At 42.7% G+C, this 112409-nt stretch overlaps 1 protein-coding gene across 1 annotated transcript; it reads right to left on the minus strand.

Moving 5' to 3' along the window:
- Positions 1–7206: 7206 nt before the first annotated feature.
- On the minus strand, positions 7207–70319 carry PGBD5 (piggyBac transposable element derived 5). The gene is made up of 7 exons (XM_082757212.1): positions 69606–70319; positions 41612–42039; positions 34007–34141; positions 23001–23181; positions 15799–15996; positions 10139–10244; positions 7207–8473 (listed from the first exon to the last, which is right to left on the minus strand). Exons 1-7 carry the CDS (start codon positions 70309–70311, stop codon positions 8278–8280), a joined length of 1950 nt encoding a protein of 649 aa, XP_082613338.1. The 5' UTR covers positions 70312–70319; the 3' UTR covers positions 7207–8277.
- Between the last annotated feature and the right edge of the window lie 42090 nt (positions 70320–112409).

The following is a 112409-nucleotide window of genomic DNA, read 5'->3' on the forward strand; positions in this document are numbered from 1 at the left end:
TGATCCGCACTGCTGCTCACAACTGTGAGCACAGAGCCCGATTACACACCGCATTAGCTCAGGTCGCTGCACATCCAGGGCCCGGTGAGCAAAGGGCTGGGGGTGGTTCTCCAACCGTGACAGAGAACTCAAAGAAATTCCCATTTGGTTCATCACATTGATTGTCCCGGCCAGCGTGTGGCAGGTCTCACTGCAGGGGCCTGTAGCAGCCTCTTTGGGTCCCCTCTGGCTGCGGAGCACACTCGTGGGCTGTCAGTTCGGCTACCTGCAATTGATGAGGTGTGAGAGCCCAGGGGCACTGAGCATGCGAGACTCCCCCCCCTGCGCCTTCTCTGGTACAGGCCCACTGTAACCTCATTTAGGTTTTCCCCTGTGAGGTTTCTGCTCCCTTTGTGGATTCAAGTTTCCAACAGGTGATGTCTGAGACCCAGCACAGCCGCCCACATCCCGTGTTCAGCCCTCCCTCTGTTCTCGAAAAGAATGAGGCAGAAAAAGCAAGCAGTAATATATCTGACTGTATTTCAAAGTTGTTGATTGTAAACAAACTTTGTTGAAGAAATAAAATCACATGACAAGATATCAGAGTGATACTATAAATCCATTTTGTTATTGTTGCCACACTTCACATTTTTGGAACTCAGAATTTAGCTCATGGTGTACAAAACTTGTAAAAATTTATTGCAAGCGTGCCTTTGTGTAGAACAAAACTGGTGTCACAAAAGTAGTTCCCTGTCCCATGCAGAAATACAGGTGTGTAGGTCTCTGTGTGAAGAGGTCACACACCTGCATTTCCTGAAAGACTTGGCTGTTACAAAATTGCTCAGAGAAGTTCAAAAAAAAAAAAAAAAAAAAAAAAGGAAAAAGAAGAAAAAAGCAATTGCAGTTTATGCTTTACCTCTGGAATTTACATTTTCAACATAAATTTCTAGAATTTTAAAGAGTATGGAACTTGCAACAGAACTGCAGCCGCTGATGTGAGCACAGCCCATTGGATTCGTTTTGCAAGCACTCCGGCAGCTAAGGCCAATCTTCGTGTTTGGTGCAGTCACTGCATTTGATGGAATGTCAGTTGCACATTTTTAATGAAAAATTAAAACAAAACATGGATGGGAAGAAGATTCCTTTTCCAAAATTTCCATCGTTCGTGTCTCTCCTGTGGCACTTGAGACCCACTCCCTCGCTGTGTTGATGTACAGCAGAGCTTTGACCCCCCCGGTCTGCAGCTACCGCACGTGTACAGCGTGAGCAAGGGAGTGGAGTGAGGCCAGTGATGGAGCTACAGCAGGGCTTATGCAGCAAAAGCAGCTCTGCGGGGTGGTTGTGTTAAACATCAGCCTTTTATTTTTCATTCAAAGGCAGCAAGGGAGGGGGAATGCGCATGCTGGAAATATAAGTTGGAAGGGATCATTGGGCTCCTCTCCCTCTGCATGCCCAACTTCTCTGCTTCCCTCTGCCTCTTCCAGTGTGCTGATCCCCCTTAAAATCGTCATTTATCAGACCGTACCAATTAGCCTCACATATAGTGGATCGATCTCTGGCACAAATCTTAGTTTTTTTGTCTCCAATCTCACCCCAGAACATGGGGTAAAGTTATTTTTAATTTCTCTATTGAAATGCCAGGCAACGATTTGGCTTATAAATAGAGGCGAAGTCCAGGTTGCAAAAGTAAGTCTGAGACCTGGAATACATTTTCCATCAAATGAGTAACTTGGTTTCATGGAGAGGTGTGAATTGTTCAGCACTCACGTTTTGCACACACCTTGACACACTTTAGTTGGAGCACAAGACCACAAAGTTACTTTGACACCAAGTGGGTCAGGGTTCTGGACAGATGAACCTAGTGTACGGGGCTTTGCTTTACTGCTTCTAGGATTTTTGGTAGGTAGTGGAGTTAAGTGCTCTGTTTGACATTCAGAGCATGCTGTACATACTTGAAGAGCAGAAGCATTTGCTAGCTTCTTCATTTTAATGAACAGATGTGCCAGGGCTAGAAGCAAATTGTATGGGCCTGGCATGTTCCTTTCCCTAGTAAAACTTAATTTGGCTCCCTCCGGAGTCCCCGTCCTTACCAGGTGTGAGATCAGCCAGGCTGTTTCTTTTTGCCTCACATCTGTTTGCCCAAGGAGCTTGGATCCCAAATTGCACTCATCTCTCCCTGTTTGCTTATCTGATCAGGTCTTGAATGTCACAGCCCTATAAGAAGGTGTTACGGTCCTTTACCACTAGGTTCTTCATCCAGATCCCCGAAGCACTCCGGGATTGTTGCATTTACATCAAATGAGCACTTTTGCAGAGTGATGTTTTTTGATGGATAAGGTTTTTGCACTAGACATTGTGTGGACCACCTTGACATCTACTGCTAGCAGTTATTACTTCAGAAGAGTGACACAAAAGGGATTTACCACTTAAGGCCTTTTCGTGATACCTAACAGCTGCTCACCAGACCCATCAGAGTGGTGAGTGTGTGAAGGGTTTAAAAAACCCAAAAGCACAACTCCCCAGCCCCACAAAGGAAATCCAATCCCCTCTCTTTGACAGCGATGCAGAGCTGAGGAATGTTTCAGCCATTCCACTGGGAGCAGCAGGAGGGTGATGCTGAGATCTGCCTTGGGCCCACACGAACCCGATGGGGCAGCATTAATGGGGCAAAGCGGGCAACACCGTCACAGTGGCTGCAATTAGTATAGGCTTCCGAAACAATACCCTGTTTCATCGTCGATTTGCCAGGTAGCAGGAAGGATCAGCAAAGTAATACTGTAAAAGCAAAGGGAAAGGCCAGCTCTGTGTTGTCACCTCTTCCAGACTGACCGAGAACTAGTGGGATGATTTGGCTGGGCGTGCTTCCAGTGCAAGGAGCAAGGGAAGCAAAGCGTAGGACAGGGAAGCTCTTCAGGGCTAGATTGCTGAAGAGAAAGAAAAGGCTCTCAAGAGGAGAGAAGAGACCCTTTTTGTACAAAAGCACAGATATCTTCAGCTGTTCCCCCAGCACTGAGATGCTTATGCAGGGGTTTTTCCAGTTTGAGTTCACAATGCTTGTGGAAGGAAAGGTAGGTTTGGGAAGAGCCTTTACAAGAAGGAATATATACCAAGTAGCACTGGTGGTAGGCTTGCATTTGAGCAGATGATGACATGATCTGTCCGTGCACAGTACCCTAGTTAATGACAGGCCACGTACACAAATGTATTGAACTTGGAGTTCCTCGCCTTCCACATCACTGCTAACATTCCTTTGCTGCTTGCACGTTTTTTTCAACCAGACTGAGATGAGCTCTTGTTTTACAAATCACTAATTTCACATCACTCACAGCAACGAGGAAGTGCCATGGCAAGCTCCACTACAGAGATGGCTGGAAGACTTCACATAGTCTGAGTAATTATTTGTTTGGACTTCACATTGATGACTGGAGTATAGCACAGCTTCAGATTCCCTGTGTATCTCCTCTAAGCTCCTCTAGGCAGGCTGGGCTGCTGTTTTATTTGTTTTTTTCTTACCTTCATGACATCTTGGTTTTGACGCATGCTGGCCTATGTGGAGCAAAGAACCTGCGCTGACAAAGTCCTACAGCTCCTGCTGAAGAGCAGGACGATGTCTGTCATGCTTTCATCTCAAATTTGGAAAAGTGCATTTGAACAAGAAAATGCAAAACATGGACTTAATCAGCAAGACTGCAAGCTCCACTTCACAGTTTCATCACCTGTGCTGTGCCTCAGTGTCTGATTATGGAAGAGGAAGCTCCTGTCTGAAGGGATAATGACGGCTGATAATTACCGGTGGTGTTAAGAGCACTTTCCAATCCTTGCATGGAAAGAGGCAGACATGCAGAATTACCAGTGCAGCATAAACCCCCACTCACCTCTGCAATCAGCCACAGGACTAGTGGATGCTAAGACATGTAAGACTGAGCCACTGGAGGCCCCCCTCAACACCAATCAGCTAAAGACAGACTGCTAAATAAATGGTAGAAGAAAAGTAAGATCTCTTCAGGAAAAAAAAAAAAAAAGCCACATAAGTGTAGCTGAAGGTGAAGAATGGGAATGCTGTTTTGAGTTGCTGTTCGTAATGTCAGTCTGGAAAGAGCTAAATTCATTTTTCTCTAGGAATTGTCTGAAGAAAACAAAGTTGTACCCATTCAGTGACATCGGACATCTTTAAATTGGCATACTCAGACTACCTTGCAAATGAAGATGGGCCGGGGCTAGAGAAAGGAAATGGAAAACAGAGACAAGATGTTTTTCAGTTGTGCCCTAGTGTCGAGTGCACAAATGGGCTGAAGTAAAAAGTGGCAGAGTTTCTGCAAGCCCTTGAAGCTTTTTTCAGCTAAGACATCAGCAGTGGAAACCATTTCACAGTGGCTTCTAAGCTCTTGTGAGTGTTATATTACACACTGGGAAAAGAAATGCTTTCCAAGAACAGCTCGCGGCAGGACAGACATTTCTTGAAAGAAGTCCTGTGCATAGAAGGTGGTCAGTATGTCTCACTGATGGTCTCAGTTCTCTGAAACAAAGTTTGCATACCACCAATAAACTGTTTTCAAAAGTACAAGTGAAGGAAAATTCAGTTCATCAGGAGAGACATGAGCCTTCCCAACCCCATGTCTATTTCAGCTTCAAACTCTTATTTCTCCCCCTGGAAAAATTTAGAAAAGTTCCTCTGTGACCTGTTTGGCATTTCCATTGTCTTTTAACTACTGTTGAGCTTTAAGATCTCTTACCCAGATTGTCTCAAGGATACAAAAAAATAAAGGAAACCAAAAAACTTGGCATCATATCACAAGCCATTGCACAATTAACACACACGCACACACTATAACTAGCATCCTCGCACTACTTTGAGACTAAATTCCTTCTTTTCCTTTAACTAGGGAGAAACTTTAGTGTTACGAGCAGGTGGGGAACCAAATCTGAGTGAGCCAGTTTGCAGGAAAGGAAATGCTACCGAATCTGAGCTGCAGTTAATAAACCTTTGCTCTTCTAAAATGATGAAATTTCTTCCTTAATTACTTTGCCTTGTTTGTAGGAACTTAGAGAAAGTGCAAGACGCTTTTTTAACAAGGAAAAATCCTAACTTTCCTCAACCCTATCCCCTCCAAGTCAACAGCTGGAGAAGATAAAGTTGAACAGTTATCTGTGGATATAGACTATGCTTTGGTGGGTTTAAGAGCCCAAATTCAGGCATTTTGTACATATAAATATATAGAAATATTTTTGCTTATTTATGGAATGTTTGTGCATGTTTAGGGCACCAGTTCAAAATGATGAGGGATGGTTAAGGCTAAGAAAATGAAATTCATTGCAAAGCTATAATTTTGTCTTAACGTTTCTCCTTTACAAAGGAGACTAAAGCATCTTCCCTGTAATAGTCAGCCACTGTGTAATCCCCCATCAACTCCAATTCTAGGGAAAACTACTCAGGACCCAGTCCCTGAGGCAAAAAGCTAGGACCTCATCATTTGAGCTCAAGTAATCCACATAATTAAAAACATAACTTGGTGGAAAAAATAAACATTCGAAGGCCGTGGGCCTACTGACACCTGAAACTGAAAAGGCATTTTCTGAACAGGAAGGTGTAGAGCCAGGCCTTTGCGCATACACAGCAATGTAACAACTGGCAAAGGGCGCCAGATCTAGCTCCAGGGGCCAGGATGTAGCTGGAGAGTGCTGTGTTTGCTCCTCGGAGGCACGAAGTGGCTCCCAGGAGGTCATGCAGGCCTCTGCATCTCTGCTGGGGGCACCTGCATCTTGCACGTGCTCTGGCTCTGCGGGGGTTCAATGCAAGGAGGCCGGGCTCCCAGCAGCTACTCTTTGTTCCAGTTGTCAGACCAGCAGAGTTCTTGCCAGACCTTTCCTTGCTGCCCTAACTCTGACCACTCAATAAATTTGCAGGGCTTAATGATGTTGTAGTTACTCTTCCTGCTGTAATGAAGTCTGGCGTTGGCTGAGCCAGCAGTAAGAGTACCATTTGTCTTCAGGTACCTCTGTGGAGTTTCCTAAGAAGCGGAAACTTGGACGTTTGCTGAACTTTTGTTTTTCACGCCTCATGCTAGCCTCTCTTCCACCCTTGAATATCTAGAAGCCTGACAAGAAGCAGCCATGCCACATGTTCGGTCTGGAGAGGGGTGGCCTCAGTTCCTGCTGGGACAAGATTTGAACTCATCCTTGGTCTCCTACATAGCCCGGCACTGCCGAGGACTAGAGCAGTACAAACCGTCTCCTTCCTCCCGTGCACAAGGTTGTGTCCTTCCCCATGCCTGTCTCCTGGGTGCAGACCTTGTGGACTGAGAGGTGAAGGGGGTGCTTAGGGAACCTGCTGGCAGGCAGGGCAGGCTGCGTGGGGCAGTCGCCAGGCTGTACTGCAAGCAGAACCACCATGGACCTGGCTGTCCCCTTGATTTCCCTGCAGCCAGGTGAGATCTGCCTAAGTCTACTCCAAAAAAATAGGACTTTGGTGGAAATCGAAAGCTGTCAGTGCAAGAATGCTCTTTGGGCTAGTCAGTAATTTACAAGCTCCTGCTGGACTCTTCTGCGATGATTTACAGGCTTTGCGCTTGCACAGTGCCTTGGCATCTCTAATAACCATAAGAGTGAAATTTGGAGAGTTCAGAGGGTACTTGGTCGCCTCTCTCCAGACAGAAACATATAACCTGTGGAGTTACAGACTGATAAAGAAATAAATCAATTGCTCTATTCCTCTTAAATCAGCCCAAGTCATTCTTTGGTAACACCTTCCAGAAAATGCCAGGCTTGTGGACCTAAAACTAGCTGGTTCTTTAAGCAACGTAGCTGTGCCCTGTAAGTTAATGCCATTCGGTTTGTTTCCATCACTGCTAACCTTTAGAATATGGAGCTTTTTTGTTGATTGAGCTGTAGACTGAAATTAATACCGTGTAGAGGGCAGGGCAGCATTTCACCTCCATGTCAATTCTTTCCTGTTTCGGTCACACTCCCCTATCTCTCTCTGTTGCTTTCCAAGGCTTCAGTGGCCTTCAGATTCCACCAACACCAAACCAGCCACCGGCACCAGCTCACCGTGATGCTCATCCTCTACAGTGCTACTAAGAACAGGTGAACCCTTTGAGCTTGCTCTGTTTTAGTTAAGTTTAACATCTGGTTGCAGTCGGACTTCTTTCTTTTTGTAAAACACAATGCTATGCTATTTTGCTAAACATGTAATCTGCTTAATTACAACTATTGTGGCAAGCCTGGCATTCTAGTAAGAAGAATACTTATAGAACATCCCGCAGTGATGATGCAAAACACACTGCTATTACTGAATTATTTTTTTCCTGCAAACTGTGTGCCAAATGAAGTTCTAAAATGGACTTACAAAAGGAAAAGAAACAAATTGTTTTTCCTAAAAAACTTGAGCCCATTATGTCAGACTTTTAAGCAACATGTAAGATACAGTTGAAATAAAAAAAATATAATTGTTATACTCTCATTTTTGATCTGTATACTGACCGTGGCAGTTACGATGTGAGGCAGTATTACTTCACTCTCTGGCTGTGTATAAAATGTTTCATTTCATCCTGGTTTAAAAAAAAATCAATGTCACGTTTTTCCATTTTAAATTCACTAATGTATTTGGTTACTTCTAATTTTGCTGTGTTCTAGCTGGGATCAAATTTCCTTATGCTTTTTTTTTTTTTTTTTTTTTTTTTAAGAAAACAAAATGGAAAGAAAAAGTTTAACCAGTTCTCAGTTCCTGGCTGCCTGCCTTAAAGGTTTTGCTTGTCAATATACTTGCTTAAGTGTTCGTGTCTCTGAACTGCTTCTTTTAGCACACTGTGAGGACAGCACTGATTCCCTACAAGGTGGTAGGCACTCTCAACCAGAGCCCATGGTGCAGACTTACATTACTTGTCCCAGAATTGAGTAACTCCAAGTAAGGTGTACAGAGTTTTTTGCAATGCCCACCTGGGACTGCTGAGCTATCTCGGCTTATGACAAGCTCTTAGCCCAAGAGGGACTTTACAAGATGACCCTGTTCGACAAATAGTATTGAGAGATAACGAATTTAAGTCCATTTCTGGTGTACAGATACCCACAGGGCATTCACTTATGCAATTTTTTGTCAGCTTTTCTTGTGGCACTTTCTGTAGAACATTTACATCCAGCTGCTACTAGGAACAAAGTTTCCACCTCTCTAGTGGCATCACTTGGCATTTTTGGATAAGGACAGCACTGGTGGTGTCAGAAGTTCCTTGCTTTGCTGTTCCAGGTGTGGTATCTTCTTCTGCTTACCTTCCTCCCCCTGCCTATGCCACCAAGAACATTGCATCAATGGGAGGGTGAGGTGTCTTCCAAGCCCAGGAGCTCCTTTACAAGTCTTTCACCGAACTGTGCACGGCTATACCTTGTCACGTGGTAGGCCTCTGACATTTTGTAGAGGATGTAGGCATTGTTTATAGCGATGCTGATGGCAAACCAGAACACTTGTTGCCAGGTCTTGTTTGGTTTGTGAGAAATGAAATACCTAGAAAGCCAAGAGGGAAAGAAGAAGGAAAAAAAAAAAAAAAAAAAGTGGTATTCAGCCATCACTTCCATCTGGGAGGTAAAAAATAACCCTGGAAAAAGATTCCTGCAGTCCCAACGGGGAAACAGGACCACAGCTTACTGCCAAGTGCAAGTATTAAATAATTTCGTACATTTGACAATCATTTACAGTTAGTTACCTGTTTCTTTGGTTTTGTAAATTTCTAGTAGTGACTTGCTCAAAGAGCCAAACCTCAGCAACCCTTCCCTCTGTATCGCTGCACATAAGCAAGAGTAATGATGCAGACTCCTAGAGCTTGCCTGTGACAAACATGCAAGTAACGGGAGCCGTGGGTCTGAATCCCTTCAGATTGTAACTTAAAATTGTGTCCCCCTCCCAAACTCAGGCCTATTATGTTGCAGTTCAGGGAAGACTGCTCATGCCTCTCCTCTCATTTATCTCGATCGTAAGTGAAGAATGATTTCTGCTGTTGTCAACAGCACGTGGGAGGATGTGGGGGTAGAGCCAGAGCGTGCAGTGCTGGTATGTGGAGCACCTCCTCTCCATAAGGCAGGAGAACTAGGAAGGACTGACAACCTTATATTTAGGTTCTGACTAATTCCAGGACTACCAGAATATTCTCTTCAGTCATAAGATTTCCCACTTCCCTACTTTTCATTTTTTTAGCAACCATTTAAATCTACTACCTCATCTTTTTCTTGTACTGCTTTCCTCAGACCAGATCCCAACACTGGTCTCTAACAACCGCCTCCTCCTCTTTCCTATCTTATGCTCCATTCTTGCTGCTTTGCTCAGAACTGACTTGGAAAATCCCTGCTGCTTTTTCTCTTTCCCCAGTTTTTAGCTCTTGAAATCTTCTGCACCTCACTGCTACTCCCACAGCCAAGCTTCACCACTGCTATTCTTGTTTCTGTTTCTCCCCATTACATCAAGAGCTAGCCAAGAGGCCCACAACTGGAAACCCAGAGCCAAAAAATCTAAATTCCCATGAAAGGCCTACATTCTCTCAGTTTACTTAGATCAGGTTTCCATCCAAAACTGAGTATCCTGTTCTTCTGGCTCAAGGTGACACAAATACCACCAGGACAGATAATCACCTAAACACCATATGATGATAAGGGTGGGGAGCTAGCCAGTCTGAGAGACTTGTAGACCTTTGCTGAATTCTCAAGCTAGCCTTGACTTTGATGTGGCCCAAAACATGACCAACCTGTTGGCTCATCTTCCCAACTCTTCTTACAGGTCATTTTCAAGATGGTAAGAACATAATGCTCTTAATTTTATTTTATTATTTTTTTTAACTGGTGGAAGGGGCCAAAGCAACATTAGCATGTTTTTTGGGATTATTCATAAAGGTGAAAGTCAGGGGAGTAAAAAATTCAATGTGTGCAATGATGTACTCATTCATCTCCTCACTCCTGCAGAGACTCCTACAACATGGCTGGCAATGCAGCTATCCCCATCGTGCAGAGCCAGCTTCTGATCTTTGACTAAAACAGGAGTTTTGTCAGAGATGAATTAAGTGAAAGTAGGACTGGGCTCCCAGCTGCCGCTCAACATGGAGAGCTCAACCAGTCCAGCCATGGGGAAGGAATGAAAGAAACATATCCACACACGGACATACACATCCTTATTCTCACTTACTTGCTGTATTTGTCGTCGTATTTGCAGATATAGCTAAGGTGAGCAGCAAATGCTTCAACAGCCAAAGGGCATGGAATTTCTCCACTTTTTCTCTTAATTATAACTCCTGCATCAATTAAAAACATAACAGATTTTATTCCACGTGATAGGTTTAGCAATTTAAAGATACATAGTTTATTATAAAATAAACGTTATTGCTAGTTTCTGTCTCCAAACTGGAAAGTGGTTCCTCTGTTATCTGTAACAAAGATGCTAATTTGATTTTTTTTCCATTGGTAGTATATTGAACAAGGGAAAAGGGAAGAAGAGGGATCATTATTCAGTCAGAGATGCTTCTACCTGCTTGCAGAAGGGAAGGATGAATGAAATAAACTTGCAGTACTTTACTGAGGAGTCCATTCCCTGATTTTTGACTTCACAGTCCTTCAGGGTTTCATGGTCGGCTCTCAAGGGACCGTCTCTTGCTCCACGCCTGTAGCTTATTGTCTAGTGGGGATCCCTGCTCTCTCCCAGGCACAACAGTATTTTTCTCTGGGTCTAGTGAAGCACAGGCTTGGTTGCATCCTTTCTCAGCACTGTTTCAGTACAGATACAGTTCTGGGCTTTCTCGTTTCTCCAGCCTTCAAGCTCCCATTGCCTGGATTCTGCAAACTCTTTTACAATTGCCCTTAAAATGCTCCTCATGGTTTGATTGCAGACTTCACCATTTCATTCCTTCAGCTGGAAGTCTCACTCCATCCATTATCTCTGTCAAGCCCCCTGTGCTGTCCAGGCTGGCAGGCTCTATTTTGAAGCAAGACTTATGACACATACTAAATGTCATGCTACATCTGAGCCGTGCAGCAATTTATTTCAGTTTTTTAAAGTCTGATTTTTCAGGCGTCCAAAACGATACCGCCTCTGAATTGTTCAACAATTCTCCTTTCAACTCCATACCCCCAAACTGGGTGTAAATGTTCTTCCTCTCCTCCCCCTTCTCTCTTTCTCCCCCTCTTTTCCCTTCCAGAATTTATATTTCCTTTTGCAAATTGCTTTGTATTCGCGATCCTTAAAAATGCATTGTGATGGCAGCTATGTGGGCATCACACACTCCCTCTCACTTTTTATTATATTCTGTGCAGCATTCCTCTGTATTGAGACCATAAATATCTTTATATGCACATTATTTTTATAGCCGTTCCTGCGTTTGTTCTGCAGCCACAGGGCCATCCCTCCAGGGAGGCAACTGCTGGAGCCGGGTTGTTTTTAGCTGCAGGTCTCTGTGGCAAGCAGCCCCAAGCAAGCTGACTCACCGGCACCTCCGATGAGTTATTTCCCCTCCTGGTCCTCCCCCAGCAGCGCAGTGCTCCGTCCCTGGCAGCCCTCCAGGGGAACACACCGCCTGCTCTGCAGCCCCAGCCTGCCTTCGCCTGCGTGCTGCTCTCCCTGGTGCAGGCTGCTGGCATCAGCTTCGGGTTTGGTGTTTTTTCACCCTGTAAAAACTCGGTACCCGGGATCCTGAGATTAGCCAAGACCCGGGGGCTCTGTTGGAAAGTTTCTAGCCAGTACGCTTGTCAAGCAAAGCTTGGGAAATGGCAGCCTAAATGAAATAAGCAGAAAGACAAAGGCATGTGTGTTTGTTTCCTTAAATAGTTAAGTTTATGCCAATCCATAATTTTTGGAGCTAGAATCCTGCTTTTTTAAAGTGAAGGCTCAGTAATATCAGCACTTACTTCCCCCTTGGCAAGCGCAAAGATTTCATAATATAATATAACAGAGTGGGCACTGCGTGTTCCAAGTGCTATACGGCTTTTTTCAGGACTTGAATTTGTTCCAGTTTTTTATCAGAACTGCAGCCAGGCAGGTTCGTACGAGGTCTCATGTTCATGGTCTTCCCCTCAGAGCCCCACTGGCCCCATGCTCCCTTTCACCGTGCTTGGACGTAACCCTGTGAATTTATTCCCACAAAGGACGCATGGAAATTCAAGGTTAAAATCCTAAGCTACCCTGTCCTCAAACATACTTTTTAATGTTAAGCTGCTTTCCCCAGACTTTCCAGTTCTGAGCCAATCTCTCACACTTCCAGCTCCTCCAGGGCTAAGAATCACACTGGGGCTTGCTCGTACAATAGTTTCATACAGCTGCAATGCCTCCACAGCATCTCCTATCTTTTTTCTTCCAGCTGCAGGGTCCTCAAGGCAGGGTGGGCAGAAAAGGTACAGGCAGCATGGAGAAGCTATTGAGAACTCCCTAGGGAAACTGCAGCCCTTGATACTGGCTGTGTCAGTAGGATTTTATTAGTAGCTGGTTCCTGATGCTGCTACTTTGCTCCCAGCTTTCTCATCATTACCGCTGTCTCCTCTCCAGCTGCCTCTCCATGCTTCCCTTGCCTCTCTTTAGCTTCCTGTCTAGTCCATACCCTAAGCGTTAAACCCTGTTTCTACCTCCTGCCACCCCAATCACTGGTGGGATGCTAACATGCCACTTGCAACTATTTGGTCCTTGCCTTCTGCACATGGGGCTCAGACTTCATTTTCTGTCCTTAGCTGTTGTCCATTTAGCATCTAAGCAGAGCGGGCTGGTGAAGAGCATCTCTGAAAGCTCTTCTCAAAAATAAGCTGCCTCTCCAAAAGATCTTGGGTTCAACAAGTTTCTGTTTAAGCACAATAAATAATGCCTGAAAGGAAGCAGCCCAGCCCCTTAACAACTTGCAGAGGAGATGCTGCTTCCAGCTCTGCACGCTGCCAAAGCCATGGGATTTCCAGGGTCTGCACTGGGCTGGGAACCCTACACAGCAATCAGGGCCCTGCTTCCCGAGCACTAGGGACCCTGAGGCTCCTCCCTGCAGGTCAGAAAGCCCAGGATTCCCCAAGTTCCTGGCAATCCTGCTGTGCAGCAAGTGAGCTTGCTGCCTGCCCCATTCTGCTTTGCACAAAAAAATAGAGGTTTTAGTTATTTCTAGACCATCGTCCTGGAGCTGCTGGGAAAGCAGACACCAGACCTTGAGTGGAAAAACAAAATGCAGCTGTGTCCCACAGATGGGGAGGTTTGGACCAGCACATCACCTGCTTTAGATTAAGGGTAATTTTTTACTCCCTGGGGGTCTCAATCTCTTTTGACTTCTCAATATTTCTGCAGAATAGGCAAAAGGGAAAAATTCAACTCAAGCTAAAGCTTAAGGGAAATTAAAAATCCTGCTGAATTTTGTTCTAGGCAGAAAATTCATACTTGTTAGCAGCGTAAGCAGGACTTTTTTGCAAGACCAAAGAAATAAGACTCATCCTTTAGCATCTGAGGTGATGTATTATGACACACCGGTTCAAAACATCTATAATAAATAATGTGCTGTGTCTAAGAATAGTATTCATAGATCACCTCTGACAAGCGTACTGCCCTCCTGGTGCCTCTGGCTTGGGTGGGATTTGTACTCTAAGTACTTTTAAGATTTACCTTCTTCTCTACCTTCCTTTCGATTGCAATAAATAGTTCACTATTAGCTACATCTATCCTAGGTCTTGCTTTGAACATCTCATCTTCTGTGTTTTTATGTTTTCTTTTCATGGCCTCCTCCACCCCCATCAACGTGTATGCTCAACATGGAAACACACGATTTATTGGCAAGTGATCCCACTGGCTCCAGTCTCTGTCTGACTGCCCTGTATGGGCAGTCAGACAGAGACTGGAAAAATTTCCATTTTTCCCTACCTCCTCTCCCATTTAACACACCTGCCCAGCCGGCCTGTGCGACAGGCTTGCTTCAAGGAGCACAAATTCTTCCTCTTACTCTTCCTTCTCCTTGTTTACATCACTTTGAGGAGTCTTTGGTGATCAAGCTTCAAGTTGGTTTAAACCAGCATTGCTGCACTGACTTCAGAGATGCCAAATTAGAGGCAGGCAATCTGGTCTCCTATCTTCCCACTGAGCCTCCATCTGTTCTCAGATCTTCACTCGAGACTCTCTTCCCCCTGGCATGGCTCTGAAAAGCCAGCCTCAAGTTTTCTGCTCTGATTCACCCTGAACTATCTTGGCTGTCCCCACAAGCATTCGGTGAGCAAGGTATTATGCAGGTCCTGCCCACCACACGCACAGGTCCTAATCAGTGGACCTTAAACCACCACACATATGCAACCTACAGTCCTGTCCATGCTAAAAACCTGCCCAAGGTCATTCACAGGCACAACCATTCACACTGCTCTGTGCTGTGCTGAGGGCCACCGCTAGCTCAGAGTCTCTTTGAAAGGGGCAGTTAACACGGATGCTCACAAACAGAACAGTTTTCTAACTCTCTTTTTCGTAGCATTTATGGATTTATACATTTATGAAACTGCAGGCTCCATACTAGCACATATCAACCAGGTGACATTTAGTGATATCTCGTCCATCTAGAGCACTTGGCAAAGTGCAGACAAGAAGCAGCACAAACCCTGACTGACTGCTCACGTGGCTGGGCACTGCTCCAGTGACTGGTTTCAGCAGCAGCACTGCAGCTTCATTTTTCCTTCGTGTACTTGTTTTCAGCATCAGCATTCAGACACCAGCCCGTACATGTCACTAAGCCCTCACTGTGCAGTACAGAGGGAGGCGAGGAGCCCAGCAGAAACTCTCAGGATCAGCCCCACTTTGCCAAGGAAACAAGCCTTGTGGCAAGGTGTTGGAAATGCAAGGGCATGGATGGGTGACCAAGGTTCAAACTCAGTTCTTCACCCCAGTGCACAAGGTGCACTGTACTTGTACACCTTCACCTGCCTAGGGTTCACCTGGGTTATGAGCAGCACACACGAGCAGGGATGTTGTCAGCTTCCCAGCTTATTGTACAGCAATTTATGCCTTCTGCAGTCTAAATACATATGTGAGAGTCACTCGGGGCTCAGAACATGAGCGTACGTGATGTCTGTGACTTGGTGGCTTTACAATCAAAGGTTTAGGTTATTCTTGTCTGTCTCAGCATAGTTCTGAATAACAAAAATTAGGAGAAACTGAAGCAACATTTTCATTGAAATTGAGTTTCAAAGAGTTCGCTCATCATATTACATCTTACAGACGTTTCCAAACCTTCTTAAAAACATTTGTGTATTTTTGTAAAGGGAAAGATTTCAGGCATTAAGAAGGTCTTTGAACCTTCATTTGAACTATCCAAGTTATCTGTTTCGGTTTCTTTTCATCAACTGCTAAAATCAATTTAACATATAACAGGAAGCCTTAATCATATTTACTTCTGGCAAAAAGACATTTGTTTGTGACTAGTTTTTTTTACTGGATAAGATAAATTAATTGTCGGATCTGCTCAGAGTTCTAAGTACATCATGACATTTATTAATTTTTCTGTAGCAACAATCCTACGAGATGCTTTGCAAACATGGCTAGTGTAAGTGTTATACAAAAATAACACCCTTCTTCCCTCCTCTGACTATCAGCAGAGATATCATCTTTATACCTAAAGGATGCAGCCTCTACCAGCTCAGGCAAAAGAGGCCACATTAGCAATAGGCTTTAAACTTTTTATGGGAAACAACCGTAGCTGTAAGAAGACACAAAAGGCAAGTCGTCACCAGTGCAACCATTTATGTAGGATATTGTGATCAAGCTCTTTGTTCAGGCTTATTACCAAACTGTGTGACTCATCTTACCTTGCCACTTAAAGCACGTGCACTTCCCAGATGAGCAATACCAACACTGCTTACCTTGTTGAACCGGTGAGTAGGCGTTAGTCAGGAAACGGAAGTGCCCTTTATTGTACCAGCAGATCAAGGACATGTTCCCCTTCATCCTTATTCTGTACTGTCCTCTGGACGGGGGAGTGTTGGGGTTGTTCAGCATGGATGGAGGTAGGCCTGTGCAGTCACTCTTCCTGGTGCTCAGCAACCCACAGCAGTAAATCGCTGCATGTGGAAAAAAAAAACAACATTCCCTATCAGCAAACCTTTGCATAGACCCAGAAATCAAGAGCAGTGGAGCAAGTCTGGCTGACCTAACTAGACAAATAGCTTGTCCACAATGTTCTAGTTGAACAAACACTTCAGCCAACTGGCCTTCTCCTGCAGTAACATTTAATGTGTTATTTAACATACCTAACATTTGTGTCCTACCTGAATGGCTCTGGAAACTGAGACAAGGGCGGAAAACCTGCCCTCAAAAGGAAATGTGTTGACATCTCCTGCACTGACACAATGCAGTGACAAGGAGAAGAATGCAGGGTGTCTTCCCGATAATCACATCTATAATCTGTGTAATATTCTTCACAACATGTTTTAAATTGGACTTAGAAATATAAGCCGTGATATGCATTACAGAACAAATCAGAATTTATGATCCAAGAGAGTCTTTGATGTTTAACTAAGAGAATAAATTGTGGAGGGAGCAGGAATGGAGGGAAAGCTATAACATCTTTGCCGTTAACTGAAATAAATTCTCCTACATAACTCCCATTATGCTTTTAATAATATACACAGCTGACAAACTCGTTTAATCTACTGCTTCACTGTGCCGTCCACTTCTTGTTCTTCATCTTGGCATTCCTTGCACCTGCATAATCTGGTTTGTAAGGGAAATACTTGTTAAGCAATTAAGAACTACTAAAACATGGGTTTAATTAAATAAATAAATAATAAAAAAAGCATATTCCAAAGGATGGAGAGGATGGAAATACAAAGTCCCATGAAAACAGATTTTAGGGAAAGGAGATAAAAAAGTCCCGGTAGGTTTACCCTGGGTGGTCGCTGGGTGCCCACCCAGCCACTCTCTCATTCCCTTCCTCAGCAGGAGAGGGGGAGAAAACACAAAGGAATGCTTGTGGGTTGTGATGAGCACAGGGAGATCACTCACTGTTACAGGCAAAACAGACTTGGCTTGGGGAAGATAAATTTAATTTATTGCCAGTTAATAACAGAGTAGGATTGTTAGAGCTAAACCCACATTAAAATAAGCTTCCTCTTGCTCCAGCAAACAGTGGCCTGGCTGAGTGAGCACTGATCCTGTTCTGCAGGCACTGGAGGCTCCGCACACAGGACACCAGGCAGCACATTCTGCTGCTCACAGCTTCTTGGCCTTTTCATAGGTGAAAGAAGCAATGAATTAAATCTAACTCTGCAAATCACATCTCAATGCAGCCAGGTGGGGACAAGTGAGATTTTGCTACTACATTAATAATAAAAGTGCCTGATCTTGTCATCAGGCCATTAAATAATAATGGTCTACTTCCATTATTTCAGGAGAAGGGTAACTTCTTGAACGAGTTAATTAAATTCAAGGAAATCTTGGATGGAAATTTCCCCATTCTCCCTTGGTTTTGCTTCAACCTACCTGCGTGGAGAAAATAGATGGACATGGGCAGCTGACATCTGTGCACATCATCCACATGGAAGCTATGGCCTGTGGTAGTTTAAAGCTAATCTGTCAGCTAAGATTGTTTGATCAAATTTTTCATCATGCTTAATTTTCACACTGGATAATTGCATATCTTTAAAGAGGAAATGTTAAGTCAGATTACAGTTTCTGGCTTCCCCAGAGCATGTTACCTATGATGCTTCCATTTACGTGGCTCTTCTGCCTCTGTCTTTCTGGAATGACACAAGTTCTTGAGGGCGGGTGCAGCCTTTGCCCTTCATTCTTTTAGTGCTTGGTGAACTGAGCATATCCTCAATGGCTAAGGCTCACAGATATGACAGAAATACTAATGTAATAATTGCTAATACTCATGGATCAGTTCAGTTTTTGTGGGCATGTCTATGAGGAACTGAGACTTTCTCATCAGAAATTTGAGATGCTCATGTCAGGAGAAGGTCAACCATCACAGTGGTGGTGCTACTTTATTCTGAGAGAGGAAGGCACTCAACTGGTTATTTCTAAGGAATGAATCAATCCCTGAAAATCCGTAAGTTCCCGCCACAAAAGACAACAAGAAATGTCTGATAGCAACAGGCATAGAATCAATACAGCAGGAACTGCACCCCCAATCAAAGGCTTTTTTTAAAAAAAATCTTGTCTTGCTATGAGGTATACAAACACTGGCAGTCACATTCCTGCAAACTTGGCATTAACATACCAAACTTTTAAAAAGCTTTCTTCTAGCCAATAGTAAGATTTTCCTGCTCTGATAACACAATCCTGAGAAGTTTCCTTAGCTGCCTAAGGTTTATGACTCACTGAAGGGTGATACTAACTCTCTCCATAAGACTGCAATGGTCCAAAACTAAGCTAATAACCACATTAATGTGCTACAGCTTCAAAATAGCAACAGCCATCTCTGCAATACCAAAATAATAATTGTAGCCTTCCCTTTACTGCAGGCAGTAAGCCTGCAGAAAGCTTCCAGCAGATGTTTCAGTCCTCATACAGAATGATGGGAACCATTTCCTCACTCAGGAGCACGCAGTGTAACCTCCTTGCTACACAGCCCAGAAAGATGCAACACTTCTGCAGATTTACTAGGGTCTCCTATCATGGATGACACCCTTAATCTATAGAGATTTTAAAAACCACGCAGTTACTATAGCAATAGAAGTAATAAAAACTAAGCCCATCTGGCTCAATGAAGTTTTTGCATTTAATTAAATCTGAATCACAACAGGTGTTTGCCGCATACATACGAGTCAGTGGAGACAGGTTCTCCTCCTCTGATCGTAAACTATAACTGCATATAAAAGCAAAAATATAAGTTAGCTTGGGCAGTGACTAAAGCAAGAAGAGGAAGTATGGCATGGTCGCTCAGGTTCATTCCTGAGTCTTCAGGCTCTGCAGAGCTTGTGCCTGACTGCCTTTGTAAAGGGTACCAATAAAGATGTGGAGAAACAGGCGTCAGCCCAGTTCAGTTCCTCTGAGTACACATTCTTCAATAATATATCCTGAATGCAACATTGGGTTATGTCAGAATCAGCACAAGTGGGGGGCCTGTTGCGGGAAAGAGATGAGAACTTGCTTTAGTCCCTGTGCTGGAGCTGCAGGATTCTGCAAAGCTCCTGCAGGTGCCATGGCCACACAGGCTGGCAAGTCCTGCAGCTTCTGCCAAGCCCAGCTGCTCTGCAGGACAGAGGCAGCTGCTCCTGCTGGTTCAGAAAGTGCAACAGGGACTTTCAGGGGTCATAACATTAAGGGAAGCACGGGACATAGGGCTTTGGGAGGTGCTGTCCTCTGCAGGCAACAACGCTTGCTTAGAGGGGAGAAAGGAATGTGCACTATGAATGACTGTCACAGCAAATAACAATGACAGCTGTCTCAAAGAAAAGAGAATTTGGGGCATTTCGGTGCAGGTTTCCAGTTCTATTCAGAGGCCAGAAAAAGAAATGTTTTGTATGTCCCCTGAAAAAGAGCTCTATTCAGGTTTTTGATTTTGAAAAAGATCAAAGTGCCCGGGCTTATTTTTCTGAAGCTTTCTCATCTCTTGGTATCTTCAAAAGCCTTAGAATTATGTTCACTGATATCCCTTTATATTACTAGACACATATTCTCTACCGTGGCACAGTGAAGGTGCTACACGGCAGGCTGTCAGACAAGAACACCGTGTTTTTTTGCAGTAATGCATGTGTGGCTTAGGAAAAGCAAACGGTAGTTGCAGGTCCACAAAAGTCTTCATAGGATCACAGGATCCTATGGATGATTGACTCATTCAGGTGGGAAGGCAACTCAGGAGATATCTCCAGTCCAAAGAAGGGTCAGCTCTGAGGACAGACAGGGCTGCTCAGGCCTGCTTTATCTTGTCTAGGCTTGCAAACTTCCAGGAACAGAGACTGCACAACCTCCCTGTGCAGCCTGCTCTGCTGTCCTAAGAAAATCCTTGAGTTCAGTCTGAACTACTTCTTTTGTTCCAACTTAGGTCTGTTGTCTCTCATCCATCCACAAAGCACTACTGAAGAGCTGGCTTCATCCTCTTAATGCCCTCTCCTCTGGGTACAGGAAGGCTGCTGTTGAGTCCTCCTGAAGCCTTTTCTTCTCTGGGCTGAACTAGTTCAGTTCCCTCCTCGGTACAGAACATCTGGTCCAGCCCCTGATATGGTTCACTTACCTACAGGCTACACTCCTGCACAGCTCATGATAGTGCTGACCATCCTTGCATCCAGGGCACGCTGCTGAATCACGTTTAGCTCACTGGCAACCAAGAGCCCCAGGTGCTTTTTACCAAGATTTTGAGAGGAAATAATATATTTTTTGGTGGGCGTCTCTAGATTTTCCAGAATTCCCTTTGGTTCCCTTAAATGTCAATTTAGGTACCAAAAAGTTTATAGTTTCTCAGCATTATCCTATTGAAATCTTCCCCTATCTCTCTGTCAAGTTACCACCACCACCACCCTCCCCTCAAAAGAATAATGTAAAGGAATTGTTAAGATGAACCCCATTTTTTTTCTGTTTAGAGCTCTCACTGGCATCTCTCTCTTTCTGCTACTGATCCTAACCCAGAAACTATTTTTTCTTGAACAAGAAAAGTAAATTTGACAGTTTAGGAATGGATCTTAACTGTCATGAACACCTCAGCACAGATGCTGTACTCATCAAAAGGCTCTCATGACACTTCATCGCGGTGTGGCCCTGCTCAGGTGTAGTCGGCCAAGCCACATACCACAAAAGCATTAAGGTCACTGCTGAAGGTGGCCGTGTGATACACTAGGAGAGATCTCTCTGCAGAGTCCAGGCTTCTCTGCCTGCCTCTCCCCAAATGTACAGCCAGTGCAGCAGGATCCCAGCAGGTGCTGGCAACACGTTACCTGCTCTGCAGTGCAGTCAGCACACACCATCTCCTCCAGAGCTCTTACTGACTCTACCACTACTTGACATTTCTGGTGTCTGTTCTCTTCCAATGTGTCATAGTCCTTCCAGTTCAACACCCCCACCGAACCTGTGACTGAGCCCAGAGTACCCCATGGCAAACACAGACAATCCCCTGTCCTTATTAAACATACAGACTACCGTGTTCTCACCATGATCTTCTTTATAAGGGAGTTCTAACTTATTTTGCAAAGACAGTAAATCTGCTTAGTGTCTGCCTCCCCCACCTCATAGTTTCACCCCTAGGAAAGCGATGGTGTGTACTGGATCATAAATTTAATTTTGGAAGCAGCTGTCAAATATCGTAAAATGTCTCAGGAAGCCATATAACAACCCATGAACCAAACTGAAATCAATATAGCATTAGCATATTAGATCAGACAGTAAGTCAAAACTGCATGTGGTAAGAAGTCATTATTAAATTTGATACCTGCTAGAAATTGTTAATTTGAATGATCTGTTCAGTGTAAAGACCATGAATAATTTACCCCTGTAAACAATTTGAATTATCTGTAAGTACTAAATGGGTTTAGTACCCATGCACCTTTTCCACAGGGGCTGTGGACCATCTGGGTCATGCTGCATTGTCTCTGTCCTCCCACAGCTAAGCACAAATGGTGTGACTCAGAAGTCAATTTTTGTCTGCCAGTCTTTAAGTTTAAACCTGACACATCTCAAATATAAGGAGTATATGGGGTATTCTCTAGTTTTTTTGACCAGTCAACTCCATTTTAGGTTTGGTAGTCTTAAAAATGTAGTTGTTATAATCAACTAATAATAAAAATGGTTATTGACTATAGAACAGAAGAGAAACCATCCAGCATCCCATAAATGTGCTTGACTTTTCCCCATCTGTCTGTTTGCAGCATTTGGGAAAACCATGACCTGTTTTGTGATAATATGGTAGTATTCCTCTGCACTCTGTGAGCTTCCAGTTTACCTAAAAAAAATTAGGAATTAAGTCCTGCACAGAGCTCAGCAGACAGCTGTCGGTGCCAGAGCAGTCTGAAGTGCAGGAATGAGGGGCTCAGCTACAGCACTGTTATCAGCTGACTGGTGTTCTTGTTTGAGATAAGAATCAAACTATTGTCTCAATTCCAAGTCATTCTCTCTGCCTTGGACCACATTTCACTAATATAATGCCAGAGGTGGGTTTAATTTTCAGCAATGGAAAACATGTCAAAGGCAAAACTTGGTTGTCAGTGGTATGCTGAAAAGGGAAACAGCCCTGTGGCCTCCTTCTGTGTGATGCATAATGGCAACCTCAAGTCTTAGTGCAGCAAAGGATCTACTGAATGCACTACGCTGACCCTGAAAGGCTGTGCTGACTGAAGAACTAGCTGAAAATTACACTGAGATAACTTTTAACTGATTATCAGAGTATAAGAGCCTGTAAGCCAAGGGAAGTCCTCAGTATTTCTCAAATAAGGTAGTATGGGGCTACTTCACATAAGGTGAAGGGGCATTTGACAGAAAGGATGTCCTGGGGTTGCTCTCTGCACCAGCATACTGGCTGATAGAGCCACACTGACACAACGATGGGCATTCTGCTGGCAAATATGCTTTGGTCAATGTAGAGTTTATTATGCTTTCAAACTAAAAAGTTTCCTACCAAGGCATATTTGTACCAGCAAAAAGCTGAACCATGCTAGGGCTTTTGCAATGGCATAAAACTGTCATGTAGAGAAGTCACATCTAACGGATATCCAAACAGCAAGGACTTCAAAGGCACACCTTTCAGGATTCATCCCAGCCTTAGTCTTTTACAGTGGGAACAGAAATATGACAGGCAGCTAGGGCATGCCTTGAACAGTCCCCCAGGTCATGCAGAAGATTAGACCTCACATTTCTAAGGCAAAGAACAGAAGTAAGGGTTTTGAATACCCTTATTAAAAATGTTTTTATGTTCTCATTTTTAACTTGGAAGATTTAAAGAGCATAGACTCAACTTAGAAAGTCCTCTGCATAGTACCTTTCCATGAATGAGATCTCTTCCTAGAGATGACCAATTTATTTGTACAGCGATATTTAAAATCTCACTGAAGCCTTTGGGAAGTTTATTGAATTCAATGGCAGGAGGTCTCTAGGTCTGTGGTCATTAAAACCCAGTGAGTCACCACATACACACCTTGCTTCTCAAATTCTTCAAAGAGATTGAGGCTGGTAATGCTTGGGCCGGTGAAGATGATGTAGTTCTTCCCAGAGGCATTCTGACAAAGGCTTTTGGCCACCATACTGTGCAGCTGCGGTTTGTTCTTCAAAGCATCCAGCCCGTCAGCACCACTCCCTTCTTTGAGATGGACATAAATCTTAAACGAGAAACAGGAAGAAAAGTCAGAAAATTATAATGAATCCAGAGGGAGCAGATGCAATTGCTAACATACCTTCTCATCTGGAGACAAGCTGAGGATCAAGACAGCAGATACTCTTTATAAACTGCTAATATCCAAAGACCGTTTCAAGGGGCTGTTGCTTTAAAACCACCCCAGGTTAGCTGGCATAGCCACCAATAAGCACAGGGTCCTTTGTCTCAGCTCAAGGGCTTCCTGAGGTTTTTGCCGCTGTCATTGTGCAGTTTGAAGACTGTTTACTTGGCAGGAAACGTCTCAAGTCATAGCAGAGATTACATGTTGTACTGAATCTGCATTGGCTTTATTGCTGCCAGCAAAAGAAGACATGGAAACTTCAGTTCCAAAAAAGGCCTCTATGAGATGACCAGAAGGAAATGGCCCATTAGCTTCCCTGCAGTACTGTTCATGTTTATTTCTGCTGGCAGCAACCATTTAGGCTGCAATGCACAGAAGTGTGTATGAACCCCTGTAAGTGAAACTGCTCGTGCACAGCACTAATTCCAAGATGCTTTACTTAGATCAGGATTTGGAGACGACCCACCAGAACAGATTGAACCAGGAAGCAGGGTACACTGCAATATGCTGCTTTAATAGTGAAATAAATGCCTGGCTCATTTATAAGGCCACTGTAGCTCTAGCACGTGTGCTGCTGCCGTGCAATTCACACCGCTATGCGTGGCAAGACAGCTGCCACCATCATCTGTAGGTGGACATGCATTAGAGGGCAGGAACATTTATCCTTAGTAACATTACTGTAACTGAACACAGACAAGAAGCATGGTCACACCAATTGAAAGAGCACTGAAGGAACCTATTCCTGCTTTCCTACAAGTGATCTCTCTAGAAAAGACCTGCATTGCCATTCAGAAGGAGAAAGCACATAACCCTTTCTTTGTACAGAAGCCTTTGATTTTATTTCACTGACAGTATTTTACAAGCATAACTTTCACCAAAGTTGAACGCCTATCAAAACCAACTAGGCATCTGACCTTCATCTTGTTCCAAAAGTCAGGAGAAATAACCTGCTGGAAAGAGAAATGAGAAGAAGCAGGCCCTGTATTCAGTCACTCGAATGGCACTGTAACTCCATGCTACTTCCAAAGATTTAAACACACACACACAAATGCAAATTTTCAGTGGAAAGACATGTATTTGCAACAAAACTCAAATCTGCAGAGAAAAAGATTAAACTTGCTAAGTATTCAGGGGAAGGGAAAAGGAATTGTGCCTTGTTTGCTGGAGTGATGTATCCACAACATTTTGTTAAATTTGCTTAAGACATCAGCCATCCAGAATACACAGCATTGCTTTCCTGTAGATGCCATTTTATCTTACCAACAGACTCCTTCATAAGAGAAACTTCATTACAATGTTCAGAGAATAAAAGTACTTGTATGTTTGCAGTAGTGCTCTCTGTAATTTTTGATATATCAATGATCTTAGAAGGAAACAAAATTAAATTAAAAAGCTTCTCCCCGTTTTAGATGGTGCATCACCCAGCACTGGTATTCTAGGGATATTAATATAATATTCCTTAGCTATTCATCTATCATGGAACAGACCCCAGAGGAGTGTGTTATGTATGAAATCTCCGAGCAATGATACATGCTCTGTATTTTGGAGTAACTGTAGTGCTGAAGAAGAAAGTTGGTGCAAGGATAAATACACACTCATCTTAAAGGAAGTCTTAACACATTACTTAATAAATAAATAAACAAACAAATCCCCTTTATCCCCTTTTAATAAAAATAGTTTCCAGTTGAGGACGTAGGCAGAAATGTTCATAGACTCTCTGACAATGCTCCACTCCCTTTTGAAAGCTGTCAAATTTGTGCTTTCCCCAATGCTAAACTTAGGACTAGCTAATTATGATAAATCATTTAGATTATTAATTAGGACTCAAGAGAGCAGTTTAACAGTGGAATGCAAACAAAGGGCAGATTGTTCCAAATTTACAGCAAAGATTGTGTGTGTGATTATTGGCGTGAAAATTAAGATCAGGTTACTAGTGTGGCAGCACAGAGACCACACATCAAGCCCTTAAAAATCTATAGACAAAGAAGAGAAGAGAAGACAAAAAAGATGCAAACAGGTTAGTTTTGACCTTGAGTCAGTAGTTGAAGCTGAAAACAAAGCAGGCATCTGTAAGTCTAAGAAAGTGTCCTGCACTTTCCCTCCTGTATTACAGTAAGTCTAAGCTCCTCAGGAGTCTCTGCTACTTCGTGCTGACTTTGTGCTCTCCGCAGAGCCTGCTGCCAGGGGATGAGGCAGTCTGCTGGCACTGGTGGGGGCACCGCCTGGTCCCTCACCATGGGCTGGTTTGGGTCTGCATGCAGCTACTCTAAAGAGCAGCTAGTTGTCCATGGCGTTATCACTGTTTTCACACCAGGATGCTACATGTTCTGTACATCTTGCTAGCAGATCTCTCTGTGCACCTGTCACCCTCCCTTTGTGCTCCCCTCTGTCTCAAGGGTCCTTGTAATGGCCTCCTGGTGATTCTCCTTCCTTCTCACTCTGTTCACCTCCCCAGTGTCCTTTACCCCAACATCTATACCACTGCTGAACATTCCCTCCTTCTCCAATGTTCAATATATACCCTTTTTTAATTATTGGGCACTCCTTTGCCTATTGAAGCACAGCCTTTGTTCTTGGCACAATTTTTCTTGTTTTGGAGAAGCATCGTTCAAAGCTTTGTTGTGCTCAGCTCTATGGGGAGGATGGGGGTTGGAAGGCATAATGTTGGAAGGCATTAAGGATGCTGTGCAACCGTGGCTGGGCACAGACAACTGGCAATGGCATAGCTTCAAATATTCCTGCAAGTGCCTAAAATCCCATATGGCCTTTATTTTTCTTCTCCTTGTCCCCTCATCCAGCTTATACCATTCTACCTCAAATCACCAAGACCTCCCCACTGAAGCCCCCAAGCCCCCAGAACTCTAATTCATCACAGAGTTAGCAGTTAGCAGTCTGCAGGCAAAGCACGGAATTGCCAGAAATTGACTGCAAGACCTTCATAGGCACAGTCAGAAGCTGCTCCCCTGAAAACGTTTGTTAAACCTTTCACCAGAGCTGCTGGTTTGCCTTGTGACAGTGTTAGAGCTTTGTGCCTCGTCCATGTGCTCCAAGAGGAAAACATCAGCAGCAGTACAGGCTGGACAACTGCTGCTGGACAACAGATGGAGATGTTGGCAGCAACATCCTCTGCTTCTGCGGGTGACAGTCAAAGCAATGTTTCTCAAATATCTGCAGAGATCACATTTACTGTGCAGCTTTTTCTAGTGGCTACTGATACTTTCGATCTACAACACCAAATGGGATAATTTATATAGATGAAGCATCATTTCTCTTAAGAGACAAGTACAAGCTGAAGCTCTTTGTCTTGCAGTGCTGGAACAGAAAAGGAGCTTTCTCCAGTCATCCTTCAGCTCTTATCGGAAGAGCTACACTTTAAATTCTGCCATCTTTCTATCTAGGGCAGCCCTACTGCACCAGATACTTCTAATCCAACATTTCTTAATACCACATGCACAATAACAGCTCTCTCTTCTCACACCCTTAACTCATCCCTCAAACTCTCCTCTCTTCTGCCTTCATCTTCCAGGCAGAATCCTAACAGTCTCTTGGTCCCTAAAGCCTGACAATAAAAGACCTTCACAGTCACTGGCTCTCTTCACGTCCGCTACAACTGCTTCTGCCTTCTCCCATCACAAATAAAAAAGTAGGTATCAATCAATATAACTCAATGCCAGAGCAACATGGTATTGGTAAAGACCACTTACCTACACAGAGGCAAACAGAAAAGACATCACATTTCTGAGCAGGAGATTCCACATGCTGACAGATGAGAGGCAAATCAATCACCTGTCATTCAGAAACTCAAAACAAATATTTGGCTACAGAAGCAGGCTGTTAGAAGGAGCACTAACAGAGAAAGTAAGATCTCAGAGTAGACTTCCATGCCACAAGCCAACAGAGCTTTCCTTGCTCTGTGCTGGTGATTTACTGTGTGGAAAATTCATGTAGCAGGTTTGTAAGATCTTGCTAGAAATGGGGTAAAAGATGAGCACTTAGGAACAATACTTGCATCTTGACCACACACTAAAAACTAAAACATTGACTGTTCTGTTGATAATCATAGCTCAGATAGCAAATTGAAAGCACTTGTGAATAGCACATCCCAAATATTTCGCATTCATGTATAATCAAAGCACCCGAGGGTACAATTCTCAAATAAAATAGCTGACATTCAGAAGATAAAAATGGCAGGGGTGGTAACAAGCAGGAGTAGATTTTGAAGGCTACATTGTGCAAAATATCTACCAAAAAGTAGTAGCTGGTAGAGTTGACACCGAAGGCCTAGTATGGCTAAAACTAAAGCTTTGTTTTCCTTCCCCCAACATCCTTCCTCCATGTGATTTGTTCATCACTGAGGACACCACAACATCTTACCTGTATGGTCAATCTACAGTCTGTGGATCACCAAATGCAGACCTCTCTGTATCTTTGCCCAGGCCAGCCACATTTAAAGCAGATTCATCACCTGTAACACCTCTATGATAAAGCCTTTCCTGTTCTTTCAAATACTTAAGAACTGGCTGGCTCTCATCTCAGCTACCTCAATCGCCCTTTTGCCTGGTCTTGCGTACATATATCTTGACACCGAGGCAGTATGTCAGGCAAATAACCCTTTGTTTTGACCGTGTCAGCCTTCTGACAGCTCCCTCTTCTTTACAGCATCAAAAAGAAGTGGCCTGGAAGGTGGAGACAAGCCCTTGCAGTTTGGCACTCTCTACTGAGGTCTTCCTACACCTTTTCAGTATCCTGATTCCCACCTACGCTTCCCTGAGGAGCCAGACACCCAACTATTGTTGCCAAACAAGGCCATTTTTGCTTCTTTGCATTACTGACCCGGTAGTCAGTAAATCCCCAAGCAGCACAGGCTGGAACTGAGCAATAACCTTCCCTCTCACCCAAAAACAGACGGCAAATGCATGTCAGCTTTGGGAGGGACCTTTGCATTTGGTCACACCTGGATGTTTGTTTTTCCCATTCATCTAGAAAGACAGCAAGCTTTTAAACTCCACAGAAATGAATAGGGCTGGCCCACCACACACCTACAAAACTACCTTCCTGCATAATACTGGTGAGCAAGAGGATTACAGACTTTTAATTGATACCTAAGATTCTCAGACGCTGACAACAGAGAACCACATGCTTTAAAAAGCCAGAGCCTGGTGGGAGCCAGAGGAAGAAAGCAAATAGGATTTTCCAGCCAACAGTGACTGGCAAATGAAGGCGATCAGATTTCCTGGGATCCCCTCCCAGCCAAAGCCTGACCTTGAGAACCTGTTCAAAGCAGCTGCTATATCTGTGCACTCCAAATGAAACTTTTTCGGCAACAAGAGAAATTATCAGGGCACTGTTTAAAGAAACCCTTCAGCTCACACCGATCTCTAAACAGAAGTTAAGCAGCCAGTAACACCAACATTTCTAAGCAGCTTTATTAAAAAATGCCATTCTCCCACAACTCCAGCCTTGGGAACTGAGTTAATTCCAGGCTTATTTACCCTTGTTTATCCACCACAAAAGGGAATGGGTAAGAACAATTACAGCTTACCAGTGACTGAATGCACCTCTGTGATGTGTTGTGAAATTATAAACTCTTTGGGGCACCTTCTCGGCTTCCCTAAGTTCTTACTCTGTGAAATCAGCAGGGCTATGAAGTATTCAAGCTAACTCTACTTACCCTATTTGGCATCAAGAAAGAACTACAGCATTTACTATAAAAGTATTATATATGCATTGTTTCCTTTTATTTTTGCTGCAGTTGAATGATGCAATAAGAAATGAAGACATGCTGCAGCAGAAACAAGCAGCAAAAGGTAGCAGATGAGGCACGGCAGTTTGAGTCAGGAGAGCTGAGGTTTATTCCCAACCCTGCCACTGGTCTGTGGAGTGACCTCAGGCAGCTCACTGCAGCTCTTCAGGGACTTGAAAAAAAGTCCCTGAATTGCTTACCCTCTCAAGCACAGGCCACCCTGATCCGGGTTGAACTCATTAAATACCACCATGGTACAAACTGATAATAATTCAGTAATGTGGCAAGTCTCAAGCTGCAGCAATACAATTCTTTCTTCTGAAACTGTTCTGACTCATCCCTTCTTCAGGATGAACAGTGGAAGATGGAAACTCAAGTTCAGTCCCTGCACAAGGACCTAAAGGACTTCATAAATCTGAGACACACGCTTCAGAAGGATATTAGTGAAAATGAAATGCATTACTGCTGGAACTTTCTGCCAGTGAATAAAACCAAGTGCAGAACCCATAAATTGGGGGGGAAGGGAAATATCGCCCAGAATAGCCTCAGAGAACAAATTTAATCCCAAAGAACAAGAAAAGATACAGGCATCCACAAAGTCATCTCTTCTCATCCTCTGTCATGACGTCACAGTTTTCTAAGCAAATAATTAGGCTGATGAACTAATTCCATTACTGCCTATCATAGTGATTAATATTGCCCGACCATCCCTTTGCAGTGCTCTCTACCATCTACATTGCCTTCCATTTTGTTGATTAATGGTGCTGGGCCAGGGACTGCCTTTTGGGTTGTCCGTGTGCCATGGTCCTATGGCCCTAGGCTCTATGGGAACACCTCCTCCTGCCCGGCTCTATGGCGTTCTGTGCAAAGCAGCAGCTGTTTATGCTTCCTTCTCCTTCTGAAAAAAATGACAAGGAAACACTCTTATTTGTTCCTTATGAAGAACACAAGAGAAGGAAAGAGAAAACATGATGTGTCCTACCAGTACAAAATAACTAAACCTGAATATTTGGGAGCTCTCATCAGTTTTTTATGAGCCCTATTGCTGTACCAAAAATGAAAGAGAGACCTACCAATCATATACAGGTGCATCTTTTGCAAGCAAGAGTTCAAGACGATCTGTGAAAAAAAAATTACAACCTGACACATCTACAGTTTTGGTTTAAATACTTACTCAGCAAATACTTTAAAAGGAAACACTTCTAAGCTACTGCAGCCATTTAAACTGGAATCAAGGTATTAAAATACTAGTTTGAAAAGTGTCTCAGTGGTACACAGGGAAATGTATTGCATGGTCAGCTCATTGTCTGAGCTTGTACTTGGATCTGAGTTATCCTGAAAAAGGTAGCCTGAAGTGCTATTGCTACCTAGTGTAGCATTCTCAAAGGAAACAAATATAATCATCCTGCCTTTAACAGGACTGTGACTATTCAGTGCCTTCCAGACTAGGTTCCCCCAGCACCTTATAAACCCTAAATAATCCTGTATTTAAACACAGCATAGCCAGCCATCCAAAAGAGGTAATTCTTCTGCTATATTTAGCATTGATGTAGCCTGGCCTTTTGTGTGGCCACAGATGGGAACACACTACCACCTTCATACTACAAATGCAGAGACAAAATTCCTCGAGTGGGATGCCCACAGCCACCGACCAGATGTGCGGCAGAGGCAGGAGCTCACTAGTCCTCCCACTTCCAATCCACATGCTTTGAAGAAAGTGGGTGCCTTCAGTTACTGCCTGACCATTGATTTCATTTTAATGTCATTTATTTTAATGGGAGTGACTGCAATCTCCCCAGCACTGAGCATTCCCAGAGCTGGTTTAAGGCTTCTCAACAGTGTCAGCCGGATCAGCTTTTTCTGCTTTACAAATGAAGTCTCATAGCCTAGCAGAAGGTGGGCTTCTGTCATGGAAAGGAGCAAAGCAAAGAAGATGGAGAAGAACGGGATGCCTGAGGTACTGGAAATTGAGATTGCTGTTCTTACTGAATTTGAGAGAAAGAAATAAGAAGGCCTCAAGTCCTGTCCTGTAACACTGGCCGCTGCCACCTTGATCTCCAGCATCAAGGACACGTAAAACAGGCAACAGGATCAGGGCAGTTTTGCTGCCTACTTTGCCATAGTCGTCCTTCCTGCAGCAAGACATTTATTTTCATTCTAAACCCCTGGAAGGTTTTGCTCATGTTTCAAGCTGCTATAGACATGCATTTGCTATGTTTGAATGATCTGTCCTTCCTGCATGTTCCCACTTGGCCAGTTGACTGTGAAAAAAAGATACTCAACAACAAGGTTATTCACTGAAAAATGATGCTTTGCTTTGGAAATTCTGAAGCAGAGATACAATCTGAAATTGAGCACCTGTCTTAAAACAAAGACTTAATTGTCAGGGTGGAGTCAAGTTATTCGTATGACAGAACACAGTTGGAAAAGTAGTTTAAAGTATGTACACTATTTATTTTATGCACATATATACCTCTGCACCTTCTTATATCCACAAGCAGTATTTTTTAATGCTGCTTCTTTTCCATGATTGACTTACTGAGCTGGATGTTTAAGCAAACATTATTTGCCTTAAAAAAAAAGGCTATCAAGGAGAAATGTTTCATTACAACAAAAACATAATTGAGACTTTCATTCACAAGAACAAGCAAACAGAAGAATTTAGGGAGTCAAAGAGGTGTAACTCCTAAAATTTGCAACTATCTAGTGAGCTGTGTACCAATAGCTGTTCACAGAGTGGCTTAGTATGTGGCTTCAAATCACTGATACCAACTTTACATTAGGAAAACAAGCCAACCCTTTTCGCAGTAAGAAAAGCAGATCACTGGGAAAAATTGATGCCCCTAAATGGAGATTTTTAACATTAGGCTAATTATTTAGGTTAAGAGGACCTTGCTTTAGGCCAAGAGTATCATGAAACTCCTGAGGATGCTTCCATCCTCAAGAACCAGTCACACATTGTTCAGTTCCTTCTTCTGCTGGGGCTGCCTCACCTTTTTATAGCTATATATTTTTCAGACTTTTGAAACTGCTTGATTTATGAAGTGTTTGGTGTCATCTTTTATCCCAAATAAAATAGTCTCTGATGTCATCATGCAAAAACAACAAGGGACAGAATTCATCCAGACATCATTACAGAATTTCTATGTATTTCCAAGTAGGTGCCTAAGTTTTTTAACATCAGATAAGTGACAGACTAGTCAGAGCTCAAATATTGGACTATCTTCTTGTTTAGGTCAATTCTCTTCATATGTTAAACATAGAAATAAGCTCTTTTTAATCCAGCGAATAAACCAAACAACCATCAAATGAGTGCTATGGATTCATCACAATCCTTCAGAGGTGTGACATATAACTGAACATAGCTCTTCAAACATATGTTAATTGAAGATCACCTCATCCCCAGACTAGGTATTTCCATTTTAGTATGAATATTCATGTTCCTGTATATTCTTTTTCATGGTTCTCTAAGGTCCCTCCCACACAATCATTTTAGCATGGAGATAATCAGAGCCAAGTCACAGAATGAAAATAGAAGGCTGTTAAGAAGATCCTGGACGTCATCCGGATGCAAGTGAAGCGTGAGTATCTGTTTCATTAAGGGAGAAAGAGGATTAGGGTGGTGCTGGGCATCTACTCTGCTTCAACTGACATTCCATTAATTTACTGTCTCAATGGGCAGGAAGGGAGATGCAACGTAATTACAGCTCAGCATCTGAAACCTTTGGCATTTCTGACGACTTATTAGTCTGGTGGTGGTTGGCTGGGGGGAGCATGGCAGTAGAGATCAGCAAACTTTGTGCTCTCTGTACACCTTCAATAAACTGTGTCTGGGACAGGTGGAGTTCACCTTGGTGATTAGGGACACTGTGTCTGTGTAGTAAATGACTTTCCAAAAGCCTGGAGAGTGGAAACTTCCAAAGACACTTGATGAGGTAAATCTATTTTGTTTTGGACAAAACTGTTAAAATCTGGACAGAAAATGTATGATTCTCATGTCCTTCTTACAGTGAATAATACTGCTGAAAATACAAACCTTTTTTTCCTAGACAGGCTCTTTTCTTACGTAGCTACTCAAACAGTTGTAGCGATTCACAGGTCAACTTGTACTGTGAATTCAACCACAGCAAATCTGCAGGCCCCATAGGTCTGACATGCATTCAGCCTGGGTGGTCAGTGCTACCAGCACCTCAGCATTGCTGCTCTGGGGCATTCATGACACCATATTTTCACAGCAGCTCTTGGGAAAAAGAAGGATCAGAAATTATCTGCCCCCTCACCCTTAGGTACCAAAATAAATGGCCAGATTTTCAAGAGTGCTCAAAAATACACCAGCAACTGGGGAATCTGAGAATTTCAAAAGTTGTCCCTAGTGCTTTACGACACTAAATACAAATCTCTTAACACACCTCCCACTCAAGTTTGTATCTCATCTTGAAGTCACATCGGATTTTATTTCTTTGGTAGAGAAGTAGATAGGTGTGAAGAGATGTAAAAGGAAACCCTGTTACTAAGTTTCTCCCAGAAAAATGGACATCTTGATACCATATTAACCTATCCTACTGGACACGGCTGGCTATCACAGTTGCAACATTACACTTGGAGGAAGAAGCTGGCCCATTAGAAAGGACAGGAGTCACAGTACCTAGACCTTTAGATAAACTTAGGATGTACAAACAGACGGACTCTTTAACTCCGTTTCAATTTAATTAGCTTAGGACTGTCAGCCAGATGGATTGTGTTACACACAGGCACCCTCAGTTAAATCATCAAGCAAACAGAGCACTGGGAACTTGTCGTCACCCTCCTTGGGATCAAGTATCTGCAGGCACAAGAAGACTTGCTGAACTCTGACTGTAGCCCCTGGCAAGGCTATGGACAAAAGCAACTGTTATCATTGTTCCTGCAACACATTCAGGGGCCTGCTAGGAACTAAATCAAGACACCTGAAGAGGTAAAACCCACCTGGCAGATAAAACCAGTGGATGAGCACTGCCGAACCCAAAGGCTAAATTTCCTCTTTTTCCTCTTGCGCAGCTCCCTCTCTGTGCATGTGGCAATGAAAACAGGATCCTCATCAATCAGGGGCTCGTGTAGTACCTGCAATTGGATAGAAAAGAGGAGAAAAAAAGAAACCAAAGAGTTCATGATTGCTGAAATCCTCCAAGCAAATACAATCCTTGTGCACATCACTTCCATACAAAGATGCAAAATTTCTTTTGTTCAGTGCTGCCACCCAACAAAAAAACAAAGCCTGGCCAAGCACATTCTGTTATGGATGGCTGCTCTACAAGTGCCTTCTACCTCTCACCATCAGCTACAGTTCAATAGCTCTCTGAATTGAGGCTCTGTTAAGTTGGGGAGATTGTTAGTGGCATGCCGCTCCAAACTTCATCATCAGCTTAATCTTGTTTGGCTGAATGTCTTCCACCCAAGCATCCCCTACAATATGTTGCAAGATACTTGGTTACAGCAAAGGAAAACACACAGAAAAGGAGAGAAGTGAAGGAAAAAAATGTATTTTCTGCTGCCACTTAAGAAGGTGGTGAAAAGATAGAAAACATTTTTTCCTGGTGGCAGCAGCTTCAGGGAAGGCTCTCTTGCCTCAGGAGCTGAAAAATTTGACACAAGGAGATAGAAAGATAGAAGACCAGAGAGGGGAATAGAAAAAGACAAGGTAGACTGGAGAACGCAATGAAAATCTGTGGAAATGAAGCAATTTTTGCATTCTGCATCCAGATGTGATTCCCGATTGCTTATAGCTGTTTTGCTACATTTCTCTCCATTAATTCTGCACCAGAGTTATTAGATATTACACCACAAAAACCACCTACAGAAAAGCACGGTTACTTCCCTCCAGCTCACAGGTAGCTGGGCATTACGTCCACATCCTTGATTGCACGGTGGGTGAATTGTCTAGCAAGTCACTTCTGAGAGCACAAATGCTCTGAAGCTGTTGAAAGGTCTCAGCTGATGAAAGCAGGTTTCAGCTGACCAAACCTGGACATCTGCATCCAAATCACAGCAAGCCCCAGGAGGCTGCCCTCCTAATACACAAGGGGGATGCATTCCTGTAGGACATAGCTCAAACCTTCTTAAAGACATTTGAAATAGTCAGATGGGTTATCTCCAAAGGAGCCCACTGTTTTCCAGTGACTATCACCCCACAGACGGGGCTCAGATAGAGGCATCCACAAGGCAGAGGCTGTCATACCCTCAGAAGGACCTTTTCCACGCATGCACATGTGTTACTTTTGTGCACATCTGCATGGATCCAGTGGCCAAGATGAGAACCACGCTGTATTAAAGCAGAGAGCACTGTCTGTAGGAGAGATGTGGTGGGTAAGCAGTTAAGCACCACTGATGAGCAGCTGCTGGCCTCCTGAACACAAGATGTTTGCTGAACATCACTCTGTCAGCCCAAAATAGGCATCTGTGCCCTCTCTGTGCAGCGGCGGCTGCACACTTTCATTTATACGCACTCCACTTCTTAACGGCTCATAAAACATTCACAGGACCATCTGAAAGCACTCTTGTGAAATGCTCAAATTATACACACCAAAATGCAGATGCAAGCAAGGAGTGTTGCATACAAAGCTATTTGTTCTTAAAGCTGCAGCTGCCCCACTACCCCACTGGAGCCAAATCCCATTCCTCTCTCATTCCAGGTCTCCTCGAAACACTGCTCTTCTTTCCCAAACGTTCCCCTTGGGATGGGGTTGGATACACTGGTAAGAATTCGGCAGCTTTGGAAAGCCCCTCTTACTTGCCAGATGGTGTGGTTGAGCTGCAGTAATCTCCCCCCTGTAGGATGAGGAGCAGCAGAAAGCAAAGGCTGTCTAAGCATCATTTGAAGACATTTTTTACCCTCCGCCCTTAGCTTGGCTCCCTCTTCTGCAGCACAGCATCAGCTCTCCTCACAGCAGCTCTACTGCATCCTGCTTATACCTTTTGCACTCCCTCTGCCTTCTAAGTCAAAGTAAGGCCTGTCAGTCTAAAATTTAGGAAGCAAATCTGAATTTTGAAAACATCTCCTCATCCTTCCCTTATTCATGCCCATGCTCAGCCCAGCCTTCCCCTGGGTCCCAGAGACTCCTCTTCTTTCTCCTACCCAAAATTTTATGTCATTTGCATTTCTCCAAAAGACCAAAGCTTCCCAGAAGCTCCTACAGAACTGCTCTTTGCTCTTGCTGAAGTGAGGGAGTGTGGACAGGCAGAGAAATGGAAATGGCAAACCTTGGAGCTTGCACTTCTTGCTTCCTACAGAAAGGGTGGGGAGACGAGTGTTGTGTTCACTCCCCAACCACCATGTGCAACAGCTGTAAAGGACTTTGCAAGCAGGATGCTGTATGGGCTGTGCCTGCTGCTGGGACAGCCGATCCCCATCTCTTTTTCAAAGGAGGCAATCTGTTGCTTCTGGCACTGACATGGTTGTCTTATGACAAAAGTTATCTGTGTTGCTCCTTGCCAGATCCATTAGTTTATACTCCCTCCATCATCTCAAACTCATCTCTCTGCAAATCCCCATGCAGTGACACTTGCTCCCTTCCCTTTCCCCACTCCTGCTGTGTCTGCAATGCCCACTTTTCCAGGAGCAGGCTTACTGCCCCCACGCCACATTCTTTCCTGCTTTTCTTCTTCCTAGATAAAAATCTACTTTCAAGCTTAATTGACTCCCACACGTATTCTTGGCAGCCTCTTCAGCATCTTTGACTCACTCTGCAAGCTCTTCTTTCTTCCTATTCTGACTTCTTTTGATGCAAGATATCTGTGGGTTTCTTCACAGAAATCTCCCCCATTTTCTTCTCCTAAATCCCCAGTTTAGTTGAGGTCTTTGGAACTCCTCATCTAGCTGCTTCACTCCCTCCCAGCTATTTCATTGTTGGTGGGTTTTGCTTTTTTTTTTTTCCTTCCTGTTCTTCACAGCCATCTTCAACCGTGATAGGTCTTCTTGCTGTCTCTTCAGTCTGTAACCCTGTAGAAACTGCCCCAGCCCACCTTGTCTCTGGCTTTTGGTGGGTACCATCCAGCTGTGAGCAGGGTCCCCCAGGGAACTGCACTTGTACATGCAGATTCACCTAATGCTTCTGCAACAGTAGCTTGAATTTCTGCTTCTTTGCCTCAGAGCTCCTCCCACCTAAGCTGAATTCTCTGCAAGCATCTGACATCTCTGCTGCTTGACTGTCCAACTGTCAGTTCTGGTTTTGTTACGCTACATTTGAGAGCATCTCCTTTCCCCTAAGATAACCCCTTGCTATCTCCTCTCCTGGTCCTTGCAGCCATCCCTCTCCTCCTGCTGCAGATCTGTGAATCTCAGTGTCAGACCTTACACCCAAGTCCCTGCAAGGTGCTCTGAGCCAGGCAGCGCCTGCATTTTCCATGCTTTCCGAATAACAGCTCTAAAATACACAGCTTTTCCAACCCACCCACTCCGTAAAGTTTTCATCCAAGGTCACAGACGCCTGGCAACACTTCTCCTTTTGGCCTCAGTATGAGGCAGCCCTGCCCTAATGATGCTTGCTGGTAAGCCCTTCTCCTAGGCCATCACAGCAGGCCATAGCACTTCTCTCTATTTCTCTCTGATAGCTCTCCTTCTCCAACATATCAGACAGGCTCCCTCCCTTCACTTTCAAAGACCTGTTCAACCTATCCATATTTTACTAATCCTCTTTGCCATACTCAAAGGTTAACTGCCACCTCCAATGGAGCCATGATTTAAAGCTCCTCTCAAGATCCTCTGCCCATTTGTTCAGCCTTCAATTGACTTTCTTCAGAAGAAAATCAGTCCTTACAGCACTCCATTACCATGAGGTCATTTAAAAACAGCCACAAAGCTTCATCACTTTCTGCTGTCAAACTCTCCCTAAAGCCTGGCTTTGCCAGAGGAACAACTGGCCAAGAACTATGGGACATCAGAAATTTACCTTGCTATTCAATATCCTTACCGTTCCTTTGCCTGTCCATCTTGATCCATGTCTTGTACATGGCTGCCATCCTCTGAATACTTATCATCTTTGTGTTATGCTCACAGAACCTCAAAACAGAGCAGTTCTGGGCTGCGACCAGGATCCTTACTCACAAAGGATCTTTTTGAAAAAAGGGAAACTGAGACACAGGCATATGGCTTGTAATTTGGAAATTCCCAATGCCGAATCAACATTTAATCTTGAGAACACAGAATAGCTACAATTTAATTGGCCTGTTTAAACACCTTTATTTTTTTTAAGAGAAGCTGTTGCCTAATGCTGTCGACTGGTTTGGAAGAACTATGATACCACCAAGAGCAAAAATCAAACAAGCCCCTTAGTAACTAGCCCACTTAGAGCAAATGCTGCCTTCAGAGGACGAGGTTAGAGTTATGGCTCTGTTTCTGCTAGGGAGCTCATTGCCTGAAGGACTTAAGTCAGCTGCACAAACGTGCTTAACTGCTCCCAGCCGACATTTCTCTGGGCAGATCCAGCTACGTCTGGTTCCAAGATGCTGAAGAGAAGGTGCTTTGGCAGGAGAAGGAAGAGCAGAGTGCGCAGAGTTGTATACCCAACCTCCCCCATACTGACAACAATCTCATGTAGTCACATCCTGCTGACAAGCACATAAATACTCAGCAGGCACAGAAGGGTATTTGAGCAGTGATGTTATTTTCCACATCTCTGCTTCTTTCTGGAATTTGGTTTATGTCCTTGGCAGGTGAGTACCCTTGAATTTGTTGCAGGGTACCTTCTGAGCTCACTCAGGGTGCCTTCCCTGTCTTCAGGTTTCCACTTGCAGATAGTAGCATAGCTACAAAGCTATGTGGAGCCAAGCAACAAGGAGATGATTCTAGGAACTGAATCCCTAACTCCAACTTTTCTTGTTCAGGTACAGGCAGCAGCGATTTATACTTGAGTTGTTGGGGAGGAACAGGACACGAAGAATATTCCTGTCATTCTTATACAATCTAGGTCAGAATACCACTTCTGTTATTTCTGAAATTGAAGCTTGCACTGATGATACACAATTACATGTTCTGGACTTTCAGTGCCTTCAAAGACTAGAAAGTAATTATTTCCTTCTGTTTGCTCAGTATATTTAGCAAAATAATTATAACTCACTAGATCTTCTCTTTGTTTTGGTATATTGGCTTCGTTCTCTCCCTCCCCTCAATCTGCTTTCATAAAAAGCGCAGTGTCATTTTTGCATGCGCACTTTTGGGGGATTGCACGTGAGGGGAAAAAAAATTCTGAGACTGAAGCTCAATTTAAAGAGTCTTTTCTAGGTCTCCAAAAGGAAAAGAGCAAAGCTACAGAAGAAATAACTAAGAAGGCAGGTGATGCACAGCCTGCGTGATTCCAGGACTGTTGGTTCTGTCCATAGGAATGAGTTAATGTGGCAGCCTCCTAACCCATGTTCTGCAAGTGCACATTGCCAATGGAAGAAAGGCAGTACCAAGACCATCTACGAGCCCAAACAGCCTGTCAGCACTGAACAGCCCACATCATTCCTCTGCTTGATGCCATTTACAGGACATTGGCCTGAAGTTTGAGTATAGATTGTGGCTCAGGCACAAACCATCTGGATGCCAAAAGTCTTATGTTTAAAATACAGGTGTAAATCAAGCAACAAATGCATTTTGAACTTGGGATTGCAGGTATTGCTGACTACAGAAACCTGGGCCCCTCTTGCTAAACTGCAAGCACACTCAAAAGCCCATCTGAATTGTTCTTTCCTCTTGCTTCTTCCCTTTGTTTCCATGCAACTGGGTTGTTATTTCTAGCCTCACTGACTCTGACAACCTGGGATTGATGTTTACCGCAGTCTGCTAATCTGTACTCAAGACAATTTCCAGGGAGAGGTCTCTCCTGCTGTTTTGAGCAGATGGGGTCCGTGTCCCTTGACACTAGTAGTGTGCAGCTCTGCCTGATGGCACCCAGAAGGGCGTTAGGCACAAGGCTCCTTCTGGGAGGAGGACTGGAATGTCCCTCAGTAGGATACTGAAGCTACACCAGACTATTTTTAACAACAGATTCAAAACCTTTTTCTTTCTCTCGGTTATTTTTGAAGCGGTATTTTAGTGCTTTTTGTTCCGCTCAATACCACTGACACATGCTGTATAGAAATCACTGACGTAAACACTGAAAAGGGGGCACAGAAGTGAAGGGGGGAGGAAGAGAATTGGGCTGTCACTTTTTCCTCCTTTTTTTTTCTTAAAGTAGAATCTCCTTACCAAGCTTAGCACAAGCATATGCTTCGCTTGTGGAAATTTAGAGGTTTTATCACTGCAAACAGGACACTGTGGATTTCATCAATTCAGTTTTCAGACCTCGTTTGGGAAAGGGAGAAGGGATATACATGCAAATCAAATTTTTTCCTCTAATGGATTTGCACTCTCAGTATGTCCCACAGCACACCATTATAAGCATCTACATTAGACACAGTGATCACATTTCTGAACCCTTTATCTTGTGCCCATTGAAGTCAGGGGATAAGGATTAGATTTCATATCTTAATGGGAGCTTGGTCCCAATAATACCATGCTCCTAACAGCCTGTTCTGTCTTGATGGAAAGGCATCTAGGTAGCACAGTTTAGTGAGAACACTCCTGCTTCCCTTCTCCCATGTCTACCTTAATTGCTTTTTAGACAGATGAGTTGTCCTGGATTATACAGGTATGCTTTTTTATCGTCTGTAAAATAGACAGAAAAACTCATATTACTCCCTGGTCACTCCCAATCGTATTTTTAGGCATACCTCCATGGATATGACGTATCTCTGTCTCCATTTATTTTGTGCAGTGAGAAAAGGTTATGCTTCAATGGGAAAACAGGAGGGGAAAGAGGAAGGTGCATATTACACCTTTTCCCAATGCCTGTGTGAGATCAGTTTATATCCTGAAAACAGAGAGTTGACTGAAAAGTTATTTCAAGCAGCAACATATTTCACATTTATTCCTTTTTCTTTCCAGACTTTCAAACATGACCAGCAATTCCAAAAGGATTTCATTTGTACTGGAACAAAGTTCTTTTCAGCTGTACAGCTGTAGTCAGACGACCTCTAGCTTCCTAAGTTTCTATATTTAGTTTCTTACATTGTTTGCCCAGTCTCCAGAGCAGTCTCCCTACAGAATGTCTTTCTGTTATGCCCCTAGTAGTACCTGGAAATAAAAATTCACTGAAGTCATTTACTTTATAGTTTAGAAATAATAGTTTAGAAATATTTCCAGTTCACTGACACTTTGGTTGTATACACATACAGCAGTAAGTTCTTCCATGGGAGCATCACCCATCATCAAAGAAAAGACTGGCACAAGGCACAGGCTGACAACTGCAGCAAGCAAAGGCACCTGCCCTCTGCTTATTTTGCCTTTTCCCATTAGTGGGGAGAGTGGGTAGCTGTGCTGCTGCTTCCCAGGAAGGCCTGGACCATAATGGCAAGCACCTTCCACTAAGGTCTAGGCTGGTCACCCCTAACAACCCCCAGTGAGTCCCTGGCTCTTTCCACAGGCAGTTATGCTCTGCATTTTCAGTCATAGCAAGACAACCTAGAGCATGTAGGCTGTAGTTACATCTTCCCTTCCAACAGGTTAACTCTTACCTGGGCTTGTGAAGGTCTAAAAGCAGAGTCAAAGCCATTCTGCAGAGAGTCCAGGAAAGGCTGGATTTTGTAGAGGCCATGCGTTGTCTGGCTCGAGCGGAAGGCCACAATGTGGAAGTACTTCAGGATCTTTTCAAATCGTGATTGTGTCATGATAAGTGCAATGCTCTTGTTGCTGTAGAAGCCGCTGCTCCAGATGCTGAGAACGGACTCACAGTGGTGGATGCTGGTCGATATCATATAGCCTAGGAAGGCCTTCATTTCTGTCAAGGTGACATCAATCCAGGTATCGTCACTACCGAACCTCTCCTGGTACTTCTTGGCATACATGTTGGTTTGGACCACCATGTTCTTTAGCACGTTGTCAGGGACAAAGAGTTGAAAAAAGTCCATGGCACTGGCAGTCAAGGGCATTTTCCGTGTTGGACCTAGGACAAAAGTAGGAAAGGAAGATAAGCTCACTTCTGATCATCACAAGGCATGTTCAAACTGCACCAGCAATTTAAAGCAGGGCTAATGTGAGTATCTGACATGAGTTAGCACATGCAGATCTGAATTAATTCCCTTGCCACAGTTGCAGTGGAAACACACGGAGCTCAGACGTGACTACTTCAGGTCAATATACTACTTTGGATACCATTAGAAAATTAATCTGTGTAGACACAACAGAAAGCAATGACTACTCAGTTGGGACATTTTGAAAACCAGGCCAAAGTGATGGCATGGCAGCTAATTGCTTGGAAATGTATCCATTGTCTGACAGATCTCATCAGGAAACTTCCCCTCTATAGTCTCTGTCTTCCTCTACATGGCTAGTTTCACTACCCCATATCACGTGGAATATTTTTAAGCATTACAGTGCACAGCCTGGTTTTCTTCCTCACAGAATGTAATAAGCCTTGCAGTCCCATGCTGTCATTACCCTGGCTTTTAAGAGATCTTGCACCTTGTGGCAGGTTTCAAGTATTTATTTTAGTCCTTAAGACAGCGTGGGTGGGAAGGACGCACTAAGGGTTGGCAGCCCTGTATCAGCGTAACAAGGTTGTCCAGACAGACACTAGATTACATTAAGTCGAATTAAGAACATCACGCCTGCAATAGCAGGGACGCAGACACCAGTCATCACAACCTTCTCTCCTCTACTCCCTTCCATGAGCTTATTAAGCTCCATTTTAAAAGTAATGTTTTTCATGCTCCCCATGGCAGTGCTTGAGTCACAAGGTAAGGGCTGCAGGGACAGGGACATTCCCTCTTCTCCTGTAGAAGCTGTGCCACTGCCAAACACACAAAATTGATGCACCTGAGAGGGGCAGCACGGGCAGGCATAATGGACAGGGCAGTGCTAAGAGCAAGCAGCCTTATGTCCCTCTGCAGAAGGCAGCTGGGGGTAATGCTCATGACGCTAAGAGTTGGATACCATAAATATTGTGCCTTAGTTTAACAGATTCCCTTCAGTCTTAGGACTTTCTGAACAGTGTTCTTCCTGATGAAAAGCAGAAAGCACAATTTATTGTTTGAAGTTCTGCCGAACAGGAAGGAGTCTTCCTAGCACCAGGTGGCTGATTGGGTCTCAGCATCTGCTCTCCCAGCTGAATCAGAGCAAGAAGTTTCCCATTCTGTGATCTGGAGCTGCAAAGACCCTCTAATGTGTTGGTTAGGTCATGTTCTTCTGTACGCCCAATTTCAGTTCACATCCGAAGTTACAGCAACAACTACATCTCGCAGAAACATTGCACAGAACAGTAACGCTTAGGAACTACACCAATTCTGTGGTTGGACTTGCTCTAAGCCTATTGCTCTACTTGGCTACAGTCTAGTGAACTCAAGCTACTGGAAGTACAGCAAGACATTAAAGAAATAAACCTTCAGATTGCAGGGAATGGAAAAAAAAAAGAAAAAAAAAAAGATGTTTTTTCCAAATACAGTGGGGAAAGACATAAATTAAAATGGGAAAGGTAACTTTAAATATGTGAGACTGAGAAATTGGAAGTGAGACAGTTCAGCTGAAAGCGCAAGAATAAGAATTCCACACAAATCATGGTCTGGTAAAGGCAGAGCAGAAATTTCAGCTTAAATGATAAAAGGTTTTCAGTATCAACTGAAAACTATGGGGCTAGAATAAATATACTTACTTAACCTGAACTGCTATTGCAATAATAAAGCCTGTTACAAAGAGTTCTTTTCTTTTGATCAGGAGATTTATATTCTGCTAGCACACTCTAGACTGTTATAGCTGACATAAAATGCTCTACAAATGATTGTGCATGAATGACTTATAGTACATCACTCCCTCCTTCCCCACAACTTAATCAAGTTTTGACATTCTACAACAGATACAGCTTTCTGATAACAGCACACTGCACAGGATGTATTCCTAGTTATATATGAAGCCCTTGAGTAGCTGTTGAATTCACCTCCAGTGCCCAGGCAATCTTCCCAGTAGTAAAAAGAGGTAGCTTTTAAATTCTTGTCTTTAGAAGCAGAAGCTGGAAGTCGGGGGTAACATTGCAAGTCTGGCCTATTGCAACCAAAACGTGTTCATAAAGCATTAGGTCTTACGAAGTGAAATATGTTGGTCTTGAGATAGGTCCATGCAGACAATAGGTCTGCGCTGGATTTCACCTTTAGGAAGTCAAAAGCAGTCAGAAGCACAAAAACCTAATTTAGTACACTATGAAATTTTCAGCAGTGGCACAAGTTTACCTTGAAAAGTGATTATGGAAAACTGCCAGGTAGGCTGGATAAGACACTTTCTTTCTTACCCAGCAGATCTGCTCCAATCTGCACAGAGCATCTCCTATCTGCTCTCCCTCTGGAAATAAATATGCAATATTGGTATCCCATTTGCCTTGCAGAACCCACACAGCTCTAGAAGCGAGCTGAATCACTTTCTGACTCAGTCATCAACCTAATTGTTGACTAAATATAATCCTGAAAACCACTGTATAATCTTATTGTCTTTAAAAACAGCCTTTATTGGCCAAGTGAGCACACTTGATTCATAATTTACTGATATGCAATAAAAAACAAGAGTGACATTGAGTTTTTATAGGAAGAGAACTGAATTTTCAACATGAATTGGGTTTTGCATAGTTAATGACTAGTCTAAAATCAATTATTTAAATATGATCATCTAAGTACATAAATATAACCCATATAGAGAAGAAACTGCGTAAAAAACCTAAATAGTGAATTCACACTTTTTAAGGACTTCTACATGGACTTACATGACAACTAACCAGAAAACATTGATATGAAATAAGCTCGCAGTTCTATATATACACTGTTTACCTTTCAAAGCCTTATTCAGTCAAATAAAATAGTGGCTTTGACAAGTCTTCCATTTTCTTTTAACGAATGGGACCTCAATCAACTGAAAAAAAATCTACAGGATTTTTCAGACATTCAGAATGAATATATAGTTATGACTGTATATCAGATTTAGAGTTTTCTCTCTTTCCTTCCTTAGAGTTTCTATATGGAGTATATATTTATTTGTGTCGTGGTTTTTGCTTTAAAAATCAATCTTAATTTCCAATCTCAGTCATAGAGTCAGAGTACAAAACTGCTCTTGAATGTCCAAGCATGCAGCAAGACTGAGTGGTCTGTGCATACCCAGGTGGGATCAGAGCTTTACGGAGTAACCTCTGGTTGGGCAGCACTCCTGCCAGCACTAGCACTCGGGGACTACTTTAAATCATGTTTGGCAGAGCATGGGAAATAACATGATCTTAGAATCACAGAATCATTAAGGTTGGAAAAGGCCTCCAACATCATCTAGTCCAACCCTCCCCCTACCAGTAGAGTAAAAAGCCTAGTAACTACCTCTAAATGGAACCCTCTATTTTCTGTTTTCCACAAGATACATGTATATATATATATAAATTATTATTATTATTTTCCTAAAGGGAAATTCAACAAAATAGAATAGAATAGTGAACAGTTCCGTTGAAAGGCACCTTCAAAGATCATAAATACCAAATGCTGGACCACATCAGGGGTAATGAAAAATAAAAGCACGTGAAAGCACATCTTCCTCCATGACGATGCAATGTGTGCACACATGCTTTCTTTCTTCCTCCTCACTTTGACCACCAGTAAAAACTTGCATGTACAATCAGCAGCAGCCACTTTGCAAGTCACCACTGTTACTAGATCCCATTTTGACCAGATTGGTTCCACTTTCTGTTTTGCACTCAGAAGTAATGTCTGTGTCAAAGCCAACCAGCAGGGCTGTGGCTATTTAAATCATCAGGAGAGACTCAAAATAAATGAAAATGCTGAGCAAGCAAAGCCATTTAAGCCTCCATCCCGGAGGTGTGACTGTGGAGAAGAGGCTGGCACCTCGCCCTCAGACTGTGTGCATTGCAGGGAGCGTTTTGGCTCAGCTCAGCTCAGCTCAGGGCAAGGCGCAGCAGTCTTGCTAGAAGCCAACTTCTCAGCAAACATACACGTTACAGAATAAAAAAAAAAAAAAAAAAAAAAAAGGAGGAAAAAATAAAATAAAATGAAGCATCTGTGTGACCCTCCTTCAGGCAGCTCCCCCCATCCTCCCTGAACCACCGGTGTTTCTCTTGGACGAGCCCCTGCCATCCGTATTTTTCCCACTGCTCCAGCCTCAGCAGTGTTTCTGGCCTTCCTCATTGACTGGGACTTTAGAAAAAAATAAGAACTTCAAATGAACTGATCATTTCTTTACTTGTCTGGTTTGCAGGACTAAGTAATTTGAATGCACATTTTTAATAGGTTAATTTATCCCTTGCCATCTTTCCTGTTCTCATTACTGGTCTGATATTTAGTAGCTCAGAGTTCATAGGCTCAGAATAAAAGATGGAAAGTTTCAAAACCTACTTTAATCCATCAGTGCTCACAACATAACATACAAATCTTAAAGAGGTCAGAAGCATTGCCATTTGGGGCAGGGTGAATCAGATGTGTGAGGGAAAAAAAAAAGGCTGTGGAAAAAAAATCTCTTTTTGCTCTGCTGTGCAAAAGACTTAGTGCTCTCATACCAGGTGTCACTGAGGTTCATGACAAAATATCCTGTTACCTTAACAGGCTGAGGTATTACCATATGTATGCCAATCCATATCGTACAGTCTGGAAACAAATCTTGTACAGAGCTAATCCAGGCTTGACTTTCACATTAATTTAACTTCATTAGCAACTGGGCAGACCCCAGGACTCCTGAATCATGCACATTAGCAGTGAAAGCATCAGTTTATGAAACTAGTGATTTAGAAGTCATATTATTGTCCTTTTTGAGCAAAAACCTACCAATTTATAGTTGAGTACAAAGATAGCACATTTAGGTGCATTATAAACAGACACATACCTAATGAACAAGTCTAACCAGAATCTGTTATTTTCTGGCAATTGGGAAGTATTTTCTCCTCTGACATATGGCAAAGCTTTCAAAGAGCAGGGCTTGAAAAGCAAATTAATTCCTTCATCCTAAGTCCAAGCAAGAAGAGACTGTTTTATATTCCTGTGAAGTTACTTCTCCCAAAGTACAAAACGTGATTCTGGGGTCTTATTTAGAGAAAGTCAAAAAATGCTGATGGAGATTTGCTGTCAGAAAACAAACATTCATAAAAAAATATCATGATGTGTTCACGGAAAGAGTCAATTGATGAAATATGGCAGACAGCTTAAACAAATTTTCAGCTTTCTCAAAGAGTACAGAGCAATATAAAGAGCTGGGAGGGTGGTGGTGGTAAAAGAACAACAAAAATCAAAAATAATGTTTTATTATTTCCCAACTTAATTTTTCAGAATTTCTGTTTCATGCTAAGTTCTCTCACATAAGTTTTGGAAGCACTGGAGCTTATCTGGCTTGCCAGAAAAATCAGTTTTCATATCAGCTCTGTTCTTAATGGCCTGGAAGAAATGTACATCAGACCATTCTCAAACCATAGCCAATCTGACAGCCTTATGACAAACCTGTCAAGACAGCTTGAAGTGAGAGCATATAACAGTTCTCTTCTGCATTTTATTCCAGTTTATTTTGGATACTGCCCTCCTGCAGAACCTTGGCAGCAAAGTATCCAGGTCTTTAATGCAGTGTATTATGATGTATGGATTTCATTCATCTTATTAAAAACCAGCAACCAGGTCTTCAATAACAACTCCACTTTGTCAAGCCAAAGGAGTCACCTTAATTTATAGCAGCTGTGGTTCTGACCAGTATTTTGCAGCATGTAGGATGTTCACATTTGTTATTTTGGTGGGTGAGTCTTACTTCCCCTTAGAACAACCTAGCAAGAGAATTCTGTATCAATTACCAAAACTTGAGCCATGCTGTGGAGTTGCTTGGAGCCCAGAGACACACTAGGAGAATGCAAAGGAAAAAACCACAGAGACTACAGGGCCTTTCTTATATGAGAATGAAAAAATTGGACATCATCTTTCCGAAGATGGGTCTGCTAGACTCTCAGAAGCCTGTGCTTCTGGATGATTTTTTTCTGTATGATTTTTTGCTACAGCACTTCCACCAGACTTACTTTATACCTTGTCTTGGCATTCAGTAGCACACACTTTTTTGCTTTGCATTTGTTTTCAGTCAAGTTTATTCCAAACTATTTAGCAAAGCATGATTTGACTGCATTACTCCAAGCTCCATGAGCAAGCATTTGCCAATGCCTTCGTGTCTGCCTGTAATAACCATAGGCACAAGAACTGTGTCAAACAGCTTCAGTGGAAGGGCACTTTCTCTTCTCTCTCCAGCGTTAAAAACGATTATTTTCCCCATAGCAGTAAAGCGATCCATGCATTGTATGCCAACTTCTATCCACCGTGAGAATGCAGAGCTAAGTCTAAAATGGTCCAAGGACAAGTGAGAAAGGACTGCCCAGGTTCGCCTGGCCCTGAACAGCTGCACACAGCAGCTCCGTGCTGACTCTGGTGGAGAGGACAGCTGCACTCCCTGGTCTCCCCCTCAGACAGCACTGAGTTACGACAAGTTAAATAAAGAATGTGTTTATTCAACAAACCAAACAGTAACATTTACACTAAGTGGTAAAATTCAGCAAAGCATTTCCTGCAATGCAAGCTGCTACATACTCCATCCAGGTTCCCACCTCATTTTCTTCAGTGTTAGAGCAAAAACCAGTGTTAGAGCAAAAGCAAAGCCTAGCATGCCAACCTAGAGTGGGTCAGGCAAAGCCATGTCCCTGCTCCCCCTGGCACGAGAAGGGCTCCTGCTCCATGTGATGGTGGCCCAGGATGGCAGTGCCAGCCAGGAGGGTGGCCTGGGGCAGCCCAAATCAGCTTTCAGTGGGGCAGCAAGAACAGGACTGGGCTGTCAAGTGGGATGGTGGAGGGCTTTGGCTGTCACTCAGCAGGTTGCTGGGTGGGAGAGGACACTGCATGAAAGCTGTTCAAGTTCTGGGCATCTTCAGGGGAACAGGCAGACAGTTCTCGTGCCCTTCCCATTGCCTGAATGTACGCTGTGCCAACAACAGCAGATCGGAAAATGAGCACATGTGAGACATGTTGTGGCAGCCTTCCACGGAAGTGAAGCTTGTTGCGGATTTAAGCCACAATGAAAAAACATTTAATTAAGGGTATTTCTTTGTTTACCATCATTTTTTAAGCCCTCAAGCTGTGGGAAGTGAAATAGAAAGACTAAAAAGCCCAGTGCAGGTAAGGCTGACACCTTTAATTATACACTTACTTTATTTCTGTGGTGAGATCCTACAACCTACCAATCAGCATCATCAACATCCAACAGAACCTCCCGAACACTGGTACAGGATCTTATGTTTAAAACTGTTAATAATAATAATAATAAAAAAAAACAAAAACCCACAAACAACAACAACAAAAAACACTTTAAAGCAGCAGAGACATGCTGAAACAGCACCAGTGTGGGCTCGTGTAATACTTTGCCCATTATTCATTTGACTGTGGGACTGAACACGTTTGTCCCTTCTCAGGGGAATTCCTGCTCCAGCAGCTTCCATGGCAATCATCCACCGCAGTTTTCTATTAACATTTTACCGTACTCAATCAGAGCAGATTCGCTGCTCCTGGCAGTCCAGCTGACACTGAGCATACCTAGCAGGTCAGAGACAACCGTCAACACACTGACTTGATGCATCATCCCTAATACAGGCTTCTGGTAGATCACTGAGCTGTACACTTCTGGTTGTAGGCGCAGCTGTGCACATTTTTCTGACATAAATCTATCTGTGCTGCTTTGTAATTACGTCAGCACAACTTCCATTACTAGCAGAGTGACCTCCATTGCTAAATCCCAGAAAGCTGATTGGGATGGCCCCATGGGGAGGACTCCACACATGGAACCCTTGCTGATGCAATCCGTCTTCACATCTTTCTCTCCAGGGCTTCTGGTCAGTTCTGGCGCATGCTGTTCACAAATACCATCACCTGCAAGCAGCTTGCTCCTTTTCATCATGAGGTATACTTGATGCCAGGACCCTCCCTTTGTAAAGGGAGAGATTTTGTGTTTGACGAAGGGAAAATAGCCAGTATGTTTTTCATGAAAATGATCAGGACATTTAGAAAAACTAAATTAAGTAAAGGTCAACATGCAAGTGACCCATCTAATGAGATGCTGAAAGTTTTCATGTCAACCCCTGCATTTATATGCAAAACACACATATGCCTCTGGAAAATGGACCTCTCACTTTTGAACAAGTCTCATGAGGAAATTGTTTTCTGCTTTGTTCAGAAATTGTTTTTTTTCAAAGTATGAATGTAAAAGAGAAAAAAAAAAGAAAAAAAGATCATTTGGAAATCCAGACAGCTCAGCACAGCATTTACAGACAACCTGTAGTTCTTTCATGCAAGAACATTCATTTCAGCACAGAACCTTCCAGTGATTCATCCCCATCCCACATGTGCTAAGGCAGCTACAGGATGGGGCTGTGAAATTGCTTTCAGCAGCTACAGCCTCTTCCTGAAGAGGAGGGAGAATAGCCATTAGGAAGCCCATTGCCCTAGAAGTGTTCAGTGCTGCTTCCCATGTGCAGAACGAAGCTCCTGCTGCTTCACCCACTTGGGAAAGGGTGACAAGGCCATGGCACAATGCTCCACCAGGCATGGAGCTGGGGCTCTTGCTGCAGCCCAGCTAGAAGAGCTCCAAAACCGGAATCTAGCCAAGGAGGCTGGTGCCAGGGGCTCTAGGGGATGGTATTCAGGCTCTTTTTCCATGCCTGCTTCCTTTGGGCTGTACCAGCCTCCCTGGGAGGGTAGTGCTCTCCATAGTAAAGTGTGCACATGCATTTCTAGCAGCTTCACAAGCTGCCCAGTCAGACATGGTTTCTCTGCTGTGCTCACCCCAAACAGGGAGGCAAAGGAAGTCTCATCACTTTAGAGACAGTAAGAATGAAATAAATCAACACTTCAGTCACTGGCACCTTTATTTGAGGACACCTCCCCTCCACCAGAGAGGACCATAATACATGTTCATTTACACAGCTGCTTTTAAATTTTGAAGTTCACCACTTTTTATTCTCTCTGTTCCACCCCAGCAGCCTAAAAAACCTTGGGACATGCAGTTATAAACCACGTGCTCCTTGCTGAGAAGGAGATCCTGTGTTAGGTTTAGGGGCACACAAAAATCTAATTATTTTCGTAGGACTACTAACTAGGAAGATGCAAGTAGAGATCATGTATCTGCAACTCTTGCTAGGGCCAACTCCTATAAACCCACAACTTCTCAGTTTCAAGAAACCAGAACATTTCTTCAGCAACAAAGTGCAAACAAAATGCAGTTGTACAAGAAGGTGGATTTCCCATTTGTTCTGCCTGTGCTGACTCCAGGGTGATGCACACCTGTTTACCAACCCCTGTGCCCCCAGGGAAGGCTTTCAGAGAGCAGCATTTGCAGAAAGCCAGAAGCACAACTCAGAGCTCAATACCACAGTGAAGTCAGAGTGGGACCTCAAAATATCAGACCCTCAGCAACACTGCACCACTCCTGCAGCCTCTCCCCAGCTACCTCGAGCAGCAGGCCTCACTGCTCAAACCAGGCCCCAGCCAGCCCCATGGCCAGCGCTGGGATGCACAGCAGCTGGGGAAAGTGGAGCAGAAGCAGGCCATGGAGGGAAGGTTTGCAGAGAATATCACGTACTCCTCCACAGCCTTTCAGAAGAGATGGTGCTTTACTCTGGAGCCAAAGTTTGCCTCCTCAAATGCAGCCTCGCTGTTTATTCTGCCCATCAGGCAGGGAAAAGACTTGGTCATGATGCAGGCAATGCTTCCTGCTAGCCATCCGTCTCACCAGATGCAAACTCAGCACTGGAAAAGGTTCCCAGCTGACATACCTGGAAGCCAATGCATTCCTGGCTCACTAGCTTGAGAGCAAGCTTGCCCTTCCTCCTCCCTCCCTTCCACTCAATGCACTTCAACGTTACAGAAATCACCTAAAAATATGATCACAAATATACCTGGAGGTTGTCTTTTCCAGGCTTCTTGGGGACTGCCAACATAGTCAACAGATGCTGAAAGACCTGTAGGACTTAATCACAGTAAGAACATACCTCAGCTTATAAAAGAACGAAGTAGCTTGTATCTCTCGCTTCAGACCTAGCAGCAACACAGATTTCATACAGCTGACTTTCAAAGAACTTCATGTGCTCACATCCAAAAAAGCCATAGGTGATGAATGCTGGGTCATATTTTGTAGCGGGATGGAAGACAAGACAAAGCCAATAAATTTTTCTGCTGTATAAAAAACAGGCTCAGACATTGGTTCCTTAAAATCTGCAGGTAATTATGCAGGATGCACCTGCAAGGTAAATTTAAATTAGTATCATGGGAACAACCACTGCAAAATATATCCTTCTGTTCATAAAGTGCCAAGCACTTTACACTGAGGATTCCTATAGAGGCTTCTGGGCATTATTAAAACAGAAATAATAACTTCCTGTTCTGTAACCACAGATTAGGACATTGATAGCTTGAGACCTCAGTAACTGAAGGTTCACACTTACTAGCTGCGTTCTTCCTGTTATATTCAGTTAGAATTTGCTGCCTTTTTTTTTGTTGTTGTTGTTGTTTGTTTTTTTTAATGTTCCCCCCCCTTTTTTTTTAAGCATTGCTTAAACATACGGAAGTGCACAGAAGTGTACAGTCTTCACACTGGGGTTCAAAACAGATGTTTGGATTAATATCCCAGACCTTAATCCTCTAGAATTTGGAAAAATCTTAGTCTGGAACAAAAGCCTGTGACAGGTTAGAGGCCACAGACAAAGTCAATGTCATGTGTAAGGTGATACTTTAACTACATAGGAGTAAGGAAGTTCCTGAATGTGTGTTTTTACTCTGTAAACCCTGGCCCCCCTACTCCATCCTGCACACTGTCACCTGGGAAAATTAATTTTCTTAAAGGAAAAAAAACCATAAGCTTCTGTTTCCATATGAGGCTAGTTTATGATACAACAAAAAGGAGTATGTTTACTCAGTGACAAATAACTGGAAAAGTTCCCATTAAACAAGGGCTTTGAATTGTGACTACCACCCAAGTGGTGCTTCCCTTCCAACCTGCCTGCCCACCAAGCCAGAGCAAATATTTTCCTGAGTCAAGGAACTGGGAGTCAGCCTCCCTGAATGCTTCCCTCTGCTACTGACAGGCTGTGCTATCTCAACTTAATCATATCATCCCTGCTTCTGGTTTACCATGCCTCAGGCTGGCACTGGGCTTTGTGTCCTGTTTTCTTTTGTTCCCTTCTGCAGATTCCCAGCCCTCCCTGCCTGCTTGCTGCTATCTGACCCTGACCTTCTCCAGACTCCAGTCCTCTGCTGCTTTCCTTTCCCATCCTCCTGCATTTTTGAGACTGACATACCTTTTCCCTGTTCTCTTGACATTTCACTTAAGTGATGAGATGAGTGAGGTTTATGTTAGTATGAATTCTTTAAGCATGCAACCACAGTTTCAGAGCACTGCTCCAGAGCACTGCCCCTTGTGAACTAAGAGTACTGACGTCTGCAGTCATACGATCACACGTTGCTTTTCTACTAATCCCTTTCTGGCAAGGAGTATCTAGTTATCAGGTAAGCAGCAATCAAATACCAGAACAACATATGATGGAGGTCTGCAGCTGGAGACTTCTCTCTTTCATTTTGAAGACAGTGCAACATTACATGGAAATGCTGAAAGCTGTATTCTGTCTCATCTCCTGCAGTCCCTTGGTACCTCAGCCACTCAACATAAAGAGGCATTCAAAATCTAAAGCATGGACTCAGGTTCTGATGGCTTAAAAACAAACCACCAAAAGGGTTAACTACATATTTCTGCAAGTGAGCAAAGGCAGAAATGTGTTCCTCTGCATAGCCCATCCACCTGCCCCACCAAATCAATGTGATTTCATGGCAGACGTGACAACTCACATAGAGCTGCTGTTGCAAATCCCTATATTCTCCTTGGCCAGTCCTTGTTGGCAAGGAAATGCCCAAGACCTGTGTGAGGACTCCTCCTCAGTGCCACATCAATATTTACCTAGCACCACATTTCCTATGAGGTATACTCAATTCTCTAGCTGCCCCACAGCTTCCACTTAAATAACAAACGGCTGAAGGTTATCCAAGGAAGCCTCCGCTCTCACACAGCAAAAGTCATCTCTTCATTGTGACTGACATCCATGCTTCTCTGCCTCTGTAGAGCTGCCTTTTCTATGAAGCCAAGATGTCCCTCCATGCCCTCACTGAGGCACTGCCTCAGTCAGCATTCATTTGTCACAAACCTCAGCATCAACTCAGGCCTCCTGGAGAGGTCAGCCTATGCTGCTGCTCCAGCCAGGACTGGAGAACTGCAGATTCGGTGCTGGGAACAAATATGCTCATCTGTTTCCAGACCTCCTTTCATTTTCTGATTTGCTTTTTAATCACTCTTTCAATATGGAATCCCACAGGAAAAGGGGTATCTGAAAACCTCAAGTTCTGATTGCTAAGTCTCTCCCTGCTCTCTTGACTCTGTGTGCAGGAATAGAAAGGCAAATAAAGAAAAAGAATATCTGTCTCCACAGGGAGCCTCCTCCTTCCTAAGCCTTCCAGACTTAACTGCTAGAGCTGTTTTTGTATTGTAGACAGATTTTCTCCTTTGCATTGTCCCTCCACTTCTTCAGCCGCTTGTTGCTATATTCACAAAGGTCTCTCATTTAAACAACGTTTCTCTCCGTTCATACTTTATTTATGTTGACCGCCTCATAAAGCAAAATTAAGAAAAGTAACAGACCTGCTGTGTCTCATTCAATCCCATCAGCTTCTTCCATCATCTCTGATGTGGCTCCTTTCCTTCTCACTAACTGCGAATTGCTCTGAATCAGGAGCATTTTCCCTTCCACATCAAGAATTGATTACATTCCTCCCTCAGGGCCAGGTTCTGCTGTGTCCTAAGTGCTATAACCCCCATCGATGTTTGAGAGGAGAGAAAAAAAACAGCCTGCAGATTATTAGGAAGGCTGGGCCTGGAGTTTTTATAACCTACTGTCATCAAAATCTTAAGCCCCTTAGGAAAGCTAGAGTGTTATTTATTTGGGGAGGAGGGAGAAAGAATAGAAAAGACAGAGGAAGGAGGTGAGCATGCTGCTTTGCATCACTGCTAAATACTAGGTCTGGTAGCACTCCTGGCTGACAAAGCCAAGCCACTTGACAGAAATTCTCTCTCTGTGTCTGGTCTGAGACAGCGTATAGCAGAGCTGGACACAGATGGCCACAGCCCTGCTTGCTGGGCATTGTCTGCCTGACCTGAGATGAATGTCACATCAAGATCCTCCCATTGGCCTTACAGCAGCAGTCTCCAGTACACAGTGCCACCACCCCAGGGAGTGCACAAGACGATCCATTCTGGTGTAGGAAGAACATTTTTTGTACTGTTAATAAATAATAATAATATTTTTCATCTTTATCTCATCCTTTTTAATTTCTGTTTCTGTGCATGTTTTATAGTATATGTGATCACATATATGTACAGTAGCACATATATACATTTATAGATAAATTTACATAGATACACAGTACCTGCTCAAAACAAACCTTCTATTGATAGGGGTGCATGATCCTGACTAAGGTCACCCTCACTTCAGCAGAGCTAAGTGTGTGCTTGAATCCTACCAGCTCCAGGAAGGCTGGATCTACCAGTGGGTTTTACACCAGTATAACCAGTATGCTTTCAAATGGAGTCCTTTCCCTTTGTCCTGGCTAGAAAACTGTTTTTCTTGTAAAAAGAGAGCAATGGTATCAACCAAGTACTTTTGCATTGGTATAACAGCTTCCGTGTTAGTACAGCAACATGCTAAAAGCAGACTATGTCATTAAAGCAGTATCACATAGATATACACGGAAAGCTTGGATTTACACATGTGCTTAAATGCTTCCCTGGATTCAAAGCATAATGCACTTTATTAACATCCCTTGACACTTCTTGACTTCTAATTTGCATCACTCACAAATCAGAAGGACGTTTAACAGCCTTGTGTTTTTCTTTAGTGGAAATAAATTTCCAAAGCACACACTCATTGTGCAGTCAGCCATTCAACTTATTAATCCTATAAGCAAGACTGCGCCTGCAATATGCATACTGTTAGGAAAGAGACTTTTTATGGTAGAAAGACATTTCCCTCCTCTAGTCATTGGTGCAGCCTCATCATCCTCCCTTCAGGGCCCTGAAACTGTCACTCAGTAGACTCTGATCACTCTCCTCAAACCTTGACAAGCAAATTACAACCCATGTATTCTTCAGGGAACACAGGTTTTTCCTTCTGATCACAGGTCTTAATGTTAGTTTTTACCACTTATACACAGGTCTGATACCAAAGCAATTACTGCTTTAAGCATTTAGAGTGCTGATTAAAAGCTAGTTAAATGCCATTTTTAAGGAGCAATCCAGTCATACAACTTGCTGTTGAATTTTACGCATGCAACGATGTCAGGCTTTTAAGCTCCTCATATAGTCAAAGCAAACAGGCTGTGCTTTTTGATAAACACCCAAAGGGATCTCTAGATGCCTTACAAAAGAAAAAAAAATCATTTAAATGGCCAACTCCCTAATATACTACAAGAGAGTAGGCAGAACAACTTCACGGTTGAGGTTGCTTCACTTAACCTGTGATTGCTCTTAAATCCACCTCCCATAGGCATACACACAACTGAGTTTTATCCATCACTAGGGAACAGGGCCAAGGAAGATGACAAGAAAAAGCCTATAGTTTTTTCATGCTGGGGATTAGGTAAAGGCAAGCAAAGTCTTCTTTGCAGACAAGGGGAGACTTGTGTCTGTGCACACTTAAAGCTTTTTACTCCGGAAGAAATATAAAAGCTGGATTGAGGGTACAGAAAGGCAGATGTTTCACATAATTTTTCTTTAGAGTGGAATACGTGACAATGCATAAGGCTGGCAATATGAGCATGTGACTGCTGTTTTACAGGAAGCTCCAGAGTTGCACCGAAAGCTTTTTACTTACTTATAAGAAGCAGGTAGAGCTGCTTCATAGAGCCAAACTGCTTTTCCATGGTGATTATTCATTTGGCCCGTGTTTATCTTTGTTGTGTTTCACTTTAATTATCTTGACAGTTTTGATCAATTCCTGCTGATCAGCTGAAAAGTGAAACGAGGCATGGTCTGGATGTGGGTTTGCTCTTCCACACAGAGCTATTTTACCAAGTGCTTTGGCAGTACCGCCAGCAGTGCAGTCTTCACTCTCACATTGCATGCTTCTGCTTGATTGTTTTTACCTTTTTTTCCAAATAACCCATGCAAGGGTGATATTCCTGAAGAAGTAGGTCTGCATTTCAAAGCAAAAATCAATCTTATGAAAAAGAATTCAGAGGTACAGTTAGGGAGTTAACTGACAACATCTCCTTTGGGGTCTTTCAGGCTCTAATGCAGCAGAGACCCTTTTAACCAGATACTTAATTCTAACCTATAGTGTTTAACTTCTTCTTGGGCTCTGGCCCAACACTACACTGAAGTGAATGTTTGTGAGATTAAGTATGTTTCTGGTAGCCCAGTGTTGCTCTAAGCAAATGTGTTAGTGCCAAAGAACAATAGTGTCAAGTGGCGGAGTCAGTAACAAAAAAAAAAAAAAAAAAAAGGAATAGCTATAAAAGAATGAGTAGTAAAAAGTATAGCAGAGCCCTTGAAGACACAGCAAAAGGTAAATTTACAGACACTGCTTAGGAATGACTTAGTTTTTTCTTGAGTTTAAGCTTGATTACTCTCTTTCCCTAAGTTAGGGACAATAGCTGACTACACCACTGGTCACAGAAAGCAAAACTTTCGTCACTCCTTACTTTAGCAAGCATTCATGGTCCATCAGTATGAGTATCTAGGATACAAAACAGTGAGTTCTGTTAGTCTCGAGTAAAGAGGAAAACAATAGACACTAAAACTTCTTATGGAAACATTATTAAACATGTTATCACTTATTTTTGACTACATCTTCCTGCCTCTAGGCTGGAGGTTGATGTAAGGCTGTCTAAGGTAACTGTAAGCAGGGGAAGAACTGGACATAAGAGACCCAATCCCCACCACCACCCACAGGACACGGGAGGAGATGGAAAAATATTCTTTAATTCTTCAATGCAAGGAATTTGGCCTATCACTTAGTGAATTAGCCTCTACACTTCTATAACTATCCAAACAGAAGGTTGATTAATCATGGTATAACCAAACCCACAGATAACCACCACTCCTATCAGATCCACAACAAATTTTGTTGAGCTGCACGACATTCCTTCCAGCTTTTTGATGCTCTGAGCTTGATGTTGTGGTGGGTGTGACAGTTGTTCACATATGACATCTCCCACACACTCCGATCTGGAACATCAGCTGGAGCGGGTGTGGGTGAGCAGCATGTTGGAGGGGCATCTGGCCATCACTTTGGTATGTTAGAAGTACCAACTGTCTTCTCTATGTGATGCTGAACACAAGAACAGGCATAGCCTGGTTTCACATGGCCTTGTCTCTTAACATCAACTAGCTTTTTCATAGCAGGAGATGTTGTTAGACCCTACGGGCTCTTCTCACTACAAGTTTTGTCTAATGAGGATTGAATTTGGGCAAACCATCTCTCAGCAGGAGCACTTCAGAGGGCTCTCGCCCCCATCACCTCTATTTTCATAGAAGGTAGGTAAGAACTCAGTATCTGGAAGACATTTACTATCTCCCACAGGAATGGCACATTGGACAGAGCAAAAAAATCACAAAAAGCTTGACTTACTAAGAAACAAAATTTCAACAGTGAACTCCTGCCCCAGACTACCTGCAATTTTAACACAAACAGTGGAGACCTGGTGTCCAGCAGAGCTCAGAAGAATAAAAAAGGAAGTTTATAATGGCTACGCATATGATGTTAAAACGTGAAGTATTAGTAGGATCTATATTAAGATGTAGGAGAAGTGGTCGTTTTTGTGATGGCAAAGGGTTCTAGGAAGCGAAACAATTTGAGAAACTAAATGCTGTAGCAGAGAAGAGCAGGTTAGGAAAAGGTTACAATACAGATTAAAAGGATTCACTAGAAATGGAAAGCTTCAAAGTAAAGTTTTGAACAGCTTTTGTTATACTTGTTTCTCGCTCCTTTTCTGATTAAAGTATTGTGCTAAAGCATTCTCCCTTTAGCTGCCCATTTCAGCTTGAAAAGAAAGAATACCATTTCTCATTTATCTTTGAAAGAAAGCTGACATTAGAACAATTGACAGCACACTGCTTAACATCAAGCCACTCCAGGTCAACACACAGACCCCTTCTCTCCCTTTTAAGTCAGCCTTTCAGCAAAAGGCCTACAGAAAAGGCATCGTTTGTATTTTAACATTTGACTCACTCGACTTCTATATCTGCCCATAAAATGCTATCAAATGGTTCTACTTCAGCATATAATACAAATAGCTGCTTTTAGAAAGAACCTAATGCTCATTTAGTTTCTTTGCATTGATTCAGGGAGTGACAGCCAACACTCAAAAGAACAGAAAAAGTTAAAAATTGATACCATCTCAAAAACAGTATTACCAGTATCAAGTCCATTTCATATTCCTTGAACAATTTCATATTTGGTGCCCAGTTTTACAGTACCAATTCAAAAATATCCACAGCTGAATATTTTAGACCCACCATCTGTCCCAGAAAGCAAGTCACTTTCAAATTTGTGCTTACAGAGCTCTAAGTGGCTTGTATTTACTCCAGTCTAGTGGAATTGTAGAATGAGGTACTTCTGGCTACAGTCCTATAGCTCCTAATCAGAAACAGCTGTGCCTTGCACAGAACAAGCCAAAAGGTTCTTTTGCAAAGTAAAATTAAGAGGAAAGTGATAAAGAAGGAAGCAAGGTCAATACAATTTTCAGGACACAGATTCGTGATAACCTAGGAGTGATTCAGTTGTTGAGGCAAAGATTTTGCCTTAGTTTTCAGGCCAACTAATGAGGCTCATAAGAGAATAAGTTTCCAAGTCTGAGGACAAGATGCTAGGAGCTGCAATACCTGTGGCAGGGACAAAGACGTAATTCATATGTTACAGTTTAGTACACATTTTTGTTTCTATTCCTCAACTACTCAGAGAACCATAACAAGAACCTAAGTGAATCCAAGTTCAAGGTAACAGCCTCAGCAGAAAAAAACAAGTACTTTCCAAGAAAAAGTAGAGACCTGGTGACTTTAAGCTTGTTACTCTGATCTCAATATTTCTCTGAAGACTGAATAGATTTTATAGGAAAGAATAAACACAGACAAATGCAGAGCAGGATGAATTATGCAGCTGCATTATAGACAAGTCACCCTATAATCATACTTGAGATAAATATCAGGAAAAAGAGAAGACCCAAGTGCCAACGGTATTCCTTGCAAGATGAAACAGTTTTGAGTTTTGCAAAGTTCACAAAAAAAAAAAAAAAAGGAAAGAACCAGCCTTCTGATCCCCAACCTGTAGACTGGAGAAATATGGGGCAGACATTGCACTGTCCTGGCCTGTCAAGACGGCTGTTACTGCAGATGACTGGACCAGGGATTTAGTCAGGCCTATTCCAGACCTGTGGCTGTCTTCCTCCACAGATCCATCCTCACACTGTACAGCAGTCTGTTGCAGCATCATACTGTTTGAGGGTTTCTATCATAACTGATTTAGTTCTCCATCAATTCAACTTAAGCCCCTTATTCCTTTTATTCAATTTCCATAGCAGATAAGGCAGATAATACCCTTTCCTACAATAGTCTTTACTTATCCTCATGGCCACTTAGCTTAAAAACAGGATTCTGAAATGTGGTCCAGTTGGTAGATTCTCTCCTTCTCAGTCTTTTCTCTTCATATTTGACTATTTGCTTCTCACCTGGGGTGGTGACCTGGACTACCTCTCCTAAATAGCACGCCAGACTCATCACAAATCTTGTACACTCTTCTGTTTAAATAGCTGAGGAGGATGTTTGCCTTTTCACAACAACATGATGCTGAGTCACATTCATCTTGTGCTCAGCTTCAGTCTTCTGTTCCTTTTCTACCTAAACACTACTATTTCTTCCCCTCCATTTTCCATTTCCACTGTTTATCGCTGTTGCCCTCACACTACGTGTTTCTTTCTTGCACTGTACCCTTTTACTCCCCAGGATTATTTCAGGTTGTCAGAAACCATGTGAATTCTGAGCCTGTCCTCTAGTGTACATGGAATCCCTCCCATCTTTTGTCTTATCTAAAAGTTTAATGTAAAAAGTTGGTAAGTCTGCCTCAATTAAGGAAGTCAGCTTCAAATTCTCAATAAAGAAGAAAAAAATATTCTTCCATCAGAACATTTAAGCTTTTGCCAGATCCTCATATAGCATGTTTTTGGAGATACTCAGCCAGACCTTATCAAATTCAAATGGAGAGAGAAACAGACAGCTGCAGTAACAACAATTTTAGAGAGAATAAAATCTAGTCCACAACAGATATCTATTTGGTCAGCAGTTTCTGCATCTGCTCCTTAACCCCCCCCCCCAAGAAAATTCAGTCCCTGCAAGAAACTGTTTGTTGTAATAAATAGCTGTAATATGTTGTAATAAACTCAGAGCAGAGATGGCTCCTGCCTCAAGAAGTTACCCTTGATTCAGTGTATGAAGCAAGGAGGCAAGTCTGATGAAGAACACAATGACAGCTGCGGGTCTCCTCAAGGCTCAGTTAGATAGCTCCTAAGCACACACAAGCACTCCTGGCACCAAAACCACCACGAGCTGATACCTTCTTTCACAGCTGTGATGCCCAAGAAATGGGGAAAAGCCTTTGGCTTAAGAAAATCTTCTCATTCAGTGATCCATTAAGTTATACAGTACTTTGAAAGACTAAATAGGAATTTATATCCACACATATGCTAATATCCATCACGCAACATACCCAGCAAGACATATGTAAGAGCATCTCAGACATGTCAAGACCAGCTCAGGACCCTCTTGACCCAAACTGAAGGCAGTTTTTGCCAGGCCACTGCAGCAAGGGAAGTTGTAAGATCTACCAGCCTGCCTTCTGGGGAAGGCTGACAACCTCTTGCCTTGCAATACCACTCCAGTAAAACTGTTCTGCCAGTACCAGGGCAGAATAATTAACCCTAGATGCCCACACCAAATGCCATAAGCCATATGCATAAAAGCAAACGTGAGTTTGAGGAATTTTTCAGGGAATGAACTGACAAAATTACCACTGTCCAAGCTCTATATGAGCAGGGTACATCCTGCAAGCAGACAGCACTATCACAGCAGTGGGAATAGCTACACACCCAGTTACATACCCTAGACTGCACACCTGCAAGTGCTACCCACCAGGAAGTTAGCCGACACCTATCTTTCAAAAAACAGAGATAACTATATGCACTGGATACTCAGACTTTCCACAGCAGTGAATTTCATAAGTAACTTAGAGAAAGATACTCTTATTTCTTACTCCAATTTAATCTATTTCACGCACACCCACCTCTCTGCCATATGTAATCACACATGAGTCATGGTTATAGCAGCATCTGCTTTTAGTCTTCTGTGGTTTTTCCCCCCCACTAGAAATAATGTTTGTACCCACTGTTGGGCTCACTGTCTTTTAGCTCAGTCCAGTAATGTTCCCATCCAAGACAACTACTTTCCCCTACCTGTACATACATATGATACTCTTTGCTTCAGTGTCTTCTATCTGGCCTTCTCTAACATGATTTTTGCATCTTCACAGTGCAACAAATCAACCACACTTCAGTTTGCCCAGTTCTCAGTCACACAGCTACAGCTTTGTGTTGCTGGCTGAACAGAAGCTGCTTGTGTTTGTTCTTTATTCTTCTTATAGTTTGTCAGTACAAGTCATGTCCAAGATAGCAAAACCAAAAGCAGGTTTTCTATCAGGAGTCAATAATACCAGTCATCTTCACAGAAAACCAGGGGAGATAATCTGGAAGTACATATACAGGGCCCACACAAACGAAGGAACCTTCCAAACACATTTCCCTGCAGTCCCTCATCCTCAGAGCTCTGGCTTCATTTTTAAAAGGACCCACTCAGTTATGGGTCCATTCATTTTCAGGTAGAGCCAGTGACTGATTAAGACCCTGGTCTTTAAGAGCTTGGATCACCTCTGGAAAGGATGCCTTGCCACAGGAAAGCAAGATGTCAAATGTTGGTATTCTCACACATTTGTCCTAGTCATATATTACTTTGGAGTCCATCTGTTCTATTTTCCAATAGCATGCAGAATTTTTGGCAGTAAAAAAGGAAAGGTGAAGTATTTTAGGGTTACATTCCTCTGATGTCTAGATAAGATGGATAGCTGTATCCAGCATTACCTTCCCTTTGGGAACCACCTTGTATTTCCAAACCACTCAATCCATCTGCTCCAAAATTTTGGAAGACAAGCATGGGACAAAAACTAATTAAAACATCAACATGAACAAGCACACCTAAGATAAATTTCCAGCTCCTTCTAATAGCATCCAGGACAGCTTCTTGTGACCCAGCATCCTATACCAAATTAGCAAGTCGACTCAGCTATTAGCATTCTCAGACTCAGGAGGGAAAGGTTAATTTGCTCTCCAGGTTGACTTGGAGGTATGCAGACAAGGAAAATGTTTGCTTCACTGTTACTGGGGTGTTGACAAATGAATGCAAGTTATTTGTAGGAACTTATCTACTTCTTTGAAATGACCCCATAAATAGCTGCAAAGGGAAAAGACTCATTTGATGCACTACCAGATCTACAGAGAAATCATAGTTACTCCATGAAGTCTAGGCAGTGTCTATGGAGAAGACCTTGATCTGCACAGCTTTGAGACATGAAGGTCAATAGTACTTATCAAAATTAGTTCTCTGTATAAAAGCAGAGAATAGTTTTTTTCTGTGAAGTTTATCAGCAGTTTGTTATTCACAAAATACATGTTCAAAAGCAGAGCTATGGGCAAAAGGAAAGGAATGCAGCTAAGTTGCTCTAAATTTTAGAATTAACAAGGCTGTCAAGCACTTGTATTGCTTCAGTGATGATGGAAGCAGGAAAGTGTGCTCTAAAACTATGTGAAAAGCATATTTACGTTTCCTAAGAGGTATGAAATATTAAGCCTTTGCATAATTCACATATTTAGCAAAACATCAGACCTTTAAGTCATCCTATAAACGATGTACACTACCACTTTGCATATCTTTGTGATGTATTCATTACAATATGTAACAGCATCACAAAACATCTAGGAAGATATAAATAATTTCTACTTAGAATGCAAGAACAGCTTATACAGATACGCCATTTTCCCAGTATTTTCCATCGCTTAGCAAGTCAAAAGTGGCTAATTCTGGTGACAGAAGTAATCAAGAACAAGTCACAGCAGAGACTTTATTTACTTAGAGAGAATTTGACCTAGATATTTCTGAAACAGAATCTTCCATAAGCAATTAAGTAGCTCTCATAGGTTTACTTATATGCCTGGACTCATTAAGTATTAACCTCAATCTAATAAGACTAAAGCCTTCAGATTCGGTTCAAGGCTTGAACCAAGAACTTTTCCCATCTGCTGGAAAGCTGGCTTCTCATCTGCCTTTCCAAACAAGTTCTCTCTTCTTCATAATAACAATGAAGAAAATCCAATCATGTCTGAATTCTTATCAATGACATATAAAGAAACACTTGCGAATGAACAAAAGAAAAAACTTTTACTGGGAGGGTGGTCACACACTTGAACAAGTTGCCCAGAGAGGTTGGAGGCTCCTGTCTTTGGGAACATTCAGAACCCATTTGCATATAGCCCTGCACAACCCGCTCTAGCTGACCATGGTTTGCACAGTAGGTGTCAGACTAGATGGTCTCCAGAGCTCCCTTCCAACCTCAACTGCTCTGTGATTCTCTGGGCTCTTCACTTACTAAATTGGCTTGGACAATTCTCCCATTTACCTCTTACTACTAGTTAACCCAAAAATCATGCAAACTTTTCATGCAAGTTTTGGAACATTTAAGTTCCAATTTTCATATCACAGACTCAAAAAAGCAAACTGCCTCTCCACTATATGCTTTGGAAGTATTTCTACTACTGTACATGACACTTGAAGTAGCGATCTGGCCTAATGCAATGTAATACCCTGTTAATTAGGCAGAGCTGCTGAAATATACATATTTAAATTTGAAGAGACGTCTGTGAAACAGATCACTCAGCTAGACTGCTGGAAAAAAAAAAACACTACCGCTCACAAACCAAATACTAGAGAGTGTTTTATGCAGAAGCCGTTGCAGACAAAGCTATATCTGGTTAGCTCCCAGAAGGTGTGGCTGGCTCCCTGCTTCAATGTAAAGCTGTGCCTTCCTTCCCTGACAGCAGCTGAAACATGCTACCATCCTGCATGCGGGCTCATTTCATCTGCCAGGTAATGCACCCTTGCTTGTGCAGAAGATTATCTTTCATGTACCAGTCATGATGGAATAAATGATGGTTTCCCATAACCTGGTCTTTTTGGCAAAAGAGTACTCTCATAAAAAGTATATTAAAAATTACTTTAAATATTAATTTAAACCTCTTCAAGGAAAGCCTGATTGCTAGACATGCTCTATGCAACTTTTCCTTGAGCGCATGCTGTTCTCCTGAAGCATGCTCTCCAAATACGGTAACTTGCAGCACATTTTGTGTTTGACAGAAATACCCTGAAGTCCATAAAAAGGTGGTTATGCTCTCCAAATGCAACCTGTTGAGCAGAAGCTCTCACACTTTCAGCAAGGAACATTCTTAACATTTCGTTCTTGGGTCTAGGCCTAAGAACAGACCTGTGAGAACACAGAAATGAAGAAAAACAGTGGCACTAATTGTGTGTAACTTTGGGAACTTCAATTTTTTTTTTTTTTTTTTTGTGCTCAGGCTTCCCTGCTATTGCTGCCACCCTAAAACATGATCCCTAAAAGCAGGAGGGCTTTCACATCTGGGATCCAATTTTCTGGTCACTGAACCACATCAATATAAGCAGCATTGGGCTCTAGGAAGAGAATAGCAGCTACCCCAAATTAGGAACACCAAGCTGCTGCAGTGCCAGGATATTTGCACCGCCTAAGACCCTCCCCAAAGAAAGACCAAGGCCAATAGTTCCTTGCTTTATACAACATTTCCTGAGCAGATTACTGAGCTAACAGAGGAAAGCACTACCCAGAGCCACCCAACTGTTTCAGGAAATAGCACAACAATTAAAAGAAGTTTGAGGCAGGAGCAACCAGAAATCAAGACTTCGTATTGAGTTACTAGCACTTGCTAGACTGTCTTTAATAATAGCTGCTTTCTCTACTTTTCAATTCCACGTTCCCCATCCTAGCAGCAATTTGTTCCCTTATTCTTTCTGCACTTCCACCATTAGCTCTTTCTTGCCCTCAGAGGAAGAGAAGCCAGAGAAGCTCCTAGCTATGCCTCCTTGCAGACTTGAAGTCCTGTCTGGCCAGAGGTCAGGCCTCCTCTCCCAGAAGATTCTCTTTGTAGGTCCATTTCCCAACAGACCCCTTCTACCTTCCCGTCACAGTGAGGCTTGGAGAGGATGGGAAGTTCTCCCTTTAAGAGCACGAGAAGGGAGATGCCAAAATCGGCCTGGATCCAACATTTGATCATGGATGTCATCACCCTTTCAAACACACATATTGACCCACCCGCAGACCTGCTGGAGCCAGGCACTCTTTCCTTTCTCAAGGGAAAGAAAGCATTTAAACACCTGCCTCCAAGATCTCCTATCCACCACAAATCCCAGTACTTCAGAACTCACTTTACTGCTTTGATATCTGTGACAGGCACTCAAGCTGCCTTGTTTCCTCAACCTATTTTAATCAGAACTGCATAGTGCCACTAGTTACCAGTTTGAAAGCCGGGGCATCAAAATACATCTTGTTTTCTTCTCAGCAACTAAAGAAAATGATTTTGCAGAACAGCTTAACTGGAAATAACACCAACAACCAGCAAACCATCTGTTTTAACCTCAGTGTTAGAGTTAATAGCTATTTTGGACTTGCACAAAGGAAGTCAGATAAAGCTATTCGTGTTTTTGTTATTTCTTTCCCAGGGACTCTAAGCACCCATTATTTTCATTAAAGGTAACAGAAACAACAGTAACTGCAGATGCCTGAAAAGAGGCAGAAAACAAAACTCAGGGACACAAACAACATTAATTCAGTGTTGTGCAGTGATACCAGTCACTTCTGTCCTGACACCTGAAGTTGATCCAGACCCTTCCCTGCCTGGCAGCACCTGCCCCATGGGCAAGGCAGGCTTCACCATGAACACACAGTGGCTGACTACAGATTGAGGCTGTCCTGTACCACCTCACACTGCCAGCAGCCGCAGCTGGGCCTATACTGTGTTTCTGAGATGAAGCGTCAGTTAGCCTGATAATGCTAGGGACTATTTCTAGGTATGAATAAGACATCGGGCTGGGAAGGGAGAGACACTACTAAGTAATTTGTTTCTTAAAACAGAAAAAAGGGAAGCAATAGGATTTTCTACTTCTATCTAAAAAGACCACAAGAGTATTGTAAGTGGCTCTTCTTCATTTTCTTGATAGCTTTAGCTCATTCTTATTAATTATCTTAAACCTTTTTCTCTTCCACATCCTCCCTTTCTTAAAGGGGCTGTCTTCCAAACCAAACAGCTTGACACTAGTTTGAGCCTAGTCAGCTTGACACTAGTTGGAGCCTAGTCTGAGTCAAAAATTTATTTCCAGCACTGACGTAGCTGAAGCATCAAAAGATCTCAGTCTACAAAGACTCTTCCAGCATCAGATGATGTCAGGTGCTTGCCACTAGGATACTTCTGTTGAGATTTCAACTAGAAGATCACATTCTGAAGTTTTAGTTTTTATTCTGATTTCAATTCTCAGTCTCATGAAAAACTCTTCCTTTCAAGCTCAGAACCTGGAAATGGAGGATTCTTTCATCCAACAATTTTTAACTGAGAGAATGGTTTTGTTAGTGCTGCGTGCCTGCTCCTGCATTTCTTACTTGTATGTTTCACTACATATGACCAGCAGGGACTCAAAGATGTGTTGTCACTGCAAGAGACAGCTGTCTTCACCTTGACTAGAACCTCTTCTTCAGTGGGTACAGACCCAGTCCCTTAGGTCAGAACAGTGTCTGATGAAGTGACAATGGTGCCAGTACAAGTAGATCCACGCTAAGGATATGATACATGCATGGCCTAAAAACATTTAATCTACAGACTAGAACTACAAGAGTTTAGTTGTACAATGCAGTAGTTTCTGTAGTCTGGAATTTGATCAGACAAAAAAAAAATAAAAAAAATCACAGAGGGTACACGCTTCACACACATCAAAGCACTACACTATCTGAACTCCTGCCAAACCAAATCACCATGCTATGAACAGCATGTAGCATCTATCATCATCATTATGATCAACGGAATGAAAGGGCAGAAGCAACCTCTACTCTGTCTATTACTGGGAGGAAATATTCACAGCAATACCCATATGCCCTTCTCAAGAGACTTCTGCATCTATTTCTGACAACCATAGATCAGACTCTTTCATTTCAAAGGAAATTTGAATTCCAGAGTTAAGAGGTCAACTTAATTTTCTTTCCCAAACCAACAGTAAAGCACCAACACCAGTTCTATGTTACAGCGTATATTACCATAAAGTAATGACATTAAGAAATAAGCCAGCAGAGGCAGAGAAATTGAGTGATAACTGATGCTGAAATAGCACCACACCATGAAGCCTATGGTCCAGTTATCTTACATACGCTTACGAATGAGAGTCAAAACAGAGTTCTTTGAAGAGGCACATCAGCTTGGCATTTAAGTATTTTATGGTGTCTATAGACTTCTGGAGTTAGAGGGAAATGGCAACTTCTACTTGCCCATCTGTCAGTAGCATTACAGAACTCTCTGGGTTTCAGTGCTAGCTCCAACTTACTCCCCTCCATCCCATTCCTCCAATGGGTTTCTACCAGTCCCATCACACCAATTTCAGCACACTACACCAAGTGTAGCAGCACTCACCTGCATTTACCTTCTAATGAAGGAATTAAACTCTAGGAAAACAGTGAAGACGGCAACCTGAAGACTGGCAAGCCATCCATCACCTCGGTGGAGGATGGCAGCCGTCCTCGCACCCAGTTTTGTGCCGCAAACATTTTTTGACACCTGAGCTCCTCACAACTAGCGAGGTGTTTCGGCAAAGCCTTTCTGCCATGCCACCCACCCGGCTGCTCAGCCCTGCGGACAGGCACCTTGCAATGTCTCCCTGCGGACACCAGCGGGGCAACTCAGCCCTAGGGCTCTCAGCATCCCGGCGGGGTCACCCTCTCACCACTTGCTTTGGCAGGAGAGGTTCAGGCGAGGGGTGGAGGCCGGGACCCGACGAGCCGAGGGATGCCCCGAGCATCCCGCGGGGTTGGCGCTGCTTGTGACTAAGCACGCCCGCGGCCCTCAGCGGCCCCAGCAGCCGGGCTGCCCGGGGGCAGCCCCAGGAGACGGGACCCGACCCCTGCCACCCCGGGGGACCCCCATGAGGGTCCCCAACCCCCTCCCCGGGTCCTTCTCGCCGCCGCCCAGCCCCAGGCCCCCCTCTCCCACCGCCTACCGCTGCCGTCCTTGAAGCGGGGGGGCGGCACGTCTCGCAGCGACCGCGTCCAGCCCCCCTTCTGGGCGCCTTCCTCCTCCTCCTCCTCTTCCTCCTCCTCCATGGGGCCGGGGCCGCCCGGCATCGTCCCCCCCCCGCCTCCAGCCTGCCGCTGCCGCCGCCGCTCCGCCGGCCTGGGTGCTCGGCGCCGGGCCGCCCTGCCCCGCGGGGACTGCCCCCCGCCTTCCTCCTCCTCCTCCTCTTCCTCGCCGCCGTCCTCATCGTCCTGGGAGGAGGCGGCGGAGCGGGAGTCGGCCGAGGTGCTGTAGAAGGGGTTGCCGCTGCTGTCCTGGCCCGACTCCCCGAAGACGTCGTCGGAGATCTGCAGGCTCTCGTAGCGGGAGCGGGCGGCCTCCAGCAGCGACAGCGCCTTCCTGCGCGCCGCCCCGCCGCCGCCGCCGCCCTCCGCCATCATCTCGGCCGCTGCCAGCAGCCGCCCGCGCTCCCCTCGGCCCGGCTCGGCCGGGTCCTGCGGCCGCAGGCAGCAGCCCAGCAGCTGCAGGGGCTCGGGCACGGCGGAGGGCAAGCAGCGAGCGGGGGCAGCCCCGCCACTGCTGCCACTGCCACCACCGCCGCCGCCGCCACCGAGCCCTGCCTCCCGCTCCCGCCCGCACCACCCGCCCCTGTGCGTGTGCAGGGACATGGGGGGAAGGAGCCAGCTCAACATCTCCAAGTACCACATCCAGCCAATTACCGCGGCACTCCGCGCACGGGAGGTGGGGTTATATGGGCCAGCGCCGGCCGCCCACGGGCCGCCCCGCCGCCCGCCGCCGCTCCGCCCATTTAAAACCACAGCGCCGGGCTCGGGGCTGCCGCCGCCGCTGCGCCGCGCCGCCAGAAGGGGGGGATCCCCATCATCCCCATCATCCCCATCCCCCCCATCATCCCCATCCCCCCCATCATCCCCGTCCCCATCCCCATCCCCATCCTCATCCTCCCCATCCCCATATCCCCATTCACCATCCCCATCCCCATATCCCCATCCATCATCCCCATCCATCATCCCCATATCCTCATCCACCATCCCCATCCCCATATCCTCATCCATCATCCCCATATCCCCATCCACCATCCCCATATCCCCATCCCCACATCCCCATAATCCCATCCCTTCATCCCCATCCCTTCATCCCCATCCACTATCCCCATCCCCATCCGTCATCCCCATATCTCCATCCACCATCCACCATCCCCATATCCCCACCCCTTCATCCCCATCCCCACATCCCCATCCCTCACTCCCATATCCCCATCCCCGTCCCCGCCCCGTCCCGCCCCGTCCCGGAGCTGTCCGCTCGCCCGCGGTGCTGAAGGCGGCCCCAGCACCCGTGGCTGACCCTAAAAGCACGGTGGTGGCGAGGCATCAGCGAGGGAAGGGCTGTGCCGGTTAAACACGGCTCCCGAGGGCAACCTAAGGGTTTGTTAAAGCAGCCGAAGTGTCTGGTTATGCACAAGTCAGAACGGTGTGTCTGATGTTAGGGTAATGTTTGAAATCCCCAATCAAGGTTTATTATCATTACTATTGGCTTCCCGCTGTGCTGGTTACTGTACAAACGCTCATTAAGAAGACAGTCCCTGCCTTCCCTCTCACCGACAGCCCACCCTTTCGCAGCACTGCTCTCAAAATAAACATCCATTGGATTCTGTGGAATGGTTGCGTTCAACTGGGGTGGAGGACACACACATATAATTTGCATTTTTTGATGCAATTCTTTGGTGTAGGTTATTCAGAAAATCTGTCAGCGTTACAGATTTGGCAAATTTTATAACACTGAATCTTTCTGTCTTTTAAAAATGAAGATTATGTCCTTCCAATGATTCTCAAGGACTCTAGCACAACCTAGGAGATGATAAAAGTTGGGATGTATAAGTATTTAAAAATTCAATCTTATGTTCTATTCAGATGTTTTTAAATTGCCATGACATCATTAAAACTTTAGGGTTCTGTATAGCGCGTACAGCCAAGTCCAGAGAAAAGAATCCATCTTTTGAGCACCTTTAAGCAAATAGAAAAGCCCAGTGCAATCTGAGGTGTGAGATTTAAGCCATATTTCTACTTCTGAAAAATCTCAAAAATGTCTTATTGATTATATTAAAAAATTATTAAGTTTATATACAAATGGATTTTATGGATTTTTTTTTTTTTTTTTTTTTTTTTTTTTTTTTTTAACTGCAGGATCTGCCAACTTAGCCTGTAATGTGGGTTCTTCTCATCTCTGGTCAACAGAAATCATAGCTCTGTAGGCCAACCTGCCCTTTTAATCACATCTATGCTACCCTGTTGTCTTCAGAATACCTATAGCAAATTATCATTTGAAGACAATGAGGTTGCAAATCTGCCACTGGAGGCATAACTGGACTGGCAGAATTGTTCTTGCTGGTATCGACAAGTGACCAGTTTGAGCCTCATGAGTCCATTTGGACTGGCAAGTAGAAAACAACAGATTACTTTTTCCAAATGTTGTCTGTTTCGTATGCAGTACCCATGAAACAAACAAAATGCAACAAAAAAAGTGGTGCACTCTGATGACCTTTTCACACAATGATTTTTAAGGAAAAAAATATAATTAAAGGTCTTGACAGGTGTTTGTTGGTTTTTTTTTTTGTTTGTTTGTTTGTTTGTTTTTGTTTGTTTGTTTGTTTGTTTTTTGGTACTAGAGACATGGATGGACCTCTCCATCCAGGTGAACTCATCTCTGCATGCAGGTTTTATGAGTGTGCCCTTGGACATTGAAATGTCTATAGTGTTTCTATTTTTTCAGTAAAACACAGCAGCAAGAAGGACTGCTCTGAAGACCAGGACAGAAAAAGAAGGCTTGCCAGGATGGGCTCCCAGTGGAAGAATTAATGAGAACAGTCCAGAGACCAAAGAAACCCACACAGATTTTCACAACTGCTGGTTGCAGCAAAGACAATTTCCCCCACTTCCAGCACACTTCACTCCAAGTTCTCATTACAGCTGGTTGAGGCACACTGCCATGACTTTCACTCCTACTGGCATGCCAGATGCCACAATTTCAGCTTTCATTTTTTGAAGAGAATGCTGGAAACAATAACTCTGGGACCAGACAGCTACACCAATAGGGAGCAGCAGGACTGACCCTTGCAGTTACCAATCCAACACAACTTTTTAAAGACGGAGTCTTCTGCCATATATGTGCACCTTTTATTGGTGAAAGTTTCCCCTCTTTCAGCCTCATCTATAGCTGTTCTGCCTGTCTCACAAGCAGAGAGACTGCTTTGAGTTTTTCATGAATGCACAGAAGGGTAAGATCACTTTTTTGAGAGAGGACCATAGAGGGTCACACAAGGGCTCTACGCATAGGATTTTAGCTTGCATTATTTGCTGTAACACATAGCTGTTTGAGTAGTTGTCCTGGTTTCAGTTAGAACAGAATTAATTTTCTTCCTAGTAGCTGGTGGAATGCTGTGTTTTGGCTTAGGATGAGAAGAGTGCTGATAACACCCCGATGGTTTAACTGTTGCAGAGCAGTGCTTATACCAAGCCAAGGACATCTCAGCCTTTTGCTCTCTCCTGCCAACAGGCAGGCTGGGGGTGCAGTAAGAGCTGGGTCTGTCCCCTGTTCTAACTGAAACCAGGACAGTAGTCTTCTCAGAGCAGCTGTATAAACTGCTGGCTGGATTGCCATAACCCAAAATAAGGGTTCTAGATTGTGAAAGTTGCTGCATATCAAATGCTAATAGTCTTTTGATGAAAAATAATTATAGAGAGGCAAAGAGAGGAAAGGTGATTCTAATAACGTTCTCATCAGGTTGCAGGGTTTTGTGAACAGTCAAGAAAACAGTCACCAGCTTGTTGGTTGAAAGAACAAATTATATAAACCTAATGGGACATTATACATATAGACGTGTTTTCTCCTTAATCACTTGCACTTGTGTTTAGCTGCTAGAAAACATTACTACAGTAAACTGACTTTTGTATCCATGACAACCTGTGGATCCACTTTTAATTTGTCTGCAGAGAAAATGCTGGGATTTTTTTTCCTTGAAGTTTTCTATTTTTATTGCAATAGCAATGGTGCCTTCTATGTGCTCCTTCTGATCATGCCAGCTTTCAAGGGTAAGACCATGATAGGCCTGAGCCTCTCTCATCTTGTGCAGTAGGTCGTCAAAGTGCCTGACACTTCATTTGCAGATCCAGTGGCCAGCTGTCAGTGGCTGATTCCTTAAATCATCTTTCAAACAAATTATAAAATATGTTGAAGAAGTGGCATGGTGGGTCACATCATGCATAGCAGAGCAGAGTCAGCACAAGCAGTCAGATGGTTCTCTGTCCTCAGTTTGCACAGTTTCAAGTTTTTTACTGCTTCTACTACAGCTGAAGGTAGAATAACCCCATTGCCCTGACCAGTGTGTTCCACACTGGGAGCAGGATTGAGCCCTTATTTCCTTAGGTTGCAAAGGAAGAGCACTTCAATCTAACATTTGGCTGCTGTAGTGATACTGTAGGTCTCATCAATTGACTATGGGCTGTCTGAAGAGCTCTTGCTGAGAAATTGAACCACTGAAAGATGGCAAATCACAGGTTTCTAACTCCTTTCCACAAACTACTTTCGTTTACAGTGTTGAAGACAGCTAGAAATATATCAGGGTTTTTCTTGTACTATTATTCCATGTGTATCAAGAGGTGGTTATCTTTCACTGAAAATATACATACTACAAAAAAAGGATTGTGAGCTAGTCTGAACAGGCCTGTTAATCCTAAGGTGGTGAGTTTTAAAATAGAATAAGAAAAGTGATGCCTTGAGCCAGTAGTAGAAAATCCCATATTTCTGATTTTTCAGTACCTTGCTCTTTGTAGTTAGACATCAAGCTCTTGGAGGAAGGGTCTTGTACTGTGTTTGCACTACTTCATGCTGTTAAAGCTTGGCTCAGATCCAAGAAAACATTGACATTTCTATCTCCTATCTAAGCTTTCTTACTTCCTATTGATTTCATAGAGTTAGTAGACCTAAGCCCCAGTGTGTACCTGGATCCTTTCACAGCAAAAATTCACCAAGTTGGAATAATATTTAATCAGTTCACCAATTTATTATTTTCTAACCTCTTTACTGCAAGCACAGCCCAGAATATGAATTTCAAGCTGTCTTCCATCTCAATGCCCTCCTTAAAGTAATCTGTACAGTTGATACTTTACACAAGGGTAGATTTCTTCATCAAGTATCAGGTGAAATAGACTCCATTTCCCTCTTCTAATATTGTTTTGCATCAGGTGAACAGGAAAACTCAAGAAAAAGGCTTCATCAGAACTGGAAACTGTGATGACTTGGAAAAACAGAAGATAAAAACTTTGAGTTCAAAAGTAGTGGTTTTACCCAGCCAGTTCTCTGACAACAAACACATTACAGCTGTAAATATGGAGCTGGCACACTGTTTCCTCCCAGACCCCAGAGAAAAGGCAGTAAGGGGCTGTCTTGTCCTTGCAAGAAATCATGCATTAGGCTGTTTCTCAGCACATCACCACATGATATCTAGTTTACTCTCACCTCACAGGAAAGAAAACTATGCAACCACAACAGGTAATGTCACATCCCTCTCCATGCTCTGTTATAAAGGCTTCATATTACGTGACTGGCTGCATGGCATGGGGAAAAGCAGCTCTGTAGGGGTTGTTTTCCACTGTATTGCCCTGCGAAATACAGATCCTCCATTTTGGGAGGTATAGCACAGCTTCTTTTCCTCCTTACAGAAGTTTCTTTTGAACTCCTTAGGTAGTTGTAGCATATGAGATGTTGGCAGCAATAGCAACGGTTGTCTAGATATTTTCTTTTCATTCTTAGGTTCTCAAATTATAGGTAGTGTCTGAACCCTCTGCTTCTTGGATTGAAAGAAATTTTACATTGCCTAAACATGATGATAACTCAAAGCTCAAGGAAATAAAGCAGGTTGCTCTTTTCAAGAAAGAGAGAGGGAACAAATATATTTTACTACAATATAAAAGGGAGAGGTGATTTTTGACAGTTCTAACAATGAAACAAGGTGAGGGTTGAAATTTAAAACTTAGCAGAGAAATTTGAGTATTTTGGTGATAAATCCTTTTGATTTACTGGGCTTAATAGCCTTCAAAAATCATGTTTTGTGCATACATGGTACATTTTTAGCAAAAGCTATTTTATAAACAACCCTCACCTAAGCTCCAAAGGGAAAGATAAGGTGTGTTGCTCAGGCATGCATGGAAGATTAGTGGTTTCATCAATAATTTATGGAGGGTCCATAGAGTATGCTGCAACTGTCTGCAGAAGCCCTGTCTTACTCTCCTTGCTTTCTGGTGCGTACGTGGATCAGAAATTATATCTAGCAGGCCAGAAGCACAGAACTGTGCTGTCTTTTTTAAAAAATCAAATGCTGAGCTCTCTAATGCACTTTTTTTTTTTTTTTTTTTTTTTTCCCAGTTGAAAACCACACCTGTTTGGAAAGCACTTTTTGAAGGACTGACCTCATGCACACACTTCATAGTAAGAGCAGATCCAGTAAGGCAGAGCCCCACATGATCTCTGTTAAAGGCTGGAGTCATTAAGCCAATGCCCTATGACAGTCTGTGTGTCCCATAGTGTAATTCACATCCAGCTTTTGATCAAGATGGGAATGGAACCTAGAGAGGACCTGGGACTGGGAGTGTGATAGCACCTGGAATCTCTTTATTTAGCTAGTTATTTCTATTATAACACACTACAGAATCAATAAGTTGTGATAGCATGATCACTCGTTACTATGTAAATAACACATCAAAACTTGCCCGCATTTCTACCACCTACAACCCTTTTTGCCACAAATATTTTTGTCTCTTATCTTTTTTCAGAGAAACCCATGCTGTAGCAATGCATGAAGGAGATGACTAGAGAACAGGATCCCACCCAAGCTGGCTCGTAGTTTGGTATCTTGCACAGTTTTCACTTTACCATGACTATCCTTGATTTCCAAGTTCACCTTCTTGAACCCTTCCTGGAGGGATGCTTCAGCTGCAAACACAGGTGCCTGCCTGGCTGAGTGAATGGATACTGCCATATGCTATTTGCTCTACAGGCTACATCATGGTCTACTCTTTCTGTGGCAACTCAAGTTGGAGGCTTATCCAGCTGCAGAATTCACTCATTTGCTTCATCTTCAGCTTGTAAATTTACCTTTCCAATATAAAACTAGAGTGATAATATTACTAAATAGTAAAAACATTAAGCATTGATTTTTTTTTTTATATTTAGTGGTTAGTTAATAACCTTATCAATATTATAAATAAATGAATAACTTCTAGAATAACATCATAAAATAAGTAAAGATCAAGGTTGCCCTAACATAATGAATACTCTTGGAGGTACAATGTATAGCCTGTAACTGGGTAGGAGAGCAAGAATACCCCAAAACAGTTCTTCAAATTGTCTGTCCACCTACCAATATTTTCTTTTTGTCTGCTGAAACAATTTCTGGTTTTTAGCCCTTTTTTCTAAGACACCTTCTGAAACCACCAGGAAATAAAGTATCCCATCTGTTAACTGCCAGGATGCTTTGATTACTATTACCTAAACAGGCTTCAATCTGTCAACAGTCTATGCTAAACCTTCTCATACGAGATTATCTCTTTTTTTTTTTTTCCTCTTTTGTGCAGTAACTTATCAGACAATTATAATTCTATTGAAATTGGTTCTCCTTGCAAAGCACTGTAGGCTAATGAATTATACTTAGACCAACACTGTTGTATTTCATCAGATACCAAACTGATTAATTTATATTTTAGTCAAAAGCATCCATCTTGGTTTCATTTTTTAGGGGATTCGACTTCTCTGCAGAGAAAAGAAAAAGAAGCTGAAAAAGCAAAATATGCTCTGTACAGGGTGATTTGGATTGCTTAAGGATCTGAAATGGAATCACATCTTCCCACAAAAAAAGGAATAATGTTAGTTATAGAGCATGGCAGATGGCTGTTTGTCACCATTAGATTTGGAGTGTTTACCCACTTTGTTTAATCAATGTAGCCATGAGTGAGACCAGCTCCTAGTTGCCTCCTGGAAAAGAAGTCTTTCAGAAGTCAAAATCTGATCATAGAAGGGAGCAATACTGAAAATGAGGGAAGGGAGAGGGTGAAAGAGAGAGAGACTATTTTCATTAACAAAAATAATTGTTAATCTAAAAAATACTTTCTGCTTGACATTTCGCCCTGTAGGAGAAAATTCATTTTTCCATGCAAAGGCTGGAAGTTCAACCATCACAATACACATAGGCTTTGCTCTTGATGATAACTGAACATCTGCAGCAGTGGATGAAATGCACAAATACTTTCCTGGCTCTCAAGATTTGGCCCATCAAATGATCCTTTCAGAGCACATCAATGACTGTTAGCTCGACACATTATGAATTTCTATTCCGAGATACACCAACAGAAACTACCAATTCCAGAAGCTGTAGTCTCAAATAGCTTTCATTGTTGTTAGAAATAGGATATTTAAAAGATATCTGGAAAAAATGTTCATCAGCCTCCATCAGAAATTGTTTATTCACTTGCTAGTAGTTCTCCAAGTACACATTGAGGATTTGAAAGAGGAACATTTCCAAGGCACATTGTCAAGATAAAAATCTGATTTCTTGATACTGCAAAAAGAAGAAAATGATCAACTGAAATGCATTTATTAGAAGTCCCCTCTATATGTTGCTGAAAATTGCTTAAAGTTACAGAAATATTCACCATGTTGTGTGTTAAATCGCACTGTCTTCACCCAGACATTGATTGGGGGACCTGACCTGATCCAGGGAATAAGCACCGCGCACTTGAAGTTGGAGCACCAAGTTTCTCAGAGAAACCCTTTTTTCCCTCCTTTTTTTTTTTTTTTTTTTTTTTTCCTTGCAACTCACATCCCTGTGCCTGTAGTGTCCTGGTAGACTTTCTATCCCTTTTTCTCACGTCCTCTCCATCATCACGTAGGTAAAACCACACGGGGGCACAGGCTGTGTATCCATTCTGTCATCTTCCTTACACAGAAAGTCCAGGTCTGGGGACAAAGCACCGCCCACTGGAAGTTGGAGCAACAAGTTTCTCACCAAACCTCTTTTCCCATTTTTTTTTCTTTTTCCCTGGCAACTCATGTTCCTGTGCCTGTAGTGTCCCAGTAGATTTTCCATCCCTTCTTCTCATGTCCTCTTCATGGAGACATTGGTAAAACCACAGGGTGGCACGGGCTGTGTACCCACTCTGTCATATTCCTTGAACAGAAGGATGCTTTCCCTAACACCTGATACAGACACTGGTTTGTGCAGTAAGATGCTGGGCTACAAAGAGGGTGGTCCTGGCCTACAAAGTGGTTCTTTTCAAGCCAGGGACCATTTCAGCAGCTTCCAAGCTAAAGAAACAGTTGACTGCTCTGTCATAAGGTGTTCCTGGTGAAAAATTTCAGGGACCACACCTGGGGACCACACCTGGGGACCACACAGCCCACAGTGAGGTGTTCCTCTAGATCCGGAAGTTTGAAGATGGCTGGAAAAGCCACCTGAGTGGTTAGAAAGCTACCTGGTAGAGAAGGACCTGGGAGTATTGGTGGATAGTCAGCTGAAGACGAGCCAGCAGTGTGCTCAGGTGGCCAAGAAAGCCAACAGCATCCTGGCTTGTAGAAGAAACAGTGTGGCCAGCAGGGCTAGGGAAGTGATTGTCCCCCTGTACTTGGCTCTGGTGAGGCCACACCTTGAGTACTGTGTTCAGTTTTTGGCCCCTCACTACAAGAAAGATAGCGAGGGGCTCCAGTGAATCCAGAGAAGGGCAACGAAGCTGGTGAGGGATCTGGAGAACAAGTCCTACGAGGAGCAGCTGAGGGAGAAGAGGAGGCTCAGGGGCAACCTTATCACACTTTATAGGTATCTTAAAGGAGGCTGTGGCGAGGTGGGGGTTGGTCTGTTCTCCCATGTGCCTGGCGACAGGATGATGAGGAATGGGCTAAAGTTGCACCAAGAGAGGTTTAGGTTGGATATTAGGAAGAACTTCTTTAGTGGAAGTGTTGTTAGACATTGGAATAGGCTGCCCATGGAAGTGGTGGAGTCACCATCCCAGGAGGTCTTTAAAAGCCATTTAGATTTAAAGCTTAGTGATATGGTTTAGTGGAGGACTTGTTATTGTTAGGTCAGAGGTTGGACTAGATGATCTTGGAGGTCTCTTCTAACCTAGGTGATTCTGTGATTCTGTGATTTTGTGATTCTATGAAAATGGGATGGAAAATCTACCTCGACCTTAGAGGCATGGGTATGTGAGTTGCAAAAGAAAACAACTGGGAAAAAGGGGTTCTCTGAAAACCTTGCTGCTCCAACTTCCAGCAGGCAGTCATTTAGACACATAAATGAAGATTCTGACCAGGACTAGAGGGGCCCTGCCTCCAACCAGAGGGGGGAAATGGACAATCGAGTTTATTGGACTGTGTGGATTCGATGGCCTGGCACGTCAGATGCAGAGAAATATAAGGATTTAGTAGACACCGGTGCACAGTGTACTGTAATGCCATCAAGCTATAAAGGGCCAGAACCCATCTGTATTTATGGCGTGATGGGGAGATCCCAGCAGTTAACTGCATTGGAGGCTGAAGTGAGTCTAACTGGGAACGAGTGGCAAAAGCACCGTATATCTGACTGGCCCAGATGCTCTGTGCATCCTTGGCATAGAATATCTTAGAAGAGGATATTTCAAGAACCCAAAAGGGTTCTGGTGGGCTTTTGGCATAGCTGCCTTAGAGACAGAGGGCATTAAACAATTATCTACCTTGCCCAGTCTCTTGGAGGACCCTTCTGTTGTGGGGTTGCTGAGAGTCAAAGAACAGCAGGTGCCAGTCGCTACCACAGCTGTGCACCAGCGGCAATATCGCACTAACCGAGACTCCCTGATTCCCATCCATAAGCTAATTCGTCAATTGGAGAGCCAAGGAGTGATCAGCAAGACTCATTCACCTTTCAATAGTCCCATATGGCCAGTGCGAAAATCCAATGGTGAGTGGAGGCTAACGGTGGACTATCGTGGCCTGAACGAAGTGACGCCACCACTGAGTGCTGCAGTGCCGGACATGCTGGAACTTCAGTACGAACTGGAATCGAAGGCAGCCAAGTTGTATGCCACAATTGATATCGCTAATGCATTTTTCTCCTTCCTTCTAGCAGCAGAGTGCAGGCCACAGTTTGCTTTCACTTGGAGGGGAGTCCAGTACACCTAGAATCAGTTGCTCCAGGGGTGGAAAGACAGCCCTACCACTTGCCATGGAGAGATCCAGTCTGTGCTGGAGCAGGGGGAAGCTCCTGAACACCTGCAGTACATCAATGACATTATTGTGTGGGGTGACATAACACCACAGGCCATCAAGGTAGAGATGCAACATACAGATGGGCTCATGATCGAGGGGTGGACCTGACCATGGACACTATAGCACAGGTTATTCATGATTGTGAAACATGCTGCAGTCAAGCAAGCCAAACGGTCAAAGCCTCTTTGGTATGGAGGACGATGACTGAAATATAAATATGGAGAGGCCTGGCAGATTGATTACATCACACTCCCTCAAACTCGCAATGGCAAGCGCCACGTACTTACAATGGTGGAAGCAACCACCGGATGGCTGGAAACATATCCTGTGCCTCATGCCACCGCCCGGAACACTATCCTGGGCCTTGAAAAGCAAGTCCTATGGCAACATGGCACCCCAGAAAGAATAGAGTCAGACAATGGGACTCATTTCCGAAACAACCTTATAGACACTTGGGCCAAAGAACATGGTATTGAGTGTGTGTATCACATGCCCTGTCATGCACCAGCCTCCGGGAACATAGAATGATACAATGGACTGTTAAAGACTACACTGAAAGCAATAGGTGCTGGGACATTCAAAAAATACGCATTTGGCAAAGGCTGCCTGGTTAGTCAATACTAGGGGATCTGCCAAACAAACTGGACCTGCCCAGTCAAACCTGTTACATACTGTAGAAGGGGATAAAGTTCCTGCAGTGCATGTAAGAAACGTGCTGGGTAAAATAGTCTGGGCTACTTCTGCCTCAGGAAAAGGCAAACCTATTCGTGGGATTGCTTTTGCTCAGGGACCTGGATGCACTTAGTGGGTAATGCAAAAGAACGGAGAGGTCCAGTGTGTACCTCAAGGGGATTTAATACTGGGTGAGAATAGCCATGAGTTGAATTGTATTATATTAATTATTATATAATACTGTATGTCATTACTGCCATGATTGCTATATACCATAGACGAAAATAGTGATTAATTAGAATGTATTGGAAAGAGTGTAACCTGAGCATGGCATAAACAGTATGGAATAAGTGCTGGATATATGGCCTGGTTTCAGTTATGATAGAGTTAATTTTCTTCCTAGTAGCTGTTAGGGTGCTATGTTTTGGATTAGGATGAAAAGAGTGCTGATAATATGCTGATGTTTTAATTGTTGCAGAGCAGTGCTTATACCAAGGCAAGGACTTTTCAGCTTCTCACTCTGTCCTGCCAGCAGGCAGGCTGGTGGTGCAGCAGGGGCTGGGAGGGGACAAACCCAGGAAAGCTGACCCAAACTGGCCAGAGGGGTATTCCGTACCATATGGGGTCATGCTGAGCAATATATATGGGGGTGGCTAGCTGGAGGGGGGGGTTGGCTGCTTGGGGATAGGCTGGGCATCAGTCAACAGGTAGTGAGCAATTGCATTGTGCATCACTTGTTCCATACACATTATTGTTATTGTTATTAATAATAATAATAATATTCTCCTGTCTTACTAAACTGTCTTTATCTCAACTCACAAGCTTCACATTCCCGTTTCTCTCCCCCATTCCAGAGAGGGGGGAGGGAGGGCGAGCGAAAGGTTGTGTGGTGTTTAGCTGCCAGCCAGGTTAAACCACAACAAAACAGCAGAATGTTCAGGGAACAGTTCATAGACACTGCTGTAAATCTGACAGTGCTTCACATCCTGGTCTGCTCACTTTCAGATGGGAAAACACAGTGTATAAAGAAAGGCACCAGATCTCCATTAAATTCTGAAGTGACATTGATATTTGCTAAACACTTTACTATTAGGCTTTCAAAATCGCTCTGTAAGAGAGAGAGTGAAGTAAAAAAGTAAAGAGAAAGAAGGGAAAGCTTTCTGAATGCCAATTTAGTTACTGAAGCTTAAAATAAATATTATGCAAAATATTCTAGCTGCATGCTGTAAAGCCACTCATTTGTTCAGTGCATTACCCACTTACTCTTCCTCACGTGGGTCACCTGCCTTTTCAAAGCTCTTAATGCGTAAAATTAATCCCTGGAGGAGATTACACAAATAAGCTATGGAAATACAGCAATGATCTCCTGATTTACACAACATTTGCATCTTTCTTCATTTTCTTCATTGTAAACAACTGTTGCTTGCTTCTCTGGGAAGACTGCCATCATTGATGAGAGCCTCTTTCATAGTCCCTAGGCTGAAGACACACTGGCTCTCTGGATTTTACTGATACACAGCCCTGAATCAGCCTCCTTTATCTCATTTGGCCTATCCATCTCATCAGGATGAGCAAGAATTTTTGTCACTGATTTAACTAAGCATAGATTTGCAGACTACATCTTCCTTGTAAGGTCCCCCTGACTGATTTCTGGATTTTACGTGTCTTTTCCCACAGTGGCTTATCATTTTTGCCAAATTATTTTCCCCTACATGTTCAAAATATAGAATCTAAATTAAAAATTAATTTAGATTAATTTAGATACACTGACTGGCATCTATTTGGGAAGTGATAAGGAATAAGCACATTATCTTTAACTGACTTTACAAACATACATTTATGTCAATAAAAAAAAAATATATGGGGGGGGGTAGCTATTACTCTTAGAAGAAAATCATTGCATGGCTTTATTTTCATTCTAGTCATTCTCATTTCTGGATTGCTGCACTTATGAAGGAAACATTCTCTTCTGACCACAATTTCTTACACACTGAAGAGAGGAAATCATGTTGCTCTGTAGACGAAGACTTCACAAGCTTATCCTTCTCACAGGTAAGGACTGAATAACCACCAGGCCACCAAGAAATGTCACGGGCATGCTGTTATCCTCGTGATGAAGCTATAGTCCCTGTTGCTTCTCTCCTTTATCCACCTGCCCTTGTGGGTCTCTGATTTCCTAACGCTTAACCTACGCCATTGCCTTCCAGATAGAAATCAATATCTAGTACATCATATGTACTAAAGTCTCAGTTACTGCTACTAGGTGTCTTCTCTGGCCTCTGCCTTCTTCAGGAAAACTTCTCAACCTCTTATGTATCCTGGCCATCTTCAACAACATCAATATCTACTAACAAGGTGGTACCTCAGGCAAATACTGCCAGAAGTATGCCCTGCTCCCAAAGACCATTACTCTTAGCAGTATTTAAAGATTGGTATGTAAATTACATTTCTCTAGAGCCTTGAACTTGTTAGTAGAATAGACATTGGCTGCAGGCAGCTGCAGCACAAGTCAAACCAATTTATTTAGTGTAGATTAATAATTTGATACAATTATTTTCTAAGGACACTTACTAGGGTTATTTTAGAATGTTCAGTCATTTCACAGTCTTAAATGTGCTCTATGATGAATGTAGCTGGATTTATACTTCTAAGTCAGTTTTGTTTCATTTCAGCTTCTTATTCTAAGCAGATGCTCTACAAAGATGAACAGAGGTCAAATCATCAGCTGTTGGCTGTAATGCTGTCCCCTTTCTGCTAGTTCAGTGAGCTCAAATCCCATAAATCTTCTTGATCTTGAAATACACAAAAGCAGATTGGAAACTTAAAAGAAAAAACTGAGCATTTAGCTGCCTCAGAAATGTCTTTCCAAATATGCATTCTGCAAGATTTATCTTGCAAAGCTTGTTAACAGATCTGTTCAGTAATGGGCATCTTCTGACTGGTGATTAAGTAAAGCGACATTGATTCCACTGAGAGAGAATAAGTAAAGGCTACCGATAAAATATCTGAGCCTGTATTTGCACTTCTTCAGAAATGAGGTCATATACCTGAATTTATACAATTGTGGAAAATATACTCATGTTTTAAGGTACATCTGGCTACTCCGTCATCACATAAACATTCAATACCATTTGCAATATCCATGGTATTGCAATCGATGGTTGCTTGTTCACAAGGAAATGTGTTTGTGGCAGGCATTAGGTGATATAAACCAACAGGTTAGGCCTGATAACCTGGGGCTCTAACTGTCTGTTTCAATAATATTCATCCCTATTAGCCTTTTCTGGCCTTAAGATGTATGCTGATCATGTTTAGGAAGCTCCTTACTTGTTTGTGCTTGTGTCTGCAGTTTTCCAGCTCATCCATCTCATGCACAGACTTAGAAGAAGCCCAGAGATGCAGGCTCACCACGGCAGGCCTGCACTCTGCCGAGGCACAGCCTGCGCTCAGACAGCCACCAACAAGACCCATCTTATCAGTGCTGCTTTCTCCTTCAGAAGGGCTCTGCCATATTAGCTCAGGAAGGATCTTCAGATGCAGCAGAGGGCTGGCTGCTGGCTGGAGAGTTTTTTCCAGCAGTGCCAGCCAGCTCCAAGTGACTGGATGTATGCCCATCATGTTAATTAAGAGATCACTGCTGTTACTGGGTGACGAGTATGTGTCAGATTGCTCGACAGAGTGCCAGACGCTGTGCCCAGATGCCACATGAACGTCTTGTAACAAAACAGGAGATGGGCCACGTCTGGGGGCCCTCCATGGGAAGCATTCTCCTTTGGCATGAGTGTGGAGTCTCCCTTTTGTGAAGGCCCTGCTGAGGAGGGTTTCAGATGTCTCCAGCACTATCTTAACTTTTTCTGCATTGACTCAGAAACAAAACTCATTCCATTGATTAATGCTGAATGCACAGTTCACCCATCCATCTTTTTTTTTCTGTCTCTTATTTTAGTTTTCCTATTGATCTCTGCCACCACAAGAAAATCTGTGAGATGTGGGCACAATATAATGAAGCTGGAAGAAGTGACATTTCTTTGTCCCTGAAGGCATTCTCAGCAACCTGCAAAAGTTAAAAAAGGATGCCACATTTTAAAATCAGGTTATGTTTCAGTTCAGGTTATGACACACACAGTCAATGTATAAGGCTAATCGAGATGCCTTTCCAGGATGACTCAACGCCCAGGAATCCCTGTGAAAGAGGTGGAGGACATGGGACATTTACAGCAGGAAAGGTGACCTGTTGGAGGAGACGTGTTGGAGGAAGAGACCAAAAGACAAAGGGTCCCACCCAGAGCGAAGGAAATGAAATAAGACTGTTAATGTTAAGGTAGATCAAAAGTCTCTCTTGCCCACATCCTCTCCCTGTCAAGGTCTATACGCAGACACTTAGAAGAAAAGCCTAATGGGACAGTGCCCTGATGCTACCAGTTAGCCCTTAGCCTTGAGCTCTCATCTGCTTAGCAACTTTCAGAGATGGATATTGTAACTATATCATCTCTGTCTAATGGCTTGGTAGGCTTTATTTCCAATGATTTTTCTAATTTTTTTTTTGAGCAGACTCATTCTTCTGGCTTTCTCAACACCCTTTACAACATGCTGTGGCAATGAATACCAGCTTAAGAGCAGTACGTAAAAACCGTTTGTTTATAACCTGTCACTTGATCGTTTCATTGCATGTCCCTCCATTCTCTCATTGTGTGAAGCAGTCAGTAATTATTCCTCATTCATTTTCTCTGTGGTGTTCATGATTTTATACTTTTTGTACCTTTTCTAGTTTTATGTTTTAATGTTTGATTAATCAAAAACACATGAAGTTTTCAATGTGTGAGCTTGTTGCAGATTTTTGCAATGGCCTATTATTTCCCGCCCCCCCCTCCCCCCCCCCCCCCCCGCCGTATTCCTTTCTCATTAGTTTTAACTTTTCATTTTCCTTCTTCACCAATGCTGAAAATTGAATGGATGTTTTCAAGAATTACCTAGAAAAATCCAGGTTCTCTTTCATGAATAATAATTGCTTTATGGAACATAACAAGATGCAGAACTTTAGAACTGAGGTGTTTTTATCTAATGTAAAAACAGAAATAAAAACTTGGAAAAGAAAACAAGGATGCGTATATTTGTAAGAAGATGAATGATACAGACTCTTTTTCCTTAGCTCATTTTCAGAAACAAACAAACAAACAAACAAAACAAAAAAAAACAAACAAAAAACAGGTAGCTGAATGAAAGAAAGCTACAGAGAAGCAAATCACACTGTCAGAGATAAGAGATGATCAAGATGTGGACCATACAACCCTACTCGTCACATTCAGATGAAGCAGGCATTATCGATGAGGAATAACAACATATAGTGCAATTCCTGGTGAAGGCAGATGGTAAACTTGTGATGATGATGGAAACTCAGTGGAAACGGGAGGAGAAGAAAAGGTTAGAGAAGAAATGATCTAGCTGTTTGGCACACAAATGCACCAGGGACCACCCATCAGAGGGGCCCAGGTGCAGTGTAGGAAGACAAGGGAAGCAAGAGGTGAGTGTTGGCCAGCAGGATAAACAGTCTCATTCTAGCCATCGTACTGCTGCCTGTACTAACTGCAAAATACCAATGAAGAGAAATACAAAACTAGAAGACTAGTCCCAAGTTCCTTTTCTGGTATTTTTCAAATTGTGAGAAGGTGAGATGAATGAGAATATATATACACACACACACACACACATATATATAATTTTCCACACATCTAGTGACAGCAAGTAGTTTACTTTTAATGTATTGGCTCTGTTAATGAGTTACATATGAATTTACAGCCATTATTGCCTTAAGAGGTTTCCAGCAGTTCTGTCCTACAATATTTCATGTGAAAATTCGTGTGCTCCAAGCATTATTACTCTTTATTGCACCTAAGGGATTGTAGTGCACATATGTTGGCTTTATCCTAGCAAAATAGTTTAATTGTTTCAGTCTCTTGCTGGGGCCGGTCCTCTTTAATATCTTCATCGATGATCTGGACGAGGGCATCGAGTGCACCCTCAGTAAGTTCGCAGATGACACCAAGTTAGGTGCGTGTGTCGATCTGCTTGAGGGTAGGAAAGCTCTGCAGGAGGATCTGGATAGGCTGCACCGATGGGCTGAGGTCAACTGCATGAAGTTCAACAAGGCCAAGTGCCGGGTCCTGCACCTGGGGCGCAATAACCCCAAGCAGAGCTACAGACTGGGAGAGGAATGGTTGGAGAGCTGCCAGGCAGAGAAGGACCTGGGAGTGATGGTGGATAGTCGGCTGAATATGAGCCAGCAGTGTGCTCAGGTGGCCAAGAAAGCCAACAGCATCCTGGCTTGTATCAGAAACAGTGTGACCAGCAGGGCTAGGGAGGTGATCGTCCCCCTGTACTCGGCTCTGGTGAGGCCGCACCTGGAGTGCTGTGTTCAGTTTTGGGCCCCTTGCTACAAGAAGGACATGGAGGTGCTCGAGCGAGTCCAGAGAAGGGCGACGAAGCTGGTGAGGGGCCTGGAGAACAAGTCCTACGAGGAGCGGCTGAGGGAGCTGGGCTTGTTCAGCCTGGAGAAGAGGAGGCTCAGGGGCGACCTTATCGCTCTTTATAGGTACCTCAAGGGAGGCTGTAGCGAGGTGGGGGTTGGCCTGTTCTCCCACGTGCCTGGTGACAGGACGAGGGGGAATGGGCTTAAGTTGAGCCAGGGGAGTTTTAGGTTAGATGTTAGGAAGAACTTCTTCACTGAAAGGGTTGTGAGGCACTGGAACAGGCTGCCCAGGGAAGTGGTGGAGTCACCATCCCTGGAAGTCTTCAAAAGACGTTTAGATGTAGAGCTTAGGGAAATGGTTTAGTGGGGACTGTTAGCGTTAGGTCAGAGGTTGGACTCGATGACCTTGAGGTCTCTTCCAACCTAGAAAATTCTGTGATTCTGAGATGACCATCAGTGAAAGTGATTTTTACACTTCTCTATTGACTCCATGAATATCTAGATAGTTAAATTAACCTGATTATCTCCAAAGTAATATAAAATGTTAACTCACTTGACTAGGAATAAGATGGAGACCAGACAATTTCTCCATATGCACAGTTTAAAATCTGTTTAATAATGGTAACATGCAGCTTCTTCCAAACAAAAGTAAACACTACAGTGATATCCACAATTGATGCAGAATTTCAGCAAGCTTCCCCAGGGAGTGGTGAGTATCTGATTTGTCCCATCACCTCACTAGAGGTATCAGAGATATCAGAGGTATCAGAGATATTTGGTATCTCTGATGGGGTGTTCCCTGGACACCAGAGACAGAAAATCCTAGGAGAGGAACCTATTGTGCCTTTCTGGCAATTTTCTGTCTTCCTGGTGAGAACAACAAGGACAACCCAGTGCACCTCGCTGACCAAGCACTGAGGAACACCAGCACTGCTCCACCACAGCAGTCCATGTGGCTGACCATGGCTGGGAGCTTCTCAGGCTGCAGCAGAGCTGCTCTCAGGACACTGATTGGAGGACTGGGCTGGTGTGTGTTCAGCTCTGCTGGTGCTGAGGCAACCAAAAAAGATGTTGGGTACAGGCTAAAGCATCCAACAAGCCTGGGTGTTTCACCTTCTCTTTCACAGTGCCCTGCCACCATGCTAGAGGTGGCATCTTCAGGCCCACATATACGTTGCTGTGCTGGATGTGTCTGGGCTAGCATCCACATTTAACTAATGCCATAGACAACGCTTCTGATACCTGGGAGCACTAGTCACATGCACATTAACTGGCTGTGAAACAGAAGAAAAAATCTGCCTCCATCTCCTCTGGTGCCTGGGGTCAGACTGTCTGTGTCTAGAACAAGCAGCTGTTTCCGCTTGCAAAAGCTCCACTACATGAACAGAGACCCTGGAGAAATTACAAAGTCCCCTGAGCCTCCACAGATTGCAATGCATAAAATAAAATGCTAGGGGAAGACTGAAGTTCAGGGCCTTCTTTTCCTCATGACAGCTCTGTTTCCACTTCGCTTGCTATTTGAATTCATGCCTTGGCTACTTTTAAAATCACCTCTTGCACAGCAACCTCTTCTCATATTCTGATTTCAGTCATCCCCTGAGGTAAATAAAAGCTGGTGGCTGCTGGTTTAGGAACCCACAACCCTAACTGATATCCCTGAAAGAGAGGAATTTGCCTTTTTATTCCATATGGATGCGCTGGGAAATCACAGTAGATTTCCCGGGAAGTCATGTCAAAGACTTCATATATGAAATCACATAATCTGGAATTGCTTTTTGGTGTGACTAAATTCTCTTCTACACCAACCCAGGGAAAAAATATCAAATCATACAAGAACTGTATTAATTTTATTTGGCACACTGACAGCTCTGACTTCATGTATGGAATTGAATAGGTATTTACTTCACAGATCCAAAAGGCATGGGCCAAATGATCACTGCTGTTAGTCCACTGAAGTAAATGGAATTAAAAGAGGGTGAATCATTTGTGAGAGCCTAACATAATTCATTAATTTGAAATATTTTTTTCATCTATTTGGTTGCAATGGTCAATATATTGTGGACAGGCTTTTTCGATTTGGGAGAATGTGATAAGGTCTGGAGTAACTCTATGCAGTGATTCCAGATGATGGCGTAGAAATGAACACAAACTTTTCTGGCTGCTGAAACAGGAGTCTTATTAGGCTTATTAGGCTGAGAGGAGGGATTAAAGGACCATCAGAGCATGGTAAGAATTATAATCTGTACAATGTAGGACAGTTAGAGAAACAGTCTGCCCTGGGATTGCCTCTGGGTTTACAAATGATAACTGAGGAATGGTAAAGCTAAAATGGCAAGGTTTGCAACTTGAAGGAAAAGCTCCGGACTATTAATCACAGGTGTCAGATGGACAGGATTAAGCGCAGAGACAGCTGCATAATGTGGGACTCATCCTACTTTAGTTTCCTTGTCCTGCCCAAGAAGCAAGAGACGATCAGGCAGCTCAGCTGAGACAGTCTGCATTTACTGCACTGTAGTCAGTCAGAAACAGAACTGGCTCCAGAGATTTTACACATCCTGTCTGAAGGAAAAAAAAGAAAAAAAAAAAAAAAGACAAACAAACAACAACGACGACAACAAAAACAAACATATTATCTTTGGTCTTTGTAAAGAATTTAAAGAGTTTGTCTCTATGTGACTTAAATCACCAGCTACCTTTTGTTTCACCTCCTAGCTGCGAGAAATGCACATCAATAAGGACAGAATGACATGAGGAGACCCCTGCAGGGGCTGGGTCAGATCATTAATTCTCAAAACACCCACTCCCCATTTCTTTGCACAACTGCTTTGCTCTCTCCCCACTCCTTATTATCCCCCTGCACACCATCCAGCACCCTTCCATCCTAGCTGGTGATAACAGTGCAGAGCAGGCAGACAGGAGCTGCCTGAGCAGAGTGGGAAGGAAGGAAAAGCACCACTCCTCAGGCTTGCTCGCTGTGCAGGCTGAGTAATTTTTCAGATACAGAGACACACACAAAAAAAAAGATAGTGGCGGCTCAGGAGACTGATTGTGCTTGACGTCTCTTTTTCATGCTCTAAATATTGCTAGGGATAGGGAGAAGGATTTTGTAGAATCAGAATAAAATACTTAAACATATTTAAATTCACCTAAATTCTGATTTTTTTTATTACTATTATTTTAGTTATATTTCATTTCAGTACAAAATGCAATCTCTTTTTAATACTTTGAATTGTCTGCCAAAAATATTCAATTTCTGACCGTTTTTTATCAGACATCCTTTCTGTGGATGTAGGGAGATTTTTGAAAAACTGCTTCCTTTAAATGCTGTCTTTACATTTGGGACCCTCAGCTGCTTGGGGGCCTTGGCTGGTGGCACAGAGGTCCCTTTTAGGCTGAAGCCATTTACAATAACCAAAGTTGTTACTATTTATTTTTAAAATAATTCGTGTATTTCTGACCTGTTTGACTTGCATATTTGTAATTTTGGAGTCTGGACTCAGACACATCTAATAATAAAGAGAGGTATAATAACATATACCTACAGCTGTTTCTATCCCTCATCAACAATGGTGATGTTTTCCACATTCCAAAGGTTCCCATATGCCACACAAGAAAAAATCAGGTTTTTAGTCCCTGGAGCCACCTCACCTTCTCAGCTAGTCCATTTTTATTTTTTTAATGACTTTTACTTCTGTTGAATCCCGTTTCCAATTTCACTACACCTAGACCCTTTCTTTTCTCTCCTTTTCTATGCCTATAATTGAAAATCAGAACTCCTTGCTTCTTCACTCAACTGCAAGAGAGCATGAAGGCTGAAGCTTAAAAGAATGGAAATTGAACTGCGAATAGATGGCTGTATATGGTCACTTTATTTAATAGAGTTTCAGCTTTTTAATAATCCACTGTGTGATTACAGAATTAAAGAGCAAGGAAAATCTGAAAAAAAAAAGCAAACAAAAATGATAGAGAACAATTACCAAAATGAAACAAACTAATGATGAATGATGCTTACTTTAAAACAATATTTTATTGAATTAGAAATAATTTGACCTATATTGGAAACTGAAGGAATTATAGTGATTGTACTGGGATAATGCCAGAAAGCAGCTTGGCTGCATTATTAAGCTTGAATGAATCAGCTTCGACTATGAAATGCATTGCTAAGTAGACAAGGATAGTAACAAATTATAGAAAAGAAAGTGAGGGAAGAGAGAGGACATTTTGTCACTGCATGGTATGTGTGCAAGCATTGATCATCTGTCTTGATGAGGACAGTCCAGGGAGGTGGGGAAATACCTGCATTCTCAGAAAACGAAATCAAACCTTGGCACAAGGCCATCATGATCGCATCTGATGGTATTAAAGCACAGGTAGCAGCCTGCAGTTCAGTATACTTAGCAGAATATTGGGGCTGGATCGAGGTCCTTTGGGAGAAGGCAGGTCCTTTTCACGTACAGGGATGGTCTCGTGCTGTGTCTGTTTTCCATCTTGCCAACAAGGCAAGCAGATCAATGTAGGCATTATTTATTACAGGTGCTGATAACGCAAATATACTGATGTTCATAACACAAAATAGAGTAGCATAAGGTGCCAGGGTGAGAAGGGCAATTATAAATGGAGATTAATTCAATCTTGGTTACGGCTTTCCTATGTCTGTGATGCTAATGGAGTTGCTCGGTTGTAACTAAAATTAGCTTTTAAGCCAAACAGTAAATGAAGACTACTTTGTGGTCTACAGCAGCAACATAAGCCTGTCATGTGTGTGTCTGTGTTTTAAGGCAAGTGTTCTCAGGTGCTAAACCAATAACCAAGGAAGAACACGCTCTCAGCAACCTCTTGCTTCTAGAAGACAGATGCATGTATGTAGGTACATGCAAACCATGTGGACTAGTCCTGGGGGCGTTTAATGTGCCAGTTACCACAGCATGAGGAAGTGACCTGATGCCACCTTGGAACAGAAGGTGGTTGAATGACACAAACCAACCCTCTAATTGCACAGATGGGGACACTCAACATCACAGAAAATAACTTGTTATTAATGGGCTACATTTAGTCAGTGAGAGGTCTTTTGGAGGCACTAAGCAGCATGTCTACAGATACTACTATTTAATAGCAGAATTTGAGGCTGGTTTTCAAGCTTTCAGCTGCAGAAATATCTGCTGTTAATTTTTGCTGCAGGGTTAGAACAGCCTATAGATTTCACACTGGAATTTTTAGACCTTTATTGTATGTTTATATGCTACAGGCCCATTCCCTTCTGTTAGGAATTCTCTCATGGGCTTGATTCACCATCTGTAATTTCCTTACGGTGCTGAACTTTAAGACATCAGTTTCTTTCACAATTTAAACATGCTTTTTATGCTTTTTTGAAAAAGAAAGAGAGAAAAACAAATGAATATATTACTCAGTGTTTTGAAACTTGTTTCTGTCTAACTTACGCACTAGATGTAGATCAATTTTCCCAAACTTTTTTTAGGAAAAATAAAGCAAACAATTTCACATCTCTATAGACAAAGACATGAAGTCCCGTTTTTCTCATTGTTGTTGTTTTGTTTTGTTTTTAAGTAAATACAGAAGGAAATTTAGTTTGGGTCAATTGTTTTTTTTTGAGAAACTTTGAAGTATTTCTATTGAGTTATGAGAATTATCTTACTCAAACAACAGATTATCTTTCAACATGAAAAAAAAAATGACACAATTAAATACAGTGAAATTAAAGAGAGATGAAATTTTTTGTAATCGCTTTTGAAAAATTTTGATGCCAAAAAAATTGCCAGAACTGACACTTTCCTGTAAATGGATTTGACTTGAATGAATCAGCATTATTTCACAGGAAAACTCTATGCTCAAAATTACCCCAGTGTACCACAGATTCATTCTCAGAGAGAGTTTACTTCCATACCATCCCTTTCCTAAATGCATGAATTCTGACTGTTTGAAGAACTCCCTAAGGAGCTACTTGTTAAAGATGTTAAAGATATTTTTCTTATCTAATTCAGACCTTACAATTTTTATCACCTAATTGGGGTTGAGGTGGGGTGCTGAAATATGATCTCTCAGTTGAGATTTGACTTTTTATTTTTAAGCTGAAACAAAATGTATTTGGCTGTCCGAGTCCTTCACTATATGTAATTTAAAAGAAATAAGTTTAGAAATTAAACACATGAATTACTAAGCAATGAATAGAAAAGAACTTGCTTTTGTACATGGTTGAGTCCAAATATCTCTTTAAAAGCTGAAGCACTAAATTTATTTGGAAGGGAATTTGATTTGCTTTTTGAAAATAACAATAGTTTTCAGAGCAAACATTCCTGTTCATGAAGGGCTGTTTGTTTATGTAATTAAGTCAGTTCAAATTTGGACAGATCATGAACGCTTCTCTGTGAAATGCCAGGCATGAAGATGGCTCCCTTTTTTGATGCAAAATGCCATAGCATGAAGGAAGACTAATCTTCAGAATCCCAGCCTCCAAAGGGCAAGAAGAACCAGAGCTTGTTCTTCCACTGACTCTGGTGAATCCAGGATCCCATCCTTGCCTGTAAAACTTGAAAAGCTGATTTTTTATTATTTTATTATTTTATTTTTCCCAGGTAAGTGCTGAGGTTAGTTTATGAACATTTATTAAACATTTAGAGTTCACCCAGTGGAGAGACTGCTATAGTTAATGTTTTATTTAAAAGCTCCAGATTAGGGTTGCTGCAAGGGAAGATAATCTTCATGTGTGAGGAAAAGTGTTGGCCACGTCCCATAAGTGTACTGAACAGTGACACCTCTAGGGGTGATTAAATTATTTTTATCAGTTGAAGGTGTGTCTCCTGTTTTGAATCAAATGTCTAAAAACAGTGAGTTTTGGATTTCTGATTTCTTACCTTTAATGTTCCTTATAATTTTCTGTATTCTACATGCAAAATATCTGTTAAAGCACCAAAACTGTTCAGGATAGAGTAAACAAAATATAATTCCTTCAGCTAGTTTAAAAAAAATGTGTACCTGCCTTCAAGATGCAACACAGAGAGGCAAAGCTGGTTTCACCTCAGTTTGATGTTAGGCATGTCTGACGTCCCTGTCAAAAGCACCTGTCATATTGCATTACTTTGGATTAAACTTTGGTCCTTCAACCTCTCCTTTAATTCCACCTGTTCAAGGAGTGCATGGAGTGAAACATCGGCTCACCAGGATTTCTGAGTTCTTTGCTTCTAAAGTACTCTGAGGACTGCAAACTGGGAAAGGAAACTGATCACCAGTCATGCTGATCTACAGATTTATGGGTTTCGTTTGTTTGTTTTTAACCTGGAGAAACAAGAAAAGATGTTCATACCAGAAGCCTCTTCACAAACAAACAGACAAACAAACAAAAAACTCTGTAACAACTGTTTGGCATCTGTCTGAAAAGATACTGATATTATGAATGGATGAAAGGCATTGCAGCACTGGGTGCACAGCAGGTGCATTTGTACTGCATAACTTAAAGCAGTTTGTCAATAATTTCCTGCACGATGGAGATAATATTGGAAAATGTTAGAAGCAGTGTCACATTTGTCACCTGCACACAGAGGCAGCATGGACTTTTCTGCTGCAAGCAAGAATTTGGAGCTGTTCCTCCCCATCAGTCTGCCAATATGACTTACACTTCAGATAAGCTCAAGCACAGTAAAGAAAAAGCCTGACTGAGCACCCTCCTCTAACTGTGGTGCACAGACAATACGGCACACAACCTAACCCACAGCCCATAAGGGGGGAATGGTATCTTGGGGACTGGCTGAAAATATCTGTGCTGGTAAGTGGAGCTCTTGGTCCCGATGTCAGTGGGGATCCCAAAGTCTCCCCAGGCAAATTTGCTGTTGAAAACTGGGGCAAGGCACTTCAGAAAACAAATAACAACAAACTAAAATCAAACCAAACCAAAAACTTAGCTGTGTTCATGGTTGCAAAGTGAAGGCTGGGTCTGACTGTAGAAAAAGGTGAGTTCTGCACCAGTGGCAGAGCTTCTGAAGAGTGAGCTGTTCAGGCTGTCACCAAACAGCACTCCCAAAGGGCCCTCTGCAAGCCTCAGTGACAGGCACGGACCTATTTAGGGTGATTTTCTGCCTCAGCCTTTTCCTCTCCCCCTGTTCCCCATTACCACGTCCCACAGAGTCCAAGCAAGCAGCAGCGTTTTTCTCCCTGGAGTCAGATGAAAACGGTTACCATCCTTTGGTGGCCTCCTTGCAGGTAGGAACATAAATTTTAAACAGATAAGGGAAACACACATGAGAATTGTGCCACTAAGAATTCAGGATTCACTATGTATAAAAGACTGAAATCATGAATAAGTGCTAATTGCTGAAATCTGGATGCTTTCTCACCTGTTTTGCTCTTTTATTGCGCTCTTAGCAGATGTTACTGAAGGAATATTAACATCAAAAGTAAACACCATGGTGAAAATGTTTGATGGTTGTTACTGAGTGCCGCAACTGAAGTAGAAGCAGGGTGGCATTTATGACCTTTCTTTCACCATTTCCCTGTTGCTGATGTGGTCATGGGCAAGCTGGAACGTGGGAGGCTCCCTCCAAACACCAGGTCTCATTTTCATGCTATGGGGTAATATAGCCCTGGCACAGGCTGCCCAGAGAGGCTGTGGGGTCTCCTCCGGGGAGATCTCCTAAAGCCACCTGGACATGGCCTTGTGCAGCCAGCTCTGGGTGTCCCTGCTGGAGCAGGGGTTCAGCCAGGTGGGCTCCAGAGGTCCCTGCTCACTTCAGCCCTTTTTTGATCCTGTGATTTTGAGCCCAATGCCACGCATAGTTTAGAGCAGCTCAAGGGCTGCCCTACCTTTCCCTGTCTTTGGATCATCCTAACTCTCTTGCAGGCACTGCTTTGCCCTGGCAGAGGCATCCCCAGGCAATGGCAACCCCCAGCCAGTACATGGGAACCAGCATTGCCATCCCCTTGTGAAATTCCCCGTCTGGGTGCAGCCCGCACATACTGAATCCAAATCCAGCCGCCGGGATGCCATTACTGGCCTGTCTGTCACATTGCTATTAGTGTGACGGAGAGGAATGACTCTAGACAGGAAAAGGCATTAACAAAGGTCATTAATGAGAGGTTCTGGGTATTCTTAGAAAATCACAGCATTAGTGGGATGACTTGAAATATTTATTAACATGGGGAATTATGTCAGTTTGCAGATATTTCTCATTACCCTACTTTTTTTTTTCTTTCTTTCTTTCTTTTTTTTTTTTTTTTTTTTTCCTTTTTGCAAGGCTACAAAGCAGGCCTGTGTGAAATCCAGCAGTGGTCTCTTCAATCACGGAAAGTGCTTTTAGAAAACATTATGGTAATGCTCAGCACTAAACGCTGTTTTTCCCTGAAAAAAAAAAAAAAAAAGTAAAAAAAGAAAAATCACTGGGAAGAAAATAAGAAAGCAGCACAGAGAGAAGAGTGTTCTCTGCAGGAAAGCAGCTTCTTCATCTGCAAATGTTTTTAGAACGCAAAATCAGGATGGTTTCAAGCAACAAAATTCAGGTGGTAAATAATTCCCAAGCTTGAATGCAAGTCATGTCCTAGTCAAAGGAAAATCCAAAAACATTGTTTTCATTGGTGGACTTCCTTCTATTTGCCATGTATGTTTATGACCCAAAAGAAAGTATGTAAGAGTGGTTAAAGAACAAACATGTAGGGTAAATTTTGAGCTAGTTGGTAAAATGAATATCTAATACATATTTGGAAGTTCTTCGTAGGTGCTGGTGAGGCTGGATGCCACAAAATTTTAATCCTTTCCTTACAGAAAGCTTAATGTCTTCCAAATGTCCATCATAACTACTTTGCAACATTTGGAGTCATGACATCCTCTGCAAACACTGCTGATGTCTGCCTACAACTGTAGGCTGGAAAAGTACAGAAACTGCACAGAATTAATTTGCAGGAGTGGCTTTCAATATATAGGTTCTCAAGGCCTATGTAGAATCTGACCCATGTAGGAGAACTGCTACCAGAAAAATCGTGTTTGATCATTAAACACATGCACACCTCCAGCTGAGCACAAGCACCCACTCAAAGTGAGCCTAAACGCTGATGGGAGAGGCTGCTTGTTCAAATTTGTTGCTGCAGCAGTGGAGGGGCTGTTAGAGTTACCTGATGAAAGGAAAAATGATGATAGCCTTCATATTTGTGAGCATTTAGGTGATTGTCATAAACAGGCAACCGAGCATTTGTCTTTCATGTAGGATGCCAGGCAGAGATTGCCATGTGGGTGTGTGGCTGTGCGTATGTTTGTTGTGATTGACTTAGCTCAAGTCAATAATTCTGCTGAGATAAGTACCAGAAGTGCCAGAGGCAAATGAAGGCAGTAAAAGGCACCTTGCTAAACATCTCTGGATTCTAAAATAGAGTGTAGTACCTGCACAGTTACTATCTAAAAGGCATTGGCAGCCAGTTCTGGGCAGAAATTGATTTAGACTGGAAAACTATTAAAATATAAAAATTTACTACGCAAAAAAAACTATCAGATGATTTTGTTGTTAGTGTTGCTTTTAGTAATCACTATAATGATTAATCATTTGCCTTCTCTGTATCTAAAACAAAGCAAGGTATCAGGGAGCAAACAGAGATGTAAATAATCATGTAAACATGGGCTTTAGAAATTTTCTATTAAGCCTGCCACACCTGTTCCTCTTGTCAATGGGGGAAGCACCTTGAAGAAGGAAGCACAGTGTATTATTATTTTTTTTTTTAAATGCAAATGAAGGAACATAGAACCTATAACATGTATCGACTACTGAGTCATTAGAGGAACTCTGAGGAGCTCAAATTCAGAGGGAAAATGCCTACATAAAATTATACCAAGCAAATCTGGCATGGCAGTTTTCCATTAATGCAAAAGAAAGCGTTTCATTATTGATAAGCAGAATGCATTCTATGTTTAAGTAGCTGGGTTCAACACAAGGGCTAAACTAACAGGCATGTTTACCATGCACAGCCCAAAAGTGGGTCAAAAACAATGGAAGGTGACCTTAAAGTCTTCATTTCAGATGTTGTTTACAAATCTGGATATGAAGCTTATAAATGTCTTGGTCATCTGTCCCCCTGTTTTAGAGAAGTGACAAAAACAACATTGATCATATTTCTTTTCAAAGTTACAGACCATTGACTCTGGGGGTGCAAAAATTCCACGATATTCTCTCATTCATATAAGCAGAACTTCTCAAGTGACCAAATGTTCATCAGCATGAATAAAGACTACCCCAGAAAGATCTTCATAGTATTGCAAGATGGGTTTTCTTCTTGTATTTATTAAAAAATATAGGACACCTTAAATTGGAGCATTGTTGCTTAGGTTTAATTATATATATATTTGTAACATGGTAAGTACGTTTTCCTGGACTGCAATAATATCACTTTTGGGTGTAAATTCCTAGAGAAATGATTCCATTGTATAAACATAAAATGCATTTTCTTATTTTTGCCATTACTATTGTTATTGCTATAACTATTATTCCTATTATTGTTGTTGTTGTTAGTGAAAAATGCTCTCCAGAAAATCTCTTTCAAGAGCATTCATGCACAAGGAAATTCCTACACTTTTATTAAAGTAATTTTTTTAAGACAAAACTTTTTGTCGTGTTGTCCCACCACATATTTTCATCCTTTACGTGTGAAGGAATTAAAAAGGCCTTACAGCTTTAACAAAGACCATTCCTCAGCATGACCTCTAGGAATAGCCGAGGTCAACTATCTAAATGGAGTTCAATTGTAATTCATCTTTAAAATGCCTATAACATTCACTGAAAAATGGTGTCTTCCCCAGAAGTTTAAAATGCTACAGAAAGCACATCAACTCCTCTGAAAAATAGTACATTTCTACCCTGAAGGGCTATACAGCACAAATGAAAAATCCTCCAAATGAGTAATTTCTGAAGCCTCAAATTGCAGTAATGCCATTTAAGAACCTGTCAGCAGTTACGAAGATGAAGCTGGACTCTGACCAGTTTGGGTTTTGTGCTGAGGAATGTACGTGGCTGATGAAGTTCCTAAAAATAACTGCTGTCCATCCTGCCTTTGTACCTGGTGATGGACCCGAAACCTTTCCATGCAACATCAATGAGATGCCGGTGGCATGGTAGGTCATGGTTTTTGGAGCCGTGGTAGGAGAGAAGAAGCTTGTTGCTGCACTCGTGAAGTGAAACTGCAGCTGAGATGAGAAAAGTGCAGTGAAAAATGAAGACAAGCTGTAAGCCCTCAGAAACTAATTGGCAGCACAACCAGTTTCATTCACTAACTCATGGGCATAAAACCAAATTGCTTTCTCATCATGAAAATAGTGAGGGTTTTTAAATACTTTTCTTTTAGGCTTTCATCCCTTTTACTATTTTTCGTCTACAGTGCTATTGTTTCCTTTTGTTAGAACATTGCTTTTCTTTTTGCTCTTAGTTCTAGCATTTTTGCAAATCTAGCTCCTATGCACATATGCTACTTGGTGAACTAAACCAAGAGGTGATAAGTGGAGACAATCAAGGAATTCTCTTTTTAAAACCTCACAGCTTGTGCGAAGTGAAAAGTTATTGAGATACAGGCCAAAAAGGTAAGTGCTGAGAGTCGCAGCTCTATGTGTGTTTCTAACTAATAACCCTCTGGGAGAATTCACAATAGTCTGAAAAGAAGAGAGACCCACTGTACTATTTCTAACACGGAAATTTTATTTTTTCCTTGTTATCTGAAATTTTAATTAAAGCCATGCAGACTAAGAGTTTTTGGCCATGTGCATCAACACAACAAAAGTCGCCACTTAGCACAGCACAACAATATATCGTAATGAGCAGTGTCTTTTCATGCAACAAAAACATTCCTTCAGTGGTAAACCAGGTGTAAGTCCGTGGTGAAAAATGAGAAGGCTCCACAAAGAAATACTCACTCTTTTCCCTGTAATTCTGCTGGTCATGTCAAAACACACAGGGAAGGAATATTCTCATATGCAGTTAGAGCTCTGTCTTAGTCACCTCAAACATATAATTTTATATGAACTAAGATTCCCTCTCAACCATTACTTGGCTTCAAATAGATCATGTGGGATTTTTGTTTCCTTGCTTTTTTAAAATATTAACACTTGAGAAAGAGCAGTTTGAGTGAATGGAAGTCTTGGGAATAACAATACATTCAATTAAATACCACAGTTTTATTACCGAGTATGACAATTTGGTAGCAGCAGGGTCCATGTACTCTTACAAGGATGGATGGAGCATGCAGCATATGCAAAAAGCCAAGGTCAGGAAACTAAAAGCCAGCTCCAAATATTTTCCAAAACCAGTTTTCAGCCTCTCTCAAAATGATGCAACATTTATAAATCAGCTGGGTCAGAGGTAAGTAATGACACAAAGAGAAAACAGTATAGGCTGAATAAAACACATCACCCACCTACAATTGCATGTCTTCAGTCATCAGTACAATTCCATCAGAAACGGACCTGCTGGGTGGGTGGGAATGTGGTATTTCCTGCTACCTACCTCTTCAGTCTTTGGCTTCTCTGTTAGCACCCTTCATCACTGACAGACTGATAAGAAAACCAGCTCTGGGCTCTAAGTCATCAATATTTATTGTGGGACAGACCAAGAAGCCCACCTTCACTATCTGTCTGAAGAGCTATACCCACTCTGAATTAATTCCCACCCAAAGGAGAACAGTTTCTAATATGGGATTTTAGGACAAAGTGCCATCCATACAAACTATCAGGCTTGGTCATGAGAACTGGCCCAGGGTGGAGCAGACATAGATAGTAAATTCCTATTTTGTCCCCATTTGAATTACTAGAGCTTGAAAATGGAGAATGATACCATACACAGATGGGCCACAAGATGCTAATGACTCTTGAGCAGTACAGCCCTGACCTGGATTTAAACTGACAGCCAGAGAGGAATGAGATATAGAGCCTCTCCCTCAAGTCATCTAATTCTTTTTCCTGTGATGTGATTTTAATATAATTCTTTGCATTCACAAAGCATCGCTTAATCTGAATTAGCTTTTTGAGCAAGATCTGACATGGGCTGATCATTTTGCCTTTCCAACCTGTTTTATCTCAGCCAGGATTCATTTTAGATCTCCTTAATATTTCCTCCAGCTGTTTTGTTGTGACCTTCAGTAGCTCTAGCCTCCCTCTGGCTGACCCAGATGCTTCGCTGCTGTAATCTGAATCCCCAGCTCTCAGAGGTCACCCCTGCTCCAAAGCTCCTTTCTAAGCTTTCAGTAAGCTCTTTCACAGAAAGCTCTTAAAGGAATATAGTTATCATGACATATGAAAGAAGGAGCTCTTGTCATTAGAAACTGCTTATGACATAGGGGAAAGAGGATAAGAACAAATGGCCGCTTTTAATAATGAAGGGGAATTACCAGCAAAGATCCAAAAGATTTTAAGCTCGAACTTGTGAAGCAGCTATATGTGACAGGAGAAGGAGGTGAATGACAAAGATTTTGTGAATGATAAAAAATGATTTAGTAAAATCAGTTCTAAAGTGAAGAAAATCTCAAATCACCAGTTGCCCACATCTGAGGTATCAAGAAATGGAAGAAAGGTTGTTTTGTATTTGCCCTTTTCCTTTCTTTTTGTAAGTATCCAACTGGCCAGTGTCAGAGACAGGGTGCTGAGCTAGAGGAGTTGTCATCCTGACTTAGTATGGGCATCCTCCTGCAATTAAGAAGGAAGGGCTGTACAGAAAGCATCTACCAAAAACACTTTCATGTGTTGAATGAAGAAAAATAATCACAATGTCCTGCTCAGATACCTCCAGTTCACAATCAGTACAGCCTCCAAAAGAGATTATACAGATGGCAATTATATTTGGACATGCAGGAAGTGTGTTTCCAAGGCAGGATCATCCCAAGAAAATTCTAGACAAGGAAGAGTCCTGTTCAGATCTTGCTTTGCCCTAATCTTTGGATGCTGTGTTAACATATGTGCCTGTGCAACCCATTCTGCTCAGGAGAATTTTGTGAACCAGCTTCCACAATCAAATATTCTGCTGCATGAGGAACGAGCTGATGATGATTTCAAGTGAGCTATAAATAAACTGAAGAACATTAAACAAACAAGTCACATGATAGATGTGGAGATTAGCTATTATGAGGAACAATAACAACTTCTCATGGGGGGAAATAAGAGCACACACAATATAGTTGTTGCTAATAGGCCAGGCTTTGTGTCAGGTGTAGAAAGCAGACAGCAACAGAAGGAAATATGAGCTACATGTACTTCTTGGCATGGGCATACTCTGAATGCAACAAGCAAAAACTATCCTAAGAGACAGGCCAAAAGCTGTTTACATAACTATTGGGGGGGGGGGGGGGGGGGGGGGAAGAGAGAGAGAGAAAAAGGAAGGAAGAAATGATCCAAACAGGATGCTGTATTTCAGGACATAAGGTGGGAAGTGTTAGTCACAGCATCAGGCATGCACATCTTTCATCCAGAGAGATGAACCGTCTGTGTGAAAGCATTGGCTACACTTTCCAAAGCTATCTGGTACAATGTGTTTTCAAAGGATGCAGGGAAAGATCATGAAATGAGACACTGAATGGGGGAGCACGTCTTGTCAGATGGATAAGTTAGTCTTCCCCTTTGCTACTGAATCACAATGAACAGCCTCCCTAAAGTACTACAAAGAATGGAAATTTCATCAACTACTCACCTACAAAAACAACATTCAATTGGCTTCTATCCATCCGAAGAGATAAGAAGCCACGACTTTTGCTGGAAGGTACCAGAAGCTTGGAAATTGAGGAGGTTTCTGAGTTCCCAATAACAACAACAACCAAAAAAAAAAAAAAATCTGAGAAAATGCAAAAGTAGGTGACATTCAGATAATTAAGGTAACAAATGTATGTTTTTAAGCCATCTATTCAAAAAATAGTTTCCCAAACTTTGGTCTCAAATCAAGATTTGAAGGCAAAAGCTACAAAGTCATTCAAAATCTGCTAACTCTTTGCACTCCTATCAGCAGAAATTTTAGTTCAGGGTGTATTTATAGTACAGCATTCTGAATCCAGCTATGATTGACTAATTTTTCAGCTTTATATAACCAACATGGTAGAACTGGCAATATCATATCTACAAGCAAAGTTCCACTGCTGTATGCCATATTAAATATGTGGCTTTGATCAGGAGATCAGAACTCAAAAATGAAGTGTTCCCTACATCATACAACAACAGAACAGATGTTTTTTGACTTGCAGCTGTTGCAGAGGAATTTCTTGAGAGTGCACGAATAAAGAGGGAAAAGTTCAGCACCTTTTTACATTCTGAAGTCATACCCGGAAAAAGTAGTGCTTTAGTGAGTTTGTTTGTGCGATGACTTATTTCCCCAGTTTTTAACAAAACTGAGATGTGAGCTTCTCTTCCAAAGGCAGCGTTTCCTTTAAATACCTGTATAACCCATAAACACTTCAGAGAGCTGAGGACCAGTATCTAAGGCTGCCGTGTCTCATGTGCCTCTGGACAGTCCACTGGTGCTGTCTGTTCACTGGAAATGGGGTCCAGGCCTCCCATTTGTTGCAGAGCTGAAGTGACCCTGCCAAGACAGGGCACTGATGCCTGGGACAAGTATTTTTCTTGCTCACTTTCTGCAGAGGGAGCCGAAGCTAAGAGACATAAGCAGCATTTACAGCAACAGGAGGGATTCATCCGTCACACTGAACCACAGCTGCACATGGGTGTACTGGATGAACTAGAGCCCTAATGAACACGAACATACGTAGGGGTGGCAGCTGAGAAAATATGTGAAGAGTCTTGGGGTAGAGTGACAGTCTTCATGCAATTGCAGTCAGAAAGCACTTTTTGGAGCGCTGGTCTCCAAGCACAAAGGAACAGTCACTTGTAAAGCTAACACACAAGGACTGTTTGCCCCTTCAACCAAAAATTTGCTACTGCATCTGCAGCTCCCAGCATTGACTGAAGCAGTCCCTTGCAAGGGTGAAAATACGTATAAAGGCTTAGTCTCTCCTCTTCATTACTGGCAAAGCTGCTTATTTTTGCCCTCCTTAGTTTCAGAAAAAATAGAGCTGATGTACTGCAATGCCTTGCAAACTGAGAAGTCGTCGTGTGCCATCATAGAATCAGTGGTGTCTTAAAATGGATAGGTCACTGAAGGAGACCGATGTTTCCAAGACTAGGGCATTGCTGCTTAGGTTAAAGAGCAGGCAGTTTTTCTATTTGCTCATGCCAATAGGCACATATATCATTATTTGTTAAGGAATCTATTCTGGATCATCCTGGTTCATAGGATTCCATTCTGGAATTTACTGTTCCAGATGGTGAATATCGTGGAAAGCTTCTCCAGGGTTTCTTTTCTGTCACTGAGCATTTAGATGGCATTAAAAAATAAAATAAATCTATTTGTGGCAGACACCCAGCAAAGCAAGTTTCATCCTAAACAGCTAAAGAGTTATATAATTACAGTCAACAGAAAGCAGCCTTATCTGCGAAGTGTCAGGCAGCCTTACAGGCAGCAATAAGAACTCAATCCCTGCTACTATATGATTTTTCATGTTTCTTCTCCTTGTTATTGCTTCCTCTGAGTAACTTTGTGCCCCATTTTTACACTGGTTGTATTGGTCCAGTATTAGCCTTCTGTAAAATCAATGGGGATGCTAAATTAAAAAATATAGATTAAAAGGATTTTTTTTTTTAAAGGAAGGTTTTTTTTTTTTTTTTTACCAACATAATATTAATGACTTGTAAAGACAGCAAAGCTTGGCATATGAAGGAAGCTCTCTTTGGCTAGCCAAAATAATTTCTGTCATAATTGGCTTCTTTCTCCTATTTTTGACAGATGTGTCCCCAGTATAGTTCTATGCAACTGACATTTTATGCTCCTCATCATATTAAGGAACTGCAGGAAAAACAGTGCCTAAGCCACACTGGGGGAAAAAATGTCTATAACTTTGCTATCAGAACTTTCTTCAGCCATTCTATTAAGAATTTAGAAGTGAGGGTACTGTAAGAAATCATTCAAATCAGTAACACCGAGGGTTCTCACAAACAGCAAAGTCATTGCAATATTCAATGAATGAAGAAGTTATTTCCCCAGATGACTGTAAAATAACTTCCAAAAAACAATCAGCAGCTATTGTGATGGAGGTGCTTTTAGCAGCTCTATCGTCCTACAGTGACACCAGACAGCAGCAGCTCTGGGTTTTGGCAGGCCACCCAATTGATTGGGGCCTATGTGTGTATTGACCTGGAAGGTGATGCCCTCTGGCTTTGAGAAGGAGTGGGAAATGGTGACAACCGAAACAGGGTTCAGGCACTTCATAAGCTCATTTTGACGGTGGATAAGAGAGATTAATCAACTTGGCAGGGGCAGAGCATGTCTGATGCAGGTGTCTGTGCAACCGGGCTCTTCCCAACCCTGTGTCATCTGCAACTTCTGCATATCTTCCCTTCCAAGTCCTAGCGATGGAGAATCCGTTCATGGTAGAAGCACCTGAGCACTCAAAAGCAATGCACCTGCTCACAGCTCAGTAATCATTCATTTGAGGAGAGGAGCCTTACAGATACTAGGAAACAGAGGAACCATAAGGGAAACAATCACACACCTTTCCCTCTCTGTGAAAAAGAGTAGGTCTAGACTGTTCTAGCCTGGTGGTCAAGGATATCCCTGTAAGGACTGACAGTTAATGCATGGAGTCCCTTATGTATCTTACATAAGGAGACTTTTTTTTTCCATCAGCAAAACAGATGAGCACCTAAAAGAAAACCATAGCTAGAAGAAATAGTACTGGGTAGTGACTTCTTGTAGTAACAAAATTATGCTAATATAATAAAAGATACAGGTGTAAGAAAGTGCTGTATTAGCAATGAATGGATGAATAAACCCCACAGCTGTGCTTTCAAAGACTCCCTATCTAGCTATTTTACTGAAGCCTTTATAAGAACACAGAAACCTGTTCCAGATGACAATAAAGATAGAGGATGTGTTACTACCTTAAAAGATTAAGGTAGTAACACAGCTTGCAACATGGACAGGACCAAGAAACTACCAGAACAACAGGATGGTTGTATTTCCATTGTGTTTGTGATATTCTTCTCATGTCAACTCTGTTGTCGGTGAGCTCTGCTGAACATGTATATGCATCATGCCTCACTTAGCCGCTCAGACTGGCAGGTCCTTTAAGCTTTAGCTTAAGAAGAAGAAAGAGGGAAAGGCCAGAGGGGTGGGAATAAGGTGGGACCTCCGTTCCCTCTCCATTCCTGCAGAGTCTGTGACTTGAGGTGGTGCCACCAAGCAGAACCCTCTGATGCTCTGTGGCTGGCCGAGTTCTTCAGTGCCTGGAGTTCCTCCTAGTTTGTTGATCAGCTTCCCCATTGTGCTCTATGCAGCTTAATCACATGCTGGCAGACACTAATGGGGATGTTAATCAGCTAATTAACATTTATCAGTAGCTGAGCTTCCTGGGAATGCTACAGGAGCTGCTCTTCACATATGTCACTAGGACAGCCTCTGTTCCCAGCTTAATCAGAGATTTCCACCTGTTGTTTTCCTTTTTTTTTCTTTCCTCATTGTTTGGCATACTTTGATGGTACAGAGGATAATGTGAACCAAAGCTGGGAAGAGATATACTGCAGAGTCATTGTCACATCACGGATCCCAAGAAGATGAATCCATCAATGGGACAGGCAGTGGTAGGGAAGAGAAATGGAGGATCAGACACCAGAGTATAACCATGCACATCCCATATATCAACCTAGGAAGCTGGCTCAGTCCCTGTGGTAGCATGTTCTAGAGGAATGTTGTTTCTCTTACCTATTGGACACAGCAAGAATGAGAAATTAAATGCTTGATACATGAGATACAATAGGCAAATTGTTTGAGTGAAAAAGGACATCCTCAAAAATGATTCCATGTTTTAGGCAAGGCATAGCTTGTCAAAGAAAATCAAAAATGCAATGGATATTGTCTTCAAGAAAATACTGATATTGCTGCAATAAGCAACATTTATGAGAGAGTCTGGGCATTAAAGTTAAAAGAGCTGTGGCTTATTCAGAAATGAAGAAGTATGCACAAAGCCTACCAATGTACTGTATCTCTGCAAAGAGAAAAAGCAATATATGGGATAGATCTGCCAAATTCCAATGTGTCATCTGTGCCTCAGAAGACACCAGATATGCTGAACTCCAGTTCCTGTTATGCCATTTTTTGTCTATAGCTGAAAACAGAGAGATTTCCCTTGATTAAAATTGGTTTTTAAATCTGACTCAGTATTCACAGGATCCATTGGGACATCTGGGCAATTCTTGCAAGAAGGTTAAGGAGAAGAATTGGAATGGAAAACTGAAGAGAAAAAGGGAGCAAAAACTAATGGATGATAGACAAGAGAGGAGAATAAAGAGAAGTTTCAGAAAGTGTATGCATGTAAAAGATATACTAGAGAAAAGAAAGTGGGAAAGGTAATGCATGACATAAAAAGAATATTTCTATTCAGTTCTCTCTGCTTTCTGAAAACGTCAGAGGGACAAGGCACTAGTGCTGGTGTTATAACTGGGTTATGGTTGTGGAATGGAAGCATGTTGGTGCATTTAGGGGAACAGTGAAATATGACTATAAGTATTTTCCATGGTTTGAACAAACAATGATTTGAGAAGTACTGGAGATTCACATATTGCTATGTATTAACTTAGGGCAGGGCAGGGCAGACAGAAATAAAAGGGGTAGTTTTTTTTGCAGTTGCCACTTCTTTTGAGCATCATGCAGTTTTGATCCTAAGACAGGACTGCAATTTGTCAAAAATGTGCTGCTGTCTCCTGTACAGTAGTGTCCTATTAATCACTGAGGCAGTGTGAGGACTTCTGCGTGCAGGTACAACAGTGCCTCGTCACAGGTATATGACTTTGAGGAAAGAGGAGTCCCAAAGCAGGGATATTTTTAAGAACATTACACATAATTTTCCAGAATCTTTATCTTAAAATCCACCCTAGTTGTTTGAAAGAAGCGGGTTGAATAAAATGAAAATAGTAAACAATACTTTAAACAGTGAATTTCAGTGTTATTAAGTAAAACTAAGTAAAAGTGTTTTTTTGTTTTTTTGTTTGTTTGTTTGTTTGTTTTCCTGTTATTAGGTATTTTTCTGAGTTCTTTCATGACTGGGATGAAACAGGATAGTAGGGAATTGATAAAAATGATATGTGGTATCAATTCATCTTTCTTTCACTTATGCACAACCATAGATAGGTATCATTACAATTTCTGTGCCTAAGTTTCCCTGTCAGGTAAGGTATTCCTACTAATAACTTCATGATGACTTGGCAGGAGTGAAATGAAGCTTAAATTACATTGTTTCCAGATCCAGTAATAGAATAATGCTAAAATAAAATAAAATGTTGTTGTTCACTGTCTGGGTTTCCACAGAAGACAATGAACAACTGGAGAGAAAACGCTAAATGATCATACTCTTGAATGATTGACCTGATTTTCCCAGATGCAACCCATGTCAAATAAGTTGGGATTGTTTTCTTGGTTTCTGCTGAGTTAGTATTGCTTCTCTTCTTTTCTACTGCACTTTTTATATCCAGATTCTTTCAGGTGAACAGCCAAAAGGTTGAGGGGAACAGGGGGAGCTGCACTGCTTCATCCCAGGTCACACAAGCCAGTGACATGCCAGCTGGTGCTATCTGGACAGCTGATATCCCTTCATCTGCAGTGTTAAATCTGTGTTTCCTCTCTGCATTAGAGCTGTAGAGACACAGAAATAACTGGGGCAAAGTTGGGGGGGGAGATCTTGTAGCTTTAATTCCCCCGTTGCATAACGCATTATGTGAGTGCCTGAAACACCAAGTTAAGGCTTATCTTCAATTTAATGATGCAATTGCCCCATTCCATACCAAACTGCAGGAATCACTAATTACATCTCTTAGAGGCCAAGCTATTCAGCTTACCTCAAACAAGAGGCTGGAAAAAATAATTACTCTTAACAAGTGAACTGAAACTATTATGCAGACTTCCCCAGTGTGCAGAAGCCGCAAGTCATAATCTGAGATGGAGGATAATAAACAGCAAGTAGTGTTAGAGCACACAGAATTTCCTGTGTCCTATCTTAAAATAAATAATAAAAATAAATAAATAAATAAATAGATCTGAAAGGTCAATGCAAAAAATACCTGCACAGATTTCTGCCCTGGGGTCATAAAGACAAGCTAGGATGCTGATGAGACACTGCTCTCTGCAGAGCTTTCTGAGCTGAAGGAACAAACTGAATTATTGCCATCAGACAGGCCAGTGAAGACTGTCTGAAAGTCTCCCTTCCCTTTTGTACTCTTTCTGCTTCCAGCTGGTCCTGTCAGCTCAGATGTTGTGAAGAAAATTCTCTTCCTTCTCTGGTGAGGAGCAAATGTGCACTGTAAAGACTGGCTTGAAATAAAACTGGGCCAGCAGCCAAGCTTGGATTCAGGGCTCTACGTTGCTCTAAAATAAGCCCATTTACCTTCCCCCATGTGGTGAGAGCTCATCCTATGGCTGTCTTCATCTCCACCTCTCTCACTTTCTCTCTGCTCACCTCCAGTGCCTCGCCCCTCGCTGCTCCCTCTTTCCTCAGCCTCACCAGAGCTTTTGCAGGGCAGCACATGTCCAAACACCAGTCCAGCCTTTGCGTGGGCTGCTGTAGAAGAGGCTTGGGAGCTGCAAACCCACTGCCTCCCACCAGAACACATCCATTGCTCCAGCATCATCACCACCTTATGCCATAGGGCGCACAAAACTGTTAGTCCTCCAAGAAGAAAGAGGTGTTGAATTATCCTGAATTAAAGCTCACACATCAGCAGTTGCTGCAGAAGGTGGCTTGAGGGGATGCAGGGCTGGGCAGGGTGGTACACGGCAAGGTCCTCACAAGTACATGATTACAGGAGTTGTTGGAGTATTTCTGCCTGAAGCTGGTTCTAACCGTGTACGCGTAAGTCTTGATCTTTTGTTTCATTAATGAGGACATTGCAATCACTGTTTGGGTTAAGAACAGGGTTTTTTGACATCTCAGGTTGTTAATTTGCTTGGAGGCATCTGAGTGCTTTCGAGAATTAGCTAGGGAGAAATTTAAGTACAATGTCTTTCAGGGATTAAATAAATATCCTCATTGTTTTTAGACACTATCAAAGGCAGAATGTGGGGCCAGCTGAGCTGTCAGTCAGCCTTTCTGTGGCAACTGCTATCACATATATATTAAAAGAGAGAGAGAAAAAGAGAGCCCAAAAGCTGAGCTGGAAACGTTTTTAATTTACGGATAGGAATAGAGAAAACATTTTAGGAGAGGGATGTTGCAGCATCAGAGAAAGCTGGAACAATAAAGTGGAACCGAAACCTCACATGCCATACTTTGTGAGACAAAGAGAGAAAATAGCCGTGAGTTATATTCGTAGCAAGGTGACCCAAAGTGCTTTCACGGCTGAACTCACAGGCTGCACAGAATAGTCATGGTTTGGGGCCTGTGAGACAGAAATAATTTTTTAACCTGCGTTTTCTACACTGCAAGCAGTACTCCCTTCCTTCTTCTGCATTCCCCTGTCCTTGTTGGGTGTGACACTTAGAGCCTGCGATAGGAGGGCCTGCTAGAGAGAGGAAGAGGGTGTGATGATGGATTTAGTCTATTTATAGCCACCCTAAATGCACCTCAGCCTTGAGAATTCTCCCAGGCTCTTTTCTTTCTTCTACGAACAATGCTATTGTTGTTTATATGCAGACAGCAGCATACCCAGTCGGGCATCACTTACTGTAGTCATAAGAAATACAGCTTACTGTAGTCATAAGAAATACAGCTTACAAAGCTTCAGATGGATACAAAAGCAGTCAGGCAATGGAGACAGATCTAGAGATGCTGTTCCTGGCCAAGTGGAATCAAGCTGTGACTAGCAAAGATAAAGGTCATCGCAGAGCACCAGGCAGCATAGCACTGCCATGAATTTTGCAGTCAACAACTTAGAGGTGGGCTTCAGAAAGGCATCGAGTATTACAGCCTTGTTGTTTTCACCATGAACCTCTCCCATCATTCAGACAAGGGCTATCCATTTCCTTGAGTTCAATCTACTTTCTGCAGTATTCCCAGATGTCCTGTAACTCTTTCAGGTTTGTTTTCTCTGGTTTCTTTACTTCAAATGCTTCACACAGCACTCTTGGGCATCTCAGCAGCATCCATATATCATTCATCTTCATCAACGACCTTGAATTTGGGAGTTGGACACAATGATCTCTGGAGGTCCTCTCCAACCCCTACAATTCTGTGATTCTGTAATATATAGGTTTATTGGGTAAGTTCAGAGGACTCTGCGTTCTTCATTATCTTTCTTCCTCTGCTTTTGCCCTCTTGCTGTCCTGAACTGAGATGCAAGATATACTAGGATGCTTAGTC

The sequence above is a fragment of the Aythya marila genome, assembly GCF_965140915.1.
Source record: "Aythya marila genome assembly, chromosome: 3".
Taxonomy (NCBI): domain Eukaryota; kingdom Metazoa; phylum Chordata; class Aves; order Anseriformes; family Anatidae; genus Aythya; species Aythya marila.

Coding starts and splice junctions, on each gene's coding strand:
- PGBD5 (XM_082757212.1), bottom strand. CDS start 70,311: ATGTTGAGCTGGCTCCTTCCCCCCATGTCCCTGCACACGCACAGGGGC. Junction 42,040..69,605: donor CCGCTTCAAGGACGGCAGCG/GTAGGCGGTGGG, acceptor CTTTTGTCCTAG/GTCCAACACGGAAAATGCCC. Junction 10,245..15,798: donor CTACTCACCGGTTCAACAAG/GTAAGCAGTGTT, acceptor TAATTGATGCAG/GAGTTATAATTAAGAGAAAA.